Genomic DNA, 125,229 nt, shown 5'->3' on the forward strand with positions numbered 1-125,229 from the left:
TGTGAGTGTGTCTCCCACGTGACCCGTATTCCCTAGTGTTTCTAGCCCTCACCTGTGTTCATTTATAACTCCGCCCCTCAGTCCCATGTGTTTCCTGTTTCCTGTTTTTTATTGAATAAAAAAATGTTCTTTATGGATTTAAAATTATTTTTGTATGCCAATCCTGGAATAACCCCAGAGGATAGTATACAGAACATGCATTGTGTAAGAGTTGTGTTGTGTTGTGTTTAGAGTGACGCAACAGAAAGACAGGAAGTGTTACACTCCACTAGAACTGCTTTAAATAAGACTTCTCTCAGAGCTGCAGTCCCAGCCGTTCTCAGATAACCCACCTGGGTAGAATAATGGCAGCCATCTACTCCAACGTGAAGTTTAAAAACAAAGGGGTGAGAGAGACAGGAGATGGGGAATCGGGTGAAGGTGAGTTTTTAATTGAATTTTAGCCTGCTTCATATGAGTTAATATTGTTGGTGTACAGTTTGTTATATGTGTTGCTTCAGGGTGAAAAGTGTCTTGTTTCTTAAAGAAGTTTATGGTGTACTGTAAACATGCATTATTCATTTTTTGGGGTTTTGTTTTAAATGTGTTGGCCCCAGTTTGGGACACATTTACTTTTATGGCATTTGGTTGATACTCTTATCCAGAGTGACTTATAGTTGAGTTGTGTATATTAGGTTGGTAGGAGAATGTAGGAGAGTTATCTATATAATGTTGTCCTAAAAACTCTTATTGGTGTGATGTGGTGAGCTTGCCCGGCTGGCGAATCAAACCTTTGTCAGAAACATCAAACATAAACTCACTTTTATGCACTCTTCTTGTTCATAGCTCATAGTTATAGCTGCATCCAAAAAAAATGAATGAAAGTTAATTTCCTTTTGTTTTTCATGATTCTGTCAGATATGTAGCTCACAGCTTCAATAAATACTAACAAAGCTGACTAGAAAGAAAAGTTTAGAAAAGGATGTTTTAATAAAGTAATTAGATTAAGGCAACTGTATAGTGTTTTCTACAGCAGCATGATCTTCACCGACTGATTTTCACAGCATGATTTTTATCTTGTCCCATAGGAACAATATTGAGTGTATATTTTATTTTACTGTATTTAACATTTATTTTACAAAACTTCATTAGTATATGAGTATACAGTATACAGTGACAACAACTCAACTCAACAACTGTCAACACATTTGCCTTCTGGCAGTAAGTGACAATGTGAGGAACAAAACAAGTAATGAATAGACCTATTTAACTTCCACAAATGCAGCAATAAAAAAAGGGTCACCAGGTCACATTTTGACAAAGTTTTAGATTTATAGATTTATTCAATATTCATTTCCAGTATTTTTTCTACAGTCCCTAAAGAGAGATGTGATTAGTGATCTTGGTCAGATTTTAGCATATGAAAGCATATAAAAGTTCAATAAAGTAATAGTGAAGTACAGTAAAAAAAAGAAAAAAGAAAAAAAGCCTAGTTCACTAAAGATTGTCCGGTATAAATAAAGGTGGAGGTTCTAATTTAATGTTTTCCATAATTTGCAGCTGCGCTTAAAGTCTGTTATGAAGCTAAATTTATCTCCGTCCTTCACTGCTGAGGTGGAAAATTACATTATGTGGGCTGCAGAATGTCTCTGTGGTGTTTCTGGGGAAAAGGGTCGTCTGTGGGTAGATGAATATAAAGTATGTAGTACTGTATATACTAGTGCATCTCAAAAAATTTGATTATCATTGAAAAGATACTTTATTTCAGTAATTCAGTTCAAAATGTGAAACTTAAATATTATATAGATGTATTAGACACAGTCATCTATTTAGCCAATGAAAACCCAAAAATCACTGTCTTTAAAAAATGTGATAATTAAATAAGACCAATTGGTACTTTTGACAGTGGGGCAGTGTGCCAAGTCCTGCTGGAAAATGAAATCCACATCCCCATAAAAGTTGTCAGCAAAGGGAAGCATGAAAACACTGCACTGACTTTAGACTTGATAAAACACAGTGGATCAACACCAGCGGAAGACATGTCTCTCCAAACCATCATTGACTGTCAGTAAATTGAGCATTTTATTTGTAAATCAAGGGAGCAGAGTCTGGAGGAAGAGTGGAGAGACACACAGTCCAAGCTGCTTAAGGCAGGGGTGTCCAAACTACAACCCGCGGGCCATTTGCGGCCCGTTTTCTTTTTTGGAGCGGCCCGCGAGGAAATAGAATGAAAGTTGGCCCGCTGTTTTTAGCAGGTTTTTACAATGTGAGATTCAAAGTTTGAACGCTAGGTGTCAGAAACGGACCAAAGAGTCGGAGAGGATACACATTTCTAGCGCAGAAAAACGGGGCAAAGAGTCTAAAAGCAGAGAGTGTGCGCATTTATAGCGCAGAAAATTGGGCCAAAGAGTCTAAAGACGGAGAGATTGCACATTACTAGCGCAGAAGTACGGACCAAAGAGTCTAAAAGTGCCGTAATTAAGGAGTTTAATATTAAGAGACATCATGAAATTAAACATCAATTTGAAAAATCTTAGTTTACACAACACTGTTAAAGATAAAGATAGTTAGTCAAGTAAAATGGTGTGTAAATGAAATAAAAAGGAAAAAAATAATATTTAAAGTGGTGTATTTCATTATTTGTTTTATTACAGGGTGTGGCCCGTGACTTCAAATATATGTCATCTTCTGGCCCCCCAAAAAAAAAGTTTGGACACCCCTGGCTTAAGGTCTAGTGTAAAGTTTCCACAATCAGTGAACAATTTTGATAAGCCTGCAGTCTGAACATACTGTGGCTAAAGTAATTTGAGTAAATGGAATATATCTGTTTTAAATGCATCTAGAGTGCATTTACACTTTCATTCTTAAGTGGCTTGACCTTATCCAGAAATAATCTTAACATTAAAGACTCATGCAGTGACCAGGGGCCTCATGTACTACAGGTGCGTACGCACAAAAACATCTTTCACGCTCACAGCCAGATGTACTAAATTTGACTTGAACTGAGAAAGTGCGTTCCCCCACGGCACTTTTGTTTCGGGTGTACGCATGTTTTTTTTGTACGATTGTACTGTGTTTTTGTCATTTGGCAACACTTAGAGGCGATGCATTGAAATTACAACTAATAAGATATCCTTTATGCACACATTGTAGCCATTATTGGGTAAAATAAAGTAATTTAATCAGACAGTTTCATTGGCTTACAGAAATAATCGTTCAACGTGTTACTTAGCCTAGATTATATAAACATGGATAAAAGTGTGCGCTGGAGTTGTTGGAGATGGCAGAGTTGCCATTATTGGAAAATATTGCTAATGGCCAAATTCATTGAAAGCGCATTTTCCGTGACCGTTATGTTTTTTTGGCCCATGATGATGACTGGCTTATAAACCGTTTCAGATTTCCAAGAGCATAAGAGGATAAGAAAACAAGCTGAGTGCGTGACGGGCGGCTTCTTGGTGAGCAACTAATTTAAAGCATTTAAATGAAACTATTTATTATCCATCTTAGAATAATACCATTTTAAACATGGGTAATTATTAGTTATCGCGCTACGTGTATATAATATTAATAAATATTATTATTATCATAACATTATACTCTGCGTAATTGAGGGAAGAGTCATGGCATGGCATTTTCGTGCACTTGCGCTTGATTTCAAGTTGATTGTGATGTACTAAGAGAAAGTACTTGGAATTCTGCCTACGCACGGTTTGATAAATCCGGATTTTTTTGTGCGTACGGCCTTTTTGTAAGTCTGAGCGTACGGAACATTTTAGTAGGAAGTCCACGCAAGTCTTAGTACATGAGACGTAAAATGAGTAAAACAGGATCTGATCAGTTTATTTAATCAAACTTCCTTTTTATTATTTGTCTCTTTTTTTGTTTCTGTCTCATCATCCTTCTTAACCACTTCTCTTTTTGTCTTTAACCCACCAGGAAGTTCCAACACAAATGATGAGATTATATACTCAGAAGTCCGAATTGTACAATCAGACAAGACAGTTGTCGTGACAACCCCTAATGGTGAGTGCAACTATTCATAATAATAACCAGCCAGTATATAAACCTAAATATATTAAATAAAAAATAATTCTTATAATAATCATTTGCACATGTTGTAAAAGCCAGTATGATCAGATTCATATAGACACATAGACACCTTTTTTTTAATAAGTGTGTGTCATGGAAGCTAAAGAACAATGCACTAACCTGTGGGATACTGTATGCAGCATAATTCTGCCGTTACGCAAGAGTGAACAGTGCAGCACTCCATCACAGCAACACTGAGGCCAGATATTAATATTGAAACACAACTGTGGGAAATTACAAAACACTGATGGTCAGGATGGTGAGGACTGAGGCAAGCCAATAATGCAACTAGATGACGCCAGGAGTCGATAGAAAAGCTGATATTTTTACTAAGAAGGTTGTATTCCAAACATCATGTTAATTTTTGAGGTCACTGTATATTAGTAAAACATGCTGCACAGCGTGAATAGTTACTAAGAAACATCAATATTGTTAATTATTAAGGTCTAATCAACTAAACCCTGCCCAGTTGCCAATGGCAACAGCACTCGCAAACTCAAAAAAGGGCAAGCAGGGGCAACTGCCCTCCCTGGTGTCCCAATGGTTGAAAAAACATCACTAAAATGATACACAAGACCTCTGTTTATGTATACACTAACTACAGTATATCTCCAAATGTTTATGTGGGCAGCCCCTCTAATAAATACATTCAGCTACTTTAAGTTGCAATAGTTTTGTAAACACACATTGAATTTAGTCCCTACATTGAGAGGTATTGCCAATAGAAAAGGACTCTCTGGAGCCGATAAACAAGAACCTATTGGCACCACGTCTAAAACCAGGCGTGGGCTAAAAGGAAATAAAGACCCCCAAAGGTCATTGAGCTGTGAAGCTGCTCTTCACATGATAAGGGATTTTTTCTTTTTGGACAGTACAGCTCAATAAAATAAATAAAATAAAATCCAACCTGAAAACTTAAAATTGTTTGTTGAACCAACAAACTGAAAAGGGTTTCAAACAACTATTAATACGCTATGCATGTCCCAAGACTCTTTCATCAGCGTTACATCCTTCCTATTGTCACCACACATTTGTATATTGGACGTGTCCTTCCCCCTCACTTACTGTCAGTGTGTATTTTTTTTTTGGGGGGGGGGGGGATGGGTGCATCTGGATGTGCATCTGTAGTTTATATATGGTGCTTAATTACTGGCAGTTTGTCAGTGTTTAAGGCTGTAAGACCAGGCTACATTTATTCTGTGTTGTGACAAAAATGTGAAATACACATAGTTTACAGTTAAATAAACTTAACATGTTAATTTCTTACAACTTAACTTAGTCAAAGCATACTGGTGACTTGTGAATGTTGCAGTATCCAGGTTGTGATCCAATAACATCATGACTTCACATACAACTCTGGGAAAAAAACAGACCACTTAAAATTAGAGTTTCCTTAATTTTACCCTTTTTATTTGAAAACCTCTGGAATATAATCAAGAGGAAAATGGATGATCACAAGCCATCAAACCAAACTGAACTGCTTGAATTTTTGCACCAGGAGTGGCATAAAGTTATTCAAAAGCAGTGTGCAAGACTGGTGGAGGAAAACTTGCCAAGATGCATGAAAACTGTGATTAAAAACCAGAATTATTCCACCAAATATTGATTTCTGAACTCTTAAAACTTTGTGAATTTGATCTGCATCTTTTTTTGTTGTTGTTATTTCAGCCATTTCTCATTTTCTGCAAATAAATGCTCTAAATGATAATATTTTTATTTGGAATTTGGGAGAAATGTTGTCTGTAGTTTATAGAATAAAACAACAAACAACAAACAATGTTCATTTTACTCAAACATATACCTATAAATAACAAAAAAAAACAGAGAAAATGATTCAGAAACTGAAGTGGTCAATTATTTATTTCCAGAGCTGTAAGCTTTTAATGCTGAATGTAATCATATCCTCACAGTGATGCACCAAAATCAATTAGAAAGCTTTTCCTGGATAGTAGAGACAGTTACACCAACAAAACAGAATAAACTAGTTTTACTCTTGATTAGATTGAAAGAAACAATGAACGAGTAGGTGACTCACTACGAGTGTCCATATAGTGTCTGTGTTTAAGGATCTGGAGGGGGTGATTCACTGAAACCAACAGAAACAGTGCTGCATTCACATATCAGCTCCAGCACCAGCACAACGCTAAGACTTTTCTACATCTCAAATTCTGACCAGTGATGGGAAAACTGAGTGATACATGCTGGTGATGATGATGTTGTTTAATGTGTGTCAAATATAACTAGGATTTTTTTTCCCACCCTAGCAGCTGATCCCAGTCATCCCAACCGGCCTGGATCACATGACCCTGCTGACTCCTCACCTGAGGCAGTGACCCCTGCCTTGGCTAAACAGAGACTGCTGCTGTGTTGTCTGTGTGCCGTCTTGTTTGCTGCAGGCCTCATCGTTACAGTTCTCTGTGAGTCTTATACAACTCATATACAATACACATATATATAAGTGGTTTGCAAAAGTATTCATACCCCTTGAACTTTTTCACATTTTGTCACCTTACAACCACAAACTATGAATTCTATTGAGATTTTAAGTGATAGACCAACACGAAATATCACATAAATGTGAAGTGAAATTAAAATGATACATAGATTTAAAAAATGTAATCAAATAAAAATCTGAAAAGTGTGATGTGCATAAGTATTCACCCCCCCTATATCAGTACTTTGCAATTACAGCTGCAGGTCTTTTGAGCTATATCTCTACCAGCTTTGCACATCTGGAGAATGAGATTTCTGCTCATTCTTCTTTACAAAACAGCTCAAGTTCAGCCAGATTGGATGAAGAGCGTCTGTGAACAGCAATTTTAATGTCCTCCACCACGAAGGTCGATACAGAACAGCTGCATTTATAGTGAGACTAAATTACACACAGCTGGACTGTGTTAACTTATTCAGCGATTTCTGAAATCAATGGACTGCACTGGATTTTATTTAGGGGCTTCAGAGTAAAAGGGGCTGAATACTTTTTTATTTTATAAAATATTTAAAAACAATGTATCAGTTTAATTTCACTTCACAATTATGTGCTAATTTGTGTTGGTTTATCACTTAAAATCTTTAAAAAATACATTTATGTTTGTGGTTGTAAGGTGACAAAATATTAAAAAGTTCAACGGGTATGAATACTTTTGCAAGCCGCTGTATATTTCAGATTAGTTCAGTTTTATAAACATCAGACTAAATTTATTAAGTTAAAACTAAGTACAGGACTGCAGTGTAGTAAGTGTAATATGACAGGGGCTCAGTAGTTAGCTTTTTTTCTCAAGTATTTGTTAAGCAGCACTGCTTAATGTTAAAGGTGAATTAGTGATACTGTGCTGTGTATGTGAGGTGTGACCACTTTCCTTTTCACTTTTTAGAAGCGTTTCTGCTTCTATTTAGATAGGAAAGTGTTTCTTCTCTTCCTCATGTTCGCATTTTGGTGTAAAGCACACATATAAATATAGAAGCCCTGTGAACAGACCAAGATAGAGCCATGTGGGAAAAAGGTTAATGTGACCAGAAGGCCTCTTTTCACTGGTGAAATATAGTGGCTTGCAAAAGTATTCGTACTACTTGAACACATTTTTTGTTTTACAACCACAAATTTCAATATATTTTAATGAGATTTTAAGTGACAGTTCAACACAAAGTCAAATCAAATCAAATTTATTTGTATAGCGCTTTTTACAACTGGTGTTGGCACAAAGCAGCTTTACAGAAACATGATTACAGGACAAAGAGTCAGGCAAAATATTAAACATAGAAAATACAGAATACAGAACCCCAGTGAGCGCGGAGGCAAGGAAAAACTCCCTCAGAGCTGCAGGAGGAGGAAGAAACCTTGGGAGGACCAAGACTCACATTTAAGGGGGGACCATGCTACCACTGGTCAAACAGCTTTTAAATTAAAATTTTAAAAGTCTTTTAAACATCCACATAGGTTTTATATATTCAGGAGTAGAAGTAACACATTCTTCTACAGATTTACCATAGAGAGCATACTTCCTGGCCGCATCACTGTCTGGTATGGCAGCAGCAAAGCCTGTGACCACAAGGCCCTTAAAGGAGTAGTGAGGACAGCAGAAAACATCATAGTCAACAAACTACCAGCCTTACAGGACATCTATCAGTCCCGCTGCTGCAGGAAAATTAAAAACATTAGATCAGACAGCAGTCACCCAGCATACAGCCTGTTAACCTTACTGCCATCAGGCAGAGGGTATCGTAGTATCCAGGCCAGAACAACCAGACTAATGAACAGTTTCTACCCACAGGCCGTAAGGCTTTTGAACTAACTGTGAGACTGTGACACTTATTGACCCCCATACCTTTTAAATTTCAACAATTTATTTATATATTGCTGCTAAGGTAAATACTTTTAAGTCACTTTAAATATATATGTATATATATTTTATTGCATGAATTTGCCTATACACTAGAGTTTTATGGTATTTTATGTTGCATTGTTTTATTACTGTAAAATGATTATCTGAGCCTCACCCCAAGCATTTCAATGCACGTATGTCTTGACATGATGTGCAAATGACAAATAAAACTTGAAACTTGAATATTTTTGCAAGCCACTGTATGTATATATATATATATATATATATATATATATATATATATATATATATATATATATATATATATATATATATATATATATAGTACACATCTTTGCTGTATTATACAAATAGTGAGTCGAGTATTTGGTGTCAGCAGCACAGTATTTCTGTGGGTTTATGAAGTTTTTTTGATTGTGAAGACTGTGGATCTTCTGTTTTTGCCCCCAGATGTCCTTGGTAAAATTTCACCAGAGGAAAAGTTTGTTTCAGGTTAGTGTCAGAATCTGCAACCATGGAATGACATGTAATAAAACAGTCAGGCTTTTGAATTCTAAAGGAAAGCACAGATTTTCATTTAAATCATTTTAAATAAAATACTAAAAGAAATTGCTGCACCTAGAAGGGTACAGTGCTATTAGAAAGAATGATAAAGGTTACTAGAACCACACAACTCCTCTTATTTTTTGAACTACACATACAGAAGTAGTGTGTGATGCATGTACATTGCAGAGTAAGCTCTTCAATGAACACTTACTCTACTAACACCTCTAACAACTAACTACTCCAAACCTCATTTCCTTCTTAACTTTCTTTCCCCCTCTATCCCACTATTTCCCTTTGGCCTCCTTGAAGCCCTGTCAGCCCTGTAAGTCACTTTGGATAAAAGCGTCCGCTAAATGTAATGTAATTATTGTAATGTAACATGTCAGACATCTCAGAATGGAGTTGTAGAGGTTCCTAAAGGTGTCCTGCAGCAATCCATCCCATACAGCTTGACTATTCACTCAGTTCACACAATTTGTCAGCAGTAGGGATGTGTAGGAGTATTAACAGTTCATCCAATAGCATCCCACACATTTTCAATCAGGTATAAGTCTGGCCATGGCATAGTACCTGTGTCTTCATGACAAGCTCTTGAGATGGCAGAAGTACATGGATGAGAATTGTCCTGTTGGAATATCAGACCAGAGTGTGCTTTCAGAAAAGGCAGGCCACAAAATTGCACCATTCCTTTTGGGTGTGTGACAACAAACACTCCATGACTGTCTGGCACAACAGTTAAACAGGAAGAGAGCATGAAATGACTGTGAATGAACAATAAGTCTCTCCAAAAAATGGAGGCTCCACTGGAGGTGGAGACTCTTATCCAACATTCACCCCAAACTCTGTGTTCTTGTGGACTCAGGTAACGTCATCAGTCACAGCCCAAGTAGTGTTCCAGTTTAAGTTCACAAGTACACTACAAAGACCCGGATGTATTCTTGCTCCTCCCTCATTATTGAGGAGGCATGGAAGGTTACGTGTGGACTTCTAACAGTCCGATATCCCACAACAGAGGTGTGCAGACATAGACATGAACCATTTGTCCTCTTTCATCAACTCTGCCCTTTATCAACCAAAGTTCTGAGGTGTATTTCTGTGCTATGGATTGGCCACCACTTCTGGTTTGAGAGGCCTTTAGCCCAGAGAAGTTCATGTGTCCAGCTAAACTATTTTGAGAAGTCCATTTCTATACATGATTGGCATGTCACAAGTGGTTGCAGGTAAACAACATGCCGCTTCTCAAAAGGCCATATTTACATATATGGTAAAGCTGTAAATAGGGCGGTTGAAATCCTTAAGGCATGAGAGCTATTGGAGTGACTGTAAGGGACTATTTAAACGGGTTAGCCTGCAAGACTGGGAGAGAGGGAGAAAAACATGGGACACCGAGAATTGACAAGCTCTCTCCCACACTTTGCTTCTGACTGAAATAAATATTTATTCCGGTTAAGAGGACAGTGTGTACTGAGTTTTATTTCAAGAAACAACAGCCTTCCAAGGACACCCAAAGAGGAGTCCACAAGAAACAAGAAGACACAACAGTTCCCTTTTGAAACTTCGTTTTTTTTATTTTTATTTAATGTTATTAAGATTTTACTGAGGCCGGTTTGAAATGATCTTTTGAAAACCTGAGCGATTAAAAACAAGTGAAAATAGAATACCCTGAAATCAGCTCGCACACACCCGACCTCTCTCTTCCTCTGTCACGTGACCCCGCGTGGTCGAGCGCAAGGCACAGCAGATGCGCTGCAGCAGCGGTTCAGTTCAGCGAGTCTTCAGCACAGCACGCACTGCAACAGATAGGCTTCTTCTCCCCCGTGTCCCACCAGCCAGGTAACATACACATCAAGTAAAATCCTACCGTTTGCCCTCTATGCCCAACGTGAAATCATTTTGTTGTGCAGTAAAATGTCTCATACAGCGCCAAACTACTAAGCATCTTTATCCGACTGCTCACCAGATAAACCAGCCGCTCTAGCCCAAATCAATGATAGATAATGTTTTTTTTTTATAATGAAGTGTTCCACGTGCGCTAAAAAGTGCCCTTTTTCCCCCCTGAGCACTTTCCCCCCAAAATGTGCACGCCACTGTCTCACAAAGCATCTCGCAGCAGTATTGGTGGAGGAGAAAGTGCACACTTATAAGTTATACTTTTGAAAGTTTTTTTAGGTGAGAACATAGAGGTTTAGACTTCACATGTGTAGTTCATTTGTTAAAGAAGTGGCTATGCTAAAATGCACTCCTATGTTTTCAGAACAACGCTTTATGCTCCTCTGAGAGTGTGACGTCATCAAGTATGCAGTTGTTCTAATTGCAGAATAAAAGTCCCACATCCTCCTGTCCTCGGGAGTCCAACCAAATCTGTTCTGGCCAAGTACAGGAGTCCAAACTTGTGTACTCTGGATTGAGAAACAGTCCTAGTGAACACATAACTCCACACAAATCAACAAGAATGCCCTTAAATGACCCCAACCAAAGAAAATTGTGACAATAGAGCATGCTGGGAGCTCCCCTGAGAGCTCTTCAGGCTTCTCACCAGAATCATTGCCATCACTGTAAAAAGTCCCTTAGAAAGTGTTCAGAGAATGCATGCATACTAAATATATAATTATTTTATTATGTAAAAAAATTGGCCTAAGTTTCCAGTCATCTGAATTTTTAATTTTATTTATGTTTTAGAAAAACAACACAAGGAAATGTTGAGAAATTACACTGATATCCAAAAGTATTTCGCAGGTAAGTCGTTTACATTCCTAGAACATAATATCTGTATAAACACAGATAAAAACAGAGGAACCTGAGTTGACCCTGAGTTACTGTGTGAGTCTGTTAGAAGTGTTTGTGAAAGAGGAAGTAAGTTATGAGAAATGAAAAGAGGCAGTATATAGAGTTGAATGTGTGTCCCCTAGAACAACACTCACATTTATTCCTAAAAATAATGAGTATGATTCCTTGTCACACTTCCCTCTGTCCTCCAAGCTGATCTGGACTCCCACATGATTCCTAATCATGATCGCTTGATCACACTCACTCTGTCTCAGTCACCTGATTAATGATTGTTTTCACCTGCTTCAATGCCTATGTTCCCTGTCCTTTTTCAGTTCAGTGGTTTCTCTTCTTGACTCAGTTTAGTTTCTTCATCATTTTCTACTTTGTTTTTTTTATTATGTTCTTCTTTTGCATGCACTTCCTGCTGTTGCAGATGCAGACTGTTTTAAACAACTTTTTGTATCTGAGTCTTGTAATAAATCCTCTTTCCTTTTTAATCTGCATCTGTCTGACAATCAGTACATTTGAAAAAGATTTAACAATGTGTTAAACAATGAGCTTTTTAACCTAAAGTAAAAGAACCCTTAATTTCAACTTCAATTTTTTATTAGTTTCTTCTAATGAGCAGATGTTCGCTATGTTACTTAACCACTAGATATACAGGACAATGAAACTGAAACACCTGTCATTTTAGTGTGGGAGATTTCATGGCTAAATTGGAGCAGCCTGGGGGCCAATCTTCATTAATTGCCCATTGCACCAGTAAGAGCAGAGTGTGAAGGTTCAATTAGCAGGGTAAGAGCACAGTTTTTCTCTAAATACTGCAATGCACACAACATTATGGGTGACATACCAGAGTTCAAAAGAGGACAAATCGTTGGTGCACGTCTTGCTGGCGCATCTGTGACCAAGACAACAAGTCTTTGTGATGCATCAAGTGCCACGGTATCCAGGGTAATATCAGCATACCACCAAGAAGGACCAACCACATCCAACAGGATTAACTGTGGATGCAAGAGGAAGCTGTCTGAAAGGGATGTTTGGGTGCTGACCCGGATTGTATCCAAAAAACATGAAACCACGGCTGCTCAAATCACGACAGAATTCAATGTGCACCTCAACTCTCCTGTTTCCACCAAAACACAAAATTATTGTGGTCTAAAACCAGGTGTTTCAGTTTCATTGTCCAACCCCTGTATATATACCTTAAGTATTATGACTTTTCAGTTCAATTCAACACATAAGGTTTTCGACAGATGTTTCAACATATTTTTTAGCAGATTATCTGTTTAAAAAAAGATACAGAAGTTAGCCAATTTAGCATGTTATTGCACTTTTCAGGATTGATGTGTACACATTGTGGTGAAATGGACGAGTTAGGAATTGGAAAAGTAATCTTTTTCAGCTCTTTATTGAGTTTATTCTGAAAATTAGTGTGTTCTGTAGAGCAGAAGACCTGAGCACCACACTAACCCGCCTGTATTAAACCACAGATCTTTATTTCTGGTCCTTCGGCCACGATGACCACAAACCAACAGGAACAGCTTAGTGACAGACAAGTAATTTAAAACTCAACGGCTATGTCTGTTTCCTTATGTCTGCTTCACATGGTGTGAACCCCACAGTTACCCACACAAGGAGCATGCTTGCCTCCATAATTCAAATTCACAGTCTAAGGCTGCGCATTATAGCAGCGAGAAAATCTACCTTATTTTTACGCTGGCCTGAGCCGCTGCTACAATATGAGCAATTTCATTTAAAAATACATGCAGAAAAAAACTAGCTCTTATTTTGTGACATAAATGACATCAGTGTTATTTTAACCCTCAGTGAGGTCTGTCCACCACTTTGAACACATGTCCTCACTGTCTGAATCTGTGTGTATTCACCACAGGGAAGGTCAAAATCCACCTGTGTGAAACATAAATAGTGATTGTTGTTGTCTTTGTCAGAAATTTGATACTTGGATGAATTTTGTCTACACTCTCCAATAACTTGTCCTTTTATGTACAGTTGTTTGATTTTGATGATCTTAGAAACGGCAGTTGTTTTGAAATAGCTTTAAGGGACAGTCCTGACTTGTGTAACTCTAGGTTTTTCTCGTTTGACACCGAAGAGCTTCTGTTTCTCACAAACTCAGCTATTCCTGCGATCTTCAGCCTCCGTACTACATTACAATCACCCGAATTCTAAACACCTGTTCACAGCCCCATAGACATCATATACATAGACGCCTCATCAACTGACGCCATCTATTGGAGCTGGCGTGTCAGTGTGGCAACCCTGTGCCCTCAGTGCATTATTTTACACTGAGGAAGGAGTTTAATACACCTATAATAATCACAACTCTACAAATTATTACCCAATTTACACACGGTTTGGTTTGTTATGAAAAGCAGACATGCAGTAATGATAGAGGACGCTGTCATACATTACAAATACCTGCTTTCATGCTGAAATACTTTATATTATGCTCTTTAACAAAGGCAGACATATGGTATAGCATATATTTATATGTACAGACATACACATATATACATAAATTCACACATTATGTTTATAAGACCATTAAAAGTATGTTCAAAGTATGTAAATAATGCTAAAAGTGCATTTTCAATTATATATATTTTATGAAAATACACATTAAATGTACTTTCTTTGTATTTCCATAAAATATATTTGTAAGCAATGCTTTTAATTATACATTGTGTTGATAGAAAATTTTTTTTTTAGTGGCTTTAAATGTGGCTAAAAGTGCAGTTTAGTTTATTAACGTGTACCCAATATGTGCATCAGTTTGCAAAGTAATACATTTACAATATACCTTAAGTGTATTAAAAATGTATTTAAAAACCTACTTAAATTTCTTACTTAAGTTTCCATGTAAGTACATATTTTTATTTTAAAATGTATGTACTTTTCCATGTTAAATATACTTTTGAAAATATACTTAAATACATTTTTCTTTTACAAGGGTATATTTTCATCTAAATGTACAGACTCATTTCACACAAAGAGAAAACCAATTTACAAAAAACAAATAATGTGTTCGTATCTATTTGAAACAGATTCAGCATTTTTCGAGAGACACAGAGAGAGAGAGACAGACAGAGAGAGAGAGAGACAGAGAGAGAGAGAGACAGAGAGAGAGAAAGAGACAGAGAGAGAGACAGAGAGAGAGAGAGAGAGAGAGAGAAAGAGAGAGAGAGAGAGAGAGAGAGAGAGAGAGAGATTTGCGTGTTCTTGTGAATGAGCTACTCACAGGTAAAGGTTCTCACATACTGTTTCTCTTTTATCTCCTCGTGCTCATATTCTAGTCCCATACATAATTCTGCAGCTCCCTCAGTGTTTTCTGTCGTATTTTGCGGTTAGCGCGAGCCCTTACAACTAACGGTGAATTTACACTGCTCCGACGCGACAACGCACAGCGACGGATCCCATTCATTTTCAATGGGAAGCGCCGCCTCCGTCAGACGCAGTCGCGCGGTGCATCATGGGTCCGACGCGTCGAGAGCGGGGGATGCGATGCGATGAAAAGTTGAGCCGAGCTGAACTTTATGCAAATGAGTCCGTCCAACGCAATGCGTCTATCCAATCAGAGAGCAGGTGTTGGCCTGTAACGCGTCCTCAGCGCAGCGCATGAAAACATTTTAGTTCCGCTTTCAAGCGTCCAGAGAAGCCTGGAAGAGAAGTTTCAGGCTTCCCTGTTCTTTATAAAATCCCTGCTGATTCACAGGGACTCTGTCAGCGAGGAGAAAGGCTGCTGTGATTGTTGGAGTCTCTGGTGGGTTTTTAAAATATTAATATGTAATTTAATTGCTTTTGTCAGCTTATATACTGCTCACTAGACAGTGTAATGAAGCTCATTCAAACATTTATATCAATAAAGACACATTTATATTTATTAATTATTGGAAATAATAAAAGCTTATATAAAAAGCATTTCCCATTTATTAAAACGATTCAATTGGACGACGCAGGGAACGCCTTTGTCACGCCCACATGCGACCGGTTGGAGGGGGGTAGTGCGACCGTGTGCGTTGTCGCGTCGGAGCAGTGTAAATTCACCGTAACACCGCGGGCCGCGAGGTGCCGCCGCGCTGCCGCTGTTGTGCCGAATCTGACTCCCTGCTGAATCTGACTCCCGCTTCGCAGACAGAATCGGCACAACACCCCCCGCTGTACAACTGTGGGAGTGAAAACAGCGCTTATAAAGTTTTTTCACTTTCAGTTTAAAAAAAAATATATATATATATATATATATATAAAATTAAAAAACTGATGCCTACATCTCAGACTATTTTCTGGAGCCCGACCCGGCCCGAGGAATGTGGTGGGAAATCTCGGCTTCGGGTTCGGGCAGACAATCTAAGCTCTAGTTCAACAGTTGCAGCTTGTTATCAGAGATGTACAGTAGGGAAGTAGAACTACTTATCTTCTGTACGTAAATCTATATGCTATATCTATATCTGCTGGAGTGTTATTTTTTCTCCTACTTCTTCTTTCACTTCACTATATATTTTGGAAGATTTTAATACATTTACGCTGATATTTTTTCTGTGCTGCATCATTACTCGTTACAATTATGAAAATGTTAGGAATCATTCTGAACCCACATTATCACTAAAGCCAGAGCGGCAGATGCTCTGCTCTGTCTCACCGGGTTTGATAAAGCTTCTAATCACAAAGTGAATCAAGAAATCAAACTGACCTTATTAGAAGACCTCGCTGCTCCCGTTCTGCCTTTAGCTCTGCTAACTTTCCACTGCTTTCTGTAATAACTACACTAATAACACAGTACTGTACTTTTACTTTCAGTACATTAATAACCCAATACTCCAACCACTGAGACACCACTGCTGTAATGCTGTACATTTTATAAACTTCAGATTTTTTTTTTTTTGATGAAAAGTATAGACTGATGATTTGAACTTAATCAGTTTTTTTAACTCAGCTTTACCATAAGACTGTTTCAACAGTTTGCTGTAATTAATGACTTTTCAGAAAAAGTTAAAATAATTGAGCAGCTCCAAACAGAAAACACAAACCTGAACACGACTCTTGAAGGTAAGACATAGCTTTACTTCTTATGATGAAATGTTTAACTCATTCAGCTCGACAGTCTTTTCACTCTTCTAAAACTGCACTTTCCAGAAAAAGGTAAAATAATTGACCAGCTTCAAACAGAAAACACAAACCTGAACACGACTCTTGCAGGTAAGAAATAACTTCAATGAAATGTTTAATCAAAAACTAGCAAATAAATGTGTCACATCCTGGCCCTGTTCCTGTCTGTTCTCTTGTCTCTGTGTGTTATCCCCACGTGAACCGTGCTCCTCTGTGTTTCTTCCCCCGCTTTTTTTTTTTTCACCACGTGTGTCTCATTTGTAGCTCCGCCCTTTCCCCAGGTGTTCATTGTTTCCTGTTTGTATATATAGTCTTCCTGTGGCACTTTGTCTTCGTCGGTCTTTGCACTAACCCCTGTTGTTTGACTTTACCGCGTTTGCTTCTCGTTTTCGTAGCCATTGCCTTTGTTTACTCCTTGTTTGTTTCTGTGTTTATCCCTCCTTGTTTATTCTTTTGTTTATCCTTGTTATTTTCTACTTTCCAGTGTTTTTCCTTTGTATATATTCCTTGCCCGGTTTAGTTTAGAATTTTTTATGTTCCTTATTTGTTTCTTCGCTTATTAGCCTCCCTGTTTGTTTATTATCATTATCTCTTGTTTGTTTAGTTTATGTTCTCTTGTTTCTCTGGTTTGTTTTGGTTATTGGTTATTTGCTTATCTTTGTTAAGTGTTTACTTGTTCCTTGTTTCTTTGTTATTTATTTATTTAATGAGTAAATGTGTGCTTGCATAACAAAATACAGTCTGACAGAGATTCATTCTTATTACCAGAAAAAAACCCTCCTATTATTCTCGCAGTAATATAATGTTTATAAATGTGATGTTCTTACCTTTCAGAGAGAGATGATAAAATTAAGCAGCTCGAGAAAGAAAAAGGAACCTGTGATCCCAAATGTAAGATAAATATTTACTTGTATAAAAGTTAAATCTTTAACAGAAAACATTTTTTCAGCATTTATTCATCATTAAGATCTTCACTGTTTTGCAAAAATCAAGAAAAAACAAAACCTTTGAGATCAGTCATCATGACTGTAATTTATACTTTAAAAGATTTTACACAGCCATGAAAAAACTGTTACATGAGGAAAACTCTTCATTATATTTATTAATCTGGATAATTATAAAGCTGAACATGCATGGTGTTTAACGATTTTAACGACGGTTTAACGACGGTTTTAAGAAGATGACATGCCTCTTGAATGTGTTTAATAAAATATACCATTTTATAAAATTGCAGCGCAGAATGTGGATGAAGTCTGTTGTGCTGTGGGCTGGAAGTACTTCAGTGGAAAGTGCTACTTCTTTTCTGATGATACGAAGACCTGGATTGCTAGTAGAGATGAGTGTTTGGCTGCAGGAGGAGACTTGGTGATTATCAGCAGCCTGGAGGAACTGGTATGATCATCACATATTATATCAGTGATTTCAGAAAAGTCACTGACTGAAATCAGGCTGTTTCAATCAGTTACAGGTTTACAGTTGATAATAACAGATAAACATTCTGCGCACCCCTATAGATACAGTAAAAATATTACTACTATTGCTGCTACTGCTTTTACTATTATCTATTATTACTATACTATTACCAGCACAGCTATTACTATCACTACAGCCACCGATACTACTGTATTTACTACTACTACTATTATTTCTGCTAGTGTCGTCTTTTTATTCCATACAGTCTTAAAGGATCAGAATATTTCTGTTACAGGACTTTCTTAAAAGGTCAAAGCCTGGTTCTGGTCGAGAGCACTACTGGATCGGTCTGACTGATGCTGTGAAGGAAGGAGACTGGCGCTGGTTAGACGGAACTAAACTCAATATTACACCAAGGTACATTTCAGACACTACTGACCTACTCTGAGTTTATATGTGAATCTTTAATATAAAGCTCTAGATCCTCAGTTCAGATCTTTAGTATGGTTTTGAAAGTGTCTCACTGTCTGAAGAGTAAGATGTTTTTCTTCTTCTCTTGTTCTTCAGCTACTGGCAGGGAGGTGAACCTGATAACTGGAAAGGGAACAACAACGAGTATACTGGAGGAGAAAACTGCTCTGATATGGAGATATCATCTAGCTATTTCTCTTTACATGATAGACTCTGTGATGCACAGATTGCAAAGCTCAAACATGTCTGTGAAGCAAAAGTGTCAAAATAATCAAATGAATTTACTAATCTTACAGTAAAATGAAGGCTCCATAACTATTCTTTTCATCATGTTATTATATTACAGCTAATTAATTACTGCAGCATTTTGTTTCTGTCAGATAAAAACCTTGTATTTCCATTTGTTTTGTGTTTCATTTTTTACATAATGTAAATATGACAGTTATTCTCTATATCATGTCACAGAATGGACCAATAGATATGCTTCAGAAATAATTGGAATTAAATCATAAATATACTGTAAATATGTGTACACTGAATCCTACAAAAGGTTAATACCTCTTTCCCTTTTTTCCAGTAAAGTTAACATTTTGTTTTTTTGTGTGAAATTAAAACCTACATTAATGTCCTTGTATGTAACAAATTAAATTATCATCCAAAGAAAAGAGCTCCCACCAAGTTCTCCCACTTTTTACAGTTTAATTCTTAGTCATTTCATTTTATTTATAACTGGAAGGGATCATGTTGTTCTTTGACATCAGTGTCTCTACATTATTGTGAACCAATCAATAAGTCATGTGATCTTCTAGTCAGTGGATTAAGTGTCAAATATATCATAAAGTTCTTGTTTGTTTGGTTTAGGTTCTGTATCTAAAATAGCTGGATTAATTTAGTCATTATTAGATAGTAAAATGCTCAGTACTAAAGTGAGTATTGTGTATATATAATTAAAAAACAGATGCCTACATCTCAGACTACTTTCTGGAACCCGACCCGGCCCGAGGAATGTGGTGGGAAATCTCGGCTTCGGGTTCGGGCAGACAATCTAAGCTCTAGTTCAACAGTTGCAGCTTGTTATCAGAGATGTACAGTAGGGAAGTAGAACTACTTATCTTCTGTACGTAAATCTATATGCTATATCTATATCTGCTGGAGTGTTATTTTTTCTCCTACTTCTTCTTTCACTTCACTATATATTTTGGAAGATTTTAATACATTTACGCTGATATTTTTTCTGTGCTGCATCATTACTCGTTACAATTATGAAAATGTTAGGAATCATTCTGAACCCACATTATCACTAAAGCCAGAGCGGCAGATGCTCTGCTCTGTCTCACCGGGTTTGATAAAGCTTCTAATCACAAAGTGAATCAAGAAATCAAACTGACCTTATTAGAAGACCTCGCTGCTCCCGTTCTGCCTTTAGCTCTGCTAACTTTCCACTGCTTTCTGTAATAACTACACTAATAACACAGTACTGTACTTTTACTTTCAGTACATTAATAACCCAATACTCCAACCACTGAGACACCACTGCTGTAATGCTGTACATTTTATAAACTTCAGATTTTTTTTGATTTGATGAAAAGTATAGGCTGATGATTTGAACCTAATCAATTTTTTTTAACTCAGCTTTACCATAAGACTGTTTCAACAGTTTGCTGTAATTAATGACTTTCTGACTTTTCAGAAAAAGTTAAAATAATTGAGCAGCTCCAAACTGAAAACACAAACCTGAACACGACTCTTGAAGGTAAGACATAGCTTTACTTCTTATGATGAAATGTTTAACTCATTCAGCTCAACAGTCTTTTCACTCTTCTAAAACTGCACTTTCCAGAAAAAGGTAAAATAATTGACCAGCTTCAAACAGAAAACACAAACCTGAACACGACTCTTAAAGGTAAGAAATAACTTCAATGAAATGTTTAATCAAAAACTAGCAAATAAATGTGTCACATCCTGGCCCTGTTCCTGTCTGTTCTCTTGTCTCTGTGTGTTATCCCCACGTGAACCGTGCTCCTCTGTGTTTCTTCCCCCGCTTTTTTTTTTTTCACCACGTGTGTCTCATTTGTAGCTCCGCCCTTTCCCCAGGTGTTCATTGTTTCCTGTTTGTATATATAGTCTTCCTGTGGCACTTTGTCTTCGTCGGTCTTTGCACTAACCCCTGTTGTTTGACTTTACCGCGTTTGCTTCTCGTTTTCGTAGCCATTGCCTTTGTTTACTCCTTGTTTGTTTCTGTGTTTATCCCTCCTTGTTTATTCTTTTGTTTATCCTTGTTATTTTCTACTTTCCAGTGTTTTTCCTTTGTATATATTCCTTGCCCGGTTTAGTTTAGAATTTTTTATGTTCCTTATTTGTTTCTTCGCTTATTAGCCTCCCTGTTTGTTTATTATCATTATCTCTTGTTTGTTTAGTTTATGTTCTCTTGTTTCTCTGGTTTGTTTTGGTTATTTGTTATTTGTTTATCTTTGTTAAGTGTTTACTTGTTCCTTGTTTCTTTGTTATTTATTTATTTAATGAGTAAATGTGTGCTTGCATAACAAAATACAGTCTGACAGAGATTCATTCTTATTACCAGAAAAAAACCCTCCTATTATTCTCGCAGTAATATAATGTTTATAAATGTGATGTTCTTACCTTTCAGAGAGAGATGATAAAATTAAGCAGCTCGAGAAAGAAAAAGGAACCTGTGATCCCAAATGTAAGATAAATATTTACTTGTATAAAAGTTAAATCTTTAACAGAAAACATTTTTTCAGCATTTATTCATCATTAAGATCTTCACTGTTTTGCAAAAATCAAGAAAAAACAAAACCTTTGAGATCAGTCATCATGACTGTAATTTATACTTTAAAAGATTTTACACAGCCATGAAAAAACTGTTACATGAGGAAAACTCTTCATTATATTTATTAATCTGGATAATTATAAAGCTGAACATGCATGGTGTTTAACGATCGTTTTAAGAAGATGACATGCCTCTTGAATTTGTTTAATAAAATATACCATTTTATAAAATTGCAGCGCAGAATGTGGATGAAATCTGTTGTGCTGTGGGCTGGAAGTACTTCAGTGGAAAGTGCTACTTCTTTTCTGGTGATACGAAGACCTGGATTGCTAGTAGAGATGAGTGTTTGGCTGCAGGAGGAGACTTGGTGATTATCAGCAGCCTAGAGGAACTGGTATGATCATCACATATTATATCAGTGATTTCAGAAAACTCACTGACTGAAATCAGGCTGTTTCAATCAGTTACAGGTTTACAGTTGATAATAACAGATAAACATTCTGCTCACCCCTATAGATACAGTAAAAATATTACTACTATTGCTGCTACTGCTTTTACTATTATCTATTATTACTATACTATTACCAGCACAGCTATTACTATCACTACAGCCACCGATACTACTGTATTTACTACTACTACTATTATTTCTGCTAGTGTCGTCTTTTTATTCCATACAGTCTTAAAGGATCAGGATATTTCTGTTACAGGACTTTCTTAAAAGGTCAAAGCCTGGTTCTGGTCGAGAGCACTACTGGATCGGTCTGTCTGATGCTGTGAAGGAAGGAGACTGGCGCTGGTTAGACGGAACTAAACTCAATAATACACCAAGGTACATTTCAGACACTACTGATCTACTCTGAGTTTTATATGTGAATCTTTAATATAAAGCTCTAGATCCTCAGTTCAGATCTTTAGTATGGTTTTGAAAGTGTCTCACTGTCTGAAGAGTAAGATGGTTTTCTTCTTCTCTTGTTCTTCAGATACTGGAAGGTACCTGAACCTGATAACTGGAAAGGGGGGAACAACGAGTATCCTGAAGGAGAAAACTGCTCTGATATGGAGATATCATCTAGCCATTTCTCTTTATATGATAGACTCTGTGATGAACAGATTGTAAATCTCAAACGTGTCTGTGAAGCAAAAGTGTCAAAATAATCAAATGAATTTACTAATCTTACAGTAAAATGAAGGCTCCATAACTATTCTTTTCATCATGTTATTATATTACAGCTAATTAATATTTGCAGCATTTTGTCTCTGTCAGATAAAAACCTTGTATTTCCATTTGTTCTGTGTTTCATTTTTTACATAATGTAAATATGACAGTTATTCTCTATATCATGTCACAGAATGGACCAATAGATATGCTTCAGAAATAATTGGAATTAAATCATAAATATACTGTAAATATGTGTACACTGAATCCTACAAAAGGTTAATACCTCTTTCCCTTTTTTCCAGTAAAGTTAACATTTTGTTTTTTGTGTGAAATTAAAACCTACATTAATGTCCTTGTATGTAACAAATTAAATTATCATCCAAAGAAAAGAGCTCCCACCAAGTTCTCCCACTTTTTACAGTTTAATTCTTAGTCATTTCATTTTATTTATAACTGGAAGGGATCATGTTGTTCTTTGACATCAGTGTCTCTACATTATTGTGAACCAATCAATAAGTCATGTGATCTTCTAGTCAGTGGATTAAGTGTCAAATATATCATAATGTTCTTGTTTGGTTGGTTTAGGATCTGTATCTAAAATAGCTGGATTAATTTAGTCATTATTAGATAGTAAAATGCTCAGTACTAAAGTGAGTATTGTGTACAGTCAGGTTTTGCATAGACACTTTTACTTCAGCTCTACTCTCATCTTTACTCTGCTTTGTCAGTATCTGTCAGCTCAGCTGTAATAAAATCAAATTAAAAAGTAAAATAGTTTTCTGCAGCTTATTTCCAGTGATCTACAAAAAAAAAAAAACACTGAAGATCACAGTGCAGTAAACTAATGGTTAAAAAATAAAAAGAATATTGCACATGTGTAAATCTGCCTAGAACAGCTTTTCACAAACTGTGCAAGACTAGTGCAGACTAGTTAGAGAGGCCACCAAGACCTCCATAACTAATCTAATGAAGTTAAAAGCTTCACTTTTTTTCAGAGATGGGACAGACTCTCATTAAGACAACTGTTATCAGGGTTCTCCATCTGGCAAAGATTTATGAAACTATGGCAAAGAGAATTAAGGGTGTTTTCACTCTAGCCTATTTTTTTGGATGTGGGAACAAAAAATGCCAGAGAGCAGTCCAGAGGTCAGATCTCTTGTCTTTCTGAAATCAGTGGTCAGTGGTGATAAACGCTCATCTCACGCAGGTCTGCATGGAAAAAAAAATCTTCTCATACCAGAATGGCTGCAGATTCGAAAGAGCTTCTGCATGGTGAAATTAATGCATTCATCCAAGAAGAGCTGTTTATTTTAATCCAATAAAATGATAATAACAAGCAGCAAACTTTAATGAACCTGCACTGTAAAAAGTATACATACATTGAGGGGGGTTTTAAGGGTTCCTTATTTTGAAATCCCTTAAGCTGGTTTGAGGAACTTTCAAGAAAATGTTCCTTAAAACATCTTAAGCTTTCTTGAAGGTTTCCCAAACCACCTTAAGGGTTCCTCCATAGTTTTAATGTACACTTTCATTATTTACAGTGCACACCCAGTAAAATAATGCATGGAATTGATCAATCAACCCTCAGTTTAGGATATGGATTTATGGAATAATGAGTCCCTTCACCAAACACATCCAGAATAGTTCCTGGGGGTTGACTAATTTATATATTATTATAATGTACAAATGTACCACAGATTTTCCAGATGTTTTGGATTAGCTATTTTTTTTATATATATTTTTTGTTTTAGATGAAGCTTGTAGGTGCGCAATCACAGTTACAGAGCTGTTGCGTGTTCATTTAGGTCAGTGTTTAGTCTTAAGATTGTGCAGTGATGACCACAAGCATCATCAGATAAATGAGGAAGTAGAGCAGTATTCTCACTGACAACTAAGACAGTCAGTCCTCCAGCCATTATCTCTCCTTTCCTAATATAAAACATTCACTCTCAACCCAACCAGAACCATGGAGGATAGTGAGCATGCCGAGGGCAATGGTGAGTTTTACAATAATCTGTATTTTATTGTATTTTTTTTATAGACTTTTTTTATTACGTGTCCTATTATTTAACAGGAAGTGATTCACTTTTTTGTTGGTTGTGTATGTAGGCATTATTATGAGACTACTGCATTTCTGATGATAATAATATAATATTAACATCATTTCTATTCACATATATGTTCATTATTACCTGACATTTTAGTTCATGCTTTTGAGTTTAATGTCACAACCAATTTGGAAATCAGTTTCAAATTTTTATCTTTAAGGAAGTGTGGTGTGACTGTGATGTCAAAGGGTTTGGGTGGGGCAGGGTGGGTAATATTGTGGCTTTTGAACATTGAAATATGTGGGAACATGTAGGACTGTAAATGGGGGTCTCTGAGAGCTTTGGGCTGGGGTTGAATTGTGTCCTGCTGTGGGCTTAAAGACCTCACCCTTCCGCTAGAGTTAAAGACAGGTGAGGGATGGTTGTGGGTAGCGAAAACTTAAGTCATGAACACAGAAAATTTAGATATGCCTTAGAGATATACACAGGAAATACTGGCTTTGCTGTGTTTTGCTGTCCACTCTATCAGACTTAGAAGGCAATGTAGTGATAAAGGTCTGAGACAGTGCTAGGGCACAGCTAGATTTGAGCCATAAGCTGTGTTGTCATTAGTTATTAGTGTCTTTGCCCAATAATATAAAAGGATGGATTACTGAACATTAATTCAAACATGGCTGGGTGCTTTCCTGCATCTGAATACTATCTGAGTAAGCAACATTTCTTACATTTCAGACACAGATATAGGATTTTAGATTGCGATTATTGGGAGCTGCAGACATGTTCTTCCTCCCAAAATGCAATTATTCCCTGTCTCTATTTGTCTTGTAAATCTATTTTTTGAGATTTGATGTTTTATAATTTGAAAATTGTGGTAAGGACTGTTATTGTAAGGTCTGTACTGTAGATGGCACTATAAGACAATGCTGATTATGAGAACAGATATTTTAATGCATCCATAATCCACAGCATCTTAATAAACAATCTAGCATCTGCATATTCAATCCCGTTCATCTGACTGTTTGATTAGTTATTGTACACTAATATATACAGTATATATGAGTTAATGTATTGAATTTGAAGGGTTCTCTGAGTTTCAGAATGCACAGATGTTTGAAAGAAATCTCTTTTGTTTTGAGTTTAGGTCAGAAGTTCCAGCAGCTCATGTATTTCCAGGTGAAAGGTGAGAAGTGGTTGTTGAAGCTGAAGCTGCTGATTCTGGCTGTTCTCTGTGTTCTTCTTGGAGCGTTCCTCGTGGCTTATAAAGTGCAAGGTCAGTCTCTAACACTCACTGCAAAGACAACAGCAAAATTATCTAAACATTAAATGTGAAAGTAACTTTTTTACTAGCCTATTTACTCTCACTACAGTATTAGAGTTTAGTTTAGAAATAAACCTGAATAAAATTGATAAAAGTCAGTTATGAACTGAAACCCATTCACAGAACCAGTGCCTAGGCCAGGTTCACACTGCAGCACTTTAGGCCAAATTATTCAGTTGCCGACTGTTTTTCAAAATTGCTGAAAAAAAAAAAACTCAGGTTAGAAGCAAATTAACGGTCAACAACTCTTAATCTGGGAGTGTGATAGATTATGTGAGGTTTTTCACTCCTGGGCTTTACCTCAAATCTGGTGGCCAAACCTGCAACTTGTATTTGTTGTATTCTTTTAAACGTTAAGCTCATACTTTGGAGCAGAGCATGAAAATCTCCTGTCTGAGCACAATCTTACTTCAAAGTATTACTCTATGAAACTTGCAGGTGTGTGCAAATAAAAAATAATTTAAATATGGAATCTGCAAAAGAATATAGAAATATTTGACAGTGCAGTGATTTCCATATATGTCTATACCTTTGACCTTGTTGTATAAGTGTCTCTTATTCTTTTATATTTATATATTTTTGCTGTAGTTGCTGTAACTTTTGGAAAGGAGAGTAACATAATTTCAATCCTCTGTATGGCCTGTACATATGCAGTATTGAAAATAAAACTACTTGACTATATTTTATTGAGATTTTAAGTGACAGTCCAACACAAAGTAGCACTTAATTGTAAAGTGGAATGAAAATGATGCATGGTTTTCAAAATGTAATCAAATAAAATGCTGAAAGTGTGAAGTATTTAGCCCTTTTTACTCTGAAACCCCTACATAAAATCCAGTGCAGTCAATTGCCTTCAACAGTCACTTAATTAGTTAATAAAGTCAAGCTGTGTGTGATTTAGTCTCAGAATAAATACACCTGTTCTGTGAAGGCCTCAGTGGTTTGTTAGAGAACACTAGTGAACAAACAGCATCATGAAGACCAAAGAATTCACCAGACAGGTCAGAGATAAAGTTGTGTAGAAGTTTAAAGCAGGGCTATGTTATAAAAACATATCTCAAGCTTTAAGCATCTCATATCTCAAGCTTTAAGCATCTCAAAGCACTGTTCTGTGATCCTCAAATGAATGAAAAAGTATTCTACACCTGCAATCCTACCAAGACATGGCCATGGTTTACTCAAACTGACAGATTAAGCAAGAAGAGCACTAGTCAAAGAAGCAGCCAAGTAGTCCATTGTTACTCTGGAGGAGCTGCAGAAATCCACAACTCAGGTGGGAGAAATCTGTCTATAATCTCTAACTGTATGTCGTGCCTTCCACATATCCAGACAGACCAAGTCTCCCTGAAGCTGCGGGAGTCTCCCGCATTTCGGTAGTGGCTCCCTGATGCCCGCGAGTCACATATAATCTCCTGGAATTCAGAACGAACTCAAACGCGCACACAGGCGACAGACTTTTTTTTCTCTAATCGCGTGTGGGAAGGAGAGAGAGAAAACAGAGAGGGTTCTGATTGGCCTGTTCTCTGCAAAGAGTCTGTGAGATAGCCAATCAGTTTTTAGTGTGTGCGGGCAGTGTTTTTCCCCCCTCCCGGACGGGATTTGTTTAGTGAGTGAGAGAAAGCAGATCACGGCCGAGGCAGGGAAAGCAGAAAAAAGAAATAATATAAAACTCATTTCACCTCTGAATACTCTAAACTTAATTAAAAAAAGTAAAATTAATTAAAATAAAAGTAAAGTTTCATTATCCTTTGATGTGTGTGCAAGTGTTTTTTTGTTCGTTTTTTTTGTGGGGGAGGGGGGGGGGGTTAATCTCCCTGAAATCAACTTTTGCAACTTGGGATGTCTGCATATCTGATCTTTATAGAATTGCGGCCAGATAAAAAAACAATGCTGAAAAAAAGATTTAGAAGTGGCAGTTTGTCACAAAACATGTAGAAATTACAGCAAACACAAGGTGCTGAGATGAGACCAAAGTTTAACATGCACAAAGCTGCTCAAGACATACCCCAAAAGACCAGCAGCTGTAATTTAAGTGAAAAGTACACATCTTTTCTGAATTATACAGACAGTGATTTGAGTATTTGGTGTCAGGAGGTAAGGTATTTCTGTAAGATTATGCATTTCTTTTTAATTGTGAAGACTGTGGATTTTCTGATCTTCTGTTTTTGCCCCCAGATGTCCTTGGTAAAAATTCACCAGACGAAAAGTTTGTTTCAGGTTAGTGTCAGAATCTGCAACCATGGAATGACATGAAATAAAACATCCAGGCTTTTGAATTCCAAAGTAAAGCACCCCCTTTGAATGTTAGATGACCTAAATGATAACACCCCTCACACAGATTCTCAGCCCCTGCAAAAAAACCCTGCAAACAGTAATTTCTATTTTTGTTTGTATGAAAGTAAATGTTTGTAAAAATACACTCATCGTCATCCAAGAAATTGTTGCACCCAGAAGGAAGTGTTAAATTGCAATGTTATTGAAAAGAATGATGAAGGTTACCAAAAACATACACCTCTTCAAATTTATTTAGCTACCAATACAGACATAGTGTGTGATGCATAAAAATCGCAACATGCCAGACATCTCAAAATGGAGTTGTAGAGGCTCCTAATGGTGTCCTGCAAAAATCCATCCCAGCAGTACATGTCATTTTGAACAGGAAAAAAGAAAGAATTGACTGTGAATGAGCAGAAGTTCTCTACAAAAAATGGAGTCTCCACCGGTGGAGAGTTCAAACTTGTGTAGTCTATATTAAGAAACGGCCCTAGTGAACACACGCCAACACATAACTCTAAATGTTTTGGAACATCAAACCAATTTAAATATTAGTAAAAGACAACACAGGCAAACAAAAATGCTATTTTTAAATTAAGGTGCTTATTATTTAAAAAAAAATCAAACCTACATGGCCCTGTGTGAAAAAGTGATTACCCCCTAAACCTAATAGCTGGTTGAGCCACCCTGAGCAGCAACAACTGCAACCAAGCGTTTGCGATAACTTGCAATGAGTCTTTTACAGCGTTGTGGAGGAATTTCGACCCACTCATCTTTACAGAGTTGTTGTAATTCAGCAACATTGGAGGGTTTTTAAGGTCATGCCACAGCATCTCAATCACATTTAGGTCAGGACTTTGACTCGGCCATTCCAAAGTCTTCATTTAGTTTTTCTTCATCCATTTAGAGGTGGACTTGCTGGTGTGTTTTGGATCATTGTCCTGCTGCAGAACCCAAGTTCGTTTCAGCTTGAGATCACAAACAGATGGTTGGAGATTCTCCTTCAGGATCTTTTGGTAGACAGCAGAATTCATAGTTCCATTTATCACAGCAAGTCTTCCAGGCCCTGACGCAACAAAACAGCCCCAAACCATCACACTACCACCACCATGTTTTACTGTTGGTATGATGTTCTTTTTCTGGAATGCAGTGTTTCTTTTACACCAAACCGGCCACTCCTGGGAAGATTCACCACTGTTCCATGTCTTCATCATTTGTGGACAATGGCTCTCACTGTGGTTCGCTGGATTCCTAAAGCTTTTGAAATGGCTTTATAACCCTTTTCAGACTGATAGAACTCAATTACTTTCTTTCTCAATTGTTCCTGAATTTCTTTGGATCTCTGCATGATGTGTAGCTTTTAAGGATCTTCTGGTGGACTTCACTTTGTCAGGCAGGTCCTATTTTAGTGATGTCTTGATTGAGAACAGGTGTGGCAATAATCAGGCCTGGCTGTGCCCAGAGACAGTGTACTCAGGTGTCAGAAACCACAGTGACGGTATGTTTTAACAAGGGGGCAATCACTTTTTTACCCTGAAAATGTTTTTTCTATGCTGCATTGTTAATCATTACAATTATAAAAATATTACAAATCATTCCCAATCCACATTATTACTTAAGTCAGAGCGGTAGATGTTCTGCACTGTTACTGGGTTTGATGAAGCTGCTCATCATTGAGTGAATCAAGAGATCAAGCTGATCTTATTAGAAGTCCTCGCTGCTCCCGTTCTGCCTTTAGCTCTGCTAACTTTCCACTGCTTTCTTTAATAACTACACTAATAACACACTACTGTACTTTTACTTTCAGTACATTAATAACCCAATACTCCAACCACTGAGACACCACTGCTGTAATGCTGTACATTTTATAAACTTCAGATTTTTTGATTTGATAAAAGTATAGGCTGATGATTTGAACTTACTCAGTTTTGTTAAAATTTGCTGTAATTAATGACTTTCTGACTTATCAGAAAAAGGTAAAATAATAAATCCTGTGATCCCAAATGTAAGATAAATAGTTACTTGTATAAAAGTTAAATCTTTAACAGAAAACACTTTTTCAGCATTTATTCATCATTAAGATCTTCACTGTTTTGCAAAACTAAAGAAATAACAAAACCTTTGAGATTTCACACTGCTGTGGAAGAATTGTTACAATGAGGAATTTATTATATGGATAACTTTTTAAAATAAAGCTAAAAAGCTTAATTCCTATATTATGTTTAATAATAGTTTTAAGAAGATGACATGCCTCTTGAATGTGTTTAATAAAATATAACATTTTATAAAATTGCAGCGCAGAATGTGGATGAAGTCTGTTGTGCTGTGGGCTGGAAGTACTTCAGTGGAAAGTGCTACTTCTTTTCTGATGATACGAACACCTGGACTGCTAGTAGAGATGAGTGTTTGGCTGCAGGAGGAGACTTGGTGATTATCAGCAGTATAGAGGAACTGGTATGATCATCACATATTATATCAGTGATTTCAGAAAAGTCACTGACTGAAATCAGGCTGTTTCAATCAGTTACAGGTTTACAGTTGATAATAACAGATAAACATTCTGCTCACCCCTATAGATACAGTAAAAATATTACTACTATTGCTGCTACTGCTTTTACTATTATCTATTATTACTATACTATCACCACCACAGCTATTACTATCACTACAGCTACTGATACTACTGCATTTACTACTACTACTATTATTTCTGCTAGTGTCGTCTTTTTATTCTATACAGTCTTAAAGGATCAGGATATTTCTGTTACAGGACTTTCTTAAAAGGTCAAAGCCTGGTCCTGGTCCAGATCACTACTGGGTCGGTCTGTCTGATGCTGTGAAGGAAGGAGACTGGCGCTGGTTAGACGGAACTAAACTCAATAATACACCACGGTACATTTCAGACACTACTGACCTACTCTGAGTTTTATATGTGAATCTTTAATATAAAGTTCTAGATCCTCAGTTCAGAGCTTTAGTATGGTTTTGAAAGTGTCTCACTGTCTGAAGAGTAAGATGGTTTTCTTCTCCTGTTGTTCTTCAGATACTGGAAGGGAATTGAACCTGATAACTGGAAAGGGAAGAACAACGAGTATACTGAAGGAGAAGACTGCTCTAATATGGAGATATCATCTAGCCGTTTCTCTTTATGGGATGGACTCTGTGATGTACAGATTGCAATACACAAACGTGTCTGTGAAGCAAAAGTGTCAAAATAATCAAATGAATTTACTAATTTTACAGTAAAATGAAGGCTCCATAACTATTCTTTTCATCATGTTATTATATTACAGCTAATTAATTACTGCAGCATTTTGTCTCTGTCAGATAAAAACCTTGTATTTCCATTTGTTCTGTGTTTAATTTTTTTTTACATAATGTAAATCTGACATTTATTCATTAGATCATTTAAAATGAAATGGAATCATGAATAAATAAAATCATAAATATAAATATGTGTACACTGAATTCTACAGGAGGTTAATATTTTTTCCCTCTGTTTCAGTAAAGTTACCATTTTGGAGATACAAGGTTTTTGCGTGAAATGAAAACCTACATTAATGTCCTTGTATGTAACAAATGACACGATCATCCAAAGAAAAGAGCTCCCACCAAGTTCTCCCGCTATTAACAGTTTAATTCTCAGTCATTTCATTTTATTTATAACTGGAAGTGATCATGCTGTCCTTTGGCATCAGTGTCTCAACATTATTGTGAACCAATCAATAAGTCATGTGATCTTAAGTGTCAAATACATCATAATGTACTTGTTTGGTTGTTTTAGGATCTGTATCCATCTTAAATAGCTGATAAATGATGTCATTATTAGATAATAAAATTCTTAGGACTAAAGTGAGTATTTTGTACAGTCAGGTTTTGCATAGACACTTTTACTTCAGCTCTACTCTCATCTTTTTTAAGTATTTGGTAACACTTTACTTGGATGGTCCATTTGATGGCCTCTTTTATGCTTAACATTCAACTACATGTCTATTAAATGCAAATGAACTGAAAGGTGAAAGTAAATGATTCTCTATTGAATGTAACCCTACATTCAACTTTAACCCAAACACTAATCTTAATATTTTAGGATTGGGTTCAGGGTTAGATTTTAAGCTTAGGTTAAGGTTAAGGTTAGGGTTAGGTGTAGGGTTCGATTTTATGGTTGATTAAGGGTTAAGGTTAGGGTTAGGTTCTATTTTGAATCATTTACATTCAACATATGGTTAAGTTACATTTAATGGACATTCAATTCAGTGTTAATTGAATGTCAGTTGAGCATCAACAAGGCCATGAAATAGACCATCCAAGTAAAGTGTTACCAAGTATGTTTATAAATAGAATAAAAAATTAATATAGATTTATTTAATAATATCACAGTAAAGTGGGGGGTCATGAAATGAAGGCTCGAAAATGATCTACATACATAAATATGTATTAAATTAATAAAACAAGAAACTGAAAGAAACAAAAACCAGATACAGAAACAGCACAAGCAGGCTGAATAAACTATCAAAGAACACTTACACAACAACACAAACAAGACCAGACAAAGGAAGACTGAAACACAGGGGCTGTGTATATACACTGTGTATATGTACAGTTCATACACAGACACAGACAAGGAACACCTGGAGCAGATAACTTCTCTGATGCTACCCTTTTTTGAAAAACAAAGTTTTTGTTGTGACAGAGGCAGTTTATATTAACATTAATGTTATATAACAAATCATGATTATTCATTATCAAGCGAGAAATCAGAAGGATCTTAAGCTATTTGATATTTCACTTTCTATCATGTCATTTCAACTGTGTAAGTGTTATTGATCATGCTGTCCCCTGAATTGGTGTGTTTGGTTGTTTAAGTATACATTTTGATAATACAAAAATACCTGGATAAATGATTATGGATGGATTATTATTATTATTATTATTATTATTATTATTATTATTATTATTATTATTATTATTATGCATTATCAGTTTCTTTCATCTTACTTATGGACATGTAATGGAATGTATCATTTTCTCAGTACGATAAAATAAAATACAAATAGAATTTATTGTAAAAAAAATGTATAAGCTCCTGTATAGAGTGTTTTGTATGGTGATAAAAAAACTATGGGAATTCTCTCTCTCTCTCTCTCTCTCTCTCTCTCAAACAATTCATGTTTGTATAATGTAATAGTGCATTTTAAACTGTGCTTCTAATGAAAAGGGTTTTTGTTAAATAAAAATATTGGTTCATGTTGAATAAATGTGATTGTCTATAAAGTATATTCCTGCTTTGATGAGTTTTTGATTCACCTTGAAAGGTGATTGGTCATTCTGGTATTGATATTGAGTAAGATAGACAGATAGAGAGATGGACAGACAGACCGATAGATTACTGCTTTTACTGTCTTTTAAAACCTCACATCTAGAATAAATAATCAAACAATAATAACTACTAAATTAATGTATTTAAAATAATAAATAATAATTTAATGTGTTGTGTTTATCTCAGATCTGCATGAATTATGTGATCAAAGAAATCTTAGACCAAACTACAGTTACAAAACTTTTTCAGCAGGTAGTTCTCTAGGTAGTGAGCCCAGTCCTCCTGAAGGAGGCGGTAGTGTTTTACTTTTACACTACAGACAGCGTGAGATCCAGTATATAGATATAGAGTTATTTCTGCTCAGGTTCAATATATGCACTTATAATCAAATAAATATTTGCAAAAATATTTTATCCAGGAGGAAACGTAATGCAAAAAACTGCATCAACTGTTTTAATGCATCTTGGCATGTTCTCCTCCACCAGTCTTACACACTGCTTTCTGTCAGGGTGCAGCAAGGAAGGACAAGGAGAGCGGACGCAAATGCCAGGATATTTATTGAAAAAATAAACAAAGACGAAAATGAACAAATAACAACTGAAACGAAACTGAAAACAAGAAACACGGGGAGCATAGGAAACAGAGACACAACCATAACAGACTTAATAAGTACAAGGACCGACACGGGAGAAAGGGAACACGGACTATAAATAGAGGAGCACACACACGGGAAACAGGAAACACCTGGGACTGAGGGGCGGAGTTACATATGTACACAGGTGAGGGCAAGAAACACTAATGCTGTGAGCGACATAGCTCCCTACTCCCTCATTAGTGTTGCGCTATTTAGGGAGATACTAATAAGTTCACTAAGTAGTGGTAAAACAGGAGTGAATGGGCTCCTTGCACTCACGGCTCTGACACATTTCCGTTTTCAAATAATACGGCTCGGACGTTTCCGGTTGTATTGTTTACATTCGCCTGTATAGGCAAAACGTACATTTTTTACTAGCGAGAGGTCAAAATGAGTATCCAGCGTGAAGTTTTCAAGCCGTTTTCAGCACTGCTGTGTTCCTTTTTGCCCGGCGTCGACTAAGTTTTATGGAAGCTTTAGGCTTTCATAGCTTCCCTGCTCAGAGTGATTTAATAAACAGCGGCTAATGAACATCAGTTGGCACCACTTTACCATTTCGCTGTATGAAAGGTCTGTAGCAAACATTTAATACCAGACTACCTGGTTAAACCAAAAACGTCAGAAGCTTGGAGACGACTGGCAAAGCATGCAGTGCCACTGCTTGGAATAATTGGAATATGGAATAATTAACGTGACAGCACCCAGGCTCCACGTGTTTGGGATAGGAGATCAGCTAAAGGTACTTGCCTGAATGATCCACCACCTAGCATTTTTATTATAGTTAGATATTATTATTATTCTTATTATAGCTGGCATTTTTATTATTATTATTATTATTATAGCTAGATATTATTATTATTATCATTATTATAGCTAGCATTATTATTATTATAGCTAGCATTTGTATTCTTATTTTTTACTATTATTATAGCTAGCATTTTTATTATTATAGCTAGCATTATTATTATTATAGCTAGATATTATTATTACAGCTGGCATTTTTATTATAATTATAGCTAGATATTATTATTATTATTATTATTATTATTATTATAGCTGGCATTTTTATTATTATTATAGCTAGATATTGTTATCAGTATTATTATTATAGCTAGCATTGTTATTATTATTATAGCTAGCATTTGTATTCTTATTTTTTACTATTATTATAGCTAGCATTATTATTATTATTCTTATAGCTAGATATTATTATTTTTACTATTATTATTATTGCTAGATATTATTATTTTTACTATTATTATTATTATTATTATTATTATAGCTAGATATTATTTTCATTATTATTATTATTATTATTATTATTATTATAGATAGCATTTGTATAATTATTTTTATAATCATTATAGTTAGAATTATTATTATTACTAGCATTTTATTAGACTTCCATTTGATAACAGAAGAAACTAACAACTATCAGTAATGCACCTAGCAAGCTACTTAGCTATACTAGCTAATGCTGAGCTGTGTGGGCTAACGTAAAATATAAGAAAAAAATCTTCGTAGTTGTGTAGGTATGAAGATGCATATAGTTTAAAGCCTCTAGCTTTCTAGTGGTAGGCTTTACTGGTCTCCTCGACGTTGAGGTTAATTTTTAGAAGCTCTTGTAAACACCAGCTGAAAATACTGCCATAGCGAGTGTATTAGAAAATCCAAACAGGAAACGCTCGAGCAGCACTGATGAGAATGCGGAAGTAGTTGTGCAAAGAGCGCATTCGGACACTAGCTCATCATTATCATGCGCCAGCACCGGTCGCATAAACACACACAGGTGAGAGAGGGGTTGAGCCGCGTTTAAAACTCCGTAAACACACTGAACTGAGCTCTGAATTAAAGATAGTGAAGCTCTGAGTTGATCATGAAGTCATTTATCTGCCCGTTATATTTACGCTGTTTAAAAGATGATCCTCACATTACTGAACTACATGAAGAAACCTGAAATTAACAGCGCACACCGGCTCGGGTGTTGCCAGATTGGGTGGTTTCATGCCAAAAGTCGAGTTGTGTCTGAAATTCTCTGGAGGAAACGCTGTGCTAAGAGTTTTGGATTTGAACTCATCAGTGCGGTAGTTAGTTAGTTAGTTATAAATCTAACCTGGCAGAGACAGAGCTTTTAGTCCTGCTGATTTGAAGCTGTGTTTATGCTTGTTATTATATATGCGTATTTCTTTCTTTCATTGCTTGCAAGCTTATTTTTATGTACTATACTTCTTTTTTTGGTTCGTGTGTCATATACCATAAAACACAGAATACAAACATGCAGATAAACATTTAAATATTGTTTTCTTGTAATTAGTGATATTTAAAATATTTAAGGTTGGAATAAACCCTGTAATATTGTTAATATGACGAACATCAACTGTTTGGGTGGTTTTCTCAGTATTTTGGCAGATTTTAAACACGTTTTACCCAGTGAATTGGTTTTATCTGAATCCCACTGTAACAATCTGGCAACCCTGGTGGTTCGCTGTCCGCTCCGTTTCTTCGGCTGTCTGTTGCTTAGTAGCGAGACCCGCAATGCATTTTTGGACACATTCAGCTCTCTTAGTAACAGGCCCCCAGCTTTTCCCTTCCAAAACGTGCCACCAGAAGTGTGCTGCTGAGGAATGAGAGGACCATTTGAGCAAAGCTATCCATTCACTTCCATTCATTTTGGGGTTTCTTTGAACCAATAATAAATGTATTTCCAAGCCGTTTTCGATTTTGACACGGCCCATGTTCTTTTCTACAAAGAACGGATTTCCTGCAATTTGATCCATAAGATTAAAAATCTGTTCATAGCTTTAGAAAATAACATGTTTATACAACTATGCTAACGATGATGTAAAAAGACAGCGACCCAAAATACCGTGTTGTAATGTTTGGAGAAGTTGCTCCTCTTAATTTAAAAGTACAGAGCTGATTGAATTAGAGCAGGGTCAAAGTAACCTCTTATTATGCAAATATAATACTACTACTATCAGTTATAGTACATTGTAGATAGTAGGATAGTAGTAAATAGAAGTGAGATAGACTATGAGAATTATAATGTATAGATATAACTGTAATATATATATTACACATTTATTATTCTTATTACTGAGTTTCTAAATGCTTGTTATATAGACAAACTATGGATATTCTTCAGTAAATCCGTGGACTAATATTGGATATCAGTAATTCTAGTTTTTATCTGCTGTTTATTCAATAAAAGCCCCATTATGGGACGGAATGGAGCTTTTCTCACTGTGGAGTAAATAGTTCTGTGCAGCTCCTGTAAACAGTACGGTTGTTTGCACGGCACGCGGAAGATTCGCGTCATGCTGGCGCCTGCGCAGTCTCTCACTTTCCCAGTTAACGCCCCACGAGAAGCCGATCAGGAAGTGACACGATTGGCCTCACCTGGCTCAGTTGAAATCAGCGGGATGGCTTGGTCCAGTTAATATATACTGTCAAGGCTTAGTAAGCAGCGAAGTTTACTATAAATCATGATGCATTATGGGAGTTTTTAGTGCCCTCAAAATCATGTTCCAATTCCCCCTTAAGATTCGGAAACTCAAAGACAAATGGCTGACATTCTCAATAGTGCTCTACCTAGTAAAAGGGAGCCATTTCGGTCACAGCCTAAGAAACACGGGTCACGAAAGGGAACACGGACTATAAATAAAGGAGCACACACACGGGAAACAGGAAACACCTGGGACTGAGGGGCGGAGTTACAAATGAACACAGGTGAGGGCACGAAACACTAAGAAACACGGGTCACGTGGGAGACACACTCACAGGCACAAGCAGAAGACAGGCACAGAAAAGGTAAATAAACAGACAGGGACCACGTGACACTTTTGGATAACTTTATGCCACTCCTGTTGCAAAATTTCAAGCAGTTCAGTTTGGTTTGCAGAAATAGCAGAAATAAATGGATTGACCTCACTGTTCTAATACTTTTAGAGAGCACAGTATATTGTAAATTTCATTTTGAATGCCTAAAATGTCAGACAGTTACACAAGTCCCTTATTTTGTTCCTCGTTCTTTTGCTGTACCTGCAACTGCTGTACCAGTAGAAGCAAGTAAGTATTTTATACATATTAAGTCTTATGGGGAAATGACACAAGGTATTATTTTTTATAGTCATAGTAAGATGTTTTCATTGTTCAGTGTTATACACAGTCAGTTTGTTAAACGCTTTAGTTAAAGCAGTTGTAAAGATCCAGTATTATTTCTGAGTTGGGAGGAGAAGTTCAAATTCTAAAATTCAAATAAATGTTATCAATGTTCTGCCACAAACATCCCTGCAACCTGTAATATACTCTAATTCTAAATACAGAGTGGTCAGGTTTATTTCTTAAATTCACAAAATGAAGAAAATAATATACTTTACAACACAGAATTTCACATAGCTATTTATTTATACATTTTACAAAGTTTTATACATATATTTATATATTTATTATAGCTTGCATTAAAAGTACTCTTCTACATGTTCTGTGTAATTACACATTCTCACCAGAGAGGTCTCCAAATCCTTTAAATCTCCAAAACATACAGACTGTTGCTTTAAAGGAGAACTTCGGTATATAATAGAGGTTTGGTGTAGTAAAACATGATAAAAAAGTACTTACCTTTAATGAATAGCACACCTATGTTTAAAACCACTGTTTTACATCCCATAATGCTAGCTTTCCCATAATGCTACCATCTTTGTATATCTGACAATGACAGACATATACGTAGATTCCACATATCCTGCCTTCTAGCGTAGCAGCCGGCGCCAGGAGCCAGACTATGCGAAGTCTATGTATATATGTCTATGTCATTATCAGTACAAAGATGGCGGTACACAGAGCTGAAGCTAGCATTATGGGATGTAAACAGTGTTTTTAATAAGCTTTTTGTGCACTTTTTAAGTTATTAATGCCTCGTTTTAAATGTCAGGGCTCTACGGATTCTAGCCAGGTGGTGTGGAGCTACTTTGAGGCTGGATAATGATGGAAAAAAGAATCTATTGGGATGTTTGGACAGACTGTTCTGATTTCTGGATCTCGGAATGCTGTGGGAGAACGGAGGTGTGCTATTCATTAAAGGTAAGTACTTTTTCTCATTTTTTACTACACCAAAAGTCAATTTTATGTGTGTTTAAACCTATATAACTATAGACATGATATATATAAAAAGTTTGTTGGAAAAAAAAACAGTACAACACTTCAATACGCATAAAACTATACAAAAATAAGGGTTTTCACTGATGCAGATGAAGAACGGAGCTTTATATCAGACTGTAATCAGATGTTATTTCTGCCCCAGTTTCCAGTAAACTGTGAGCTGTGGATCATTCGCTGATTCCTCTTCTGTTTCAGCGTTTGCAGTAACGGGTTGACCCTCCAGGGGCTGTTCTCTTGTCTCCTGTGGCATTTGAACGCTGGCACTTTGGAGAGGCACAGCCTTTAAAAACAAAGAGTTTTTAGTTTCTGGACTCTTGCCAAAAAGACACAAGATGAAACCGAGAAAGAGGAAGAAGTGAGTGGAACAATGTGTGTCTAAATAACTTACGGGAACGTGTGTTTCTTTAAACATGCAGTAAAACTAATTACTCAAATCAGAAAGCCAAGAAAATGTAAGAAGTAGAAGATGATGATGAATATTCTGTAAGTAAAATCTTTACCCGTTTTGAGGGAACATCATAGACTGTGGATGCTGTCTCATTTACAGCGCTGGTATCTGTTGAAATCCGTGGTTTATTCACTACACTGTACACTGTGGTTATTTCTGCTTCTGGATGAGAATCTTTCTGCTAACATAAAGAAGAAAGAACGTTATAATAGGTTCCATGTAAGCTGTAAACCCACTATTGGTCTGTATTTAAATAAATAAAGCCTGTTTTACATAAAAAAAAATAAAAACAAATGTTACTCAACTATTTTGAGTTAATTAAAAATTAAAACACATTTTTTTTTAAACACAAACAAACAGAATTTAAAGTTAAATCACCTTGTAATAACTACACTGCTCAAAAAAATAAAGGGAACACTCAAATAACACATCCTAGATCTGAATGAATGAAATATTCTCATTGAATACTTTGTTCTGTTGAATGTTGAATGTGCTGACAACAAAATCACACAAAAATCATCAATGGAAATCAAATGTATTAACCAATGGAGGCCTGGATTTGGAGCCACACACAAAATTAAAGTGAAAAAACACACTACAGGCTGATCCAACTTTAATGTAATGTCCTTAAAACAAGTCAAAATGAGGCTCAGTATTGTGTGTGGCCTCCACGTGCCTGTATGACCTCCCTACAACGCCTGGGCATGCTCCTGATGAGGTGGCGGATGGTCTCCTGAGGGATCTCCTCCCAGACCTGGACTAAAGCATCCGCCAACTCCTGGACAGTCTGTGGTGCAGTGTGGCGTTGGTGGATGGAGCGAGACATGATGTCCCAGATGTGCTCAATCGGATTCAGGTCTGGGGAACGGGCGGGCCAGTCCATAGCTTCAATGCCTTCATCTTGCAGGAACTGCTGACACACTCCAGCCACATGAGGTCTAGCATTGTCCTGCATTAGGAGGAACCCAGGGCCAACCGCACCAGCATATGGTCTCACAAGGGGTCTGAGGATCTCATCTCGGTACCTAATGGCAGTCAGGCTACCTCTGGTGAGCACATGGAGGACTGTGCGGCCCTCCAAAGAAATGCCACCCCACACCATTACTGACCCACTGCCAAACCGGTCATGCTGAAGGATGTTGCAGGCAGCAGACCGCTCTCCACAGCGTCTCCAGACTCTGTCACGTCTGTCATGTGCTCAGTGTGAACCTGCTTTCATCTGTGAAGAGCACAAGGCGCCAGTGGCGAATTTGCCAATCCTGGTGTTCTCTGGCAAATGCCAAGCGTCCTGCACGGTGTTGGGCTGTGAGCACAACCCCCATCTGTGGATGTCGGGCCCTCATACCATCCTCATGGAGTCGGTTTCTAACCGTTTGTGCAGACACATGCACATTTGTGGCCTGCTGGAGGTCATTTTGCAGGGCTCTGGCAGTGCTCCTCCTGTTCCTTCTTGCACAAAGGCGGAGGTAGCGGTCCTGCTGCTGGGTTGTTGCCCTCCTACGGATTCCTCCACGTCTCCTGGTGTACTGGCCTGTCCCCTGGTAGCGCCTCCAGCCTCTGGACACTACGCTGACAGACACAGCAAACCTTCTTGCCACAGCTCGCATTGATGTGCCATCCTGGATGAGCTGCACTACCTGAGCCACTTGTGTGGGTTGTAGAGTCCGTCTCATGCTACCACGAGTGTGAAAGCACCACCAACATTCAAAACTGACCAAAACATCAGCCAGACAGCATAGGTTCTGAGAAGTGGTCTGTGGTCCCCACCTGCAGAACCACTCCTTTATTGAGTGTGTCTTGCTAATTGCCAATAATTTCCACCTGTTGTCTATTCCATTTGCACAACAGCAGGTGAAATTGATTGTCAATCAGTGTTGCTTCCTAAGTGGACAGTTTAATTTCACAGAAGTTTGATTTACTTGGAGTTTTATTGTGTTATTTGAGTGTTCCCTTTATTTTTTTGAGCAGTGTATATAAATATACTAATATACTAATATTTTAGCCTGTTGGCAGCTTCTTTTCCATTGACTTCTGGCACAATCTATTTGCATACTAGATGTGTCCCTTATTTTCTGAAACTCACCATCAGTGTATAGTGATTCCCCCCCGGGTTACCTTAGGTAAATTTAGATAGATCATATATTTAGATTTAGATTAACTGCTTGGTCTCTGTGTTGTAGGCTGTGAGAACTCTGTGTTGACTGTGGTCTCAGTACACTCTATAGCATTTTCTTTCTTAAGTCTACTTTTCTATGAGTATTAAAAAAAATACTTGAATGAAATCAAAAAGAGGAATAAATACAAATCTACAAATTTTATTCACCTGACAATAACAGTCAAAGTAGAATTATTATGCAAATTGATCTAAACGAATAAAATACTAAAATAGAACAAAATAAAATAAGAGGCCACTTAAAAATTACGAGTTTTCTTTATTTCAATTTTACCAAATTGAAAATTGATAAACAAGAGGAAGAGGGATGCTTGAATTTTTGCACCAGGAGTAGCATAAAGTTATCCAAAAGCAGTGTGTAGGACTGGTGGAGGAGAACATGCCAAGATGCATGAAAACTGTGATTAAAACCAGGGTTATTCTTCTAAATATTGATTTCTGAACTTTTAAAACTTTATGAAAATGAATTTGTTTTATTTGCATTATTTGAGGTCTGAAAGCTCTGCATCTTTTTGTTATTTCAGCCATTTCTCATTTTCTGCAAATAAATGCTCTAAATGAAAATATTTTTATTTGGAATTTGGGAGAAATGGTGTCCATAGTTTATAGAATAAAACAACAATGTTCATTTTATTCAAGCATAAACCTATAAATAGCAAAATCAGAGAAACTGAAGTGGTCTCTTAATTTTTTTTCCAAAGCTGTATATGTATACATATGTTTGTTTAGCTTACTGTATTTAAGAAATTATATTACATTAACTTAATTTTTTTTAGGTAACAGGTTACAACAAAAGTTTTGAGCTTAGTAAACGTATTGGGTTTTACAGTGAAGCACTAAATAAAGCATTTTTGGTTAAAGTATGTTTAAGAACAATTTACAGAAAGTTGGCCCTCTTGAAGAAGAACCATTTAACCAGACAAAGAATAAATACAGCAATGGGTATTCAAGCTAGCATGAATCTGTTATACTGTACAATAGCTTTTACTAAAGAACTTTTACTGAATCCCAACATTTGAACTGCAGTGAGGTCTGCTAAATCTTCCCACGTTCCATTTGTCACTCAATTAGATGTTAACCACAGCCTCACCACCCATCTAAACACCTTAGTCTTGACTGGTGGTTCTCATTGACCTGTTCTCATAGTGCCCTGCTGAAAAACATGTACTTGTAAGTGCTCTTTGATGGCAAAGGTTAATGGGTTAACCACCACTATGAGCACTGAGCACATGCAGGATGTTTTTTTATTGGAGATTGATAGACTGGCTGGTCTACCAGCAAGATCAACTTGATCAAGCTGGTCATAATGTTGTTCATTTTGCTGATTAGTTTGTTTAAACTGGTTCATAAGAGTGGTCAAGCTGGTCACATTGGTTGACCAATGTGATTTAGCTGGTCATGATGAACAACTGACCATCAACCAGCTTGGTCATGAAGGTCAACCAGCTATTTATAATGGTTAAAAGACCAATAAGGATTATATTTTCAGTAGTAAATGATAAAATGACCAGGATCTGTCATACTCCACCCCTGAGGTTGCCAATACGCAACAGCGAGCGAGCGATGCTGCAGCATGAAAGCTAGCAAGCAGGGCTGGTTCAGCCAAAAAACCCGGGATGTCTCAAAAAAGCTTATTAATCAAAGAAGGAATAGAACAATAGTAAATATTGGCAGTGAGTTTGAAAGTTTCTCTCATAACTGAGATCTAGATCAGGACAGATAAAACGGCAGGCTACTCAAATTTAGATGTATATGTTATCTGCTAAACTAAGCAGTACAATACAAGAATGCAGATTCACAGCAGATGAATCATTACAGGTGTGTTAGTTATCACAGGTTCTTCTTTTCGGACAGAATAAAACAGAGCCATGTACTTACCTGTGGCTTTTTTCTGGAAATGACAATTACTGGTAAGCAGACCACTATTATGCCCACTATTACGCAGCCTATTAGAATTGCCAAATACAAAGAGAAACTTGATTTGTTTTCCGCAGGAATTTTTTCAGAGCCTGTAACGAACCAAAGAAAAGTTACTGTGCATGAATGCTGAATTTCTATAATATAGTTATGTACAAAATGTGTATGAAGTAGTAGTACTAATGAATGTTATAGCTCTTTAAATCATTAGTGTAAGTGTTTTCTGTTGTTTGTGTGAGTTTTTTGGGTACTAATTATCTGCTAATTCAGCGCTTCCAGCAGTTAACTTACAGGTGTCACCGATGGCTAATGAGGTCTTCATTGTGCTCACATGATTACTGGCTGTACACTCCACAGTTCTACTATCAGTTACAGCAACAGTGATGTTAACTTTGGTCTGTTGGGTTTGGGTTTGTGAGGAAGTGCAGCTCCGGTTCTCACAGACGTACATCACTGATTCATCATCAACAGAACATTTAACTGAGATCTGACAGTCATCAGTGGAATTTACTGCTGTTTGGTTGCGATTGGTTTCAATGATTGGCTTTGAGACCATTCCTGCAACATAAAAAATAATAAATTACTTATGAGAAATAATAGATAGATAGATAGATAGACAGACAGACAGACAGACAGGCAGGCAGACAGACAGACAGACAGATAGATAAGGGTATAAAAAATTCTATACAAGGTAAAGAACTATCTGTAAACAGAGCAGTGTAGGAGATGTTGCTAACGGCCAGTAAATAATTAACAGAGCAAAGTGCAAGGTGACATGGAAGTATTAAAATGTACAGGGGTTGGACAATGAAACTGAAACACCTGGTTTTGGTCCACAATAATTTATTGTATCGACGGACAGTTCTGGTGGAAACAGGAGAGTTGAGATGCACATTGAATTCTGCCGTGATTTGAGCAGCTGTGGTTTTAAGTTTTTTGGATACAATCCGGGTTAGCACCCGAACATCCCTTTCAGACAGCTTCCTCTTACAGCGTCCACAGTTAATCCTGTTGGATGTGGTTGGTCCTTCTTGGTGGTATGCTGACATTACCCTGGATATTGTGACTCTTGATGCATCACAAAGACTTGCTGTCTAGATCACAGATATGCCAGCAAGACGTGCACCAACAATTTGTCCTCTTTTGATCTCTGGTATGTCACACAATATTTTGAGCAAAACTGTGCTCTTACCCTGCTAATTGAACCTTCACACTCTGCTCTTACTGGTGCAATGTGCAATTAATGAAGATTGGCAACCAGGCTGCTCCAATTTAGCCATGAAACCTCCCACACTAAAATGACAGGTGTTTCAGTTTCATTGTCCAACCCCTGTATATGTAACAAATATAGTTCTGTAAAGTGAATATGTGAATATATAAATACCCAATCATGGATTAGTGTACTTGAATGTAAGTGAGGTTGAGGAAGTGTTAGTGTAAAAAATTAAGTGGTTGAATAATGTCCATGTAGTGTGACTGGGCTTAACTCAGTCAGCAGCAACATCCCGTTCCTGATGGGAGGAGTTAAAGTAGTGGCTGGCTTCCAACCACATTCAATGATTAAATAATGTAAAGTCTTTTTAAGAATATTTAAACATATGGAAAATACATCCTCAACTGAACAGCTCTGAATTATTTAAAAAAAGATTTTAGAACTATAACAATGATAAGGTTACATAAGGTTAAGGCTCTATTTTAATATTCTATAGGCATGAAAGCATGTTTTTGGTATTGTGAGGGTGCAAAAACACTCATTAATTACACAATTAACACTTCTCTTAATTAATCATGGGTGTGGTTAATTTTGGGCGTAACATGAAATAAACCAAACAGTTTTCAGGTTGCTATTCCCTTTAAGATGCAGGTGCGCTCTGACTTTGGCACATTCGTATCTTAACAGCACGGCGCTTTGCGTGTTTCAGCAGAGGATACTGACCTGTAGGTTCATGCTGTGAAACGTACACCAGGGGCTCATTTAATGCAACAAAAATTGTATTTTATTCTATATTCTGTTTATTGTTGAGTTAAAAACTGGATTTGCACTCTGCGGCTCATTTATTTGTGTGTGTAATGAGCAGGAATGTACACGCTCATGAAAAATAGCAATAAGCATCGCGATGCGCCTTGCACAGGGTGTACAATGAGGCCCATAGACTTCAGTCTTGTCTGTCTTTTGTTCTTCTTTTCTTGGTCCTTTCTATTCATGTCTTGTTTTCTAGCCTGTTGTGCTGTTGTCTTGCCTTTACCCTAGCCCACCCTGTCATTAGTTCTCTCACCTGTCTAGTTTGTTACCCCGCCCCCTAGTTATCTCCCCCGGGTATTCCTTGTTTCCTCATTTCTACATATACCCCATGTTTTCCTTTGTTCTGTGTTGCATTTTAGTTTACATATCGTTTACATACATATCGTATTGATTTTATACATAAAAAAGCAATGCAACATGTGTGTTTTGCATAATTTTCTAATTTTTACATTACATTTCTATTCATTATATTTTACAAATTATGTATAAAAGGCAATTATTTTGCAATATTTCTTAGTATTGTTCAAATAAAGATTACATTTCTGTATATTCAAATGTGTTTAAAGAAAAAGTATATATATTTCTTTAGCTTTTTGTGTTCTGATTATAATCAGAATTTAATGAAATATTGAAATACAGATGTTGTTCAGAGGTTAACTTACTTTCAACTATTAGATGATAGTCCAAGATTGCCTTCTCCCATTCTCCAGCTTCAGCTCGATAATGGTCGCTGTCATTCATAGTTAGGTTTTTAATAATTAAGGAGCTATCGGTGGCATTCAGATGAAATTTTTGAATAAACTCTGGTCTAACTGATTTGCTGTTTGCAACTAATAATTTTCCTTTTCTCCACTTGATATCAGTCAGATCCTGTGTGTGTCCCTGAAGCGAGAGGGAGACTGTACTTCCCAGGAGTGCATACTTCTGGAAATGCAGAGTATCTGGAGTTTCATCAGCTGAGGAGGGAAGAAATAAACAACAATAGATTATCAGAGCAAGTGTGGTAAAGTCTGTTAAAGCCGTTTATCACAATATTTAACTGGAATACTGTTAACTTAGATATGATGTCATTTCCAGCTCCAATATCCAACTTTCAGGACAACAGGAAAGCAGCATAAATACATCTATATTTAATATGCATCATTCCAGTGGGATTTGGCTGAGCAGTGAGGAGAATTTTGTAAAGTAAAGTGGATCACCTGATTTCCTGCTTTAACTACTGACCAGTGTGAAGGAAGTTGGACACTGAGTTGCGAAAAAAATGACACCGGTCATTGTAATGAGAAATACATTAATAGGAAAAGACAAAGACATATATGATGTTTTAGGACATACAGTTTAAAATACAAATACAGAGGATAGAAAGATTAATAAGAAATGACCACCTTAAATTTAAACCAAGTCATTGCCTTTAAGAAGGCTTTCCCACCTGCCTCGATTGGTCCAGACTTAATGACTTTTCAGTCATTGGTGGTGTAAAAAAAGGCTGTGAACCACCATCCAGTCCAAAGGACCAAAGTTTGGACCGACAAAAACAGGTGTCCTCGATTTAGATCTACTAAACCCTGGTCTGGTTCATCTGCAGAGTTTTTGCAGCTGACATAAGCAGTTGTTGAGATATTAACACTGTTCCAACTCCAGATTATTCAGACTGACTTTGAGATTCAGGATTATTAATGATTTATTTCTCCACTGGAATAAATGTAGTGCAAATGTTTGTGCACCATTCATATGTATAAAACAACAACCGCATGGCGTACCACAGCAAGTACTTAGCAACACCTGACTAAGCAACTCCATAGCTGATGATGACATCAAAACTATGAATGAACACATGTGGTTTTATGTACTTAACAAAAAAAATGAGCTGGCCTCCACAGTCACCGGACCTGAACCCAATCCAGATGGTTTGGAGTGAGCTGGACCACAGAGTGAAGAAGGCAAAGGGGCAACAAGTGCTAATAAACACCTCTGAGAACTCCTTCCTTCAAGACTGTTGGAAAACCATTTCAGGTGAGCACCTCTTGAAGCTCATTGAGAGAATGATGCCAAGAGTGTGTAAAGCAGTTATCAGATCAAAGGGTGGCTATTTAAAAAAAAAAAAACTAGAATATATATATATATATATATATATATATTTTTTCACCTTTTTTTGTAGATTATCACTGAAGGCATCAACACTATGAATGACCACAAAACTCCACATGTGTTCATTCATAGTTTTGATGCTTTCAGTGAGAATCTACAATGTAAATAATCATGAAAATAAAGAAAACGCATTGAAAAAGAGAAGGTGTGTCCACATTTTGGCCTGTACTGTATAAAATGTAATAAACACATGAACTTTGGTGCACACTCTGTTACAGACTTTCAGGTGTGAAAATGCCTTAAGACACATTGTCTTTAGCTTTCTATAAATCATACATCCCTCAAAAAAGCTTCTTAACAAATCTTGGAACATGGGTAAAGGATTTTGAATGGTTGCCCTACTTTTTGTGGCAAGAAAGATGAGACCAGATATGGACCCTTGTAAAACCACCCTAATGTCCTAATCCAGATGATTATTCACCTCTCTGCTCTTGTACTGACTAATTCTATTTCCCTCATAAACCTCTACCCCAAACAAGTAAACATTGGTGAACGTCAGGATTTTCATAAAAGCTGCATTAGTGAGTTCTAACAATATTTTCAGTTTGAATTTCTTAATTTTCTTGAATTTAACATTTAACCTGATAAAGCTAAACATTTTCATTGAGTAAATCTTCTATAAAAAGGTTTTTAACATTTAATTTACTGTAGGTGACCCCTAGAAAGTCCACTGAATTACCTTAATGCTTAGTGATTTTATAGTTGTTGTCAGAGTCATAAAATACATCCCAGTCAGGTTAGTCTAAACACTCAAAAACTAAAGACTAGATAATAAGAATTCAAAACTACAAACCTGCAGAGTATTTCGTGAGGGTGAAGGCAATGCTGATGGTATATACGATGCGCCACATCTTTACAGGAAGGCTGTAATGTAGACAGATCAAAAACTTAATATGGCAGCTGCTGTGCTTTGGTAATTGTGGTTTCAAACAGGAAGAAAAACATGAAGAAAGACAGACAGATATTGAAAAAGAAATACTCCCCAACAGGGACTTTTTTTAGGTTTCCAAGGTAAAAGAGGTAGGTGAATGCACACACAAATGCAAAGGAACTAATTATAATAACCTAGTTAAAAAAAAAAAACATAACAAAAATAGCATTAACAAACCAGGGGGCTATTAAACAAACTGAGCTAACTCAATAAACTCATTTTGTTTAAATTTGCTTCCACTAATGATGTTAAAAGTAAGCTCTGCTCTGGTTTTATAGTGCACAGGGTAGCCTGTTTCTCTGTTTCCCCAGCACCAGACTTATGTTGCATTTCTGCACCCATAACCCCGCCTCTGCAGTTCAGCGTGGTTCAACTTTAACCGTAAAACATCTAAGGTGACATGTCTGCAGGGCTGTAGCCAAAACCACACACCTAAACATGCACTGAAAAAACAATGAGCAAAATCTACTTTTAAAAAATTCTCGCAACTTTCTGCATTTGCTTTCTTAAAGTAAATGTAATGTGTACTAAATGAAAGGATTGATTCAGCAAAAAAAGTAAAAAGTACATTTTACTAAAAGAAAGGATTGAACTGACTGAAGTTCAGTTCACTTATTTAGTCTATGTAACATTTAAGTATTGAAACCATGTTGAAGTTACTTAAATTTATCTGAAATGAAATTTACTTAAAAAAAAAAGCAAATGCAGAAAGTTGCAAAATGTTTTTAACCCTTGTGTGGTGTTCATATTTTTGTTACTCGTTTACTTTGTTACTTGTATTTAATTCAGCAAAATTAAGCAATTTTACATTAAGATGCTTTACACATGCTTGCTTCACCTACATTGCAAGCAATATAAACAGCTTACATGGTTAATATTTGCCCTTTACCTTTCTTATGTTACATTTCTTTTAAAAAGTGCTACTCTTTTTTTATTCGTTTTTAACGAATTAAACTCAATATATGAGTAGAAAATTTGTTTATTTTCAAATTTACAAATGAAGCAATGTTTATTAGCCCTTGGCCAAACATACTGTATGTAATATAAATGTGTGTGTGTGTGTGGGGGGGGGGGGGTGTACAGTATGTGTTTATCGAAAATATGTTTTGATATATGTTTTTCACAAAAAAAAATTAGAATTTTTTTTTTCTTTTTTTTATTATTTGATGAAAAATGAAAACGGGTCCCACAGACCCGAACACCACACAAGGGTTAAAGTAATTTTTGCTTATAATTTTTTTTCAGTGTGGGTCAGATACTTATCTTATCAGTATCTTATCTTGGTGTGGCATCTTTAGGATAATAATTGGTATACAGCACCGTATCCCATTTACTGTACTGGAAAGGGCACCTTTTGGGATACTTTCTCGTATAGGGGTGGCATAGAAGACACATCCTAATGGCACAGTATCAACATTTCTTGATCTAGAGGGCATATAACAACAAGGGCAGCTAAAAGGGCATTATTGCCAGTGTAGGGGGCACTTTAGCTGTGCTTTGTCAACCATAAGGGCACCAGGGGGACGGTTGCCAACCCTGCCCCTGCCTTGAATCTGCCAGTGTCCATGGGTTTCATTCATTTTGACCCGTACTGTATATAGATACTCAAAAGGGTCAGTGATGAGATCATGGGGGGTTAAGAATGGACCTTATCTAGGTTCCACACTGCACATGGGAGTTAGATGGACCCCCTAGACCCATGTGAAATTATGGTGGGCTGTAACAAAGAGGGCCATTTGAGAAGCCCACCTCAGCCCCAGTAGCAATACATATACAAACCAATCCAGAGCCCACAGATGCTTAGATGCCCAGATTCCACAGAAATATACTGGAAATGATGCATACTAGATTACTGATGATGCCGGATGGCACTCAGTCACTGCTTCAAAAAACTTCTCAGAAAGAAACTACAGCTTCAGAAGTTTTAGAAACCAGAAGTTTCTGAAAGCAGATATCAAAATATACATGTGGTTTTTTTATGACTCATAATCACACATTCAGACTGTCAGTGATAACAAAGAGTGAGAGAAACACAGTAGCAAAACTTGTATTAAGAAGTACGTTGATGGGTTTAAGCAATCTGTGTAATAACAGTGTAACTAATGATGAAGTAGGAATGGCTACTTAATAATTGGATTTATTAAGTTATAATATTACTTATGTATAAACATCTATTTCTCCAACAGCTCTTGTCTTGTATGTAAATAGGGGCTGTGATTGTTTTTGAAAATCCAATTATCATCATTATTTACATTTTAAATAATGTACACATTATTTATATGCGTAACAATGTTTACGTCACCATTAGTTATTACACTGTTATTACATGATTGTTAATGTGTAATTATGCTGTTATTAAAGACCCTTATTATAAATTGAGGCTGCGCAATTTGACCAATTTAAAAGCTTTGTCTCTAAAACAAACTGTAGTTAATTTTATTTGATTATGACCATGAGTTTTCTTGAATTTTTATCATGTTCATAAAAAATAGGTGTTTTTTGTTCAGGAACATTTAGTGTTTAGTGTACACGTCATTACAAATGAAATATATAATCGTGTTCGGTGACATGTTTTACATTAGTGAACAGCCTGGAAACTGCCAAACGTGTGAAATTCGTGAGATGTTATCTTGTAATTGAGGGTGAACTAAAGCTAGAGAGATGAACTAGAGAGATGATAAACACAGTTTAGCAAAGTAACAAATCAAACGGTGTTTTAAAAAAAGTTTCCCAAGTGCGCAGTGTGCACTCCAATTGTATTTTTGCACATAGCCTATAAGCTCAATATAAAAAATTGTATGTTTAGAATTTTTTTTCTATTCTTAAACCATGTTAAATTATATTAGATTTGAAGTTCAGCCATGTCTCTTCTCTACTGCGTTACATGCGCTGAATTCCTGTCGCTGCCTCATCAAATTTAAAACCCTGGTGCCAGCCAACAAAGCCAATGAGGGACTACCCCCTATATAACTGATGACAAAGGTCAAAATCAGATCCATACCTAGAGCTCTTCAATCTTTGAATACAGCTCAACTTGACCCACTTTTCTTTAAGACCCCTGGCATCTAGACTTTTCTTTGTTCTGGAGTTGCTTACTGCCTTCAAATGCCAATGGAAGACCAACTGTCTCAACAGTTTTTAGGTCAGAACCTTTCACTTTGGATTTCTACTTAGCTCTTGAGTATGATGCATCTCGAGCATAAAAAAAGCTTTCCAATGATTCTCCAAACATAATTAAATTTTCTTTTGATTGGTTATCCTACATTCAGCTGCTACAATGGCAGGACCAGAGATGGTATCTTTTTCAAACATTGTCCTAATATCTTACTTAAAAAGACAAACCCAACCCGACCCATAAACTGGCTGTTTTCAGGCTGTTTAAATGAGCGAAATATGATCAGAATAATGTTAATTAACACTGTGACATAGAAGCATAGAACTATTATTGAATTAAAATGATTTTTAAGAACAGTTACACACAGTGCTGCAAGTCAAACGCGGAGGAGTTCACATACGAGAGAGAGAGAAATTTGCGTGTTCTGGTGTATGAGCTACTCACAGGTTAAGGTTCTCACATACTGTATCTCCTGTTTCTCTTTTATCTCCTCGTGCTCATATTCTAGTCCCAGACATAATTCTGCAGCTCCCTCAGTGTTTTCTGTCATATTTTGCGGTTAGCGCGAGCGCTTACAACTAACACCGCGGACCGCGAGGTGCCACCGCTCTGCCACTGTTGTGCCGAATCCGACTCCCTGCTGAATCCGACTCCCGCTTCGCAGACAGAATCGGCACAACACCCCCCGCTGTACAACTGCGGGCGTGAAAACAGCGCTTATAAAGTTTTTTCTCTTTTAGTTTTCGTTGTTTGGTTCGTTTTCGTTAACAATAATAATTGGTTACTTAGCAACATTGTGATTATCACACCAGAGCTTTATTTAAAAATAAAAATATAATTAAAAAACAGATGCCTACATCTCAGATTATTTTCTGGAGCCCGACCCGACCCGAGGAATGTGGTTGGAAATCTCGGCCCGATCCGACCAGATTTCGGGTCGGGCCTCGGGTCAGGTCGGGTTCGGGCAGAGAATCTAAGCTCTAGATCAAACACATGTGCTTCCACAGTTACTACTGAGTAAAATTAAGCAATCACCTGACACTCACACTTTTCCAAAACCTGACACTCATGCCTTACTTTGATTTCTGTGCAGCTATAGATGTGATGCATCTCCAGTATTAAAGAAAGCTTTCCGATGGTTTTTCGAACATAATTCCGGATTTTTTTGATTGGTTATCCTACATTCAGCAGATGCAATGGCATAAACTAGGATGCTGTCTTCAAACACTGTCCTAATATCTTACTTAAAAGGACTTTCAAGTTCAAGTAATTCTACCACAGTTCCAGTTATCATTCCAAATATTGTTGCACCCTTATTTCATGTAGATCAAACACATGTTGTTCCACAGTTACTACTGAGTAAAATTTAGCAATCACCCGACACTCATGCCTTACTTTGATTTCTGTGTAGCTCTTGAGTGTAATGCATCTCCAGCATAAAAGAAAACCTCCCAATGATTTTTTAAACATACTTTTTTTTTATTCTTCTGACTGGTTATCCTACATTCAACAGCTGCAATGGCAGAAACAGAGATGGTATCTTCAAACACCCTCCTAATAGCTTAAATTAGCTTAAAATTAAAATGACTGAATGTGGTTTAAAAGCCTCCAAGTACTTCTACCACCGTCACAGTGATCATCCCAATTTTTGCACCCTTATTTTATGTAGATCAAACAATTAAGCAACCAACTGACACACTTTAGCACTGTCCAAATTCCCAACTAACACAAGTGTGGCTCAGCTTGATCCACCATCCTTCAAGATATATAGAAGACGTCCATCCTCTATTTCCTGTGTTCTGGAGATGTGTTTGTAGAACAGACTTTCACCAGATGTTTTAACAGAAGAATGTTTCACTGTCAAATTCAGACAGAAGACTGTCTCTTTCTAGAGCTCTTAAATCAATCTTAGTCTTGCACTTATTAAAGGCTTGGGATTGCAATCATGCCTTACTTTGATTTCTTAAGTTTTAAGCATCTTATTTCTGCTACTTTCTACTTTTTGCACGACAAAATAAAACTTGGTATTACCCAAACTATGACATTCTCCCAAAAGATTTTTTGATCACTTAAAATAAAAAGACTTTGGTGAAAGCTTTTTGGTTGTTCAGCATGTACAATTCGTGACTATCCAATGAAGAACACGTATCTCCAAAACAGCAACTTCACAGAAGAGAGAAAAAAACCTTCTAAACTTTTATTTCAGGTCATTTTTTAGGTTTTTGATTGGTCTGTTCATTAAGAAACTTTGTAAGGGACAGTTTTTCTGTTTCTATTTTTTAGTTTTTCATTGGACAGCGATGAAATAATCAAACTTTTTTAAGTTGGATTTTTTTTACAGTGTAAGTTTCCATACTGACTTTAAGCTTGAGGTATATGTGTTTACACTAGATAACAGCACAGCATTTTTGTGACCAGCGAAGTAAACAGTGAAGATGTCTTTGGATAAGAGCTTCTACTAAATGCCATACATGGATATGGAAGTTTAGCAAAGTCTATTTGGACATTTCTCAGGTGTACAAGTTTATTTATCTTTGTTGTAAAAAAAAAGTTTAAACTCAATATCTGTGCAGCACTGAGATGTGACTCCCCAAGCAATACATACTGCTGTACCAGACTGGTCCAGAAAGCAACGTTAAACATTATATTCTAACATTTGTATCTACAAACACTGATCTGCAGTTTAGTGGCAACAAAAATGATCATGTCATAAAATACACTCTTAAAAAGTAATATGCTTCAACTTGATCTTCACTGTAAACAACTTAACTTAACAAAAGTTTGAATGAGTTAAAAAACTTTTAAAAAAGGCCTCAACTATCTTTTTTTGCACTAAATGATTACAATTTACAGTGTATGATTGATGCTATAAAAGAGCCACTTTAGATGATCCAAAAAAACATATTTTGATATAAAGATTCTTTACCCATTTAATGTCTTTTTTTATTTTTATTTTTTACTTTTTGAAATCAAAAGTGGTTCTTCTATAAAATCTCTCAAATATCTATTCTAAGTACCTTTATTTTTTTAAGAGTGTATAAAAATCTATGACTACAGTCAAAGAATAAAATTAATTCAAATACCTTTTTTCGGGTCGCAGAAACGTCAGTGAAATGTTGGGGTTCCTGTTTACTCTCGGCTGTGTTTTCGTCTGAACTTAGTAACTGCAAGATTTCCTGTCAGATGCAAATTTCTTTTGATCTGATGGAGAAAAGCTGCAGTTTTGCTTCTGACAGCATATTTCCATTGCCAGCTATCTCATAGTGATCTGTAGTATCTTATATGGTTGTAAAAAGGTTGTGGAGAGAATGACTAGCACTGCTTGGGACGGGTTAAAAAAGAAGGTTCGCTATAATCATTTTTTTAATGGTTAACCACATATTACTGCGATGATGTGGAGACAACATCCATCCATCAATATAAGACTACTGACTGAAGAGTAAAGCAGCTGATTTATATCATAAATGTCTGGCGGTCTAGAATTTGGCCTGGCTTGCATGTTATTTACTGTATGTCTTGTCAATCCACATTACAAACAGGCAACAGTTTATTTGTATAAAACAATAGAAGAGCACTGAATCATTTTAAAAATAAAAATACACTGCCTGGCCAAAAAAAATATCCCACCAAATTAAAAAAAAAGGTCACACACTCTGTTATTTCATTGGATTGCATTTGCTGTGGCATTGTTTAAAACGCTTCTGCTGCAAAGCTCTAAGTATTTCATTAAAATCAACAATGCATGCAACCCAATTTTCACATTTATACTTCTGCCTGGCATATATATTTACACAGGTTTGCTGTGTATTGATGTTGTAAATTCAGGTCACTGCAAAAATAAAAAGTCTTGCTGGTGCTGGGAATCGAAACCTTGTTTACCACATAAGAGCTGCAGGCATCCGGGACTCTCCACAGTTACCGCACTGATTGCGTGATATCCTTAAAATATGTGAAAAAAATGCTGTTATCCTTTTTTTTACGCATATTTGTAATCTCCTTAGGGGTCAGTTTTAAAGACAAGGAAAACTAGTCAAAACTAAGGAAAAGTAGTCAAAAACACTGCACTGACCTCAATCAAATCATTGCATTCAGTTTCCAATCACTTCCATGACCAAAAAAGCATGTATAGAAGCAGCACGTAGGCGCAGGCAGACTGCTTCTACAAACATTAGTGAAAGAATGAGTCTCTCAGGAGCTTAGTGAACTCCAGCAGGGTATATAAATCTCATTTTTATTCCTTAGCTTTTATTGTAATTTGATTTGATTTGTTGTTTTCTTTTCTTTTCGTTTTAAATTCTATTAGACAGCACTTTTTTTCACAGAAAAGTTGTTTTAAATGTGCTTTAGAAATAAATTTGACATTGACTTTGACCTGTGCAACTAGTCCAGTCGTGAAATTTCCTCACTACTAAATATTCCACAGTCAACTGTCAGTGCTATTATAACACAGTGGAAGCGACTGGGAATGAAAGTGGGGTCAGCGGATGCTAAAGTACTTGGGGTGAATCCCATTTCTCCCCTTGGCCCTACCCCTTAGTTTTGCGCGTGCACGTCAAGGGGTAGGGGTGTCCCGATTCCTGTTAGGATGAAGTGGTAGGGGTAAGGGGTAGGGCTAGTTAGCCCTTCAAACGGAGATTTTCCAGACCCACACTTCGTACCGAGGGGTATGAGAATGACTGGCAAGATGGCGGAACAAGCGACCAAAGAAACCCACAAATGTAAGTATTTTCCGTGTTAAAAATTACGATTAGCACTGTATTACCTTAGTTTATTGTGTAGTTTTGATGTTTTATGGCTGAATTCTTCGTAACAAGCATAAAAAGTTCGCTAGTAGTTCGTTTCGGTAGCTAGCTAGCTAGCTAACTTTCCCGTTCCACCTTAAATGGTGCAACAGACGGCAGGCGCTACCGCATTTAAGGCGGAACGGAAAAAATAAATCAAATAAAAAATAATCAGAGCTAATTTCAGCTCCCCATCACAGAGGAATTAAGGAATGGACAATATTAATTAATTTCTGCACCTCCTGCCCCCTTTCTGTACACATACAATGCCCTAAAGTTAACTAGTTAACCAGCAGCTAGGCTACTGAACTTTAGCGCTCCACTGCTATCATCACATCAGCCCAGCAGGGTCACCTACACACCACCGCTAGTAGCCTGGTCATAAATCAGTGCTATTTATTTATGTATTTATTGTTCATTGACAAACGTCATTGTGATATACCAGTGATTCCTCTGTCACTGAGGACCCATATTCTTGCACATTATATTGTTTTTGTAACACATTACCTGCTCCAGGACCAGTGTTGGGAACCAGTGTGATATACAATTTCTAGTATATTATGGAGGCTATTTTCAATAAGATTCACCTTTCACCGGGTGCTTGAAGGGTTGTCCCAATTCCTAGGGGTAGGATTTTACCCCTTCCCCTTGTAACTCCGTTCCAAGGGGAAGGATTACACTCGAAAAGAAGGGGTAGGGGTAAGGGGTAGGGCCAAGGGGAGAAATGGGATTCACCCATAGTGTGCAGAACTACATCACTACAGACATCTAAAGCTCCATCCACACCTTATATCACCAAACACAATGGTGGTGAATGGATACTTTTGGCAATAGAGTGTGGCCAATGTTTGTGAGGCATCCTGCATTGAATGTGAATGTGATTTCTAGCCAGACAACGCAAGTCACAATTATTAACATGCACTGCGATGTGCACCATTGGTGATATTACCGTCTATGATGTATTCTCTGTAAACAGGTTACACTGTGGATTAAGGAATATCCCATCCATCTGGAATCGTTCACTTTCATACCGCACTCCAACTCCCATAATTCATGCTGCTTCAATATGAGCATGCCGGCCAGTGCAGTTTATCATCACTCACAAGATAACACCTCATAACTTATACAGGCATTTAGGTTCCCAAGCTGTCTCCTGAGGTAACACGTCATAATAAAGTGTTTAAAAAATGAAACATTACTTTTTTCCACACAAAAGCAACAGACATTTCACTTGCACACAACTGCCTCAAAACTGATGATTTATTAAAAAGTCATTTGAAGTCATTAGAAGTTAAAGTGGTGACGCTCCAGTTTTTAAAACTGAGGCCTACCGAATGAATTAGCATGAAAATACATTATGTTTTTCTCCTGACAAGCCCACAAACCACTTTCATTCATTTATAAATTTTTAGAATTAAATATATACAGCAGTGTTTCGCACTTTAATAATAATAATAATAATAATAATAATAATAATAATAATAATAATAATATTTCAATTACATTCTCAAAATCAGTTTTATAAAATAAAGAAATGTATTTTGTAAACTTATGAAATATAGTGATTCTAAATATATCTTGTCGCTGTCATGCAAAAATCCTGTTTGTCCAATTTTTGACATTTTTAACTTTATGACACAATAAAGATCTGGCAGTTAACAGTGTAGACATGGTCTCCAAATGTCATGATTAATAGACCAATTTTTAGTGAACACAACATTTATTACTGTATGTATATGTATGGAGAAGATGCACCAGTAGTGGCATATTTTTGAAGTTGCAATACAAATAATATACCGTAAAAGTATTTATGCTTAGTACAATGATTTTTGTGCACTCCATCCAGGTGTACTGGACAGATTACACTCTTAGCAATCAAAAAAGTGCAGTTAGTCAGTCTTCTGTAAAATTACAAAAGAAAATTTGGGTATCACAATAACAAAATATATCATGACATGATGACATGTAGTCATATCGTCCATCACTGCTTGTAAGAAAATCTAATTACATTGATTTCCATTCAAACTTAAGAAGTTTTTTTTTTTTTTTTGCTTCTCCTATAAAGTTGCAGAGATGCAAGTTAGACAGACAAAGTTTCTGCATGGCAGTGACGATTGATCTTTTACCAACCGCCCATTTCCCACAGGTCCTCACTTAAGCAGACGTGCTACAAAGCCATAGATGCACTCTCACACACTCCACTTGTGCAAGACATGGACAGCTACTGTATTTCCCAGCACACACAGTTAGTCTCCGTTCACACCGGGTACAGGAAGAGGCTTGGCGCTGAGTTAAAGTGCTTTTAGTATTGTTAACATACCTCATCAATATGTTTTTTTTTCCAGTGACTAGAAAAACTAGGCATAAAAAACTAGATCTATACTCGAACGAGTACTCGACTGGCACTGTTAGGTACAAATATAGAAAAAATGTACATGTCACATGATATTCATTCCAGTTCAGTCCATCAGATATGGAGGAGGAAGTCCTGGGATGGATATAGTACCTCTGAATCCCTCTGATCTACCCTCGACTTCAGTACAGTGGTTCGTTTTTAATTATTAAGTGACCTGTGCCACATGTTGGCTGGACCCTTGATCTTTCATAATCCTTTAAAAGTCCATACCGTGAACATTAATATATATAAAAAAAACCCAGTAAATAAAAAGTCCAGTTATTTGTACATGAAAGCAAGGCAGGTGTTTGTCCATTTGAGTCGTTTTTTTTATTTTTTTTTTTCAATAAGTGGCACTGTGCCTTCCAGCCACAAGGTGGCGAGCGATACAATCTTCCGCACTAAGTAGTCCCAGTGTATGTGTAGTTTGTAGTGTGTGCGTGTATATATGTGTGTGTGTATGTGTTTATGTCTTTATTCTATCCTGAAGCAGCTTATTCTGATGTCTTTTGATTCCTCTTCTTCTAGTAATTTTAGTATTAGTCTGTAATTTCCCTTCTTTCATTTTTACCTTCGTTCCTTCAGGTCTTGTATACACTGTATGTCCAAAAGTATCAAGACACGTCTTCTAATAAGCAATGAAATAATGTAGGTGGAGCTTCTGCAGACCAACTTGTATAATCTCTATAGAGGAGCATTGGCAAAAAAAGACTACAGAGTCTTACTACAAGAATATTCATCCTCTGCCCTTTATAAAGGCTCTCAGAGGCTACTTGGGTAGTGTACCTCCTGGTGAGAGATCAGTGACTGCTAGACATGCCTCTATAACCCACAGCCATCCGTCAGCCATCCACCTTTGCTTTTGTTTGTGGTGATGTTATGAATAAGAAACCTGAAACTTGCTATGAACTGGAAGTGTATCGTCTTTAGTGATGAATCCCGATTTGAGTGTGGAGGTCTCATGTTGAGTGCTCGAGCCCCCCCTTTGCTGTGTGGTGATCGGGGGCCATCGCATATTCGACAGTTAGTCGCCCCAAGTAGTAAAACGAGGGACACAGCTCAGGAATATGTGCAGAATAACCAGTGGCTTCTTGTGTTGTCTTCCAAATGGCCTTTTTCAGCAGGATAATGCTCGTCCACACACTGCAAGCATGGCCAGGATGGTCCTTTCAAGATTGCGACACCTCCTTGACCTGCCTGGTTCCCAAATATACAACCAATCAAGCATTTATGGCACCAGCTGGGGCAAACTATGAGTGTGCAGGATCTGCAGGCCCAGCTGCAACATCTGTAGGCAAATTGGCTGCAGGATGAAGGGACCATCATTGTTCACTATCTCTATAGATTTAAAAGTTGGCATCCAGCACTGGCTCCTGACCTACTGCACTTGCAATGGCTGAATGTTAGCCAATCCTTACAGCTAAATAGTATAGCATTTTCAGAAAAATAGGAGCTTTTCACTTATTTACACGCTTGATTTCAGAAACTGTCTATATCGTCTCTGTCCAATGAAAATATTTCTCGACCAATAGAAACTCTTCAAAATGACTTCAAATAAACTCATTTTACATTGACTTCCATTAAAAGTTTACAAGTTTTTTTTCTCTCTACTGTAAAGTTGCTGTTTTGGAGATAAATGTTTTTCATTGGACAGCGACGATATATAACCTTTGGACATACAGTGTTCTCCATACTGTTTTACTGGCACACTTTCTAGTATAAACAGATAAGTTTTACTCATCAAATAAAAACATGGCTGAGATCTGAATCTGTACTCCCACCTCTCTCTCTCTCTCTTTCTCTATCTCTCTTTCTTTGTCTGTATCTCTCTATCTCTCTCTCGCTACACATTGCTAATGCGAACACTAAGTGGGCTGCTATCTCGAATTCGGCCCCTGTCCCGCCCCTTTTCCTCTCGATAGCTCTCCTCCAGTCTCATCTTCTCCGGGTCCGACCCCCCAGTTCCACCCCCTCCACCGCTACCTTTATAACGGGGTGACTGGGGGCTTGGAGGCGGGGCCTGTTTAAAAAGAGGCGGGGTCTTAGTCTTGGCGACTTTGTCGAAGAAGGCGAAATCGGCCACGTATTTCCCCGAAGGCGAGAGTGAGACGACAGGGGGGAACTCGTAGCCCCACAGGATCTCGTCAGGCAGGTAGGAGGTGCGCACCTGGCAGGTAGCTGAGGTGGGCTCCACCGTGGCGCTCATTATTACCAGCAGCTCAAAATCCGCCAGATCTGGATCTGTCCATCCACCACCTGCAGACAGACAAACAGAAAGTACAGTAGATTATTACTCAGATTCACATGACCATTTCTACTAGAAGAGTACCTTGTTTACTCCTGTCAAAAAGTTTCAAACATTACACACATGTGAAAATGATCAACAAGTGTTATCTCAGGAGACAGTGTGCTCATGGCAACCCTTGAAAAAGAAAATTGTGTTTAAGTATATATTTTTAAAAGTATACTTAACATGAGAAAGTACATACTTAAAAATAATTAAATATGTACTTAAATATATACTAAATGTACTATTTTGGAACAACTTATGGCAACCTAAGTATATTTCAATTGTAGTTAAGCTATATTTAAACACATAAAACATAAAAGCAGTAAATTGTGCTTTTGAGTGCTTTTTTGTACAATTTCTGCGAACTGAAGCAGATTTAAGTATGTGTTTTGTAAACACCTTTTTTAATACACTTGAACTATATTGTAAATGTACTACTTTGTGTATTGATGCACACATTGTGTACACCTTAAATGCTACTGGGAAAAAATAAACACTAAAGCTAAGACTACCTTGAACTTTGTTAATATGGATGTTGGCTACATACTGGTAATTTAACTGTCAGGCATATAAAAGTTGCAGATATGTCTAACATATTATATATGTTAGACACTGCAAAAAACTTCCTTTTTTATCTGATAAGAAGTTTTGTGTACTAAGCTTTGTAAGTGTTATATTATTACAAGTGATTATAGTAATTTTAGGAATAATTATCTTTATCAGTCTTATTTGAATTTTCATCTTATTTTAAATAATCTGAACTTAAATAAACACAAAAAGTCACCAGTCTGTTTCTTGTCCAAATTGATGTCCAAAAAAATCTGTGATTTTGGCTTGATTTGAAGTCTTACTTTTGAGGCTTATTTTAAGAAATCTTACTAAGAAAAAGTTGCAGATTTTTGTTGGCTTAATATAAATGCATACATTTTGATTTGCATTATGTTTTCTTTTTTTTCAATAGATTTTTGCAGTGTATATATTATTTTAAGTACACTGGCACTGTTTTAAATATAGGGAGAAATCCGGTACTGTACAGTTGGAATGTTTTAGTGAAAAGCACCGCGTCAGTTTACCGGTCAGTAGTATGAGTTGGCTGTTTTGCATGAATCCCCTGGTGGACATGATGTATTCTTTGCTGTGAGGTCAGCCGTTCAGTATCACAGTCCCGGGGGGATGAATGTGTAGCATGTTGGGTTTTCCCTCCTCTAATACACAGATTATCAGGTGAATTATCAGGTGTGATGTGGGAAAAACACAGAAAACTGTGAGCCGGAAATGTCGACTAACGCTTGAGGAATATTACATCATTTAAAATGACACAATTTCCAGGATTTCCTCTTTTATTGTACAGCCAAAAGTCAGCACTAATCAGTGGGACTGACGCTTGGACAGATATGCTCATTCAGTAAAGCCACAGAGGCTGTAGTATCTATCTGACTCATGCAGTGAAGTGTGCTGCTGGTCAGTTTCTGTGTGAGAGAAGCTCTTTAGGGATTTAGGGGACGACTGGTTTACTGTAAATACAGTAACCAGTAAAATCCAGTATTTAGTGGATACGACAGTACGGTCGGTCAGTCCCACATGACCAACAGAGGAACTGCAACCCAAAACTGTGTATAACCTCACTCTACCACACAAACACACACAGACACACACACTCATGCACACAAACACACACACACACACACACAGAAACACACTCACACACACCTGCATCAACATGTCGCACGACTCTGTCATCTGTGAAAACATTTTTTTCCAGTCAGGCAGACCCACTTCTGCTTTTCTGAGTGGAAAATACATAACTTACATTCAAAATAGCTCGGCTTATGTAGTACAGTACATACACCCCCTCCCCTTATTTCCATTTCATTCTTTCAGTCTCTCTCTCTCTTTCTATCTCTCTCTCTCTATCTCTTATGTCTCTTTCACTTCCTCTCCGTCAGCTGTTCTGTATCTCTCCTTTTGCCCTTCATTGTTTGTGTATATTCCTCTTCCTCTTTTTTATATTCTCTTTTTATCTCTCATTTTCTTTCAACCCATTTTCTCGTAATATGCATTTGTCTGTGATAAAGTAAAGCAGTGCTGGATCAGTTGGTGTTACTGCACTCTCTACTGCAGCATTCATACACTTACACACAGCACATTCACACTTCCATCATAATAGTGAGAAAAATAAACACAGAGAACTCTGTTATCTACTAAAAGTATAAAAGTATTTTCTTTAAAGAAATTACAGATGAAGACAGAGAGTGGTGTGTACTGTTTACACCTTCAATAGACTCTTTTAACATTAAAGAAAAAAATAGGAAAAAATAGGGGTGTTCTTAAACTTTTGACTGGTAGTGTATATAAGCTTACAATAAGGGCACATTAATTAACAGAACTTTCAAAAGAATGTATAAGTGTATTCACATTAGCACCAGTATGTATTTGTATAGTGTGTGAGTGTGAGACTGTGGTGAGACGGTCAGTGGTCAGTAATTTGACTGGTGGAGTGTAACTCATAACACCACCTCTCAGCTCCACTCTCTTACACAAGCACAATGTAGCATTCAGCTGAGAAGAACTGGACCTCCTCTCCTATACATCCACACACTGGGCAACTGTAACTCTACACACACACACACACACACACACACACACACAGTTAGAAAAGGAGGGAGCATGCATGGTTACACACACACACTCACGTGCCTACACAACTACACACACATGCTCATGCTGGCAGAGGCTTTCTTGTTGCCCATTCGTGTGCAAATCAACAGCTTTTGTTGAAAAGCAGAAAAAAAGATTGTTGGCAAAATATCCATTTGTTTTGAAAACTGGATTAATCCACGGTCATCCATCATTTCTAGAGACACAGGAGAAAAGCATGAACTTAAAACAGTGGATCATTAAGAGCTTATATGCTTAATTTTTTACCTCTCAGTTTGGTATAGTTTTCTGTAACCCTACCTCAAAGCAGCCTACATTTAAATACTGAGTTATACTCAGAACACAAGGAAGTGAAAGCCAGCGATCCATGCCAGACTATAAGCTAATGCTAGCCAACGCTAGCCTTTACCTTCTCTTCTCCCAACTGACTCCCATATGGGTGCTAAACACACATTAGGCTTTATAATTTAAAAACTTGACTAGACATTTTTGAAGAGGCAAAGCTAAACGCTAACCTAATGACAATCGCTCTGAGAGGACACAACAAGAAGACATCAACACTACTGGTACAATTTTAAAACTACAAAAACTCTGAACAAATGCAGAGTTGCTCTGTTGTTATTTTCCAGCACAAAAAAAAATGTGTTTTATTTAAAATAACACACACACACACATAATGTTTTATCATGTTAGTTGTCAATTGTGGATTAGATGGACTGAGTGAGGATGCAATTTGAGACTTTTCAACTGTTTTCAATATGACATAGAACACTTTAAAGTACATTTAAAAACTTGATGTACATTTATTGTTTTTTTTCATGAACTCTAGAGTCATTTTGACTGCAGTTTTTTTTAAGTACTAATGCAAACAGTATAATCCTATTTCTAAGACTGGAGTAAAGTTAACAAATCTAAATAAGAAATCTTAAAAATGGGAGCTGTATTTTAGCTCAGAAATCAGATCTTTTTTATATTTGTTAACTCAGAGTATATGCATGTTTCCTAGTCTGCACACAAGTAGAAACAGGCCGAAGTAGCGGAAATAAACGAGCAGTATTCAAGAGATAGTGACAAAACACTTTTCGGAGCGACACTGAAACTAAAAGATTGAAATAATCTTCATTTCTAGCTGATTTATGCATTTATGCAGAGATTTTTCTATGCAGAGATTTCTTATGTCGTGCAAATCGCTCATAAAATTTCCAGACATCTTACATATATAATTACATATTTTATCTTCCCCATGCAAAACTAATCCTGTGTGAAGTCTGATCAACAGAAGCCACTCTCAAACTGATTAGATAATTACAGTCTGGCCAGACTACAAACACTTGGGACCACCCAAACACAACACATATTATTTTAGAAGAAAGACACAGCAAAACAGACCCCAGAAAGAGAGAGAGAACATGTGTGTGAGAGAAAGAGAGATCATGAAACAGAGTTTCCACTGAAATTACATAAAATCTAGGTAAATAAACCATAGTGTAGCATCATTAACCTGTAACAGTGTGAGCTGTAATTACGTGACGCAGCTACCTCAACTTTTCAGCTCAACTCTATCTGACTTCCATTCCAGCCATTTCTTAACTCTGATCAACGTCAACCACATCAACATCAGATAAACCCCATGGAGCACTGCAGCTGTCACTGAACCAATCAGATTGCTGTCCACTTGATCTCTGATGGGAACAGATTGGTTTCTAGAATTCCAACTGAAGCAATTCCAATCAGAGATCAAGTGAACGGAGATCGGACTGGTTCTGGGACAGTCTTTCACTTAAAGTGCTTAAGTGGTCACATCTGCGCCCTGTAGGACCCTGTAGGAGATTATGGATAACGCCTTCTTTAAAACTCTGGCACCTACATTCTCCTAGGCTTGATTAGCAGGCGGCTGTGTATAATTAAACATGATTCACTAAGTGAAAATGGAGATATTGTTCAATGCTAAAATGCTAAAATCAGTGTAAGAGACAGTCATTAACAAGACATGTGACAGTGTGAGAATGTATGAGTCTATCTGAACAGATACACAATTATAAAGCGCTCATTACTGACCTCCAGTGGACGTTAGAATGAAAACACAAGTAGCAAAAACACTGATCCCAGCAAAACATGACTGAAGACACTGATTCAGGAACAGTGAAGAGACAATTAAGGGGCAGTAATTTTGTTAATAAATGTATTATGATTGCACATAGCAAGATATCTCAACTTTTTTGACAATACATAATTGATTTGCATATCTTTTAAAGTGGTGTTCAGGTCTGTGGGACCCGTTTTCATTTTTCATCAAATGATACTAAAAAAATATTTTTTTCTAACTCAAACTCATTGGCATTGGCTCATTTTTTGTGAAAAACATATATCAAAACACATTTTCGATAAACACACACTGTACACCCCCCCCCCCCCCCCCCCTTTACATTTATATTACATACAGTATGTTTGGCCAAGGGCTAATAAACATTGCTTCATTTGTAAATTTGAAACTAAACAAATTTTTTACTCATATCTTGAGTTAAATTCATTTTCTTTTACATTTTATTAAAAAAAAAACAATAAAAAAAGAGTAGCACTTTTTGAAAGAAATGTAACATAAGAAAGGTAAAGGGCAAATATTAACCATGTAAGCTGTTTATATTGCTTGCAATTTAGGTGAAGCAAGCATGTGTAAAGCATCTTAATGTAAAATTGCTTAATTTTGCTGAATTAAATACAAGTAACAAAGTAAACGAGTAACAAAAATATGAACACCACACAAGGGTTAATAATATGCAGTGATGTCTAGAGCAGAATCATGCCTGCTTTAATGTAGTGCTACCTGAGGGCCCAAAGATCAACAGCATCCAATATTGAGCCTCATTCTTGTCTCTTGCACATAGGGATTAGTCCAGATTCACTGAATCTTTTAATAATGATATTGTATATACTGTAGATGGTGGGATACCGACAGTCTTCACATTTTTATGTTGAGGAACATTTTCCTAAAATTGTTCATCTGTGATTAGATGCAATTTTTCACCCCAATTCTGGGCAGTTTTAGAATTAAAAGGACTTAATGAGAAAGCACCATCTACTCTCTCAGAGAAAGCATGGTCAGTTGTGCTCTCAACAGTTTACAGATGCTAAAAGTAAAGCAGAATGTTGTGGGATTCAAACTCACAACTCACAATGCTCAGGCCATACAATCAGTATCTTAGTCTGGTGAGACGCTTACAATGGTTACACTAGATATCAACAAACAAGCTTCCAAGCAAGTCTAGTTTTTGTGTCAGTTCTATAGTGAACACATTTAACTGTGCAGAAAGAGAGTTATTTGATGTTATTATATTATTTGGTGATGGACCTTGCCAGATGATTCTTTAAAGAGACATTTCGCAACAAAAAAAAATGACAGTACATTTACAGTATTATTTTGTTAAGGGCTGTGCTGTACCACATGCTGCCAGCAGGGGGGCTGGTAGACACAAGAGAAGAAGTTGTAGAGTTAAACCTCAAAACTCCAAATCGCAGAATCCCCGGCAGTGATTGGCATCAACTAGCTGCACCTGTGCAGCCCCCTATATAAACCTCAGTCAAACCAGTCCTCTCTGTTGCACCTTTGTATAGGAGTGACCGGTAACAGTGAGTATAATAAAAGAAAAGAGATCTGAAAAGAAAAATCTCAAAAGAAAGTTTGTTTGAAGCTGAAAGCTGTCTTTTGTTGGTGCATGCCATTTTGTGGCATTTCATTTGTTCTGTTTCCTGCCATTTTTTTTTTCAAACCCATTCACCAGTCTCCTTGGTGGTGAAACAGTTACATAAGAACAATTCTTACTACATAATTATTTAAAAATTATTAATAGAACTGATAGAACTGCAAATACAAATTTGGTTTGGGGTCAATAATGATACCATGATTATATCAGAATCAGTAAATATTAGTTTGGAAAGTATTTTAGACAAAAAATAGATGGATTCATTTATACATACTTTGTTACATACTCTACAGGATTCTTCCTTTAATCCACATTAATCAATTCATCACTTTTCAGTGAAAAACAAGTAGCAACTTTACAGGAGAGACATAAAACCTTTTTTTTACTATTGGTCCATTCATCAACACATTTTAACACAGTGCAAAGTATAGTTTGTGTGTTATGTGTGCAAATTACGTAGTAAAAAAAAAAAAAGAAATGGAGATACTGGGTTTAGTATTGAACTGTGACAATATACAGTACACTTACAGAATAATTGCATGTATTTTGGCAGATCAGGATGATACAAATGATTTATAATTATTGTACCCATTACAGATCAATGTGATGTCAATTTTATAGTGTCTATGTATTCAGTATTAGCATTGCTGCACACTAAGAAAAGTAAGTACAGATTTGTACTTAAAAGAGTAGAAAGCTTGTCTCTGGGGCTGTACCTTATATTGAGGTACAAAAAAGTACCTTTCAGTGAAAGTCCTTTTTTGTACCCATGGTTTTTGTGCCAGTAAAGATTATAAAGATTATACACATTATCATCAACTAAATATGGCTCAAAAACTTGATGATCCAAAATTGTCTGGCTTTCAAAAAAAAAATGTCCAATTAAAACATATATTGTTTGTTAGTACAGTGGTACAGAATACTGAATGTACCCTTTGGCTGGTTAAATGGTACAAATCTGTACTTATTGCTGTTAGAAGTTACTTTGTACTTCAGAGGGAACAAATCTGACCCTGTAAAGACCAGTATTGTACCTTTGAGGGTACAATTATGAAGAGTGTACCTTTCAGTACAAAAAAGTACTCATATCGTACCTCTGTTTTTTAGAGTGTGTATCTGTACAGGAAAAAATGCCAAATCCTGAATTCATTCTACAATTCGCATTTCAGTGCTTCCCTAATTCAAAATTCTGAACCCACTGCTTACAGTTACGGTAACGCTACCGGATCCAGCACTCAGCGCTTCAGTCAAACACATAAAGCAACCCGAGGTTAAACTAAACTGAGCTGAAAGGATGAGCAGGGAGAGAGTGTGTAGAGTGTACAGTGTGGAGTTTAGAGTGCGGAGTGAGAGGGAGTGTAATGGTCCCCTGAGTGTGTCCGAAGCCCTGCTACCGTAACCGGATCCACAACCTCCGTTTCAGCACCACGGACTGAGCTGCTTTGTGCCCCTAATGAGACACTCTGGCACACACTCACACACACATTCCAACCAGAGAGAGAGAGAGAGAGAGAGTGACGGAGAGGAAAAGGGGGTGCAGAGAGACAGAGAGAGTGATAAAGGGATGAGAGAGAACATTAGGGATGGAGAGAGAGAGAGAAGGAAATACGTGCCAGCTCACGAATCCTCTCTTCATTATAAATATCCCAAACTACCGTAAACACTGAAGCTTCCATTATTACATTATTACACACAAATACACTCACACACACACACACACACAGTCCTCACTGTGAGACAGCAGCAAACAACCAGAAGCAAGAATGTCCAGCTCTTTCTGTCCATCTCTTGATACCATCGTCTGTCCTTTAACCTCCTCAAATCAAGTTAACTCCTCTCCTGATAGATCAAGCTTTTCACACAGAGCTCTGTGTCTCTGGGCCTGAGATCTAGACCTTGACCTTTAACCTCTCGATTTTCACACATCCGAGTGAGATCCATGTGTTCCTCTAAAACTGTTCCCACTGACTTGCAGAACAAAATCAGCCCAGAGGTAAATGAGTTGACCCCAGATCACACGCGAACTTAGCAAGCCCGAGTTTTATCACGTTCATGTTTATTATGCATTATTAATTGTAATCATAATTAATCTTAAACTGTGATCATAATATGTGTGTTAAAATAGTATATATCTATTAATAAAGCAGCAGTCCTTAAGAATTTTTCCAAAGGCTGAAAGCAGTGGTATTCCTGAGTGAGCAGAGGACAAAATGTTCAAATAAATTGTTCTAATGAATGTGCTACTATTCCTGCAATAAGCCATTTATATTCTTTCTAATAACAGGGTGTCTTGTAGGTCCTGGAATCACAGGGCCATGAAAACTTTTCCTGGTTACCTGAGCATCTGTTGTGTTGCTAATGCTAATTTGTTGGTAAAATTTAGGTACAAGGTATGACGGAAATTATGTAGAAAGATTACAGATTAAACAGCAATCAAATACATATTGCACATATTACAATTGATTGCGTAATACAAATAATATTCCAAATAAATGATAAAATGTAAAAGTATGCAGAAAACTGAGGAAAATGTCTACTAAGGCCAGAATGATTCTAATTCTATTATACCTTTTTTATATTTTGTTACTATCAATGTAAATTCTATTTTACAATCAATATCTGTTTCTCAGAATACAGTGGATATTATCAGTAGTGGGTTAATTCCTCAATATGACCTTCAGATTTTATCAACATTCTACTGTAACTCCTGGCTGTGCAAATAAGACTTTTTACTTGAGTGCAGAAATTTTCCACAACAAATATCCCCAGAAAGTGCAGTGGACAGCTCTCAGCATAATGTTCTTTTTGTCACAGCGTCCAAAAGTCAGGTGCATTTGGTACAGTTGCACAGCAGCTCTGTCTCCAACGGAGATCTTTTCATTGCTAGGTTTTCAGTTCTGCTACCCACAGGTCCATCTAAAAGCCCTGAATTGAGGCCCTGGGCCCCAGCTCTGCTGGCATGGCACAGTGCTGGCCCAATTTCCGGGCCTTTGCACCGCGGATCCCGGCCAAGACACACTCTAATGGGCCCCCCTTTCTCAGATGGTTCTGGCTAGACTGCTCCACACTTATCATGTTACAACTACCTCTGCACAGATGCGAACTACACTGTAAACCACAGAGTCTACTGTACTGAGATACTGATATACAGAGGACATGCACTGCTGTGTAAACTGTACACCCTAACATATGATCTATTATACTGTCCAGTTATTTGGTTTATTACTTGGTTAATACATTATTTTGAAGATAAATCCATGTACATGTTTAAAAGGGTGAATACATTTATCACAGTTGCCATTTTCTGTCATAAATATTAAATACATGTACAAAACAAAGTACATCCTGTTCATTTGCACACTTGTCACTTTATGGTACATCCTGTCCACTTGCACTCCTGGACACTACACTACTTTTTTAACTTAAATACAATACTTGCACAGGTTTATGTTTAGTATTTATCATATCTGCTGATACCTACTATCTCTAATACTTAATTTATTCTGTATTACTGCACTACATCATATCTACGGCTGGTTACTTCCACACTTTGCATAGTTTTTGTATTTATATATTTATGTATATGTTCTTCTTTCAGCATTTTTATTTTATATATATATCTTATAATGTATAGTTAATATCTATCTATCTATCTATGTACATAAAAACAGTTGAGGTTGGAGTTTTCATACATTTCTCATAGACATGGTAATATTGGATTATTCAACTTTACACACAGAATTAAAAATATTAATTCAAAATACATTGAATCTCAACGTGAATCTGAAAAGGCTAATTGTAGATTTGCAGGTAAGCATCAGGAATGTCTCTTAGAAACATTCTTATTCAACTGCAGATTCCTAGATTAGTAGTTGAGTCAATATCACAGACTTAGCACAAGTTATTGGAACGCTAATTTATGTTTGCCAAGGTAGTGAAGAAAAACCCAAACTGTCAGCCTCAGATAAGAACAAACTGGTTCAGATTGTTAGGAACCATTAAGTACCACTAAGGCACAGACTTGCCATGAACAGGTAGTTGCTGGACACCAGTGTCACTGTCTACAGTCATGCAAGTTTTACATTATCATGGGCTGAGAGGCTGCTGCCAAAGAAGAAAGTTTCTACTCCAAGAAATTGATACTGTACCACATGTTAAGCATGGTGGTGGTAGCAGCATGCTCTGTATATTAGTAGAGACTAGTATATTACACAAAAGTGTGTGCAATTGTCTTTTCTACTTTCCACCTGTGTCCCACTATGCCCCTGGGCCTTCTTTAGGCCCTGTCTTTGCCTTGGACTTTTGCTATGTCCTCTATTGCTAATGTACATCAATATTTGTAAGTGGATTTGGATAAAGGTGTTGGCTAGGTGCTATGTAAGAGGTAGGTATGTGTTGGATTCCTGGATTTACAGCTTTTCCTGATTAATCACACCTGATTTAGCTCACTTCTTAATTCCAAGGGTTGTTACGCTGTGGTCAGACATCAAATTTTGACATTTCTAGATTGCATCCAGACCTTTTTTAAAATGTCTGGAAAGCAAATCAGATTTGAATGAATGCATCTCAGTCGCAAACCAACAAGTCACAACACAACAAAACAAGGACCTAATCAAATCCAGAGCGACAGCAGTGCGGTGGTCCAAGAAAAACACCACAGAGATAGACAGTAAAAGAACTTGGACACAGCTGGGTGTTCCAAAAGGACAATGACCAAGAACACTCCTCAATAGTGTTTATGGAAAGGGTAATGTAGGCTAACATTAAGCTTTTGAAAAAGGTTTTCAAAGTCCTGCTGTCAAAAATGTGAACTCTGCCAGAAAAAACAACAACAACCAGCTACTGTTCTGCCAAGCAAACTGTTCCAATATCCAACCACACTTCTGCCAGATGCTTGCCTTGCTGATGGGCAACCAAAAGTGTCTGGTCAAGCTGCAACTTGCTAAGAGACATTTATGCTTATATGTTTTTCTTTTTATTTAAAGGTTCCAGGAAAAAAAAAAAAAACATTTCACAGTTTGAAAATTCTAATATGAGTTACGGGTGCATCTCAAAAAATTTAAATATCATTGAAAAAGTTGGCAATTTCGTTTTTTATTGTTGATTAATGCCGTAAGATTGTCCAGGAATACACTGCTGATTGTAGAAACTTCACACTAGACCTCAAGCAGTTTGGACTGTGTGTCTCTCCACTCTTCCTCCAGACTCAGTAAAATTTACTGATGATCAGTGATGGTTTGGAGAGTTATCTCATCTGCTGGTGTTGATTCAATGTGTTTTATTATCAAGTCTATAATCAGTGCAGTGTTTTCCTGGCAAATCTTACAGCACTTCATGCTTCTCTCTGCTGACAACTTTTATGGAGATGCAGATTCATTTTCCAGCAGGAATTGGCACACTGCCCACATTGCTGAAAAAACCTGACTTTTGGGTTTTCATTGGCTGTATGCCATAATCATCAACAGTAAAATAAATAAACACTTAAAATAGATCACTCTGTGTGTAATACATCTACATAATATATATATATGAGTTTCACATTTTGAACTCAACTCCTGATGTAAAGTAACTTTTAAACGTCTGACTATAACTATAAATCAAAAAGATTCTCTGTGGTTAGGTTTAATATTTTACCCTAAATGAAAATACACAATGATATGGCTTTTATAAGAAATCAAACTTGCACAAAGGGTGGTATAAAAAGCACTGACAAGGCTAAACAGAAATGTAATCTGAGTCAGCTGAACTTGACTCTGGTCCAGACATAAAGTGTCAATGGAAAGAAGGTACTAGTATACCTCCAAACTGCCTAAAACACCTCCAACCTTTCCCTTGTTCCTCTGCTCTGACACTGTAACAGAGCTCCTCTCAAGTTTTGACCCCTCTCTCCACGCTGCAGTTCACATTTCCCCCACTCCCGTCCTGAAAGTAACTCCGCAGAGCCATGTGGGGCTTGTGTCCAAGACTATTCTCCCTCCTCTCAAGTGTTCTGTTCTACCAGCCTCAACCAAAAGATCTGTATCAGAGGATTTGGCTTGGATGTATCTGCATATCATTTTAGCATCGAATTCATAGAACAGTAAGATTGCATTGTTTCAGTCCTTCTTTACGACTTAACACGTCTAAACATGGTGAAACCCTAGAAATCCAATGTTCTGGATCTTAATTAGAGCTGCTTTCTGTTCTAGATTTGATCTAGAACAGTGGATTCCTGATTCCTGATCCTAGACTACACATGCAGTGCCTGCTGATTTTCCTGCTTACTGCTGTAGACAGTGTGTACATAAGTATACAGCTTCTAATTTGTTGATTACTGTTGCAGACATCCAACTGCTCTCACAAAGTTCATACACTGACATACTAAGTCATACACCTGTATATAGTGCAAGTTGTGAGATGTTATTGTGTGAATAAGGCTGAACACTGGTCTGCATACTCACTGAATGCGCCACTGACTGAAAACAACCTAGGCAAACATCAACAGTCAGACGTTCATTGCTATCTTGGCAGATAGTCAACACAGGCGCATCCCTAATGTGTGTACACACCCACCTCTTATTCACACATGGACACGCAGCAGTGCACAAACCCATAGCGAGCCATGTAAGGTGTACTTTTCCCAACATTATGACAGCAAAGGCACTGTAGTGTAACTATTTAAATAATTGTCACATAGGTGTCTGCTTACCCTTGGCGGCCCAGGCACGGAGTGGACTGCTGTCGTCGATGATGTGGTAGAATGTGAGGGGAAGGATGAGGAAGGGGCTGTCGCTGGATGTGTCCACCTGGAATGCCACATTCCTCTGGTCCAGACGTACAGTCTCCCCCTCTTTAGTTAGAGACGTCTGCAGCAGCTTACCCGTTACCTGCACACAGGTTAACAGGTTTCTGGGTCAATCAGGGCTTTATTAAGATTATAATGTGAATTACCACATAAAACCAAAAACAAAGGGCGCCGAGTGGTCCAGCGGTCTAAAGCACTGCCACTATGAGCAGGAGGTTGCAGGTTCAAACCCCCGCTCATGCAGCTTTACCATCAAGCTGCCGGCGCTCAGAGAGAGCACAATTGGCCCTGCTCCCTGCGGGTGGGTAGATGGCGCTCTCTCCCCACATCACTCCTAGGGTGATGTCCACAGCACAGGGCGTCTATGAGCTGATGTACCGGAACCGAGACGCTGCGCTTTCCTCCTAGCACGCTGTGCTGTGATCCTACTCAGCAATGCTGCATCAGCAGCAGCTCGAAAAAAGTGGTGGCTGATTTCACATGTATCGGAGGAAGCAGGTGTTAGTCTTCACCCTCTTGGTGTGTTGGGGCATCACTAGTGATAGGGGGAGTCCTAATGAGTGGGTTGGGTAATTGGCCGTGTAAATTGGGGAGAAAATGGGAATACATTGAAAGAAAATTATGTTAAAACCAAGAAGATTAAGATTTTCATATTTACCAATACTTCACAAGACCCACCACAACCAGATATGTATTAAGTACTAGAGACCAAGACTTGAGTAAAAGTACAAGTGCGCTATCAAAAAAGTAACTTCTATTATTGCAAGTAGTTTATTATATATTGTAGTACTGAAGTACTGAAAGTAAAATTACAGTACTGTGTCATAAGTGTAATTATTACAGAAAGCAGTGGACAGTGGAAATCAGAGTAAAAGGCAGAACGGGAGCAGCGAGGTCTTTTAAGATGAGCTTGTTCTCTTGATTCACTCAATAATGAGCAGCTTGATCAAATCTGGTAACAGTGCAGAACATCTACCACTCTGGCTTTAGTGATAATGTGGGTTTAAAATTATTCCTAACATATGATATGAAACATCTATCATAAAAGTTTTAAACTCATCCAAAATATGTAGTGAAGTAAAAATGAAATTAGCATATTTTTCAGTTCTATTTTCATACATAAAGCACACTGGATTATAAGTTGTATTACGGGCAATACTAAGGATGCCTACATCAAAATTAACAAGGGTGTCGCCATGTTTTCCTGGTGTTATTAGTGTACGGCTGCCCACACAGAACAAAAAGGTGCAGGCAAAGACGTGGTCCACACAAATAAAAGCCTAGCAATTCGAAAATACGCACTATTACACACATTATCAGCCACCAATATCATGTAAAGTTGAGTTTTTATTATTAAATAAAAGATTATCATCAAATCAAAGTATTATGCATATATTGTCCAGTTAATATTGGGTATTTTAAGCAGAAAGTACGGTGGGTGATATTAAGGAACCCCTGTCACCACATTTATATGTATAACTGTGGTGCTCGCTCAGTCAGGTGCAGCAAGGAGAGGACGCAGGGAGCGGACGCAAATGCAAATGATTTTTATTAACAACAAAGAAACAAACAAACTATAAAACAAAAACAGGAATTCTGAGAACACATAGAACACATACATAACCTGAACCGACGTAAACACATACGAGAACCGACAAAAAAAACAGGAAACACAGGGCTATAAATACACACACAAGGTGGGAAAGGAGACAGGAAACACCCGGGGAAAGGTAACGAGGGGGCGGAGCTACTGATGATACACAGGTGAAAATACTTAAGGTGGAGACACAAGGGGAGGAACACATAGAACACATACATAACCTGAACCGACGTAAACACATACGAGAACCGACAAAAAAAACAGGAAACACAGGGCTATAAATACACACACATAGCAGGAAAGGAGACAGGGAACACCTGGGGAAAGGTAACGAGGGGGCGGAGCTACAGATGAAACACAGGTGAAAACACTTAAGGTGGAGACACAAGGGGAAGAACACAAAGGCCATGTGCAGAGGAAGGTAAATAAACAAGCATAGAAAAGGACGAGAATGTGACACGTTAATAAGAGGCGTGGACCCGTTTTCTCTGTAAAGCTGCTTTGTGACAACTTGAACTAAAAAGCGCTATTTAAATAAAATTTAATTTAATTGAATTCTAATTCCATAGTTCTAATTCCAAAATTAAGAATTACAAAAGACTTTAAAAGAAAAAAAACTTTTTCTTTTAGAATCAAATGAGTCCTGGATGGTGATCTACACACATTTCTCTCCTGAAAAATGTTATTTGGGTGAGTAAAGTGCCTCCATTTATTTACAGTAAGCTTAGATTTCCAATGTTTTAAATAAAAATGGTCGATAATAGAGGCCACTAAGTATGGATCCATCAAGACAATCCATCAAGCGGTATGGTTTTGTGGCTCACCAAAGTAAAACTAAAACATTTTGACAGATTTTTTGACCTTATAGTCCAAAAAATATTGTAAGAAAAAAAATAATACTCTAATAGATACAAATGCAGCATTTTACTACTTATTTTTACTTCCTTACTGTACACCCCTGACCACAACACACACACACACACTTACCTGACAGCCCAAAAGCAGGCTCTTGCGCATGTTGGCCACACGGATCATCAGACACGGCCGTCCTTCATGATTCGCTACGACAGCATGCTGACTGAACTTCACTGTCTCACCACGCTTCTTCGGCCGAGCCACCTACACACAGAACAGCACAGTACAATACATCTCTATCTAATATATACAACAACACCTACACACATCAGCACAACACAATATACCACTGTTCAATACACTCACACGCCAAAACTCATGGGATAGAAGTATGTAAATTGAGAAGGCATTAAGTCCACTAAAAATGTACAGAATACTGGTAATAAGCGTGATCAGCGGTGTCTGGCTAGAATTGTCCGTATAAACATACCAGCAAGTTCCTGTCCCATGACTTTTGCCATGTCAGTTTATATAAACAACCTCATCCAAACACATCAAAAAAACAATATACCACTGTTTAACATATACAACCACATCTACACACATCACAGCTACAACAGATTTAATTTAATTTGACATTTACATTTTAAACGCATCAGCAGAGCCATTGAGCACAGGGGCAGCAGATCTCTGCTGGGGTCTCCAAAAAATAAACAAATACATATATTCAAAATATTTCATTATTGAGACAGCCTAAGTTCTGCTTAGATTATCACTCTAATTCAGGGACAGTGATGTATTTTAGACCTCCAGCAGTCCTGAAATTACATATTTTAAACAGAACAGTATATTGTACATCAGGAGTGTCCAAACATTTTTTGTTGGGGGCCAGAAGGAGAAATATATTTGAAGTCACGGGCCACACTCTGTAATAAAACAAATAATGAAATATACCACTTTAAATAATACCGCACCCTCTCCGCTTTTAGACTCTTTGCCCCTGTTATACATAATTGATTGGTTAATTCGTCTTTTAGTTCATATATATGCTATCAGACTATTACATTTGTTAGGATTGGTCATAAAAAAAGCAAATAATAGAACAGATATTTTACCTCAATCAACAGAGACCACTAAAAAAAGATGCTAACTGGAAAATGTTCCATTTAATATTTTAGAAATTTTAACTATTTTAAAGCCAACCAAAATGTAATGAGAAAAAATAAACAGTATCACTTTATTTGGATGGTTCATTGTAAATGCCTTATATATGCTCAAATGACATTCAACTGAATGTTTTTTAAATGCAATTGAACTGAAAAGTAAGAGTAAATGATTCTTTATTGAATGTAAACCTACATCTAACTCTAATCTTAACATTTTAGGCTTAGGTTAAAGGTTTATTTTAAGTTCTTTGTACATTTGTTTTATTATTTTCGACTTAGTTCCCATTTTCTCCTAATTGGGACTACTTGGCACCTTAGAATCATTTACATTCAACTTAAGATTAAACTACATTTAAAAGAGATGAAGTTCAATGGTAGCTGGATGTTAGTTGATTATCTATATCTATAATTGTAAAGCCTGTGGAGTTTGTTGAGTACTTAATATTGTTTTATTAAACAAAATTTTAATCTAACTAACTAAAATGAATGCAAATCCTGAAGTCCAGATGTCCCTGAGGGTTTTCCACTGGAAATGCTGCTTGAATGCTAGTTAAAGTAAATTAGTGAACAAATCTGTGCACAAACATTACACATGTAATGTGCTGTACTTTGAAAAAGAATTACTAAAGCACCCATTTAGTGCACAGAATGTATGCTACAGTATATAAAATCATTATTGCAGACTTATAGTAGAATAGTCAGAATTGCCTTGTCTTCACCTTAGCCAGAAATGTCCCTGTGATGAAGATCTCCATCACCATAGTGATGACTAGCTGCACAATGAGGAGAATGATGGCGGCCGGACATTCTTCAGTGATGCAACGGAAGCCGTAGCCAATGGTGGTCTGTGACTCCAGTGAGAAGAGGAAAGCCCCCGTTAGTGTCTGGACCTGCATCACACAGGGGGTGTGGTTGGAAGGTGGGTCAAACTCTGCCAGGAGGTGAAAAAAGCACAAATTATATACATATATATCAAATAAAGAAATTAGCAACTAGTTATAACTCATGAATTGCCTGTTGGTGAGTGACAGGTTACCTTTTTTTATTTCTATTTTTTTTCTAGGCCGGTTTTTTCCACCTATTCAGCTGCTGGTCAGCTGTATGTCCCCCATATCACACAACACAAGGAGAGTGAAGACTAGCACATGCCTCCTCTGACACATGTGAAGTCAGCCACCAACTCTTTTCAAACTGCTGCTGATTTGGAGGAAAGCGCAGCGACTTGGTTCTAATACACCAGCTCACAGACGCCTTGCGTTGATCAACATCACCCTAGGAGTAATGAGGGAAAAGTGCATCTACCCACCCAGAGAGAGCAAAGCGAATTGTGCTCTCTCAGGGCTCCAGCAGCTGATGGCAAGCTGCATGTCCAGGATTCGAACCAGCAATCCCAATCATAGTGGCTGGAGACTGTGCTTATCGAATATGTCAACTGGGCGTACAAGAACACCACTGTCTAAAATCTGAGTAAAAAACATTACTTTGTCATGACTCTTTAGACATTTACTTTAAGTTCTATGGAAACTGTACAAGGTGTGCTGCAATGCTCATTGCTATCTTACACCCCACCAACAGTCTATTTGGCAATGGCAAGTAATACGCTGATTGGTTTAAAGCTGGTTGGGTGCATGGTATGTAGAAAACGCATCCATGATTAATTAATATAAGAGATTTAATTAAGAGTACATGCCTTATGCACATTTCGAGCCACGCAAGGTGTACTTTTCCCATCGTTATGATAGCAAAGACACCCTGACACACCCTAAATCATCTTTGGGTTCGCCCAAAGATCACTAAAATAGGGACCTCTATGTTTAAATACAGCTTTTACACCGTTTTATATGTTTTATACAAATGCATTTGAGCATTTTTGATTATATTTGTGTTCTATTCTAGCTGTATTGTATTACAGTGAATGCTCTGTAATACTTGTCATTTTTATGTCTAGAATTATAGAAATCTAACTATTATAGAAATATTAAGCGTTTAAATTGTTTAAAGTAATTTTTTTAATATCAAAGCTCTATATGTCTCCTCGTCTCCTCACCCAGCAGGTCTCCGTGCACCAGTGCCACCAGGTACCACAGCACTCCGAAGACGAACCAGGTGCCAGCGAAGGTGGCAGAGAACAGGAAGAGCTTGTAGCGCCACTGCATGTCCAGAAAGGTCGTCCAGAGGTCACGCAGGTAGAGAGCACCTCGGCCACTGACGTGTTCGATTCGTACGTTGCTCCGCCCATCCTTTGAGAGCACACGCCGACGCCTCCTCAGTGCTGCAGGACCGCCCCCTGCTGCAGCTCCGCCTCCTCCACCCAGCAGCGGCTTCAGGACCTCTGTCTGCGTCTGGGAGTGGCACACCTTTTGGGGGGAGGGGCTGCGTGAGGAGGGGGGAGTGGCCGAAGTCATGGCTGTAGGGAGGGAAGAACAGTGAGTTTAACAGTAAAATAAATTGAATTGCCACGAAATGTGCAGTTTAACAGCTCCTCTTTGATTGTCCCTGTTAGGTCATTTGTTTTGACCAGTCCAGCCCAGTCCAGCTGTCTCTGCAATGCATTATTATTTACACAGGTGGATCACAGGCCATATTATCAATAGGCAGTATCAAATACTTGTGTTAATACTTATGTGAATTATGGAAAGCGACACTTTTAAAGCAGCAGTATGGGAGAATAAGTATTTCTTGCTCCTGGACTCCCCCTACAGTTAAAAGGTGGAATTGGTGCTTTGAGGTACCCACATTTCTTTTACACATGCATTTCTGGACAAGCAGAGAGATACAGAACACTACAGTCACTGTCAGCAGAGTCAGTAGAGTAATTCTACACAGTGTACCCAACAGATTAAGCAGTGTTACATGATTCTCCTGAAGATCTGGAGCAGCAATGAGTGCTGAGGAGCATTGTGATGATTTTGAAGCTGCTATTGTGATTTAAAAATGCTGCATTATCTTACTTTAAATGCTCGAAGAAGAGCTACAGCTGTCTGTCTGGACTGTGAGAAACTCATCACCTTACTAGCACAACAAATAAACATGATAGCATCTCAGACGAGCTGGCGCCCTTCAACAACAAAACCAAGTGACCTAGAATATTGCATTTAAACACTCTCCCTGACCACTAAAGGACTGTGCATTAAGCACTTTTAGCGGGACTGTTAACTCGATAGCATCTCACTGGGTCAGCGCGAGGCGTCTGGATTGGGCACGGCTGATGCTATCTTGGGCGAGTAAGAGTAGCTCTCCACTCCTGGGGTTTGGGGATGGCATTGCTACACAGACGTGGGCACAGAGGTGGTCCAGGGGCCCGGGGGCCGCTGTCCGCAGCGCTCCATTCAGACGGCCCAGCTGCTCTGGCACATGAGACAGACCTCATTGAGCCGAGCGAGGCAGCTGGCCTCTCGCTTTTCCAGCTCCTCTTTTACCACAGGCTCACTCACATGTTGCCCAGGCCGGGGGGGAACAGAGACAAGGGGGGGCTTATTCAGCGTCCGAACACAGAGTGAAGAACAGAGACACAGAGAGACAAGGGAAGAGTGGTAGAGCACTTGGGGAGGGGAGGGGCATTCCAGTTTGAAGAGGAGATTTATAGATGGAGGGATTGAAGCATCAGTGGAGAAAAAAAAAAGACAAAACTTCCCCCGGCAACACAAACTCCACTGTCTATACTGCTGCCCTATTGACCCTTTAATAGACCTTCATTCATAGATGCTGTATATCAGTGGTCACCAACCCCTTTTTTCTGGTCTTTCTGCAGGTTTCACATGCAACCAGAATCTAACACTTAATTCAACCAGTTAGTGCAGGGATGGTGATCGAAATATCAGGTGAACTGCACCACTGTATGAACCCTAGTGTGGTGCAGTCTTCAAACTTAAATATACATAAATATGGCCTAAAATATTGTCACAACTTCTTAAAGTAGGTTAAGATAACCAAATTAAACAAATGAGACAGTTGTTGATGTTAATTAGGCTGGAAAAGGTTACCAAACTTTCTCTAAAGGGTTTGGACTTCACCAATCCACAAATGGAGCAAATTTGAGAACAAAATTCGAGAGGTAATCCAGCAAAGATTACTCCTACACTGTGAGCCCAGATAAATTGAATTTACTTAAAAAATTGAGGAAACCGGTTGCCTTTAAAAAGTTAAGTAATGGGTAATGAAAACTTAAGTTTGCGTAACTTAGAACATCAAGTTATTACAACTAAAGGGGAAGTTGATTTAACTTTTTTATGTTTTTTATACTGTAAGACCGGATAAATTGAGTTTACTTAACTTTTTTAAGGTTTGCTCAAATGTTTTATGTAAAGGGGAATGAAAACTTGAGTTAGCATAAATAAAAACATCAAGTTATTACAACTAAAGGGAACTCAAAATAGTTGAGTATTGTTTAGAAATATCCAATTGTATGTAAAACAGACTTCTGGGTTTACAGTGTAGAGGCGAAAGCAAGACAAAAGCTCCCAGGGTAACTTTTATTGAGATCTTGAAGTTCTTACCTGACTGCTTTTGCTTGCAAGATACCAGACTGTTATTTTAATAACAGGTTCTATGTTGACCCCACATAAGAATGCCCACCAGGGTCAGCAATTGGACTTTGAGGGTTAAACATGGGGCCTTTATGGATGGTGCACTGCACATGGGGCCTAGATGTGAGATCATGTGAATCACGTGTGCATTGGCTGAGATTCAGACTAAATATATTCAGGAATTCAAATGTTAGTTTCTAAAATCATGATTCTAACTTTATATACATACTGTCACTGTCACACATTTTTGACTTTTTGATCTACAGTTTTTTGGACATTGCATCAACATTTTACAATGAATTGGATCAACAGAAAGGCTCAAAATGTTTTGGTATAAAATCCTTTACACTGATTTCTGTTAAGACGTTTTGTCTTCACGTTATTTATAATGTTAGAATTTTGTTTCTGTGTTTAATTTCTGTATTTTCTGTTCTTTTTCATGCTGCACTTGAGTTTGCCTGTGCAGTTTAATGAGTGAACTCTAACAATGTGGCTAACAAACCCCTGCTATCACTCTAATGACTCTGGCTACCTGCCCGAATATAAACAGGCTGATGGTACAGGCTGTACACTGGGCTTTTGTCCAGTTGCTTTACCATAACCTATAGAGTTTCACACCAGTTACAGTCTCTATAATCTGCACTGTATTAAAGTCTGAGCAGTGAACTGAAGTGAATAACAGAGATACTGACCTCCTTTATAAGAGTTTAATAAGACAGAGCACCTCTGCTGAACACTAAACACAGCACCGCCTTAAAAAACCTGAATCTTCTTCTCTTACAGCTCTCTCTCTCTCTCTCTCTCTCTCTCTCTCTCTATCTCTCTCTCTCTATCTCTCTCTCTCTATCTCTCTCACTCTATCAATGGCAGCTTTTGTCTCATTCAGCTCCTGGTTTCTGAATCAAATAAAATAAAGAAATAAAACAAAAGAACAAGATCAAAAGCGATGTAACCGCCCTGCCCACTCTCAACTTCCTATTTCTCTCTCTCTGTCCTTTCTCTCACCCTTTCTCTTTTTTCTTTTCTTCCCATTTTCTCCATTTTTTTTATTTTTGTTCCTCTTTTTCCCCATCGTTCTCCCTTTTTAATCATACTTTCTTTTTTATTCTTTTTCTATCACTCTTGCTCTATCCCTTCCCATGTTCTCTCTGTTTCCATTTCTTTTTCTCCCACTCCTGCCTCTTTCTCCATTCACTCTCTCTCTTAATCTTTCTTTCTGTCCTTTTCATTTTTCATTCACTCATTTGTCAATTTTTCCCTTTATGTCCTTCTTTTCTTACCATCTATTTCTGATTTCTCCCACGCTTCCCCTCCCTTTCCTATTTTGCTTTCTCTCTCTATCCATCAATTTCTTCACTTTTCACCTTCACCTTTTTCTCTATTTGCTCTCTCTTAATCTCTCTTTCTTTCTGTCCTTTTCATTCTTTATTTACTCATTTGTCTCCCCCTTTCTTCACTCTTTCTCTGTCCATCATTTTTTTCCTTTTACGTCCTTCTTTTCTTCGCATGTTCTTCTTTATCCTTTTCTGTTTTGTCCCACTCTTCCCCTCCCTTTCTATAATTGCTCTCTATCTATCCATCAATTTCTTCCCTTTTCGTTCTATTACTCCCACTTTTTCTCATTCACTCTTCTCAATATCTCTTTCTGTCCTTTTCGTTTCATTTATTCATTTGTCTCCCCCTTTCTCCACTCACTCACTCTCTTTTTGTCCATGCACTTCTTTCATTTTCCTTCTTTTACTCCCTCTTTCTTAATTCGCTCTCTCTCTCATAGTCCCTCTTTTTGTCTTTTTTCTTCTTTATTCACTCTTTTGTCTTCCACTTTCTCCCATATCACTCTCTCTCTGTCCATCAACCTCTTTCATTTTCCTTCTATTACTCCCTCTTTCTCCATTCACCCTCTCTTAATCTTTCTGACTTTTTTCTTCTTCGTGTCTTCATGTCCTTTTCATTCTTTATTCATTCATTTGTCTCCTCCTTTCTCCACTCTCTCACTCTCTCTCTCAGTCCATCACTTCTTTCCTTTTCATTCTTTTACTCCCTCTTTCTCAATTCGCTCTCTCTCTTAATCTCTCTGACTTTTTTCTTCTTCGTTCACTCATTTGTCTTCTTCTTTCTACACTATCACTCTCTCTCTCTGTGTAATCAATATTTTCCTCTCTTTCACCCTTTTCTTTTTCTTATTCCTTTCTTTCCCCCACTTCCCCATTCTTCTCCTTTTTTCTCTCTGCTTCTCTCTATTCCTTTCTCCATCTCTTTAACCTTTAACATTTTCCTCCCATGCTCTCCCTTGTTCTTTCTCCATTCTTCCACTCTTTCATTCTGACACTTTCCCCTCTTCTCCTTTTCTCTCTGTTTTCCTTGTCCATCACACTTGTCCACAACACAATTCCACTCTCTTTCTCTCTCTCTCTCTCTCTCTCTCTCTCTCTCTCTCTTTTCGTTAGCTTTATTCTTTCTGTCTTACGCAAATACTATTACGCTCTTTTGCACTCTCTATCCTTCATACCCCCCCCCCCCCCCCCCCCAGCGCTGGACTCACACTGTGGGTATGAATAGGTATCTGTCTGCGTCTCTGTGCTCTGAATACTAACTCTGAGTGGGGGGGGGGGGGGGCGGGGGTCTGCCTCTCAGAGGGCCACGTGTGATAGGCTGAGTGTACACACAGTTGACCTCTGACCTCCAGCGAGTATGCACCCACACACTCAAACACACACACACACACTCTTACTGTACACACTTTTATGCTTACAGTACACTCTCTGCCACATACACAAACACACACACACACTGGCATTCAGAGCATCATGAGGACAAAATGTGACAATCAGAAAGTACAAGAACAAGCATTTCCATCAATCCAACAACCAGAAACTTTGCTGCTTACATATGATGCAGATAAGATGTAGATATATAGAGAGACAGACAGACAGACAGACAGATAGACAGATAGACAGCTGTAAGTAAGTTGTACTTACTTCAGGTTACATTCAGATAAAACAATTTAGGAAACGGAGATATATTTACTGTAAAACAGAATAAATTAGAAATAATAACCACAAATCTAAATCATGATCCAATTCCATTGCTATGTGTTGTGCAATCTATAGACATTCACATACTGATTTTAGAGACACTGTAAATTTTAAATTTACTGGATTCCAATATCAGTTATTTTTGGCCATTATACAAATTACACACATTCACACCCCAGTTTCTGCAAACATTTTAAGGGATATTATGTAACTTGTTCATGTACGGACTTCCAGTCACCCTGCAAATTAGAAAGATTCACATTGAGGGTTATATAAACATTTCAGGAGGTTTTTTTTGTGATTGATACATGTACTGGCTTCCAGTGACAACTTGTATTAGACACTGTGCAAAACAAACACACTCACATCACGGTTTCTAGGTGCAATTTTAGGGGCTTTATGCAAAATATAGGCAAGTTTGTGCAAATGTTGTGCACCCTTATGAAACCTGAGCTCTCAGATAACATTTAACCAAGGTCTCAGACTTAAATTAGGGCTATGGTTAGGTCCCACAGAATTAGAAACCTAAAAAATCCCTCAAAGAAGAACTGAAGCATTTTAGATGGATACTTAAAAGTTAAAAGTTAACAAGCTGTGATAATTGCTTACATATATATATATATATATATATATATATATATATATATATATATATATATATATATATATATATATATGTGTTACTAAGTAATGACCATGCGGTGTCGCCAAACATTTGCTTCAGTCCCTATTCATTTGTTGCATATTTTAAACTGTATAACTAATTAAATAAAAAGGTAATCTTACATAAAATATAAGTTAAAAATGTCAGCTATGTGTGTAACTTTTACAAATATATAATATGTTCATTTTTATATATTTATGTAATATCAGATAATTTAGATAATTTAATATTTATTTTCCTTTCAGACACGTCTGAAGTGGTCTGACATACCTTGACATTTCGAACATTTCACCTACCAAAATGCTTTTATTATTTATAAACTACTAAGCAAGCTTTAATTCAGCACAAGCTACTCCAAAGAGTTGTTTTTGGCAGTTCGTATTATTTTGTTTCTAAACTGAAAGCAGAAGCATTTCTGAATGGAGAAGGGACAAAATATTGTGTTTAATGGTACCAGTGTGCTGGAATGACCCTCCCTGCTAAGCCTAATATTTTTTATTCTTAAAACTGGGGTGTCGGGTGTCTTTTTTTGTGGGAGTTCTTCTGGCCTCGTCACGCGTCTATCCGTACTTACATCACGCGTACAGCCTCTAAAAGAGGATCCGGCTCAGTTTTACTAAATGCGAACGACTGGTGGAGCATTGGAGACTTCAGAAGAGGTGCAATCACCCATTCTCACCAGAAAGGGGCCCTAAATCCCAAACCATACGGACATCAGCTTTAATCAACTGCAACCACAGACTTTTCAAAAGGCAAATGTACATGTTAATTGAGTGTCCTTATAGTGCAGTGTTTTTTCTCATATATTGTCCCCATAAACCATATATACCAAACATTCACTCATACACACACACATTGTAGCACATACAGTAGTACATTCACACGCTAGGTGACATGTTAACAACAGCTCGTAAGAGGTGGAAGCTGGAGCTTTTGTGTTAAGGTTTACAAACTGCATTCGTCCACAAACTCTCTCTCTTTTCTCTTCCTCTCACTTTCTCTCCTCCCTCGACCCCTCTCTCCATCCCTCGCTCTGTCCTGTATGCACAAGAATCCTTTGTTTAGAGAGGAGATGAAAGGGACAAAAGCCACCATTGAAAAATACGACACTGTGTGTGAGCGAGAGAGAGGGAGAGAGAGAGAGAGAGAGAGAGAGAGAGAAAGAGAGAGAGAGAGAGAGAGAGGGGAAGAGAGCGTGAGGAAGAGAGAGGATGTGGAGAGATGGATTGAAAACGGATCAGTAGCAAAACACACTCATCAGTATTCTACAGTTGTGCATTCCAGCACTCTTCTCATTCCTGCCGACCCCGACAAAAACCCTTCATCAACCTCCACACAACCTCCGCTAAACCTCCTCATAACCTTTACACAACCTCGACTCCTCCTCCTCTTTCTCAGAGAACAGACACATAAAAAACTTCAGCAGATTTAAAGGAAACTAACCTGATAGACTTGTTGTTTAAATGTAAAATGTTTGTAATTTGAAGAATTTTAAACTTTTTTTTAAACCATTTTACTCTTTTTTGTTAGTTTGTCACCTGCTGTATCCGACACTGTCTCTGTAAAGCTAAAGGCCTGTACGTCAGTGCTAATGAAGAAGCTACTGAAGAATTCTGTATTTCTGGAGACAGAAATATCAGTGAGAGTCAATCTGAGTGGTTTTGTGTGAAAAGTTCAGTTTTGCCAAATTAGAATTGCTCATACTGGTAGAGATATGAACCACTGTCTAAAGTCACAAAAAAAGACAGATCTTATGATCAACACAAACAAATTCCTACAACTGCTTTTAGATATAATTCTTTAGAAACTATTTGGAAGTTCTAAAATAATATAAATAATATAAATATTAACATTAATATTAAAATAATAATAATATGGTAATAATCAAGAATTATATGCTATATATGTTCTTAAGACACTCACTCTTTTCATATTTACGCTATTTGTAACAGTTTTTTATAGTGAATATTTATAGTTCATGACAAATGATGTGACAACTGGGCAATGTGAACCAAAACAGAGAAAAAAACAGAATCAAACTTGTTTCAACATTTTTCAAACATTTTCTGTAAACAAGATCTAGAAGTCTAAGGATATTGTGAAGTTAAAAAAAACATATTTTTAAACTGCCTAGTGTTATTAGAAATGTTCTTATGTGGAATTTCAAGAATTTCAACCATTTTTAAAGGAATTATAATTATCTTAACTTTTTTTAAGAAGCACATCTAAGAAGAATTATGTATTAAGTCAGTTCTGTGCAGATTTACCATAATTTTGCCATCTCCGCCACATACAGAACAAAACTTTTATAATTATAAAGCATGTTTTGGCTGTTCATTTTTATTATATAGTCATTTTGTAAAGAAATGAAAGTTCATTTGTTTCTCTACAATTCACCATATTCCATCAAACCTGAATGACTATTTTATTTATATGTGTTCTATACTGTCATCCAAATCCTTTTTATATGACTTTACCCAGTGCACTAAACTATTGAATTAAACTACACTGTAACCTATAGAATTGCACTGAAACTTGTTTGTGGAGAAACATGTTTGTTGAGACATTTTCTAATAAATGCATTCAGCTACTTTAATTTGCAACTATTGCTGACACATATGTGCAAATGCACACACACACACAGCTTGTCTAGTCCCTGTAGAGAAGAAATGCCAATAGAATAGGACTGTCTGGAGCAAAGAGACATTAATCTACTAGAACCATGCCTAATGTCAGATCTGGGTTAGTGGAGTATAAAGTCCCCAGTCTTAAGATGTGGAGCAGTGGAACTGTGCTCTCTGGAATGATGGTGCTCCATTCAGCACTATTGAATGGGTTTGACAATGACTGCAAATCAAATCTTCAACAGCAATAGTCTCAGGAGAAACAGCTACTCCAACAAAAGCAAGATAAACTCTTTTTTAATACCCATGAAATAGAAAGTAACAATTAATCAACAATGGTTTTAATACCTTTGTCCATTTAATTCAAATTATCTTTCAGCATGGGAAGTGCACTTTACTAGTTTATATCTTTTGAACAAAAATTAAAACTTAAAAAGTTATTATTATTAAAAGATATTTATTAGAACAGGTGCTGTTTCTAAAATGCATTTTTATATTAAATAGGAACTAAATGTTAACGTCTAACGTGAGGCCAAAAAAAGCCCAGAAAAAGTGCAAAAAAGTGCAAAAGTACATGGTACTCAGTAAATGTAATTATTATTACCATCTGCTCCATAAACACAATCTACATTACTACAGTACATTACTTTGGAAAAGTTTAGCAACAGCAAACACCAGCAAAGTGTGTTGTGACTTAGATGTGATCTTATTGGCTATTTCTCCTCTATGTGTTTACTCTCATTGGACTACCCTTCACAGAGGCTTCACGCCATTGGACAAGTTAAATGCTGTCACTTCATTCAAGGGAAGGGGTGTTGATACTCCAAATTAACTTAGATTAGCATTACAAGAACAAAAAAGAAATTAAACTCCAAACAAATCTACAAAGTACAAATCCATCTGAGCAAGAGGTAAATATAAGACATAAATAGCACTAGTTAATAGCCTTTACATGATCACATTGCAGTTATAGAAGAAGATATTTTCATTATTCATTCAGAAATGTGAGAGAAAACTGTAACAAGCCAACTGGAGCTGTTTAACGGTGTGCAGCATATAATCCCAGTCATTAGGGTTATACGTATTAAATTATACTGGCATGCTGGTTACAGAAAAGCAGTATATATAGCAATAGCTTAGCTGCTTGATTAGTGATATTTACAATAAAAATATATAAAAATAGTAAAAGTAAAAGTAAAATATTAAAATAGTAAAAGTCACACATGTTTCCACAGTCCCAGTCTGGCTGTTTGATTGGATGATAGTAGAGTAATTGTAAGATGTAGTGATGGCGGGACTGTTTTGGCGGGGGCTTCTGAAAAGCAGCTTTCAAAACAACCAACGAGAGAAACGCTGACCAGCAGTGGACGAGCTCTCTCCCAATATATCACAAAAACTATCTTCATGATCTATTATCATTCTTACAGGTATTATAGTACGAAAACACAGTTCACGTTCATTATTAGAACGCTAGTTGAATATCAAATTTGAATACTTTAATTTATGATCTATCTATCTATCTGTCTATCTATCTATCTATCTATCTATCTATCTATCTATCTATCTATCTATCTATCTATCTATCTATCTATCTATCTATCAGACATATTTTAGTCATTGTCAGACATACATCTATGAGTATCTGATAACTATATAATGATATCAGATATCTGTCTGTAAGTTTTAGATGTCTGTCCATTAGTAGATATCTATATATCTACATATCTATCATTAAAAGACATCAATCTATTTATTTACTAAAATCATCCCTGTATAATAAAAAAAATCTCAATTTTTGTTGATTTTTCGATTACTACATCATTTCAACAAACCAACTGTCCCTCGTACTGTGTTAAAATTTCTTGATGTATTTATTAATAGAAATTCTCCAAAATAAACCGTTTTTACACTGACTTGCATTGAAAGTTAAGAAGGCTTTATCTCTTTCCTGTTTTGAAGACACTTGTTTTTCATTGGATAGTGCAATATATACATTTATCAATTGGTATCAAATATCTATCTGTATCCGTATCAGTATCAGACATCTATCTATCAGTTTCAGACATCTATCAATCTATCATTCAGCATCAGATATCTATCTGTCTATCAGTATCAGATATCTCCACTGAAGGCCTCCATTGGGGCTCACAGTCCAAATAGTGTTTACTGCTAATTATCCTCATTAGTGCTGCTTATTGTTACTGTTTATTTTATAATGCATTATTTTTATTATGCATTATTTACAAAAATACATCATGTAAGCAGTTTTACTGTCTCGTTCTGTGACATTTCAGCACATGCTCCTCTGGTCATACAGTGTACTGCATAAAAAAAAAAACTGTTTACAACTTGGATAAAAGTTCATTTAGAACCAGTTGTGTAAATAATAAAATTGCATAAATATGCTCTGCTTAATTTCTTACTTACCTTCTGATCAGGACTTCAGTGTGGCTTGTTTGAGAGCGTGATTTTTCGACTTCTACTCCGAGCAGTGAAGCTGGGGAAGCATAGAGGAGAAGTCAGGCCGAGAAGAGTGTCCGATCAGCGAGCTGGGACCCTGTCCTCATGTCCGCGGGGGGCTACAGTCTCTCCGCTCAGCTCTGAGCACCACTCTGTACATTGTTTCTTATCGAAAAGCAGGAAAGCAGGGAAAAAGTTCAGCCCCCCAAAGAGTTTCAGACTAACTTTACAGAAGTGTGAGCAGAGTGTCAGTACCAGTCTCGCTCTGATGGGTTATTATGTAAGGATGAGAGCAGTTCTCTCTCTCTTTTTCTCTCTCTCTCTCTCTCTCTCTCTCTCTCCTCAGGTGGTGGAAGTTTTCAGTAAGTTTGAGAGCAGTCCTGCTCCTCTGTCCTCAGCTCTGTCTTTCATGGCAGATGTAAATAAGTGTCCAGCTCTCTGTTTCTCCGCCTCAGTACCTCTTAATTCATGGATTCTCTTCTCCTCCCCCAGCTCTCTCTCTCTCTCTCTCTCTCTTTCTTTCTCTCTCTCTCTCACTGTGTGTGTGTGTAAATGGAGTCGTTGTTAGGGCTGCCAATTTGTAAACTTTCCATGTAAATGTAGACACAAGCTGAAATGCCACACTGTGAATCACTCTGATGTAGAATTCCAAAGCATTTCATAATGATAAATAAATGAATAAATAAATACATCAATAAAAAAGTGCCATTTGTTTGAAAATGTCAAATTTAAGCAATCAAACTGAGGGCTGAAACATGTGATTTCTGTTTTATTTTGTGTGTAATTTGCCCAGGAGTGCCCAAACCTTCGCTCATGACTATATACACTGACAGGCCAAATGTCTTGGGAAACAATACTTGTTACTGACCCATGGAAGCTAATGAACACCGCACTGACTTGTGGGATATGTGTTCGCTACCAGGGAAGGGGCCATCTTTGAGCAGGTAGTAAAATCTAAATATCTCAGTATCTGGTTAGACCAGGGGTGTCCAAACTTTTTTTGTTGGGGGCCAGAAGGAGAAATATATTTGAAGTCACGGGCCAAAGACTCTGTAATAAAACAAATAATGAAATATACCACTTTAAATAATACATTTTCCTGATTACTTTCGTTTACACACCATTTTACTTGACTTACTATCTTTATCTTTGACAGTGTTGTGTAAACTAAGATTTTTCAAATTGATGTTTCATTTCATGATGTCTCTTAATATAAAACTCCTTAATTACGGCAACTTTTAGACTCTTTTGCCCTTTTTCTGCGCTACAACTCAGCACTCTGCTTTTAGACTTTTGGCTCGTTTTTTTGCACTAGAAATGCGCACCCTCTCTGCTTTTAGACTCTTTGGCCCATTTTCTGCGCTACAACTGTGCACCCTCTCTGCTTTTAGACTCTTTGGCCCGTTTTTCTGAACTTTCATTCTAAAATACCTCGCGGGCCGCTCCAAAACAGGAAACAGGCTGCAAATGGCCCCCGGGCCGTAGTTTGGACACCCAAGTATAACACACCAGGTCGTCTACATTAATTCAACAAAAAATCCCCAAAACCCACCCCGCTCTCTGCTCCTTATCCTTTCAAGCATCTGCTGCTAAAGACTGGAAGACATCCAGAAAACATTACAATTAGAGACATTGATTTCAATTGATTAGTTTAAAAAAAACACATTAGGAATATATTTACTGATACCTGCAACTGTTTTGCTATTAACTGAGTTTTTTTTTCTTTTCCTCTTTCTCTTTCTCTGTCTTTTAATCCTCACCTCTTTTGATGTACCCTTCTCTCAGGTAGCTTCTGCTACTTGCCAGGCTGTAAATAAGTTGTATATAAGAATATGTTCTTAATGACTTGTCTGGTTAAATTAATGGTTAAATAAAAAAAAAAATATATATATATATATATATATGAGCGTGGGGTGTGATTTTTTTTCCAAAGTCAGTGTGTACACTTTTAATCGCTGATGGCTCATTCTCCTTACCTCCTTCCCAAAACCTCTAGGTTTTAACATTTATTTAACATAAATCTGATAGTATAATCCAACCTTTGTTACAAGATATTTCTTTTTTATTTTTGATTCTGACTCTGATTGTGCAGGGCAGGAATAAAACGCTAAAAAGTTATTGGATCAAAATATATTATTTATATTTATGTTCATGTTTTTAAATGTAAATCATTCGTTTTAAAGAGTTTTACACCTAATTTTTTATTTTTAAATTCAGCCTCAAACAGTCAAAACTGTAACTTATACACATTACACAGACCCTAGTCCAATCACTGTCTCATCTTTTATGAGACATCTTGTAACCTACATGTTATGGTGTAATCAAACTTATTTTAATTACAAGAAAATATTCCTGATTCTGGTTGTGAGGTGCAGAAATAAAAAACTAGAAAAAATGGAAAAAAGAATCAAACACATTTCAGGTTGGTCCTGTTTAGATGCCCAGTGGGCTGGCTCCTCTCTGTCTTCCATGTATAACAGGATCTGCTGAGTCTAGGCATATCAAGACCTGGGTCGATGATGGGGCCTATGCCAAATACTTTATCTATTGTTTGTAAATAACCTCTTTATAATATACATGTATATGTTCAACATTTAATATGATTGCTTCAGAAGTCGTAATAGTAGAAATACTGTATATATACTTTTAGCTACATACAGCCATATCTTAACCATATGTGTGCAGTGTATTTAATTATGTACATTTATGTGTATTCACCTTTAGGAGGACAAAACAATTAAACAGCTGCCATAAATTTTCTCAGGTTAGTTTCAACACATTAACTATCTTTTGTTATATTTAACCAGAACTCTATCTCAAGGTTTATGATGTTAGCCAACAAGCTAACCACAGCTAATGTTTAATTATGCTAACTACATCCTCAAGTTCCCTGCTCACTCACCTGAAAGATTTTTCCACTGTTCATTGGTAAATGTTAAATCTGCTGAAGCTGAATCTTATTTTGGAGCTGAGAGATGTTCTCATATTCATAGCTAGTTACCTGATAGCTTCCAAACTAACTCTCCTGAAAGAACAGAGCAATAGATGATGATCATTTCACTCAACTTTTGGGACAATTATTTTATCCAGAGGGGAATAGGCTCAGTTTAATGTGTATCGGTTAAATTTGGGGGTAATGAGGGTAAGTTTGAAAATAGAAAATTATTTCTATTTTAAAAAGTGAAGAAACATAAGTTTGATCTTTTTAGTTTTTTTTTTTACCTTTTACCAACAAAATTTCTATCATAAATCTAGTAGTATTATCCAACTTACTTTTGATCAAAGAAAATAAAGAAAATATTCCTTTTTTGATTCTGATTGTACTTTTTATTTTTATTATTATTATTTTAAAAACTATCATCTAGCACACCTGAATCAAGTAAATGATCCCTTTGTGCTGAATCAGGTAATTTAAAGATAGGAGAACACAAAATATGCACAGAATTAGATGCACACTGCTGACTTTTAGACCCACTCTAGAGCAAAGAACTTCACACAAGATCACACTTAAGATCGTGCCTTAGTCCTGATCACAAGTAAAGCTTATATGTAAAAGGTTTGAGGGATTTCCCTTTTACTAAGCCGTTAATGTTAGTGTATGAGGCCTGACCTTATTCTGTAAGGATTGTGTCATCACAAGGGGAACATCTGCCCCTTGACTCGAGGCTCAGTGTGCACCAAATTCCTCTCTTTAAAAAGCTGTTAGAAAAGCTGAGAACACACACACTGACTCAGCAACAGTTACAGTACTGCTCCACACGTGACTCACACATTCAGGAGACATTTTAACACAAACAACAATAACACTCTGACACTTGTACAGTTACATCTGTGTCCGCAGCAATGGGTCTGCCTTAAAGTTGCTGAATGTGTTTATTAGAGGAGGTGTCCACTAACATTTAGATAGATAGATAAGTGTTAATAAGTGATAATAAGTGTAGTACAATATGAGAGCACATTGAGGGATAAAACTATAACTCTAAACTATAAAATTCTAAACTGAGATATATATAAAAATATATACATAAATATATAAATACAAAAAAATATAGAAAGTGTGGAAGTAATCAGTCGTAGATATGAGGTAGTGCATTAAAAGAATAAATTAATTACTGGAGGTAACAGCAGATATGACAATATTAAACATAAACCTGTGCAAGTATTGTATTTAAGTTAGGTGTGTAGTGTAGTGCCCAGGGGTGCAAATGTACAGGATGTACAGTGAAAAGGTACAGGGTGTAGATGTGTAGGGTGTTTTCCAGTACAGATAGTGTACTTTGGGGGATATTAAATGTTGATTGAATGCCATTTTTAACAAGAGAACTTAATTGAGCAACTCATCTGCTGGGGTCCTGGGTTCAAGTCCCTTTGTGGGTGCAGTTTCTTTGTCTGCATGGGTTCCTCCGGAGACTTCGGTTTCCTCCCGCAGTCCATTTATCTGGAGATCAGATAAATGGATATTCTAAATTGCCCAGAAATATTGAATACTGATGTATGAGTGTGTGTGAATGTATGCCCAGATATGGATTGGCACTCTGTGCTGGGTCAGCCCATCAGTGCCCGATGCAGTCCTCCAGGTGGATGGTTGTTTTCGGTTGAGAGTACGCTGTGTGCGACTGGCTGCCGTTTCTCACCTGTGTTTATTGAATGTGTGTGAAATGTAATTGTAAACATCTTAGAGTGGCAGGAAGGCACTATATAAGTGTAGTTGTAAAATAAATAATGTGCATATTTTGCTTCTAGATTTCAGTACTGGCTTTCTTCAGTATCTAGCCTTAGATGTATCTCTAGTCTAGTCAAATGTTATATTTTGTATTTGGATCACAAAGCACACATATAAAAATCTGCTAAATGCTATAAAAAAACAACCCTTAATCAAGCAACACTGAGACAGTAATGAAAAAGCAAATCAAATCGAGAGGGGGTGCTTTTTCTGGGGGGTGCGGGGGTACTGTATTCGGTACAACGCCGCCATGTTTGTTTTCAGGAAAGAAGCATCGCTGACATTATCTTGTTCCGTGCTTAGGCATGATAGCATTCACACTGCATGCATACCGTGCTCGAGTCCAAGTGAACCGTGCTCTTGCCCACTACTTCAAGCAGGACAGGGCACGGTTTAGTGTGATCACACTAGTCAAACGAGCCGTGCTTTGCAAGGTAACGGACAAAACATACAAGGCATGGATTGCCAAGTATTAGTACACCCTTTACATGTTTACAGGAAGAATCAGTTGATACAACACCTGCAACACTTCACAGCTCAGTATTCTCATTGTTAACAGATCTTGTAACATTTACGCAAAGCCACAGACTGCAAGTGTGAAGTTTGGGACAGGGCCAGAAGTTTGGCCTTACAGACAGAAAGAGAAACGTGATTAAGCTGAGTTTGATGCTGGAGACACAAAAGAGCTCCCGGTGGTGAACTTTAAGAACTTTGGGGCTGACAGCAGAGGATGTGGGAATGAAGAGAGGGGATGGAGAGCTGGCTTTAGCAGGCAGGGATGAAAGGAGTGTTCAGAGGAGTGAGGGGATAAAAGGAGGAGTGAGAATCAAAGTAAAGGAGAGAAAAGCAGGTCAGAGTGACACTTGGCTTGACGTAACTCTGTTGGAAGAGGTCTTCCCCATTTCCCTCTCTCCTTCCCTCTCTTTGTTGACCTTTTTTTTAGGATCTGCACAGTGTTTGTGTTTCCGTTGGGTAGTCTTTTTTTTCTATTCGCTTTTAATGTAATGTGTATCTCTCTCTTAAACTTAAGGGGACTTCCTCTTAAATTTGAGGATGTTCTGGATTAATACTCTCCTTTAACAACCCACTCTCTCTCTCTCACACACACACACACACACAGGGGAACTTTCATTCAGGATTCTCCTCAGGCTGTGTGTGAATGAAAGACATAAAAAGACCCTCAAGACATTTATTTTCTGCTGACCAAGGCAGATAAATGTCCTCCGAACAGATGGTGAGTTTGTGTGTGTGTGTGTGTGTGTGTGCAAGTGAATGTGTTTTGGCGGGCACTCTCTCACGCCGGTGCCCACTTTCTGTCTCAGGGAGCACCTCGCCCAAGATTCATGCGGCTCGACTTCAATGAGCGTCTGAGACAGCCCTGCTTTATTGCTGTAATCAGACTACTAATTATGCCAAAGCCTGCAGTTCACTATTGTCTGTGCTGTGCTATTCCTTTTCAGTCCACACACCTCCCATTCACCCAGACTTCGTCCTTCCTGCACTATAAGCAGGGCTTTATAGAGCCTTTGCTGCGGAACCCTCAATGGTTTTGTGTTGAGGGTCTACAGGTGGACACATCTTGTGCTCAGACATAAGTAGAGCTGCCTAAACCCAGATTAGAACAGAAGGAACAAGTGTTTGTTCTTTATTGAAGTAACTACCAAAACTAAACTGAATAGAAACACAAGAAATCATTAAACTCATCACATTAGATCAGTATATGCAGCATACACAACAACCAATTATTGTATTTTTGTAAAACTATAGATTGCAATGCATATTGGGATGCCCTATGAAAACAGCTTGTACATAAAACTAACATTTGAAAGAGAAAAACCAGTGTCACGCCTCTTACACTACAATGACTACAATACCCAGAATGCACCACATACTGACATCACTCCTGCTCATGATCACATAAAACTGCACACGGCACAACTAGGAAGCCAATCACCTGAATATTGATTTCACCTGTTACACAAACAATGTATACACCCTTACTTCAATTACTCCTTTCTGAGTTTTTTATGGGATTTCCCATGCAAAAAGCATTTATCCCATTGCCTGTGTTAGCTCTCTCGTTTTTGATCTTGTTTTGTATTTAGCGACCCTGATTTTTGCCTTTCTTATGATATTGCCTTGTTGTGTATAACCCTTGGACTGATTCTCATATGTAGTATGCTTATTCCCTCTTGCTGCTGTTTACCGGTGTTGACCCTGATCATTTTAAATACTCTCTGTGCTCTGTGCTAGTCTTAGCCCTGTCCAGCCATTACATAAATTAAACACCAGGCAAAAACACACAAATCTACCACATGCAGAAGCTAATTTCCCAAATTTTACCCAAATATAAACTGGAAAAAGTAATTAATAGAATCTACTCAATACATTTTAAGCAACATTTTGTTAGTTTTGTGTTTTTTTCCCTTTGAGTAAAGTTCATCCCCTTTTTGGAGTACATATTAAACTTTAATTGAATTTAATGAATCCATTTGATCTTTGAGTAGCTCAGTAGACTAACTTGCTGACACCATGGCCTGAGGAACAAAGACTTTAAATCCTTGGTCATGCTGCTACAACATCAGCAGCCGGGCATTAGAAGAGAACGTTGGCATTACTAGGCAGCACGTTGGCTGCATTGGCAGCAGCTTTAGAAGAGCTAGTGGCAGACTACACAAGTATCAGAGGAGCCAAGTGCCCGGCCTTACCCTCTTAGTGTTGGGAGCTTTGTAAGTAAAAGGGGGAGTTATAGTGAGCGGGTGGACTAACTGGCTCAGCTAAATTGGGGGAAAAACACCAGGGGAAAATGTGGTTCTATTCTAATTTGTTTTATAGAAATAAAGTCAAGATTTGTCTGGGAAATCTTGGAGCTGATCAGGCCGGAGTATAGACATTGGTTGGACTCAAATCCACACTGTCCTATTAAAGTGTGGATTTTTTAGGTTTTGAGTATTGTAAACTAATGGAAAGGGAAATATCACGATAAGTTAAAGTATCACAGTACAAAATGAACTCCCACATGATCCCAGGCTCGGATTGCTTTCACACCTAGCGCAGACCCAGGATCAGTACTCTAGACCACTCCTAGGCTTGAAAGCACCTTTTACACTTGATCTTGCATAATGAATCCGCAGAGAAAGCGCACCTGGTTCAGGAAAAAGAGTTAGTGTCAAAAAGCCCTAAATATGACTAGAGCTCTGGATGAGACCAAATACAAATATGTTTGTTATATTTATGGTAACACTTTCTATGAATGTCAGCTATATAAGACTCTATAAACATACTAATAACACATTATAATGCATTCATAAGGCATTATAAACATGGCTATAAATATTTATAAAAAATTATAATTCATCATAGCCATGTTTATTATGCATCATGAACTGTGATTATAAATCATTAATAGCTTTAATAGCAAGAACCTCAGTCCCAGCTTGCAGACTCTATTATGACTAAAAAAGCTTCCAACTTATAAACACACCCTCAGTAATCTTATAAATATATATTTTTTATATGCTCATTAATTAACCTTGTCTTGAATATAATATTAGTTATTGTCAATTATCAGGTATTATAAAAGGTCTTTGTGCACTCTAAGTAAAGTGCCAGACTTTCACTGTGGGACTATATTATTAACGATAGAGTATATATTATTTTAACATATATATTATAAACACTGCTTATAATGTATTATGATCACAAGTTATAATGCTTAATAAACATGGCTATAATGGGTTATGCATTTTTATAAATATTTACAGCCATGTTTATAATGCCTTATGAATGCATTATAATATGTTATGAATGTGGTTATAGAGTCTAATATAGAGCGTAACCATATTTATTAATGAAACTGAGTCAATGTAAGAATTCCCTACAGTTACTCAGTTTAGTCCAGTCCCAAGTGTTCAATTCTCTTCCTCTTTTCAGTATGTAAAAAAGGCTGTCATTAGGAACAGGGCTTTTATAACTGGCAAGGTGTGGAAGTAAGACTTCACTGACAGGGTCTCTCCACTTGGGGGAAGCACTGATCCTAAAAAGGGATCAACAGAAAACATTTTGTTAGACATTCATACAGTTTGTGCTTAATTAGTTTCAGTGTGGTATTTCATGGATTCAACGCTTTTCTCTTTTTTACTTTTATTTTTCTTAAAAATGTTAATTAGTTATAATAGTCCTAATATGATCTACACCATATTGTATTAATACTAGTATTAAAACACTGATTATTTAGCGTTTCCTCCAACATCAAGGGTATTAAAGTACAGTTTATCCTGCTTTAGTTTGAGTTCACTGTCTCTAGGAAAGGCTTTCTGCTTAATTTTGAACATTGCTGTGAGGATTTGATTGCATTTAGCTATTCCAGCCTTTGTGAGGTCAGGCTGTTGAATAATCACCATCCCATCTCATCATCCTTATATCCCAACTCATCCCTCCTAAAAGTATTGTACGGAGTTCCATCATTCCAATGAACACAGTTCCATTGTACTTATAGCGCTCTTTTTCCCAAAGTCTGGAATTAGACATGGTGACAGTGGGTTCATACTTATCTGCTTCAGAGAGTCCTATTCTATCGGCAGTACTTTTCTACAGGGGCTAGCTAGGGAAGCTGTGGGTGTGCAATTTGATGTAGCCGAATCCTGCATTTATTATATAGGGTTTCCACAAAACATTAGGACATAGGTAGTGTGTACACTAAGAATAAAAATCTAATCTCACTGTGAGCGCTTATAAATGCAAGATTCACACTGGTAACCTCAACAGCACCACCTTGTGGACATTAAAGCTTTTGTTCCATTGTCCTGTTGTTGTGTTAGGAGCTAACACTTAATACATTTGGTGCAAGAGGCTAATGGATTAAAAGGTACATTTATCACTCCTAAATCTAGTCCTTCATGCTAATTTCTCCCAGAATTCGCCTCCTCATATTTTTTATATTGTGTTGAGCCTTTTAACTTCCCTTTAGGCAACAAATCTGGTGCAGATCTTGGAATTTTTGTCTTCTAACACTCCAAGTTCACTTAATGAAAGAATTTAGCTAGTAAGCTGAATCAGGTGGGTGTAATGAGGTGGAACGCTACACTGTGCAGTGTGTGGTCTAGAAGGAACCCACATTATCAGTGCTGGTATTTATCCTGCACTGCCAGGCCTAAAAACGTGATCATTCCATCCATTTGTCACATGTTCTAATACTAATGCTGTTCACATTACTCACACGTCACATCTTGTGACTCAAGCCAAGAACAAAGTAAAAATTGATTAAGTTTAAAAAAACTGGGAAAATTTGTGTTAAATCATGTTGATCTGTATTTTTATTCACTAGGGATTTGCCTAATATTGGGGTGGGGTGGGTGGTGATTATGCAATGTTCTGTTCTCACTAATGCCATCGACACTGAATGCAAAAAGATCCTCACAGAAATGTTCCAGAAGATTTCTTGGATACTTAAGACACTAACGTTAAGAAAAAAAAAAAAACTCTTTATAACAAGTTCACAAGAAGCAATCAAAAAGAGAAGGTGCAAGGGATACACTTCTAAGGATGATGAAGAAGAAGAGAATGGCTGGGGTCAAAAAACACAAGGACTGGACATTAGACCAGTGGAAATCTGTCCTTTGGTCTGATGAGGCCAAATTTGAATTTTTTGGTTCCAAACACCATGGGCCTTATTTAAGTGATCTATAGCACGCCAGTCAATTACGGATTGCACAGCTGGATTTAGGACATGTTGGTGTTTCTTTCATACTTTCAGGCACAAAAAACAATATTACACTTCTCAAAACGCGTGTACTAATTCTCTTAATTAATCATGGGTGTGTTTTGGGTGTAACATGAAATAAACAGTGTGCCAGTTGCCATTCCCTTTAAGGGGCAGGTGAGCTCTGACATTGGCGGGTTCGTATCTTAAAAGCGTTGTGCTTTGTGTGTCTCAGCAGAGGATACTGACCTGCGCGTTCACGTTGTGAAGATACACCAGCAGCTCATTTAAAGGAACAGCAATGGTATTTTATTCTTTATTCTGTTTATTGTTGAGTTAAACGTCAGGTTTGCGCTCTGCAGTGCGTCCGTGTGTGTGTGTGTGTGTGTGTGTGTGTTTAACGAGCAGGGATGTACACAGTGTGCTGGGCACACGTAAAAGAATGGAATCTGATGATTTACTGCTGTTGTCTAGGTTTATTTCAGTCAGCCACTTAAATAGAAACACGCCAGAAATGTACCTGAACACACCTCACTTCCAGACCACCACACCTATCAGTGTAGATTTTTTCCTAAATTCCGTGCCAGATGACCTGGCCTCCACAGTCAACTGATCTAAACCTAATTGAGATGGTTTGGGATGAGCAGGACTGCAGAATCAGGCAAAGCTGCCAACTCTTGTAGAGCACCTCCAGGAACTCCTTCAAGACTGTTGGAAAACCATTCCAGGTGACTCTCCCTCATGAAGCTGATTAGGAGAATGCCAAAAATGTGCAAATCTGTCATGTGCCTGCTTTGAATAATCTAAAATACAGCATATTTTGACTCAAAGTGTCATTTTAACTCTTTCAGTGTTAAATGGTGTTCAGTGTTGGAGTTATTTGACAGAGTTGAATGTTTTTGTATTAATCCCACAAATCTCAATAAATACTCGCCAACTCCACAGAGATTTAATTAAACTCCACCCAGTTAAACACGTTATTTGCATAATGGGTGTGTCCCCCAGATCCTAACTTACCATCAGTGTGAAATCTTGCGCACCAGGGCTACCTTCCATTGGGTATTGTGTTATATTTTGTTTAATGGTTGTTTGTCTAGTCAATATATTGTAGGCTATAAGAGCAAGTTACCACCCTTTGTACAGTAAATTGTGATAAAGTGTTGGTAATGCACTAAGAAATACAATGAAAAATTACACGCTAACCTGTCCTGAATAATAAAATAAATAATAAAAAGTCATATTAATCTTCTTTTCGTGTTGATTTAACTCCAAAGTGTGTGGACCTATATAAACCCTGAAAAAAAGAGTTAAAATCAACTCTGTGGAGTTGATTTAACACTTGCCTTTTTGCTGTGTGTGTCCAAACTTTTGACTGGTACTGTGCCTGCACCAAACATTAGCATTTTGATAGACACTCTTTTTGAAGAAGACTTGAAAGTTCAGTAGAACAAGGACAACTAGGTTCTCTGCCTTGTAAAATGTATTCTTTATCTAACACTTTTAATAAGTCTCTGCTTTTGCTTACAGTATGTATTTACATTTCCTCAGTGTATACAACATTAATGCCTAATGCAATTTATATCAAATGTGTGTAACTGCTGATAAAGCACCTAAAGCCCATTCAGTATAAAGTTCCAGGATATAGAGAGTCCAGAGTGTTTTGTCTGCAGCTGCTGATTATGACGCTTTGACACCAAGAGCTTTATGTTAGACTTTGTTAGACTCTTTTCTATCTTTTCACTCTCTTTCATCTTGATCACCTCTATCTCTTCCACGTGCAAACATACTGCAACAGCTTGTTTCACTAATGTGAGACAGCATGTTTCTCCATATAGCTCATCTAATTTTCAATTCCACGAGGTCCACACCGCCTCACACACTGCAGCCTTAATCATCACCAGCAGGTCTCGTGTGCTGCACTTGGCAAGGAAGACGCTCACACATAAATCAGTCTCACACCTTTTTTTGTGTGTGTGTGTGTGTGTGTGTGTGTGTGTGTTAAATTTACTATAATGGAAAGTGACTGCTATCTGATTAGGAGTCCCTCAAGGTTTACAACTAGTGTCTAGAGCATTTTAAAGGGCAATCCTAGTCAAAAGTTTGGACACTAAACTAATTAAGTTCAGTGTTTATTTATTATTTTGATATTTTCTGAATTGTAGATTAATACTAAAGTCAATTATCTATGGAGAAAAATGTTATTTAGTGAACAAAGCATTAAACAAATAAGAATATATTTCCAGGGGTGTTTCCTGGGTATGTATATTAATTGTTTGATTGATAACTATTCGATTTTCTTAAAAAAATTGATCATTTTATGGATTTACAAATGAACAAAGCATTCAGGATTTACGAATTGTTCATTATTGCTGATTTTATAAAGATCATAATATATAATAACCATGGAACAAATCTGAAAACACTGCTTTTAAAAGAAAATGTAAGTTAAAAACTCTATAAATATAAAAAAACAGTAATCAATAGCTCTTACTATGAACATGGCCCAGATATGTTTTCTTAGTGATTCTATCCTTTAATATCGTTAACAACACAGTAAAAAAAAACAATGCATATTATGCAACATTGCCATTCCCATTTACTTTTTTATACATTTCCCACTTTTGCTTCTGCTCCCTAAAACAAAATAATAAAAGGAAAATAAACTATTTTTAACAGGTGTACAATGCTCGTGAGAGGGGCATTGCATTGCCCATGCAAAAAAAAAATCTCTATTTACCTCTATTTACCTATTAAATCTCTATATACCATTAACAAGCTTAAAGTAGCTCCACACTTCATTGGCACGAAGTAGCATTCAACTAGCATTGTAAGCCTGTTGGGAGCATCGGCTAAAAGTGCTGTATTTTAAAAAGCTGAGGGTGAAGGAAGGTGGGCTATTCGACAAACGTTTGTACTTGTTATTATGTTTCACTTCCTAATATGATGAAACTGGCTCTCATCAGGAAATGAAGAGCAAGAGTTACCTCTGTTGTGCAGGATAAGGTTATCAGTATTTGGATTAAGCTCACTGAGTGCACTGAGCTGTGGAGCAGTGGAGCTGAGTTCTATGGAACGATGGTTGTTTCTCCATACAGTACTTTTGGGGTGAGTTTGGGAGTTGGGGATGAGCTGGGCTGCTTGTAAACCAATATACTGACCTCACAATGCTTTAGAGACAGACATTGGCGTAGGAACAGAAGGAATATGAGAACAGCTGCATAGACAGCTGGATTTGTCCCCCCCAAAAATGATATTGTTACTCCCAGCTCAGCTGTACTTTTAGTGCTGTGTAAATGGGAAATCTCTTAGCGCCAATCACAGAGCCGGTTTAGGGAGAAAGTTCCGCCTCTCAGTAGAAACAGCCAATCAGCTTGCTGGTTTTGCGGCGTGCAGAGGAGAGTCAGTGTGCTGGTGGGGGGAGCCTCTCCCTTGCTGTGAGATATAATTATATATAATATATATAATTATATAATAATTATAATTATATATATATATAATTATATTATTATATAATATATATATAATGTTCAACTTGCCCTGTACCTGATCAGCTAATCACTATTTCATTTTCAAACTTTACCTGTTTATTAATTTAGGATTGCAGGACTTACTGTGAGCTATAATGAACAAAAATTAATTTAGCTAACTAGTTTCCTATAAGCTGGATGTAGAGGATAGCCAGAATTTACTACAATACTTTATGTCGGTAATTTAAAGCAGTTTCTTAATCCTGATCACTGCCCTAAAACCGACGTCTGACGTTTATATTAATTTCTGCCAAAAATCTCTATGAAACGTAAAGTTACATTCTTTTTCAGAAAAGGACACCATCGTAAGAAGTGCTCTCAGTAGAAACAATTAAAAGAACAGGACCCTACATTACTAAGTTAAAAAAAAAAGAGTGAAGAAAATGTATAATAATAATAATAATAATAATAAAAATCTGTTATATTATTTCAAATATTAGGTGATAACTGATCAGTTTTTTTCATATGTATATAATTCATAATGTTTTCTAACAACAGTAAATGTAAGGTGGAGTAACATTGTTTAGATTGTAAAGTCACCTTTACTTGGATGTAACTAATAATAAACAGAATACAGAAAAAAAGGATTTATTTGTGATTAAAAATAATTCCACAAATGTTAGGACACTATAGGGTGGGCTCATATTAGCAAATGTTAATATGCTAATATCAAACCCGCTCCTACACTCTTGGAGACAGTTACTAAAAAGCAGGATAAACTCTTCTTTAAACCTTTGATTCAGAAGAAACAATAAATGAACAGGTGCAACCCTATATAGTGCAGCTATGAAAAATGACTTGCGTAACATTGCAGCAGGTCAAAACACTGAAGCCTTGACAGGAATGTGTGACAGCTGTTAAATCAATGTTCTCCTATGGGGCAGGATGAAACTAGTTGTTGTGAAAGAGGCGTTTGAGAGTGAGTTATTTGTTAACCCTGCAGACGGAGGCGTAGTGTCGTTAACTTTTGGTCTAGAAGAGATTTTCTTCTCCAAGGTACAGATGCCATAATCACAGCCTTCCCCCGAGCCGCCCACTTCACTCACCAATCATCAGAACTTACTAAAAAATGTTTCCTCCCCTTCTGTCTCCCTCCATCTGCCTCTCTTTGCTTTTCTTCGTCTGTCATACTTCTTCTTGACTCGTTTAGTGTGTTGACTGACTAGTATTCAGGCCATGGCCCACATTTCTGATTGAACATATCTAAACATTTGCTATTGTTTATCCTTAGAATATTGATAGTTTCTCACAAATTCATTATTGAAAAATCTGTAACTGGTGTTTGACAAATTAGCAATTAAGTGTAAATGTGCTTGTTCTATCTGATTTTTTATTTTTATATTCTATATTGATTTTAGACTGACTTTTTAACATAAATCTTGTGCTTCGGTTTAACTTCACTATTTATAATGCTTTTATAAGAAAAGTCTTTTTCTCACACTAGATAAATCTCCATTCAAATTACTTCACAACACAAATCCAAAGGAAAATGCAATTTCTATGTATTTTGCAAATGTTCTTGTGTGTCATTACATGAACTACAAAGAGAAATATAAAAAAAATACATATCCAGTATACCAGTTAAAAGTTTAGACACACCCTAAAATTCATGTTCTGCTTTGTAGATTAATACTAAAGTCGTCAACTATGAAGAAAAACCTATGGAATTGTTTACTAAACAACAAAGAAGCTCCTCATGTTTAGAGGAGTTTTGTACATCTTGGCTGGATTTTCTCAGTCAGTTTCAGGCTTTCAGGTAACAGCTGTGCTGAACTTGTAAAGAGTTAATTACTTGAATTTGAGAGCATCAGTTGTGAAGTTCTGAAGAGGTTAGCGTTACAGGTATACAGCGAATAATAGCACTATTTGAGTAATGTTCTAATCCATATTATGGCAACAACTACTCAACTAAGTACAGAAAAAATACTTTAAATGAAGGTCATTTAATCTGGAAAAAACTTCAAGAACTTTGAAAAGACCATCAAAAACATGATGATGAAACTGGCTCTCATCAGGACTGCCGCACAAACAGAAGACCAAGTGTTGCACAGGATAAGTTCATCAGAGTTGCATCCTCATCACAGCTGTGTAAAATTTTGAAGGCTACTTTGTATATTGCTTAAGAAGGAGATGAGTGAGTCTTACAGCCCACAATATTTATTTGGCTTTTGTAGCTGGTTTGTCACTTTGATGAAAATTATATTAACTGTAGGTTTCTGGAGTCATAGCGCCTAAAATGAGCTTATAGCCTAACTCTTTCCAGCTGTAAATGTAATCTCTGACGGATGCAGATCCTGAACTGGGATGCAGGTAAAGCCAGCATTCTTGATTCCACCACTGGAAAGACAGTAAAGTTATTTCAAAGGTTTAACCAACCAAATAACATCTTTTAGGTCCTATTGTGGCCACTTTCCACTGGTGGATAGTGTAGAGGATGGATGATGAATTGAGTATAGTGGTTGACACATGCAGCTCAGGCCTATTGTTATATTATATGTATTATACTCAGCAGCCGGGGTGTTGGCACCCTGAGCATTTTGAGCCAAGCATTTGGACCAGAATTAAGCCTAGAATAATTTATTTCTATATTTGTGAGATGTATTTAAGCAGGGGCATCACCAAACTGTGCAGGTCACTGACCTTCCTCACCCACATGGTAATGCATGGCCAGAATTATTGCACAACCAGTATTTTTTAAGTTGTAAGGGAAGATATACTGTAATGTAACATGCTTTACTGATAAGCAGCGTGTTTTTATGTATTATCAGCTGACATTTCTGGTGTAATTCTGTGTCTTCTTAGATTATCTCCAACCTGGGCAATCATCCTTATCTCTACATCTGCCTCTGCTTTCTCATCTTTTTGTCTTTCAGTCGCTCTGTCTTTTCTCATTTTACTGATGAGGGGGAGGGTTATGTAAAGAGACAGCAACTGGTAGCTTCTGGCGCATTGTCAGCATTCAATAGGTCCGTGGCAGACGAGACAGCAATGTGTCGCTCCTCTCGCCCCACCTCTCACCTTTGTGCAGATGGATTGTCACATGGGTAAGCTAATGTGGATTCGGCCAGGCTGTGGGAGGGGCAGTCACTTCAAAAATTCAGACCTGAGAAAAAACTGAAGCTTAAACTACTTACCATCTAGCAACACAAGTGATCCAATGGTCCAATTAGGTGACAGGTTGCTAGTTTGCTTTACCTGATTTCATGAGCTTTTTATAGGTTTAAATAAGTGTAGGTATGGTTAAAAAAAGCTATTTGCCAATTCACAGTCCTTTCTTTATGAAACAAAAGTTGGGATGGTGAAGCTTTTATCAATTTTGTGACATTGCCACTCCTTCTCATAATACTAAAAGACATTTTGACACTAAGAATTCCAAGGAATTAAGTGTTTCAGATGTTCCTAAGATGTGCTCTTTTCTCATTTTTAGTTTCAATGTTCTCCACACATTCTCTGTGGAAAACAGTTGAGGATTGCATGCATCTCCTGCTTATTTCCTGTTTTTATCTTTACATAGTTTTCCAAAAAAAGATCTGGAATCAGGACTTATTTGACCACACTACTCTTTCCACTGTTGGATGTTCCATCCCAGATAGCCGCTTCTGATGATGTTTAACATAGGATAGATGGATAGATGGATAAAATACAAGTCAGGTAATAAGATGTGAAGGTAAGCAGCATTTTATTTGCATTAAATTAAAATAAATATAATGAGTAAAAGTTTTTTCTAATGGTTGTATAAATGCAAACACTACAGTGTCTCAGCAGTGTTTAGTAGCTCTTTGGCTGTCCAATATCTGGACTGCTGGTTCACAGTTACATAATCTCTGTAAAGAGGCCAGTGCCCTGAGATTCAGCAGCTCAGACTTTCAACGGCCTGTTATCAGAAAAATTCTAGAAAGATAATGTGATCATCCAATATTATATATCTACAAAGCAAAAACAGGAGAGTTGAAATTTCAGAGTTAAACTTAAAGCTGAGAGTTGATTTTCACTCTCAAAGTGTAATTTTAACTCTTTCAGCGTTAAATGGTGTTCAGTGTTGGTGTTATTTGACAGAGTTGAATGTTTCAGTGTTATTTGCATAATGGGTGTGTCCCTCAGATCCTAACTTACCATCAGTGTGAAATCTTGCGCACCAAGGCTACCTTCCATTGGGTATTGTGTTATATTTTGTTTAATGGTTGTTTGTCTAGCCAGTATATTGTAGGCTATAAGAGCAAGTTACCACCCTTTGTACAGTAAATTGTGATAAAGTGTTGGTAATGCACTAAGAAATACAATGGAAAATTACATGCTAACCTGTCCTGAAAAATAATTAAATAATAAAAACTCATTTATTTACTAATCTTTTTCTCATTTAAAAGTCTTTCCAGTGTTAGTGTAACAATTTAGGAAGTTAAATAAATTCAAATGTGAGTTAAAAATAAACTCTGGCAAGGTGTTAAATGTTTAACTATTTTGAAAGTGTTGATTTAACTCCTGAAAAAGAGTTAAAATTAACTCTGTTGGAGTTAATTTAACACTTGCTGTTTTGCTGTGTACATACTCCAAACGGTGTAAAATTAACACTTTAGGTGTCGCTTTAACACTAATGAACAACACTAGCATAAGTAAATAGTACACTGCACAGTGTCATAATAACACTAAACATTTAATACTGCTATCAGTGTATTTTTTACTCTCTGTCGAGTGGGACCACATATGCTCCAAAGGAGTGTTAAAGTTAACTCTTTAGGTGTTGATCCAGCACTGCTAATTGTACTATGTATATATATATATATATAGGGTTTTAGACAGATTGTGTACAAATAGAGAAAAAATCAAGGGTCATGCATTAAGACAATGACCCTAGGCATACAAGTGCTTCTACCAAAAAATGATTGAAGAATAAAAAAAGTTCTAAAATCTCTCTTTAGCACTCTCTGGATGGGACTAGTTTCTCAGGGGGTCCCGGGGTAATTTCCTCTTCTATGAGTGGCTCCTCTGTGATTTTAATTTTTTTTTGTGTCTAGAATGGCCATGTACGTATTTTTCTCAGAGAACGTCTGTGACCCTGTGGTAAAGTTAGTCCAGTCCGGTTCCACAACTCTGAGTTTCAAGTTATTTGAGTTATTTTTCCACTGCTACCCACCATAATTACACTTTAGACGCACGTTTCCACTAAGATCCGAGAAAGCCTCCATTTCTTTCCAGATGCAAGAGTTTTATCACTGAGTAGAATTTTGGAATATTTTTCACAGACGTTGATCAATGTTTAGAAATATCAATGAGTTACTGGAAATATTTGTTGTTCCAGAACAAGAAGGTTACAACAGATTGGGTTTTCCTCAAAAATAAATAATAAGTTTAATATTTTTGTCTTATCTGTTTGATTTGGTACATCTAATGGAGTTTTAGATCAGATTCATGTACAAACCTAGAAAATTCTAGAGGGTTCACAAACTCAGATCAAACTGCTGTTGGCTTTTCTGTCTGAGTAAACATGACCGGAGGATATCAGTGTGTTGCTTAGCCTCAGATTAAACACAGAGATAAGTGCTCAGACAAACACAGGAGGTCTTTATCAACCTGCAGACACCTGCCGACTCATTGCATAACATTACAAAAAATGACATTTTCAACCACTTGTCTTCTGAATACAGAATAGATAAAGACATACTTTACACATTAATAAGTGCACTACACCTCTACAGGTTAAATAACTGCCTTCAAACTAGGAACCATGTCTACAGTGATCTGTTTTTAATACTTCACACTCATTTAGAATGGTCTATTACGGTCACCGTGCCCAATGGCAAACATCAGCTGGATGGTAGGTTGAGGTGTAGCCACCAGTATTGGGCTGTGGACCAGAATCTTCTTTAGTGATGGAGCACTAAAAGAGTAAATGGTTTGATTGGTTTCATCTTAAACACACAGAAAAAATGAAACATAGAACACATGTCTGGCATTAGCAATGAGATAATTTTATGAAAAAAAAACATGAACTGATTTAGAATGTGATGGCAGCAACACATCTAAAAAAAACATTCGGGCTATCTGCCATTATGTAGTGTTCTTTTTTTATTTTTTGATGGATTCTATCTGCTCAACAATCCAGGTTCTTCTTTGCTGCATTCTTTGTTTAATAATGCGCCAAATGTTTCCTCTTGGTGAAAGGTCAGGTTTAGCACCTGGAATCTTCTTCTGCAATACTGCCATACTGCTATGATGGATGCAATATGTGGTTTATACGGTGGCCGAGAAAGCCCAGCGCAGTGCAAATTGAAAAGCGCTGCAAAAGCACAAAACACATCCATCAAAATTACAACACAGGCGCAGCAAAAAGAAAAACGTGCTGCAAATAGAAAAACGCGCTGCAAATAGAACCACAACACAACGGAAGTGAGTCACAACACAACGGAATTTTCCCGGGGGACCTTAAAAGATGCTGTACCAGCTGTATACAAAGGACAATAAGTGGCAAACAAGCTTCTGAAAAGTAAGTTATGTTTATTACCTGTGATTACCACGGTTGTGTGCATATTATTAAAAGTTCTGCTTCACAAAACGCCTTGTTTGCCACTTATTGTCCTTTGTACACATAGTGAAGTCCGAGACGTTACTGAAGACGCAGCTTAGCTGGTACAGCATCTTTTAAGGTCCCCCGGGAAAATTCCGTTGTGTTGTGACTCACTTCCGTTGTGTTGTGGTTCTATTTGCAGCGCGTTTTTCTATTTGCAGCGCGTTTTTCTATTTGCAGCGCGTTTTTCTATTTGCTGCGCCTGTGTTGTAATTTTGATGGATGTGTTTTGTGCTTTTGCAGCGCTTTTCAATTTGCACTGCGTTGGGCTTTCTCGGCCACCGTAGGTTTAGCATTATCTTAATTAAATATGCAAGGCCTTTTCTGAAAGAGACTTTGTCTGGATGGGAGTATATGCTGTTCTTAAAAAACAAACTTATAAATACTGTTTTTGTCCTTTGCACACAACGATTCCATGTTTCAAAAGATTATTCATTATTCAAAAAATTATTCATACCAGCATAAAGTGCTTGTCCAATGAGTAAACCGTGGTGGTGGTAGTATCATAATTTGGGCCTGTTTTGCAGCATATCATTCCTGATGTAACAATGAATTCTGTCTTATACCAGCGAATTTTGAGGGGAAAATGTCAGTACATCTGTTTGTGAGCTGAATATCGAGAGAAAAAAGTGGGTCATGCAACAAGACAACGACCCAAAACACATAAGTCTTTCTAGCTTTAATCCTTCTAAAAAAGGATTAAAGAGGAAAAAGTAAATATTTTCGAATGGCTGAGTCAAAGTCCTGACCTTAATCCAACAGAAGTGTTAAGAATATAATCAATTTTGATTATATAATGGCATGTAGATATGTAGAATAGCCAAAGACTTGAGAAACATTTTCTGAAATTGTTCCATGACTGGGAAACATTTATCCATTGTTGCTTCTGAGAGAACTTACAGCCTTTTGTTGACCCATCCCAACTCTCACTTTCTGCATCTGTGTTTTATGTTCTGCTGTGAATGGAAAGTATAAAGTATAAGATGTATATTAGGTAGGACAGCACATTTCTTTCACTGGTGTAGATGTGGGAGCAGGAGAGGGTGTTGTAGGTCTTTTGTGTTAAGGTAACTGGCTTCAAGCAATGAAATCAGGCTGGTAGAAGTATGTTCTGTACTTCTGTTATACAGACCATTACCATGTTTTGCGAAACTATCTTGATCTAGTACTCATGTTCTGTACTTGTCAATACTGTTGACAAGTGTATTTTCACACTGGTCTCTAAACAAAAACAGATACTAGGATATTTTTATATTTTATACCTTATTCTGACCATAATTTCATTTGTAAAACCAATAAAATTAGAAAATATCTCCAAGGAAGTGAGGGAGTGATTGGTGATGTCAACTTTTTTGGGCTGCATCAAAATACTTTACTGAAACATGATCTGTCCTGTCAGATCTCATGTTCATTGTTCAGCAGTTAACTCCAGTAGGCTGATCCAAGGGCGTAGGAGCGGGCTTGATATTGGGGGGGACACATTTGCCAATATGAACCCAAGCCCACCCAATTGTTTCCTAGAACAACATTTGTGGAAATTACTTTTAATTAAAAGTAAATTATTATTATAAGGTGATTTTACAACCTAAACATGTTACTCCACATTAGAGCTACTGTTGTTAGAAAAATTATGCAAGCAATGTCTGAGTTATCACCTAATATTTAAAATAATATAACAGATTATTATTATTGTTATTGTTATTATTATTATTAGTAGTAGTAGTAGTAGTAGTAGTAGTAGTAGTAGTATGTATTGGCATGTCAATTCTGTTGTATATTTACATTTTCTCCTGCACTTTTATTTTTTTCTACTGAGAGCTCTTCTTAAGATGGTGTCCTTTTATGTAAAAGAATGTAACTTTACGTTTCATAGAGACTTTTATAAACGTCAGGATATGTGGTCTTACTGTGAAATACAAATGAACAGAAGTCAGGTTACAGCAGTGTTTCTCAACCCAGTTCTTATATATTCTACTGCATATTAAAACTGTTCTGCATATTCTAGAGCTTCCTCTGGTGGATATACATGATTAATTTAGGCTCCATATGGGGCTAAAGGATTTTAACAGGTAAACTCAGTAAATGACTGTTTATTAGCTGATCAGGTGGAAAACACTAGTTTAGGGCAGTGATCGGGGTTAAGTAACTGCTTTAAACTACCAACTTAAAGTACTGTACGAAATTCTGGCGATCATCTACATCCAGCTTCTAGATAACTAGTTAGTTAAATCAATTTTCGTTCATTATAGCTCACAGTAAGTCCTGTAATCCTAAATGAATAAACAGTTTGAAAATTAAAGTGATTAGCTGATCAGGTACAGGGAAACATTACATATATATTTTATTTTTTTCCTTTAACCCTGACTCCCAATCTAATTCCAAAGATAAGCTTACACAGAGACGTGTATTTTTAACCAGCTATCAGAAACATATAATCACAGTTGAAGTAGTTAGCCTATCGTTACCTTTCTTTTAGAAAAATCTCCGTATATCCATATCTGTTTTAAAATCAGCTGAAGCGGCTGCAACCCAATCCCTCTGCTAAATCTCACAGCGAGGGGGCGGGGCTTCCCCAACAGCAAACTGCCTCTGCTCCGCGCGCCGCAAAATCAGCAAGCCGATTGGCTGTTTCTACTGAGAGGCGTGACTTAATACTTGAACCGGCTCCGTGATTGGTCCGGTCTGTCTCCTCATTAATAGTACAGCTGACCTGAGCGAACTGATATCATTTTTGGGGGGGACAAATCCACCTGTTTCTAATATTGGGTGGGACATGTCCCACCCATCCCCCCCGGTTCCTACGCCTATGGGCTGATCTAACCCCGGCCTTACTGCACTCCAAAATAAAAACATTACAATATACACAATAAAACAACCGACCACAATACAATAGAAAATGAATCACACAAATACTTTACATTAATTTAATATGATCATTATTCCTACATGAAAATCAGTGGGCATAAAAGGTCACTTTATGGACCCATTAAATAATAAATAGAAACTATAAGTTTAGATAATGTCCTTGTCTGGTTCAGACCTAAATGCAGACACATAATATAAAATATAGATAATGGCTTTCTGATAATATCACTTACTCCCTATTGATAGTGAGTCTTACACTAGATAAACACAAACTTATTCAGTCCATCAACACATCTACCCAAATCTACCCTCATATCCAGTTCTGAGGTGGTCAAACCAGATTTAAGGATAAAAAGAGGATACAAAATCTGCAATATCTTATAAACAGAAAAAATAATCAATAATCAAGTGTATTATTGCGATTATACCAAAGTTCCATTATTGGTGTTTATTGAAATATTTAGAGTTAAAGAGGATGAGAAAATATGATCAGTTTGGTTATAAGCACTCCATGAGTTAAAATAGTTTCATTCCTGCTTTGTTTGTAGCTGCGCTGTTTGGCTTGTAAGCGCTGCATCATTGCTAAGTTACTTGTATGTGGCGGCACTCAGAAAATGCCTCTCAGCCAATAACATTGCATGGTTGGAACTAACTGTGGTATAATGCTAATTATAGTATTAATATTCAAAACAAATTGTTTACAAACAATTTGCTGTTTTTTACATATGACTTTTGTATGCAACTTTTTTTTTCTCACTCCAACCCTGTAGCCCCTCCTTAACTGAACAATCCTGTGTTTTCCTGACTGAACACACACACAGTCCGGCTGCAGAAGGGTTTGATAATTAGCAGAGAGATAATAGGGGGCACTTTCAATCAAACTTTTTGACAGGTGACCTTTGACCTTTGCCAGGTGCCCTTTTTTGACCCCTCCCCCACACCACGTGCCTCCTTTTCTGGAATGTGACCTTTGACCCCTCCCCCACACCACATGCCTCCTTTTCTGGAATGTGACCTTTGACCCCTCAGATCACCCTATGATGAGGTCTGTTAGTAATTATGTTTTCATTCATCTGTAATTACCTTTGACCCATCAGATCCCCTGACCCTTGAACTCTCTTAATTACATTTCTGATATCAATGACCACGAGTCTCCAGTAATTATTAACTGGTGGCGTGTAATTACCCCTGCCATTCGTCATTCATGTTTTGGATATGAGGTAATTTAAACCATGGTGACACACCGCCCCGCCCATCCCTCCGCCCCTTCCTGCCCCATCCCCACCTCTTCCCGTCCCGCCCCAGCCCCGCCCCATCATTATTCAGATTGTCCTGATTGGTCAAAAAAATTCCCGCCAAAAGTATTGACCAATAAGGTTGTTATTCCTATGGAGCAATCACAGCAAGCCTACGAGTGAAATGTGTATTTAAGAGTTAGCGAGATGTGTGAAGGACCGAGAGAACGGAGCAATGGCTTGTGTTTCTGAGGTTGCTGAAAACCAAAGCTTCCCATACCGGGATTCGAACCCGGACCGTCTGGATGAAAGCCAGAAATCCTACGCGTTAGACCATATGGGAGGATCTGTAGAAGAGCACGATGACGAGAATCTAAAAAGGTACCGAACAATGGAGAGCATTCCTGAACCAGTCGCTCAAGGAGCGCTCAAGGATCAAGTCTGGCGTTTGTCAGATGGAACTTACTTCGGATATGTTTTTCTTAAGGATATATATAGCGTTGCTATGTACGCTGGAAAAACGGTTAGATACGATGATGCCTCAGCTCGTTTTACTTTGAACCATATAGAATGGTTTAGCTTCAGAAGACACTGCTCTGTTTTTAATGCCTACATCAATTACAGAAATACAGAATGCAGCCCATTTTTTCAGGAGAACATGAATTTAATTTGGAAACCTCTGAATACAGGAAAGTCTAGGCGTTTTAATCTCACGCTGGTTATGACAAGCCTCGGATGTAATGTAAGCCTCAGTGTCATTCAAGATTTAAAATGCTATGCAATTGAAAATGACCTGCACTCGTGCGATTTCCAGGTTGTTTTTAATTCAGAAGACTTCAAAAGAATGAATCGTGTCTACTTTGCAATAATTGACAGTTTGTTCTATATGAACAAATAGATTTTCTGATTATTGTCAAACATACAAAACCAACATTAATTATATTCTTAAACATTAAACTTTTAGGTACCACTTTATAGTAAGACTACCTTTATAAAGGGTTTATAAATGGTTTACAATTAGTTTATTAATGGTTACTAATTAGGTTGTAAATGCCTTAAAAACCATTAATAATCAGTTATAACACATACGTAGAAAGGGCAACAATGACCTCTTGTTTGCCAAATAGTGAACCCACAGCCATCTATATTGTTAAATTTCAGATCTTTTCAGATACTCACTTACTTTGTCTTCTCCATCTAACTCAACTTGCTTCTCCATCTCCATATCCTCCATCAGTCAACATCAGTTTAACCATTTAACTCCCAAGTTTAATCATTCCACCACTAACTCTTTTAGTCATTTATAATAATGTGGTGTATATTATCATATGAAATAATAAAATTGACATCTAAGGGCTAAGCAATAATTACCCTTACCTTGACATTTTCAGCATACTATCTGAAATCATCCTTGGGGTTGTCACAGATATTGATATAATGTTGCCAGGCGCTAATGTTCAAAGAACATGAAAGTGCTGTTGTGATCCTCAAGGTTGAGTGGCATCTTCTTTAGGACAGCATTCCAGATGTAACCTTCCTTTACTGGTTTGCTGCAGGCAATTTCACTGCAAGTAATTACTGCAGCTCCCAGCATGTAGTTTTCCATTTTGCTTTTGCCGATCAAGATTTTCAAATTGTAGATGAGTATTTGTTAATGAGTTACAAACACTTATAACCACTAAACAGGAGCCTTATTTTAAAGTGTAAAACACTTCACTATTTATTAATGAGTTACAAACACTTATAACCACTAAATAGGAGCCTTATTTTAAAGTGTAAAACACTTCACTATTTATTAATGAGTTACAAACACTTATAACCACTACATAGGAGCCTTATTTTAAAGTGTAAAACACTTCACTATTTGTTAATGAGTTACAAACACTTATAACCACTAAAAGGGAGCCTTATTGTAAAGTGTAAACACGTCACTATTTATTAATGAGTTACAAACACTTATAACCACTAAACAGGAGCCTTATTGTAAAGTGTAAAACACGTCACTATTTATTAATGAGTTACAAACACTTATAACCACTAAACAGGAGCCTTATTGTAAAGTGTAAACACGTCACTATTTATTAATGAGTTACAAACACTTATAACCACTAAACAGGAGCCTTATTTTAAAGTGTGCTGTTGTGATCCTAAAGGTTGCGTGGCATCTTCTTTAGGACAGCATTCCACATGTAACCTTCCTTTACTGGTTTGCTGCAGGCAATTTCACTGCAAGTAATTACTGCAGCTCCCAGCATGTAGTTTTCCATTTTGCTTTTGCCGATCAAGATTTTCAAATTGTAGATGAGTATTTGTTAATGAGTTACAAACACTTATAACCACTAAACAGGAGCCTTATTTTAAAGTGTAAAACACTTCACTATTTGTTAATGAGTTACAAACACTTATAACCACTACGTCATCTGTATGTACCTCCTTTTTCCATCTGACTTGCCATTTCGGCATTTGGCTGTTTGTATAAAGGTTTTGGGCTGGTAAAAGTGTTTTGGCAACTTGCAAATGTGGTTTAGGCTGGTAATAGTATTTCAAAGCTTCAAAATTGAATTTTAGTACATTTGTTTTGCCCTTCATGGACTGATTTTGGATCAATTAATAAATGGTACACACAGTGTCATTTGTTAGATAATAGCTGTTGTGCCATTCTGATTTTTATATATCTGTTTTTATGCTCAGCTTCTAACCTAGCCCCTACTGCAGTAGTGCTTCTTAACAAGGAGAAGCAAGAACTGAACCTTCTTAAGGAGAAGTTGGAATGGCAGAAGAAGAAGATTGAAGAACTGGAAGAAGAGAGAGATTTCCTTCGTGACAGTTGTCTGCCCTCACAGGTACATGGCTAGAATTATTTCATTTCAGACATTAACCAAGGAGCTGGTTTTATAAACATTATATGATATCTGTACTGGGTAGGGGTGTCACGATCTCGATATTTTATCGAAATCGATCGAAATGAGGTCATGGTCTCGAGTATCGAAGTCAAAACGAGAATCGACGATCCCTCCCGCGCGCGCTACGCAAATGGCGCAGCGCGCTACGCAAATGGGGCAGCACCAACACAGCGCATCCTATTCATGTAAATAGAGAGAGCCCGCCCTCAGTTCTGCTGTGTGAGAGGCAGAGAACAGCTGCCTTTCAGCCACGGAGGAGAAACTGAAAACGGACTTATAGAATTAAAGAAAGGGCTCTCAAGTTTTGAGTGTCGGCGGGAGTGTGATCACTGTTTTTTTATCTGTGCAACGGGGGAGGGGGGGGGGGGGGGGGGGTTGGGGTGCGCGCAGGTTTTGTATCTGTATCTAACGGAGGGGTGGGTGCGCGCAGGTGAGAGCGTGTGAACTCGCTGAAATGCGTGTGTCAGTGTGACTTGAGAACACTGACTATAGATCACAGTCAGGTGGATTAAAAATCTTAAACTTATGATTGACTACACCTGTTGCTTTCCATTGAATTAAAAAAACAACTTTCTCTCAGATAAAGTTAATAATATATCTTTCTTAAAGAAAAAAAATTGTAATTCTCAGGGACCGAGTCTTATTTTTCATGTTTAACTGTTATAGTAGGATAGAGTTCAGTTTGTTAAGGCTTTAATTGTTCCTATTTTTTTATTTTATTTTGCACGTTGCAGTTTTAATAGTGCACACTGTTGCTACCAAAAAAGTCACTAGATGGCATTACCATATATATATTAATAAATAATAATAATAATAATAATAATAAATAATATATTATTTAAATTTTATGAGGCATAAAATAATAAAATGTAAATATAAAATAAAAAAGAAAATCGAGAATTGAATCGAATCGTGACCCTCAAATCGGAAATAAAATCGAATCGAGGATTTAGAGAATCGTGACACCCCTAGTACTGGGGGAGTAAAAAAATAACATATCCTTACTTTTTACTATATAGGCCACTTAATATTTACAGTATAGTAAAATAACAATAGTTGTTGTATTAAATAAGTAAACATATAGGCTAAAATCTCTGTTGTTCTTTTTTTTTTGTACTTTTCAGCAATGCAAGAAAGCATGGACAACAAAGTCACTGTGAATGATTCGGAAACCTCCAATACGTCATCCATGTCCTCCTCTTCCTCATCCTCATCTTCAACCCCCAAGAAGCGCAAATCCAAAAAGAAGCACAGCAAGGCAGCCAAAAAACACAAGAGAGAGCACAAGACGTTTCGGCAGCGCGGTAAGAATCAAATAATTGTTACAGATATCTCTATGTACTTGCAGAATATATAGGTAATGCAAAAATGATCATTCTCTTATTTAGGTTTAGAGTTAGGTCTTGTTTTCTAAAGTTAATATTGTTGCTATTTGGGAATCTTTTTGGCTGAGAGAGCCATGAATGCCACATATTTTAAAATGTAATTCTGTGAGAGCCATGCAGTATGTTTAAAACAAAATACAAGTAAATGTGTGCATTTTATGCAAGACCAACCAAGTACAATAAGTATCTGAATTCTTTTTAATAACATTGTTATGCTGTTGCTTACCAATGATGAATAAAGTACTTCTTACCATTTGACTTCTGTATTTTATTGCTAACAATATTGTAAATTGATGCGTAAAATTAATCATGTAACCATGAGATTTTGGATCTTTCTTAATTTGACAAATTCATGTGACAGTATTTGTTAAATAGCAGGCTTAAAATCAAGGATGCAACCCAGTAGAACAGTTATGTAATGGGTAGTTCAGGCTCTGAAATCCAATAGCTTTAAGAGTATGCTTGCCTATTGATTTTAGAATGAAAGGATCATTTTCAATGTTTTTCATTTTATTTTTGCAAAGTCTAGTAAAATAGTAAAAGTTCCAAAAACAATCTTCTCATACTGTACATCTGTATTCACCCCACTTAAAAACTTTTCCCAGCTGCATGTTTAAGTGCAAAGACTGCGAAATTAGTCTTGTTTATCTGGATGTGGTGCAGTATGTAAGATGTTGAATACAAATAGTTAGATAGCTGATATTACTTTATAAATGTGGTACCTTTTTGTCTGTTTCTAACCTCATCATATCGTCCAGCTCTAGCTGAAACAAAGCGTATGGTTTTGTGTAGTGAAACCTTTTTCAAAGTAACTTAATGTTTTTTTTTTCTGTCTAGTACAAACACCGAGTGAAATTGTCTGCCGCTACAGATCCATCCTCAAAACCTTGCCAAAGACAAAGACCATGACCAAAGCGTTCCAGAAGCACGGCATTGACAGAAACACTGTGGTGTGCACTTCAGCGCTTGGAGAGCTCGCTATTGCAGCTCCTGAGGTCTATGAGGAGACACTGGCCAAGAGATCTACTGGAGAGACAGTGCTGGCATTTGCTAAGCGGTGTGAGGCTGCTATTCAGAAAGATGAAGAATTAAAAGACAAAATAGAAATCATGAAAGCTAAGGGTACCCTCCTCCCCATGAGGAGAAACAAACCTGTTTAATGGTTATGTACACTTGATTGTGTTTAAAGTGTATTGGGCACACTGGTTCAAGTTTGAGTGAAAAAGAAAAATCAGTACATACATACATCAGTATGTGAGGTATATTTTTAGTTTCTTTAGGTTTTGTTTAGATTTTGATTAGGATTCTTTGTTTAGGAAGACATAGACCTTGTGAAGATTAAGATTAAGATTTGATTTGATGATTAAGAGACTTTAAAGACTTATTTAATTTGAGTATTGGTCAATTTTATTTATTTTAAATACATTTTATTTATATTTTTATTTCAAATACATTTTATTTATACAATTTAAATACCATGCTAAAAGGTCTATGCATGTTTAGTTATGACAGTTTAAATTTGAGTGCCCTTTACACTCAGGAGTAATGTGTAAATAAAACTTAAGTTTTCTTATTTCTGTTGTCATTGCATTTTTATTGTTTAAATGTGACTGACTGATTACTCATGTGTTTTACACTTCAAAAATGGCTCCCTTTTAGTGGTTATAAGTGTTTGTAACTCATTAACAAATAGTGAAGTGTTTTACACTTCAAAAATGGCTCCTATTTAGTGGTTATAAGTGTTTGTAACTCATTAACAAATAGTGAAGTGTTTTACACTTTAAAATAAGGCTCCTATGTAGTGGTTATAAGTGTTTGTAACTCATTAATAAATAGTGAGGTGTTATACACTTTAAAATAAGGCTCCTATTTAGCGGTTATAAGTGTTTGTAACTCATTAACAAATAGTGAAGTGTTTTACACTTTAAAATAAGGCTCCTATGTAGTGGTTATAAGTGTTTGTAACTCATTAATAAATAGTGAGGTGTTATACACTTTAAAATAAGGCTCCTATTTAGCGGTTATAAGTGTTTGTAACTCATTAACAAATAGTGAGGTGTTATACACTTTAAAATAAGGCTCCTGTTTAGTGGTTATAAGTGTTTGTAACTCATTAATAAATAGTGAAGTGTTTTACACTTTACAATAAGGCTCCTGTTTAGTGGTTATAAGTGTTTGTAACTCATTAATAAATAGTGACGTGTTTACACTTTACAATAAGGCTCCCTTTTAGTGGTTATAAGTGTTTGTAACTCATTAATAAATAGTGAAGTGTTTTACACTTTACAATAAGGCTCCTGTTTAGTGGTTATAAGTGTTTGTAAATCATTAATAAATAGTGAGGTGTTATACACTTTAAAATAAGGCTCCTGTTTAGTGGTTATAAGTGTTTGTAACTCATTAATAAATAGTGAAGTGTTTTACACTTTAAAATAAGGCTCCTGTTTAGTGGTTATAAGTGTTTGTAACTCATTAATAAATAGTGAAGTGTTTTACACTTTAAAATAAGGCTCCTATGTAGTGGTTATAAGTGTTTGTAACTCATTAATAAATAGTGAAGTGTTTTACACTTTAAAATAAGGCTCCTGTTTAGTGGTTATAAGTGTTTGTAACTCATTAACAAATACTCATCTACAATTTGAAAATCTTGATCGGCAAAAGCAAAATGGAAAACTACATGCTGGGAGCTGCAGTAATTACTTGCAGTGAAATTGCCTGCAGCAAACCAGTAAAGGAAGGTTACATGTGGAATGCTGTCCTAAAGAAGATGCCACGCAACCTTTAGGATCACAACAGCACTTTCATGTTCTTTGAACATTAGCGCCTGGCAACATTATATCAATATCTGTGACAACCCCAAGGATGATTTCAGATAGTATGCTGAAAATGTCAAGGTAAGGGGTAATTATTGCTTAGCCCTTAGATGTCAATTTTATTATTTCATATGATAATATACACCACATTATTATAAATGACTAAAAGAGTTAGTGGTGGAATGACTAAACTTGGGAGTTAAATGGTTAAACTGATGTTGACTGATGGAGGATATGGAGATGGAGAAGCTGAAGTTGAGTTAGATGGAGAAGACAAAGCAAGTGAGTATCTGAAAAGATCTGAAATTTAACAATATAGATGGCTGTGGGTTCACTATTTGGCAAACAACAGGTCATTGTTGCCCTTTCTACGTATGTGTTATAACTGATTATTAATGGTTTTTAAGGCATTTACAACCTAATTAGTAACCATTAATAAACTAATTGTAAACCATTTATAAACCCTTTATAAAGGTAGTCTTATTATAAAGTGGTACCTAAAAGTTTAATGTTTAAGAATATAATTAATGTTGGTTTTGTATGTTTGACAATAATCAGAAAATCTATTTGTTCATATAGAACAAACTGTCAATTATTGCAAAGTAGACACGATTCATTCTTTTGAAGTCTTCTGAATTAAAAAACAACCTGGAAATCGCACGAGTGCAGGTCATTTTCAATTGCATAGCATTTTAAATCTTGAATGACACTGAGGCTTACATTACATTCGAGGCTTGTCATAACCAGCGTGAGATTAAAACGCCTAGACTTTCCTGTATTCAGAGGTTTCCAAATTAAATTCATGTTCTCCTGAAAAAATGGGCTGCATTCTGTATTTCTGTAATTGACGTAGGCATTAAAAACAGAGCAGTGTCTTCTGAAGCTAAACCATTCTATATGGTTCAAAGTAAAACGAGCTGAGGCATCATCGTATCTAACCGTTTTTCCGACGTACATAGCAACGCTATATATATCCTTAAGAAAAACATATCCGAAGTAAGTTCCATCTGACAAACGCCAGACTTGATCCTTGAGCGCTCCTTGAGCGACTGGTTCAGGAATGCTCTCCATTGTTCGGTACCTTTTTAGATTCTCGTCATCGTGCTCTTCTACAGATCCTCCCATATGGTCTAACGCGTAGGATTTCTGGCTTTCATCCAGACGGTCCGGGTTCGAATCCCGGTATGGAAGCTTTGGTTTTCAGCAACCTCAGAAACACAAGCCATTGCTCCGTTCTCTCGGTCCTTCACACATCTCGCTAACTCTTAAATACACATTTCACTCGTAGGCTTGCTGTGATTGCTCCATAGGAATAACAACCTTATTGGTCAATACTTTTGGCGGGAATTTTTTTGACCAATCAGGACAATCTGAATAATGATGGGGCGGGGCTGGGGCGGGACGGGAAGAGGTGGGGATGGGGCAGGAAGGGGCGGAGGGATGGGCGGGGCGGTGTGTCACCATGGTTTAAATTACCTCATATCCAAAACATGAATGACGAATGGCAGGGGTAATTACACGCCACCAGTTAATAATTACTGGAGACTCGTGGTCATTGATATCAGAAATGTAATTAAGAGAGTTCAAGGGTCAGGGGATCTGAGGGGTCAAAGGTAATTACAGATGAATGAAAACATAATTACTAACAGACCTCATCATAGGGTGATCTGAGGGGTCAAAGGTAATTACAGATGAATAAAAACATAATTACTAACAGACCTCATCATAGGGTGATCTGAGGGGTCAAAGGTCACATTCCAGAAAAGGAGGCATG

At 37.1% G+C, this 125,229-nt stretch overlaps 4 protein-coding genes and 1 non-coding gene across 21 annotated transcripts; 2 read left to right on the top strand and 3 right to left on the bottom strand.

Annotated features, from left to right (window-relative positions):
- The first annotated feature begins 260 nt into the window (after nt 1-260).
- On the top strand, nt 261-31,595 carry LOC103045501 (asialoglycoprotein receptor 2). 17 transcript variants are annotated; one of them, XM_022678099.2, is made up of 12 exons: nt 262-420; nt 3,919-4,005; nt 6,336-6,488; nt 8,865-8,906; nt 11,640-11,696; nt 16,734-16,796; nt 16,884-16,946; nt 20,581-20,643; nt 21,388-21,444; nt 21,768-21,925; nt 31,104-31,225; nt 31,377-31,595. In XM_022678099.2, exons 1-12 carry the CDS (start codon nt 345-347, stop codon nt 31,549-31,551), a joined length of 1,116 nt encoding a protein of 371 aa, XP_022533820.2. In that variant the 5' UTR covers nt 262-344; the 3' UTR covers nt 31,552-31,595. The 17 variants fall into 17 exon arrangements, 16 of the variants coding, with proteins under 16 accessions (XP_049338172.1, XP_022533820.2, XP_049338171.1 ...); XM_049482205.1 differs by lacking the exon at nt 21,768-21,925 and adding an exon at nt 30,630-30,787 and having other exon boundaries at nt 265-420; XR_007440201.1 differs by lacking the exons at nt 20,581-20,643; nt 21,388-21,444; nt 21,768-21,925; nt 31,104-31,225; nt 31,377-31,595 and adding exons at nt 17,691-17,747; nt 18,091-18,248; nt 18,565-18,686; nt 18,837-19,601; nt 23,279-23,478 and having other exon boundaries at nt 267-420.
- Nucleotides 31,596-38,675: 7,080 nt separating this feature from the next.
- Nucleotides 38,676-55,357, bottom strand: LOC103044680 (uncharacterized). The gene is made up of 7 exons (XM_015602106.3): nt 55,286-55,357; nt 48,950-49,020; nt 46,671-46,964; nt 44,277-44,543; nt 43,947-44,077; nt 39,948-40,076; nt 38,676-39,727 (listed from the first exon to the last, which is right to left on the bottom strand). The coding sequence occupies exons 2-7, from the start codon at nt 49,005-49,007 to the stop codon at nt 39,575-39,577; spliced, it is 1,032 nt and encodes a 343-aa protein (XP_015457592.3). The 5' UTR covers nt 49,008-49,020; nt 55,286-55,357; the 3' UTR covers nt 38,676-39,574.
- A 2,864-nt stretch (nt 55,358-58,221) lies between these two features.
- kcnj10a (potassium inwardly rectifying channel subfamily J member 10a) lies at nt 58,222-92,203 on the bottom strand. Its single transcript, XM_007236099.4, has 6 exons — nt 91,709-92,203; nt 80,480-80,839; nt 79,152-79,363; nt 77,399-77,530; nt 74,716-74,893; nt 58,222-61,634 (listed from the first exon to the last, which is right to left on the bottom strand). Exons 2-6 carry the CDS (start codon nt 80,835-80,837, stop codon nt 61,222-61,224), a joined length of 1,293 nt encoding a protein of 430 aa, XP_007236161.1. The 5' UTR covers nt 80,838-80,839; nt 91,709-92,203; the 3' UTR covers nt 58,222-61,221.
- Nucleotides 92,204-116,625: 24,422 nt separating this feature from the next.
- trnae-uuc (transfer RNA glutamic acid (anticodon UUC)) lies at nt 116,626-116,697 on the bottom strand. The gene has a single exon. It is a non-coding gene; the product is annotated as a tRNA-Glu (tRNA).
- A 2,088-nt stretch (nt 116,698-118,785) lies between these two features.
- On the top strand, nt 118,786-121,802 carry LOC125803961 (coiled-coil domain-containing protein 106-like). The gene is made up of 3 exons (XM_049482793.1): nt 118,786-119,197; nt 120,382-120,561; nt 121,480-121,802. The coding sequence occupies exons 2-3, from the start codon at nt 120,384-120,386 to the stop codon at nt 121,800-121,802; spliced, it is 501 nt and encodes a 166-aa protein (XP_049338750.1). The 5' UTR covers nt 118,786-119,197; nt 120,382-120,383.
- Nucleotides 121,803-125,229: the final 3,427 nt, after the last annotated feature.

This window comes from Astyanax mexicanus, chromosome 8 (assembly GCF_023375975.1).
Source record: "Astyanax mexicanus isolate ESR-SI-001 chromosome 8, AstMex3_surface, whole genome shotgun sequence".
NCBI classification, from domain to species: Eukaryota; Metazoa; Chordata; class Actinopteri; order Characiformes; family Acestrorhamphidae; genus Astyanax; species Astyanax mexicanus.

Coding starts and splice junctions, on each gene's coding strand:
- LOC125803961 (XM_049482793.1), top strand. CDS start 120,384: ATGCAAGAAAGCATGGACAACAAAGTCACTGTGAATGATTCGGAAACC. Junction 120,562..121,479: donor CAAGACGTTTCGGCAGCGCG/GTAAGAATCAAA, acceptor TTTTCTGTCTAG/TACAAACACCGAGTGAAATT.
- LOC103045501 (XM_022678099.2), top strand. CDS start 345: ATGGCAGCCATCTACTCCAACGTGAAGTTTAAAAACAAAGGGGTGAGA. Junction 421..3,918: donor AGATGGGGAATCGGGTGAAG/GTGAGTTTTTAA, acceptor TTAACCCACCAG/GAAGTTCCAACACAAATGAT. Junction 20,644..21,387: donor CCTGAACACGACTCTTAAAG/GTAAGAAATAAC, acceptor CTTACCTTTCAG/AGAGAGATGATAAAATTAAG.
- LOC103044680 (XM_015602106.3), bottom strand. CDS start 49,007: ATGTGGCGCATCGTATATACCATCAGCATTGCCTTCACCCTCACGAAA. Junction 44,078..44,276: donor ATTAGCCATCGGTGACACCT/GTAAGTTAACTG, acceptor GGTTCGTTACAG/GCTCTGAAAAAATTCCTGCG. Junction 39,728..39,947: donor ATGATGTTCCCTCAAAACGG/GTAAAGATTTTA, acceptor TTGTTTTTAAAG/GCTGTGCCTCTCCAAAGTGC.
- kcnj10a (XM_007236099.4), bottom strand. CDS start 80,837: ATGACTTCGGCCACTCCCCCCTCCTCACGCAGCCCCTCCCCCCAAAAG. Junction 77,531..79,151: donor CAGGGACATTTCTGGCTAAG/GTGAAGACAAGG, acceptor TTCTGTGTGTAG/GTGGCTCGGCCGAAGAAGCG. Junction 74,894..77,398: donor GCCTGCTTTTGGGCTGTCAG/GTAAGTGTGTGT, acceptor ACCTGTGTGCAG/GTAACGGGTAAGCTGCTGCA.